The sequence below is a fragment of the Pleuronectes platessa genome, chromosome 4, assembly GCF_947347685.1.
Source record: "Pleuronectes platessa chromosome 4, fPlePla1.1, whole genome shotgun sequence".
In the NCBI taxonomy this organism is placed as follows: domain Eukaryota; kingdom Metazoa; phylum Chordata; class Actinopteri; order Pleuronectiformes; family Pleuronectidae; genus Pleuronectes; species Pleuronectes platessa.
Window position 1 is genome coordinate 10,501,921 of NC_070629.1, and position 124,179 is coordinate 10,626,099.

The window sequence follows — 124,179 nt, forward strand, 5'->3', positions numbered from 1 at the left end:
ATGCGAATGAAGTACTTATGTACAATCACCAGGCGGTTTAATCACTGCCTCAAAAGAAAACTGCTGATTTAGGAAGATTGCAAGAGTTGAAGACTTATAGCTCAGCTCACATCTCTCTCTGTTCTGTCTTCATGGAACTCTTAGCATCGTACGGTCCATTGAAAGAAATCACCTTTTAACAAAAAGAGCATTACCATAGAAGGAAACTGTTGACACATAAGACTGAAGCAGTGAAACGTGCTGACTCCATAAAACTCAACCCTCAAGTGCCGTGATAACAGTCTGTGGGTCAGACGGCAGCTGAAACAGCGGAGCTCACAAATCTTTAAGTCACGGCTGCGACGTTTCCCCATCAGCACCATGCATTTGACCATACTGTAAAATACACTTTGTGATGACGCAAATGAGGGCAGCTCAAATCATAAGACGGCCACATGACAAAACAGGCCAGACGCCCACTGCAGCTATAAATCATTTCAAGTTTTTAATCAAAGATGAAAAATGAACGCGCCGTGCCAAAAGCTGCACATTAAATTCATTAACCGACTTCTTACAGTAGAGCAGCGCATACAGAGTGGCATTTAAAAACTCATTTCTAATTCCACCGAACATAAAACTTGAGCTGTCGTTTGAACTCCGCCCCGTCCTATTTTCTTTGCGGTATTTGGGCTTTGTGAGGGATAAAAGTGGCCTGTGAAAGTGGATCGGGGGCGCTCGCAGAAGCACACAGAGACGTGCCGTTCCAAATCCCTCCTCTCCAACTCAAATAGGGCCCCCGGTTTAACGGCAGAGTTGCACTTGCCACAGCATTCAAGGCTCTTTATAGCTTACATATGCACAGATCTTATTATGACTTCTCCCTCTTTGGATGCTCAGGGGCTGATGGTTCCAGTCAATGTGAAAATATTACCATTGTGCAGGGTAATGACCCATGAACGTCCAACCAGGAAACCGCTTTCTCACTTTTGTGACCCGGAGACAGAGGCAGCTGTAAGTTCTGCTTCTGACCACAGATCAGTCCAGCGTGGACTTGTGGGACAGCGGTTGCAGGACCTGACCTCAGTCAAGACCAACACTGATGGAGTTCTGCTGCCAAAACCAGGCTGAAGCTGATGTTAAAACCCTCACATCCTGTGGTACAATGTGCATCTCCCACTCCTCAACTCACTCCAGGATGAATTGTAGGAAACCAAATTGTGGCGGTTTGTCTAGACAGGACACCAGAGGATCGAGTTACCACCAGGTTAAATTATGTTTCCAGAATATCTCAGGCTCAAAAGTTGGAACGGAAACCAAATCACATGAAAATACTTGACAGCCGATAAGGCGGACCTGTCAGTGACTCACAATTTGTCTTGAGTAGTTGACTCAGCCTGTCTGGTATCACCAACTGTTATCGAAGATAACATACAGGTGGTTTCCCCCAGTGAGTCACACTGCATATTGTACTCAGGGGTGGAGGAAGAACTCAAACAATTTACTGAAGGAAAAGCACAAAATAAATATACTCAAGTAAAGATAAAAGAACCAATTTGCTTTTCTACTTGGCTAAAGGTGAGTAAGTACCTGCTCTTAAATATACTTAAAGTATTAAAAACAAAAGTACTTTGCAAGTATAGCCTATACCCTAATGCAACAAGACATATTTATGGCTGAGTCTCCCCCAAATCCTAGGTGAAGCAGCTGCATGTGGGAGGCGGAGTCTCATGTTACCTGCCGACTGTCTGGATCAATGAACCAATTCCACGACTCAAGTCTAGAGTTGGTAATCCTGGAAAAAAGTTAGCAAGAGCAAGCTTCACTTTGAAAAAATGCAACCAAGGCACACCAGCCCCTCCCATTAGCCCTCCTGTTAAAACTTACTCACAAGTGCGAGAACACAACTTTTCCAGGTAGTCGCTCTCTAACTTCTCTCGTCTCTGCTTTTGTATGTCTCTCAGGCTTGTGAAGACCCTGGTCAGGGTGCACGCATGTATTAAAAATTTTAAATCGTATTAAAAACAATATAAACATGTAACTCAATACAGTGGGAAATGTAGTGCACAGATATTTGCTCTGTAGTGGAGTAAAAGTGAAAATTACCCAACTAAATCTACTTGAGTACAGTACTGAAGTAAATGTACTTTGTTACATCCAACCGCTGGTCGTACTCAACTAAATTCAGAGTCGTCCCACAGGCTGATCTGCTTTTAGAGAATAACTGTAGCAGCCACTCTTACCAACTGCCTATGTGTTTCACCAGATCACAGCAGTTTCAACCAGTGAGATATTCTTTACGTAGAGTCACCACAGAAAACGGCCGGGTCATGTCCTCAGTCATTTCTCTGAGACTTTCTGAGTTGGTGGAGTTTACATTCTGCAATTAAAACCTTACACATAGTGGGTGTTTTATAGTTTGGTTCCACTTCTTTCAGACACAATATATATAAATTTAAATGCTTGGCAACTAAATTCTTGGATTCATGAGCTTTGTGAAATCCCTGCTGTGACCTCACAGTGGTTACTCTGCTGTGAGGGTTCAAGTGTTGAGATGGTTCATCTAATCAGTCCGTCACTGTATTACATTCTAGTCTTGTAAAAGTTTTTAATCTTGCAAGCAATTTCAAATATTCTATTAAATAATGTGTTGTATTGTGTGCGGTTGTATAGCAATAGACATATTGTGTTATTTTTGCTTTCAATAAAACAAATTGTATAGGTAGAAAAGTAGATCTCCACCTTTACCTCTGTATTTGTTTTACTCTCTGATTTGTATGTCAAGCACTTTGAGTACGAAAGGTGCTAAACAAATAAATGTATCATTATCATTTCAGTCTTCGTCAGGTTCACTATCACTTAGAACAACAACTAAAACAAAACAGTTTTGTTGCCACTGTCACAAAACCGTCAAATACTTTCCATAGGTGAACCGTCAGTTTACATGCAGGGATGACGGCTGTGCTGGCAGTGTGTGATAGAAGAAGCACAGCATCAAGTTTGGTTTATAGCTAGTATTATAATTATGTGGTTGATATTACATTATATATGTATTACTACTATGATATGAATGCCTAAACCTAGCGCTTGTACTATTTAACCATTGCTTGTTGCTCCTTCTACTGTGGGCACAATTTGACACATTGATATTAGTTGACTGTGAGTCATAATGCAACATATATAGCTGAGTCCACACAAATAATCTCTCAGTAACTTATTATTGATTGTATTTCCTTGCCAGATGATGTTTGACAGATTTGTTTAATGCAAGGCAGGAATTACTTAGCATGCTTACACACCACTGCACATCTCTGAGCCCAGTGACTGAAATGTGCATGCATGTTACTATGTTGTATATGTGTGCAAGAGAGCAATTTCATTCAGGCCAACAAGTCTTGGCAGGAGTGTTTGGGGTGGCACTACAAATACGCCCACTCCATGCATTCTGGTTTGATGCCTTTCTGTGTGTGTGTGTGTGTGTGTGTGTGTGTGTGTGTGTGTGTGTGTGTGTGTGTGTGTGTGTGTGTGTTGGGGTGTACAGGTTGAGACACAGGCATCTAAACACAGCCTATTTACCCACAGCTGTGTTGAGCAACAGCCCAGAGAAGTGTGTGCGTGTGCATAAATGAGTGTGATGCAGAGAGTATCCTCCCTAAGTCCCGAGGCCAGACAGCGCGGCTGAAAGCACGAAGCCCCTGTCAGAGTGTGTCACCGTTGACAAGACTGATTCACAAGTCTGCCATCAACATGAACCTCAGGGCACTTTGAGGGCTGATCAATTTTCTGATCATTTCACTGTCAGACTGCCTGTCTGTGTCTTTTCAAAAGATTCCTGTGAAATAATTGATGTGATTCTGGGTGGGACGGTAAAATGACCAGCACAGGGAATTCTTCCAAGGGTTCAAGTGCTTTTACCTTTGGATCTTTGAGCTGAAAATGTCACGGGGAGAAATGTGAGGAATTTGCTCTCCTTTCATGTCGTTACTTGGCAGCACTTCTCCAGACACCTCCTGGCCAACATGCAACTGGGATGCAGGGCCTGAATACTGTCTCTCTCTCCTTCTACAGTCTCCCACCAACAGGTATGTGTGACATGGGCTGCAAACTCAGAGGCATCTCCTAATATGTTCACAGAAGGAGGAGGAAGGAAGCGTCACTCAGTGGAAAGAGGTCCACATAAGGAAAGGAGTTCAAAGGTCAGCACTTCATTGAAGAGGTTCCCGTCGGACTGAAGATGGAAAAAGGAAGATGTGGAGTCATTGCGGCAGAAAGTGGATGAGTAGGTGACCGTGTGAGTTACTGTGATGACGAAGGAGTCTGAGTTGGCACTTTTACACCTGACACTCAACTTGAAGATAAACTTGAATTTGAATTCTGCTTACTTTTTGTCAAAGAAAGCCACAAGGCCAGACTATACAGGTCTAAAGATTTGAGAAGATCCCTCCCACTAAGCTAACTGTCTTTTCATTTTATCCCTTCTCATGAGAGACTGAAAAGTGGAAAGACAACAACAACTAGATTCCAGGATATAGCTTATCCCAAAGCTGCACCTCCTTAACGCTCTAGATCCTGCACTACTGGCCACTTTTGAACAAAGGGCTGTAAAGCCAGTCTTTTTATTACTATGCGCTTGTGTGATTTATCTAGTGCTGATTATTGTCCTGCAGGTGCCAGTGAGTGTCTCATCCATAAATTGTTTACATTGAGGTTGAATGTATTTTTAATGTGTGCTTTATTTATTTGAACATTGGTTTATGATGTAGGATTTAAGTTTCGCTCGGTTTTTCATACTCTATGATGTGCTTTGAGTATTGTGTGTTTTCACTGATATGGTAATAAGTATAAAGTTAAAAGTTAGGCTGCATAAATCATAATGACATTGTAACTATTGTTCATATTTTGTTTTTAAATAACCCATGGTATTGTAGTGTCTACCATAAACCCAGCTGCTTCCTATTGTTCTCTCAGCAAATATCAGCTTCCTTTTCCAGCTCCATGGTCCTGCAGACAGGCTGATTTGGTCTGTAGGAGACTCTAGTCGTCTTGTCTCTGAATTCATTTGGTCTTAATTTATTCACACTAACGTGCTGCACACAGCACCATCAACAAAACTCTCATAAATTTTGTTCTATGAATCATAAAACTCAGTGGTTATATTTAAGTTTGACCAAAAAGTTATTTAGTTTTAAATGCAGAGAGCACAGGGAATAATTTACTATCGTCGTCTTATGTATGATATATTGTCTTTGTTGTCTTTTTGGCAGGACGGAAAGAGAAACTCCCTCCCAACACAATAGGCTTCCTGAACGTCTCACCCAGGATGCTCAACAAGTTGGAAACACATGTAAGGAGGCGATGCAGCAGAAAGAAACACATGGAGAGAAGTTTGTGTCCCTGGAGAGCAGCCAAGTCAGGATGTGGTTTGTCACCAAACTGTCCTGCACAGCAGATCCTCTGACCTCTGGAGAGGAGGCGGCTCATGAAAAACTCTCCTCCTGAATTCACTACAGCCTCCTGTTCGCATGAGACCTGCTGGGACTCCTGTGTACAGTTCAGTCTTCATATAAGAGGACAGAGAGAAGCACTGAGAGTGATCACACATCCACAACATGAAGAATTTGGTCAGAATCACTATAGATACATCAATCATACAGCTCGAGTTTTTTGGGGGGAACAATGAGTGACCATTAATTTAAGGTTGGTAGGTAGAAAAATTATATTATATTTTATAACATTATATTTTTGACAAAGATACAAAGAAAAATAAGACACATTATATGTTAAACATTCATAATAGCTATGCATAAAATATATTTTAAGTAGAGATTTGAAAGACTCTTCAGATCTGACCCCAATAGGAGAACTGTTTGGGGCTCTAACAGCAAAACATAGTCACTCTTTGAGGTCTGGGAATAACCAATCATCACAAAAAATTGTATTCATTAGATGTAAATCCTGAAACACATAATTTTTTATCAGCATCATACTAAGACCAAAATGTACCTGAACTCAAGGTTAGAGCACTCATATCAGTGTTTTTTCATTTGTTCCTCTCACTGGTTTGAACGCTCAGTTAAGAAAGTCTCCCCAATCACCAACAATTTACTTTCAACCTTTACATCAAAATATGATGTTATCTGCTGGGTGTGGTCCTTTAAAACCTCTTAAACTTTCAATCTTTCTCATCAAATCATAAATGTTTAATTTTAGAGAAACGCTCAAGGCTTTAAAAACATGTGAATGTGTTAATTAACATAGAATAAAATGCCTTAAAACCATTTAAAATTGCTTGAAGCCAGTATATGAATACTATAAAACAGGTTATTGATGAAATTGCACCACTATTATATTCACATTAACTTTTGAATAAGTGTTTGTTTTGTGCAATGAAAGAGAAAAGTATTAATTATTAGTTATTATAGCGTAATCACATTGAGTCTTTTCAAATAAAAATCCATTACATTGGCTTAAGCACAAGCATGCACACATAAAGTTAAGCTTATGGCTTTAGACACACATACACACATGCACACTCACTGAAGCTTGGGGGAATTCCTTCAATAACACTCAGGGCATAGCAGACATGGGTGGTCCATGCTTGTCATTGTATCCCCGCAGGCTAGAAGGCAAACACAAAGTACCATGGGAAACACAACCTGCCTTGATGGCAGAGCACTAGTGGTGCTGTCAATCTGGCAGAGAGTCGTACGGGCTGAGCACAAATCCCTCGGACGAGCAGGTTTGGTGCATCAACCAGCCAGAGATTAAACCATTCCTTGGTCAGAGGCAAGTCAACAGCAAGGAGGCTTTCTGGTGAAAACATATTGTGGAGAATAAATACCTCCGTTACTGCAGAGGAAGTCACCGCTTGTTTTTACTTCCCAGAACCTGGACTCAATCGCTTTGGTCTGATCGCAGGTTAATAAATATTGTGCTACTGCGGTGAGCTGCTGCGGCGTCCTCATCAGTCTCAGATTGCTGCATTTGATTTGGTGTCTTGCACTACCTGTGCACGGTTCACTGTCAGATCCAAACCACAGGCCTGAGCAAACACACTGAGCAAACAGGCAGGGCTGTTTTCAGGACCCGAGAGTGGAGCTTGTTTATGCTTCTTAAGCACAGAGGACGGGGCAAAGGGCAGGGCCTTTTCTCTCTAAGTGTGGAGACCAACTTGTCTGAATGGAGATGAATGGGACAAGAAACATAAACAGCTCTTATCTGTCCGTCCTCTGCCCCTGCACTGACCTGTTCTCGCCTTCCTCCGACCGCTCACATGTCTGTTTGCTCCCCTGCAGAGCCTGGCTCTCCCTGTGACCACTGTGCACCTTGTTCCGTCAATATATAACACAAAGAATCGATGCCCGGACACAAAGCACAGATTGTCTGTGTGTCCACATTTCATTTGGCTCTAGGGGAACACTGTTGACAGTCCTGCTTCCTGGTATTTACCTGACACGTCTATGATACATTTGCAGCTGAAGAAAATATCGAAACCAGCAGCTTATTGACTGTCCACGCAAACAGTCGATTCTTTCAATAAAAATGTCACGTGTTCAAATTATCTCCACATATTTACCCTTGCTGGATATTGATCCTGTATGTATAGATAAAGACCCATGTGCTAATTCTGCATCAGCAAGCACGGCAGGAAATACAGTCAGTCACATATCTGACTGTTACACATTGAACAGAAAGCCATTCGGGGGTGTTTACCTATTGACTGTTCACACAAAGCTGTGAGGAAGGGAAAATGTCAGAGGAAGCGGTGTGCAGGTGAATCACTGATTACAGCTGAGGCTGGATGAGCTGCTAGCATGCGAGGCCAACAGCTGTGGAGCCTGAGGGAAGTCTCAGTGAGGAGGTCACAGAGTGTGCAGAGTCGAGTGCAGCGAGCAACACCACTGATCAGCTCAGGACAATGATTTGTGTCTGCTGAAAATGTAGAGGAACACGTGAACAACAGCTTCCCCCCCAAGATGCTGGTGCTTATTTACATGCAGCAGAACAGCCAATAAAAATACCTGATAGAAGATGTAAACTGGTACAGGCTAAACTAAACACAGTGACAACTGTTTACAAAGGGTATACAAGTTTTCAATAAGCAGAGCTGAAGATTTAAGGAGAAGAAGGTTTGACTGGTTTCTTTTATTGCTTACCAGCTATACTAGTTTTATTCCAACCCGTGTGAATAGGATGTTTAGGTCATGTCAACTTTAAAAAAAAAAAAACGTATCGCCTTATTTCCCAAAAATAAATATCTAGAGAGCAACAAACATGAAACTAGTTTTTCTAATTAGTTTATCATAGTGCCTTTCTGTCTGCTGAATCCTAGTCGGTAAAACTCTTCATAACGTTTTGAGTTATTGTTACTATCAAACAGACAGATGTTAAAATATGACCCCTATTCGGTTTTCTATGAACGTTTAAGCCTTAATTGCAAGATCCATGATTCTTCATTAACTGTCAAACCTTAGACTGTATATAAAGATGGCCGACAAGGCTCCACCTCCTCCTCCCACTATCCAGAGCTGAAATATCCTTGATGAAAACGCTGCCATCTTACATATATGGAGAATTACAATCTGCTCATCAGTCATCGGGGGGGATGGAGCCACAGTAGCGAGGTCTCGTTGAAACACATGCTCAACCAGTCTTTAGTCAGTCTCAGCAGTTAATCATGACATTTCACCTTGTTTTTATAGAATCAAATAACAAACTAAAGCCAAACTTGCTTGAATAATGAACACTTAACACCGGTGTGAGTTGTACTACCTTAAAAGAGATATTTATTTGATGCGTACTTTGAACTTTTAGTTTGGTTTATGTCCACATCAATTAACATGGAGGAGGCAGGTTAATGATCTTTACATCAGCCAGCCTCCTGTTGGTGACTCAGATGCTTTGGCTTCACCTTTTAGGACCAGTCATGTCGTCCCTCGTCATATAGTGTCTGAAGGTTGGGAAGCGGACAGTTCATCTTTCTTTTTTTTGTTCCTCCGCAAGTCACGTCTGAAAACCTCTTTAGTTAGGTGTTAGAATGTTACATTACATCTTATAAATAGCTATAAAAACAAAGCCAAGGTTGATGGGAGTGTAATTTATGTTGCGAATATGTAGGTCAAATAAAGACAATTCTCCTGGTTAGTTAGCTGGTGTTGCCAAATACTTTCCTCACATGTGGTCCTTTGTAACTTGAACTTCTTCCTTCTAGTTTTCCCATATGTGTGCCAGAGAATACTTCCTGGTTTCCTGATTGTTCACCAGGTGGACATTTTTTAAACGGAATGCTCCAGATCACTTCTCCAAATTTTGACACGCCACTTAAAGCAACTTTGGGCTCAGTCCCAAGTCTGCTGATGTGACTGGTGGCAGCGTTGGGCCATCTATCTCTATAGAGAGAGAGAGATTAGAGGGGAATGGGGGAGAAGAGGCTGGGTGGTGATAGAGAGGGAGCTGCAGGGTGAGAACTGTCTTCTTTATCCTGGCAGGGCTCTGTACACATTAAAACCAGATGCACCCAGGCTCCAGAGAAATGAGGTGCGTTACGGATTGAACTTTGAATTCTGGATGGCATATTTAGAATCTGCCAGGCTCATCCATCATCCAGTCAGGGCATATTCATGACTCCTTTTCCAGCAGGCCAGAGGGAAACAGAGCAGAGGTGTGTGGGTCATGTGAGTCCACCGAACAAGTGGCCAGTGTTTATGTGAAGAGCAAACTGGAGAATGGTCACCTATCTGCGAGAGGGAGAAGATTCATGGCTGCGAGTCTGAGGAAGAGCGTTGTGTGTGTGAAGCCACAGTGACGTGCCCATCAGCTTAAAACAATCTCCTTGCCTGCACCGGCCTCTCTGTGGTTTGTTTACACTGAGAGCTCCTCCAGACTGCGCGTGCACATAGCTACGTGCACGTCCCACTGCACAGCCCGGGAATATGTGTGTACCCCAAACTGCAGAGGCAAACTTGAAAAATCGGCCATGGCGGCAACTTAGTCTATTTCTGTTTGTCTGTCTGTCTATTCGTCTGTCTGTCTTTCTATTCGTCTGTCTGTCTATCAGTCTGTATGTCTGTTTTTCCGTCTTTCTGTATCTCAGTTTGCCTGTCTGTTTGTCCGTCTGTCTGTCTCTCAGTCTGTTTGTTCGTCTGTCTGTCTCTCAGTCTGTCTGCCTGTTTGTCCGTCTGTCTATCTCTCAGTCTGTCTGTCTGTTTATCCGTCTTTCTGTATCTCAGTTTGCCTGTCTGTTTGTCCGTCTGTCTGTCTCTCAGTCTGTTTGTCCGTCTGTCTGTCTGTCCATCTGTCTCTCAGTCTGTCCGCCTGTTTATCCGTCTGTCTGCCTGTTTCTCCATCTGTTTGTCTGCTTGTTTATCCGTCTGTCTGTCTGTCTGCCTGTTTGTCTGTCTGTCTGTCTCTCAGTCTGTCTGCCTGCCGCTCATTGGGCAAACACACACACACCTGTATTAGCCCCCATATTTTCCAGACCCTATTCACACAGCTGGCTTGGCAACATTATGCGAATGTGGTGAGACTGAGCCAGAGAATTCTGCAGATCAAGAATGTGTGTGTGTGTGTGTGTGTGTGTGTGTGTGTGTGTGTGTGTGTGTGTGTCTCACTGTCTGCATGTGTGAGTGGATTTTTGCATCTGTGCATACAAACATGTTTATATCCTCATGTTTTTCACTGCGTGTGTGTGTGTGTGTGTGTGTTGGTGTTGCAGGATGTGAGTGATTGCCCTGTGAGGGGGAAGGATGATGGAGCACTAAAAGACGAATCATCAGCAGACGGCTTGGCTGTCCTCTCGCTCTGGGTCTGTCTCAAAGCCTCCTGGGATCTCTGAGCTCTCAGGAGTCCTGATTGCAGAACTCCTCAATCAACTCCCACATAACGGGGGCGGTCGCTTGGCCAAATGGTAAAGGTGTCTGTTCCATATGTCCGAGATGCAACCATTCATAATGGAATGGTTAGGGTTGGTATACAGAGTCAACAGAACTTCACTGAATGGACGAGAAGAATAAAACAGGTATGCAGCTGGGCGTCACGAAAAGTTAATGATCCTAGTATTTCAAAAGAATAATTCATCTGCGTGAAGTTGATGGATGGAGCACATGGAGAAAACATTCATGTAAAGCTGGTTTGAAATAGGATTTTTCTTTTTCATTGTTTGTGTTTTTCTCAGAATCGCTTTATTATTAAGACTGCAATGACATTTATACACATTTAATGACATTTTCCAATTATGCTTTTTTGAGTGGGCAATGTGATTTTATGCCACGTATGGAGGAACTATTAATCAGCTAACATGCTGTGCAGTAACTCAAACATTTTGTAGGTTAAATTAACAGTTAACAACCTGTAACTAAATGCATTGAATGCTGTCTTTATTCCCCAAATAACAGCTTTTTCCAGTAAACCTAAAATGAATTGGGAGATTGCGGACCTGAAAAAAAAGTGTTGCGATTTAAAGTAATTTTTCTTAAAACTGTTGGTCCGTATATTAAACAATGATTGGTGCATGATAAGATAGCAGCAAACATGATAAAAATAAAAAAAAGTTGCTTTTGTGATTGGATGTGTCCATGTACATCAGAGTAAATACAAGACAAAAATAATTGAGTGTGTAAAAAATCAGATGAACTTGATCACTGGGGTCATTTCCATCAACAGTTGAGCAACTCCTTCAATGGGCGCTCACATCCACTAACACACTCATCATCTGCGTCCCAGTATCTTGTGGCTAATCTGTACCAGATCTCCACTCTTATCCCTTGAATGCCTGAGGATCAACATGATGGGCTCTTTAAGATGAACATGATGACACAAACACACACCTGATGCGGAGAACGCCAGTAAAACTCCCAGCGCCGCGCCACAGATTCCTGCTGCGGCTTCCAAACAATAACACAGAGGAGGGAAAACAATTCTCCACAAACAAGATTACAGCTGCACAAGCTTAACAGGCATTCCATTAAGTACATCCTCCAGACAACAAAGGCAAAGACAGAGTTATCTTCATTTTTATGAGAACTGAAAAAAACTGAAAAACATCTTGTAGGATTTCCTGGCAATCTGTGGCAATCACCATGGAGAGCTGGTGGACCATCAAAGATACAATCAACCACTAGAGACACACAGTCAGCTCTGTGCAGCTCCGCACTGGCTCTTATTTATGCTCTGATATGTTTTTTTGGCAGAGTTGATGCTGGTGAGACTAATTGTATGAACAGAGAGCACAGACATTGTGTGGAGAGAACCATCAACAACGATTCAACTCTTTCTCCCCAGCCTGCTGTCTGCTCAGGTCGGCTTTATCTGCTCCCTCCCTCTTTCTGTGTGAGTGTGTGTGTGCGTGTGTGAGTGCTTGTGTGTGTCTGTGCAGCATATACTCATTTAGTAACTGGTGGATGCACAGCGTTCCCACCCGTCTCCACTGTCTCCACCCTGTCCTGAAATACACTGGGCAGGATGGCCAGACACACATACATAAACACATACACTCAGGCCTTATGAAAAATAACTGAACTGATCCTTTATTAATCCTTTCAAGAGTTAAATATTTTCTCAACTAAAACAAACATTTCCGTGGCAGCAGCTGACTGATGACTTCCTGAATCAAACAAGGCCTGAAATCTGGGGGCGTTCCCTCTCAACAGGATTAATAGTAAACTGTTGAATTGGATTGGACAGTTATTGGTTTGTGTGGTTATCCTGCTCATTTGTACGGATTTAGTGTCATGAGATGTTAAGATAAATAATTCAGATGTTAATGAACATAGGACTCTCATTCATCGCTATATGGAGATGATCTTGTTTTATATAACTGCAAAGCTTTTCAGTCAGACACACGTCATAAACAGTCTGTCTGCAGCGTTTTGCCGTCTCAACTCACTCAAGTCCAGCCTGTGTTGAATGCAGTCAAAACTAAACTGGTCCTGTTTTTAGATGCCAGGAGGGAGTCCACGTTGCAGACTCAGGAGAAGACAAGTTGATATTTAATATGATGACTGTCTTTTTTTAGGCGACAGGTTGAAAACCTTTTGGAAGACTGAGTTAAGTTAAGTTTATTTTAGGCTTTTCTTTCTTAGAAACCAGAATAAGATGGTTCCAGTCACCTCGATTAATTTTACATAAATGCATCAGGACAATGTCTCTACCTATATTCTGCAGAATTTAACTACTTGTTTAGTTTACCTTCAGCTTCATTTGGATTTGAACTGTGTTTAATATTGTTATAAGTTATCGTATTGTCCTTACCTTACCTGGCAAAACAAAATATTTACAGTTTCCACATTTTAAGTTCAAACTTCTTATTTTATGTGGTATTATCAATTGTAAATGATAATTGTCAACTTAATAATATTGAGTTAATATATTGTAGACAAGATTTTGAACTGTGATGATCAAACCATTATTACGTATTCATAAATGCAGTGATTACTAACTGTTATTTATCAAGAAATATGTAATCAATGACAGATTGCTCATAATATCTGATATATTATTAACTCTTACTTAACTGAAATAATTATGAAAAGTGTGTATTGAATGATTACCAACTGAATCATTAGTGGCTAAGTGTTATATTTTCACTATGGACGGTGATATAAAAGTAATCGATGAGTTATTATGATCATAGCCATCACTAAATGTGGAGCTTTATCTATAAGCAGAAGTGGATAAGTTGCTGAAGGACATTTGAACGGAGTTTCTGACCATAAACACCCTCAATAAAACTGTGCTGTGCAGCAGGAGGAGAGGACGACGTGTTCTCCCCTGTCGGTTGTACATGGAAGTGATCCAGATCACGGGGGCTGGACTGGATCCAGGTGCAGAAAAAAAAAAACCTGGCAGGGCAGGAGCAGTAAGAGGGAGCACTGAGAGCACACACACACATACACACACACACACACACACACACACACACACACACACACACACACACACACACACACACACACACACACAGACACACACACACGCACACACACACGTGTACAGTGCGCACACACTCTCACTCACACACAGTCACACAGTCAGAGCAGAGCAGAGCAGAGGAGCTCTCATCCAGATCTGTGCCAGACGCATGGTCAACTTTTGGTTTCTGCGCGGCTTCTATCACATTTTGTTTCATTTTGACTTCAAGAGTAGTTGAAACTTAACTTCGTGACAACTTTGAGGTGTTTTTAAAGTGGATTTGTCACGCCTGTTGGATATATCCTTTGGAATTACAGTTGGATACTCCGCGACGCACAGGTACAGTAAAGTTTGAGGAGACGTTAAGGCTGAGTTAGTGTCACTCTGTGGGTTCTAGTCTACAGTCGGTGTCTGGATGATGGTTAAAAAACATTTCCTGATGTTTCCCTCTCTTCTCTGCTTTCAGAAGTCATCTGCAGCTCGACCCGGATTGTTTCTTTCCGACGCAGGAGCGCGCAGGGGCAGCCCGCAGCTCTTCAAGGGAAAAACTCTATCCGTGCGTCTCCGCCTGGGCTCTGACTTTTTAACCGAGCCGTCCCAGATATGGTGGGGCACCTCCACCTACAAGCGATGGATGATAGCCTGAAAGGAAAAAACCGAGAGGGGCTGCTCGACAGCCCGGATTCGGGACTGCCCCCGAGCCCCAGTCCGCCCTTCTGCTCGCTGTCCCCGGGTCTGATCGAGTCGCGCTCCAGCAGCTGCACGACGCCCGAGGAGAGCCACCATGGATGTTATCGGAAGGAGAGCAGAGAGGGGAAACTGGTGAGAAACACTTCACTTATTTGCTTCATGGTTGGAAAGTGTGCTGATCAGACAGCTGCGGGTCTGTTGTGTATCCAAAATGATTTTACTGAGAGGGGCTTCAGTGACAAAGTCAATCAAAGGATGAAAAAAGGTTCAGTGACGCTGCTGTTTGAGACACTGACAATGTGAGACTGTTATAGTGTTTGGACAGAAACTGATTTCAACCAACATCTGGAAGCTCTCTCTCTCTCTCTCTCTCTCTCTCTCTCTCTCTCTCTCTCTCTCTCTCTCTCTCAAATTCTGAAGATGCCACTGGTCCCTCAATAGTCCAATAAAACGTCTTCTTCTTTCCTGTTTTTTCAATCTGGTGCATCAGCTGGACCCTCTAAATACATTGTGTCATAGGGGTCAGTGGGTTGATCAGGCCCAGCTGCAGGTCTCCAAACATGGGGTCCAGAGACTCCCAGGACCGAATTCCAGGGGTTCAAAATTAAAAGGAAAGTTATATAGCACTTTTTATTTCAGTCAATAGCGGGAATGTGAGTGGAGGTGTGTAAGACTGTGATCGGGTTTCTTTCTCCTCACCTACAGGGTGGAAACACATGTTTAGCATGTTATCAGATGGCGCTCCCCAGGCAGTTTTATTACTCTGTCAATGGAGGACTCAGATTAAGAAGTTTGGGTTATGCTTCTTCTTCTTGGTTATAATCAGTGGGGAACTTCTAGATGGTAAGTCTGGCTCTTAGCTCAATAAACCTTGGAATAAGCCAGCATGAGCAGGTCTGTGTGATCTGTGAAACCCTATTATTGTTTGTGACCCTCGAAAAAATATGATCACTATAAAAACCATACTTGTAAGAAAACTCAGATTTGTAAGTTACAACATGTTTCATTTCCTCGTCAATCCTGTTCTGACCCCTCTCATTGATCGGCAAACCCCCGGGGTTATATATGGGACCTGCAGCATTTGTATTTCATAATTTTGTCTCTGGTTCCTCCACCTGAAGATTAACTTGAGTACTGACGTTTAAAAGTCATAATCACTAGCTTTTGTCAGAAACATTGTAGTTTGTTGCCTAAAACTTCTGCATCCTGTGAAACATTAAAAGGCCCAAAATGAGAAACTGGAAATAGTATCAAAGCCAAGTTAGAGTATTAGATAGAACACTGCACAGCTATTGAGTTAAAAAAAAAATAGCTTAAAGCAAAAAATACATCAACATCTGGGGGCCAGAATCTTGCTTGATTTTTTAAAGTTCAGTTCTCCATGTGTGTGGAGAAAAAACGGATCCTATTCACTTGGTTCTGTTTATGTAGTCTCAGTATTTATCAGTGATGATGAAACGTCCCTCGTGTTAATGATAATTCTCTTACAGTGTCTGTCAGCCCAAACCAGTTACTGCTCAGATCTCACTGGATACCAGCGCGACCAGTCACTAGCATTTTGACTTCTTGTTTTATTTCTGATAAAGTTTAAATGGTTCTCTGCTTCACACATCATTAACTTTTCTGGGGAGAAAAGTTCAAATAGTCAGTGCACCTGAGTCAATATTAGTATCATTATTGCTTGTTTACTTAAAGATTATACCATAACACAATTCTTTGGAACATCTTTCAGAGAAACAAAGATGTACGCTTATTGATGCATTTTCTATGGACAAATGCATTATGATGTCACACCCTGCAGTGACTTGTGTGTCACATATGTCAAGAGGGTTTCGATTGAAAGTCATTTCCAGGTCACTCCCAGTTTCAAACAGTCTTGAGAACATGTCTGCGCAGGTCGGGGTGGCTTTCAAAGTGTCTGAAGCAAGCCTCAGAAATGCGGCGCTCCATAGGGGGAGTCGCACGACATCGGTTTGCAGGAGCCTGAAACTCATGAAGAGAGGCAGAGAGGTCCTCTAATCCTCTGGAGGCTCAGATTAGTAGGACTCCTCTGCTCTGCGGCTTCCCTTTTTAAAGATCAGTCCGGAGACAAGCTGCTCCTGCTTGTGTTTCTAATCCTGTCTGTCCTGGCTTGTGTGCTTGAAAAGAAAAATCAAACCTTTGCATCAGGAAATAAATGTTTTTTTTTTCAAGATGTCAGGAACAGGTCTGGCAGCAGGAGCAGGGGAAGCATGTGTGCTCAAGTTGTTCTCTCTCCAGATCTATTTTAGTGTTGTTTTTGTGTCCCACCTAAGAACAATCCCCAAGTCCTATTTTGAGGTGCAGGGGCTTGTTAGAGCGGCTGGCTGCTGTTGCATAAGTGTTTGTTGACCTGTCAAATTAAACGGGGATAAACACTGAGATGGACGGTTCGGAAACTTGGTTCAAAGTTTAAAAGATGCACGATAATCAATCTTGTACTCACATTTCACTGTGTTAATAGATTTACAATCGGGGCTATAGATGCATGAAAACTGTGAGTGTGTAATCTTGAACATTTCAGAGCTGGATAAGGTTAAGACCACATCCAGTCAAAGGAGGTGGCTCAAATGTCAGTGGATTAACCAGGAGGACAAACAGGAGACAGATCTCATGACTTTCTTCTAAATCTGCCTCCCTGTGTGATACTGATGCTCTCACATTAATACTCACAATGTAAAGTGGGGGGCCTGACTCCTCCAGCAGCCAGCGGTCGCAGTGTTTGAGTTGGCGTTTCTCTCAGCCACTCTGTATTGTGCATTGTATGTTGTGTGGGTTGCTCAGCTGCAGGCTATTTTTCCTGGGCAGAAATGTGCCTCCAGGGGGGTTTGTGCTTTGTGAGCGTACCGGGGTATCCAGCGCCTGAAGGTGACCCCCGCTCCATTTGCGAGTGTTTGCTTTGCAGAAGTGGCCAGGACTCACTGTGGAGAAATAGCTGGGATGCTCTCAATGCTGGAGCAGCAGAGGACAATCACATTCTCCTGCAGTATTTTCAGGTCATGAGGAACCAGCAGCAGGAAATGAGCCACATGCATATGACCCTTTTTTTTTCAACCTCGCGTGGCAAAACCAGTAGCCGTGTGAGGCGCAGTCAGAGCGCGTGGGGATGAGGGTCGGCTGTAGGTAAGACGAGCTTCACACAGCGCTCGGCTGTGCCCTTGGCCTGTTGTTGCTCGTCCCCTGTAGTGGCATGTGCTCTTAACAGCGGCCAGATCACAGCATGTGACAGTCTCTCGTGTGTAATGTGAGAGTTGTGGTCGAGGTGTCACTTGCTTCAGACGGACAGTGCTTGAGAAAGAGAACGTCCAGTCACATCCTGGCCTCCCAGTGAAAGACAGGATCTGTGGCTCTGATTGGTGCAGCTCCTTATGGCTGTGAAGGGGATGGTCTGAGAGGTCAAGGGTCAACACACTGTTCATACAGTTAGTTTGACTACAGTGAACATACTTGGTGTCATCATTAGCTTATCTGACAGGATGAGGTTAACTTTATCCATCCTGAACAGACATCATGAATTATCAATATCAATATTAAAGTGTAAAATTCATATGATTCCCATGATAAATTAAATATATGTTTACAACAGTTCAATTTCGATGAATTGTTTATACCTTTTGATTTTACTTTAGTTATTCATGTGTTTATTTACGATATATTGTAAGGTGTCTAGAAAGGGTGCATGTAAAAATAATTATCTCCTCGTTATTATAGTGGTGAGTATCCGTGCCTGTCATCTATCTATCTATCTATCTACCTATCTATCTATCTATCTATCTATCTATCTATCTATCTATCTATCTATCTATCTATCTATCTATCTATCTATCTATCTTAATATATTATTGTTATTTAATCGATTGATTGAGAAAATAATCTGCAGATTAACTGAAAATAGTTATTATTTGTAGCACTAGAAAGCTTCAGCGTGAATACAATTTGAAGTACGTTGTGTTTCCAAAAGTATTTTATGGATACAAAAAATCATCAAACTGTGTGTGTGTGTGTGTGAGTGTGTGAGTGTGTGTGTGTGTGTGTGTGTGTGTGTGTGTGTGTGTCTGTGTGTGGATAAGGTTAAGGTTTTGGTTAGGCTGAATGGAAGTCATTGCAGTTGAAAGGCTCTGATGGCTTTAAGAGGTGGGATAATGAGAACGGACACAATCAGATGAGCTACAGAGCCATCACACATGAAACTTCGTAAAAATCATAATTCCCAAGAACCAGGAAGAAATATGACTGAGGCATCAAATGTGATAAGAGGCTGTTTTTCTTTGGTTAACGTCCCCAGAAGACCGCCATATTAGCTAGTTATGATTTTCAAACAGCATTGTTTCCACGAAGCCTGACTGCTAGCTGCTCTGCTCTTAGTTTAAATTTTAAACTTCCCATTTCACTAACTTCTGTAGGCTCCAACATATGTGAGCCTATTTTCAGTCCACACACACACACACACACACACTCAGCATTGTGTTTGTGGGTCACACGTCTGTAGTCAGCCTGAACTGCAGTGACAGCTTGTGAGAAAGTGACTTACCAGCTACACTTCATTTGGCTGGAGCCACACTGTGTAATTATCTGAATTCAAATGGAAGTACTGCCCTGACTGCTGTGGTTCTCGTCTAAGTGTTGTTGTAGTTGTGCGATGGACAAGTCGAGTTCTCCTGGGGGTTGGAGCATCGAGGAGGGCTTCTGGCTCTGCTCAAACCCCCAACCCTGCTGCGATTTCCTTTACTGGAATTCTTTGAATGGACACGTTGGCAGGCTGGTTGCTCACAGTTCCTGGATGTTTTAGTGAGGTTGTGACTCTTGTGTGTCTTTTACACAGCTGCCCTACCTGCTGCTGAACTCCACAGGAACAGACCCCAAGAGTCGCATGTACCCCGTGTTCTTCGGGGAAAGCATCGAGGTCAACCCCAAACCAGAGCAGGAAATCAAGTAAGAGGACACACACAGACGCAACAGTGGCTACAATCTGGTGTTTAACATTGTCTTTTCAACACTGCCACCTAGTGATCAGTTTTTAGATGTGTGCTTAAACTGTTGATCATCTCCTCTCCAGGTGCATCTCTGAGGTCAAGTATGACTCCGACAAGCATTACCGGGACCAGGTGTACTGCGCCCCCGTTCCCACGGCCACCTCCTTCAGCGAGACAGTGGTCGCGGTGCAGAACTGCACGTGGAGGAGCTACAAGTCCCAGGTGTACCTGGAGCCGCGGCAGAGGCCCATCAGCTACCAGAGTACCACCATCATCTACCCCAAACACGCCAAGAACACTTACCGCACCACGCTCAACTACAACGCCATGGGTTCCCGCCGCTGGTTTGTCTCCACGGTGCAGCTGGAGTCGAGCGAGGATACTAGTCCGTGTATCATCTACACCGAGGACCTGTAGAGCTCAGCCCATACAGGGGGATGGCTACCTGGCAACCATATTGTTTTTTTCTCAGAGGATGAGGATGGAGGGAGGGCCCATTTGGAAAAAGGAAATACTTCAAGTGTTGTCTGGAGGCCCTACAAACCCTGGTCTGTTCATTTTCACGTGCCATGGAGGAAACTCTGGGAACCTTCAGTGACATTTCACCTGAGTGTCTTTAGACTTTCTACTGAGGCCGTCTTTAGAAAGGGACTCCTGGCAGTTTAAAGCTGCACTTGAATGGTTAATGTCTTATTTAATACAAGAGCTGACAAATTGGTGGCTTTCCGGTTTTTAATGATCAGATTGCAGACGTCTGTATATGTAGAGAAAAGTCGAGATGACACGAGTTGTGGGAGTTCGCGCAAACTCCGGTCACACCAATGCAGAGCTTGCTAATATGGCTTTATTGCACTTGTTTTCTATATATCCCAGTCCTCTCCGTGGACGTGGAATCGCAGGGGGAGAATTTCAGGTCTGCGTTTGAAAAATTGGACCAAAGACTGTTTATCTCTGCAATAAGTCCCCACTATGAGACAGTTACACAGTTTTAACTACACATTTAAGCAACAGCTTGTTCGGTTTGGTCAAGCACTCAGTTGAAATATCTGCACACTGCAGGTGTTGGGATTATTCACACGAACCAGAGGGATGTGTATAGAGTGAAGACTGAAGTCTAATCCTACAGCACGATCACAGCACAGTGTACATGAGGCCTGGAGAAGATTTGATGTTTGAAGCCTCGAAAACCTGGTTTCACGTCTGAGAATTCGATAAATATTGAACCGTGTTGGATCACTGGACTTTTGGTCTTAACTTAATTTGAATACTTTGGTTAAAACAATGTCACAGTTAAGTTTTTTTTTTCAGTAAACTGGTTCTTGTGTGGTCTCAATGGGGCGCTGGAGAGCTGGAGAGCTGGAGAGCTGGAGAGCAACAATCAAGGTTAACATTTATGGGAAATATATCCTCATGATAACAGTTTTATTTATTAAGAGTTTAATTACAAAAACTCAACTGATCTGCTTCGTGATTGCAGGACCACATCATCTGTATTTTCAGAATTATTGATAATACTGAACAAATATGGCCTCTGATAATGGTGGCAAATGGGAATTAGTTCATGACTTTGTCTTTTCGATCCATGTAACAGTTTGTTTGATATTATAACTTGTTCTGGTTTCCCTCAGACAATAATGAAGCAAAACATGTGAGAATCAGAGGGAAGTGACACTTCTCTGTCCAGCTCTGGTTACAGAACTAAACTGGCGCTGATTACTTCTCCATTACAACTTCTCCGGAAGTTTCATGCTACAAACAATCGACAAGTCACTGTTTCACTTCTCAATGAAAGGTTGACATTGTTCTGGATTGCACCAGCTCTTCATAAATGTGTCACGCAGTTTGTGGATAAAATAGCTGCTCATTAACTCAGCTACTTACATCGCTGTTGCATCACAACTCGCTGCAGTGTCAGACGCTAAGCGTCAGAGGAGCAAACAATGAATTGAACATAACTACTTTGTGAATGTAGTTGATATGAGTTATGAACTATCCAATAATGCTAACATTTATTAGCCTGACACTTTTAGCACGTGTCATGTGGGACATTTCAACCATTCAGTTTTTTTATGCTATGAATGTGCCAAACAGTAGCTCTGTCAGTCGATGCAGTCACTTACACGTGGCCCTTTAAATAATAACCAGTCTTTACTCTACTTGTTTGTTTAATGCGACCCCCTCTAAATACAGGCTGTGTCTGAAATCACACTACGTAGTGCGCTATATAGTGAGCTCACCATTTAGTTGTGCTGTCCAAATGTTTAGTGACGGTTTTGATACCCAATATTGTGCACATTGCACAGTTAGTGACCATCAATTGACCAAAGATTGTGTACAATTGATGGTCACTAACTGAGCATCATCTACCAACAGCCCAACCTGTCGTACAGATGTAAATACGAGCGGAGCAGCTCATCACAAACTGAGACAAACACGTTTATTTCTACTAAAGATTGTCATTCATTTTTTTACCTTAAAGTTTCAACACTAACTGTAAAATAAACATTGTGGGATTGCGACAATGATTTTGTTCTTTTTTTTTCTTCTGATGAGCTCACTAGAGTATATTGAGCCCTAGAAGACCACATATAGTGAAATGAGTGGGAGATTTCAGGCCACAGCCATAGTGATATTTCAATCTCCAAATGAACTTTTAGATTTATGAATTGCTGGTGCAGCCGAGTGTTGGACTTTGTTTTTCAGATACCACCAAATTGTTATTGTGGGACGTTTGTGTTCGATGTTGTTTCAAAAGCATGAATTTCCTCTGGTATCACCAACATGTAAAAAGTCGAGCAGTGATTAGCTTTCCCTGTTGAAGATGTAAAATAGATTTTTTTTATTAATGGAGCGTTTTGATGAGTTCTTATGTGTCTGTCTTATATATATAAATATACATATATATATTTAGATTATTGAACATGGCAAATATTGAGACTTTGGATTTTACCTCAAATTTTCTAAGGTATCAGTTTTATGTCATTGCAAATGTGTATTCCCAATTTTTCAACGGAGGTCGTGAGCTTGAGATCTTGTTTCATTTCGTAGTTTGAAAAGCCCTCCAGTAGTGTGTAAAGTCGAAAGGACATGAAGGCTGTGAATCTGAGGTGGTTCATCACATACTGGGTTCAAATGAGGGAACAGTAAGTATAGCAGAACAAAGAGCGAGACACCAGGAGACGAGATGAGGCCCTTGTTCTGGAGACGGCTCTTTGTGCAGAGCAGTAAAGCTGCTGCTGAGAGGATGGAGAGCTGCGCTACGTGTTGATGGTCTGTGAAATGTCAGAGAATCCTGAGACAGAGTTGGAGGGTGTCAAGTCAAACACGATGGTGGTTTTGTGTGAGATACTTTTTGTGTTTCCTAACACTTGATTTTGTTACTGTAAAATATTCTCCTGTTGTATATGTGGCATTGAGGCACTTCATAATTCTCTTTATATTTTTGTACGTCGATAATTGTTCCTGGTCTGATCGAGGAAAATAATTTAAAAAGATGCATTATCCTAAATGAATAAAAAAGAAATTCCCAAAACACTAATTATGTTGTCCTGAATCTTAATCTTAATTTGAATCACATGACATTGTATTTCCCTTCTTGCCACAGGTTTAATTTTTGTCCCTCTGAAAACATATTTACTACGGTGCAGATGTAAAAAGTGTGAAGGTTTATTCATTAAGAATTTAAGAACAAAATACAGCATATATATTTTTAGAATTTTGAGGTTTTGAAAGTTTTCAGGCCATCAATATCGGGACAGTAATGACTTTATTTTTCTTTAGACTCTTTGCTTCAGTCCATGTTATTTTAAACATTTTACTGTGTCTAAGATTTAATATCACTTTATTTGTCCCAAGGGAAATTTGTCTAGGACATTATGGCTGTCACATAAAATTACAAACATTACATAGACATAAAGTTTCCCCATCATCTGGTGCCTCTTTATTTTCCTCCAGTGCTTAATAAGACTGAGGTGAAACACTGACGTGGCCTGACATCAGTTTTACAGTTACCGAGTTCTCGTCTCAGGTGTTTTAGTTCCTGATGAAATCCTGGCCAAAGTTGATATTTATCAAACAGCAGACTGGTGGTTTGCTCATGATCCATCATGCTGAAAAAAATAAAAGCTTCAACGTGATATATTCTTTGAAAACTTCTCAGTGTGGAAAATGTAATTGCACGAGTGAATATTAACTCAGCGCTTTTCTCAGCAATAAATCAGGGATATAAACCTGTTCTCAGTGAAGGAAGCAGGAAGAATTCCCGAATTTGCTCTTCGTCCGTCAATGGAACCCACAGCAAGCACAGCTACACCATTCAAATGCCTGATCTTAAACTTAAAGGAGCCCTGTGGATTTATTTGGTCACTAGTAGTGCTATAGAGCAATGTTGTATAATAGTAGATCCCAGTTTTGTTTATTCTCATACATTCATACGATTTTGATGGGAAGCAACACTGTGATTCCACACTTTTCAGCTGAAGAAGAATTGTTCTTATTGCTGTGGGCTTTTTTTTTTGCAGTTAAGCATGTGTACAAATAGCGTGTCGAATAATTTAACATAACAAATCCCCCCCATTCCCTCCTCATCCTCCCAGCTCCTCTGGATCTAATTAAAGAGTTTCATAACAAATAATCGGAGACACATACTCAAAATAAATAATAATAGTAAAATACAGTGAGCGTAAGACCATCAAAATAAAGATATACAGTATAAACAACCAGCTTCAACGTTGTTCACCACATATACACATTTATATATATATATATATATATATATATATATATATATATATATAAAAGTATGTAAAAGCAGTATGCTGTAATCCTGCAGCTAGTACAGTTTAGGCCAGGTCGGACTTTATTCAGGAGGTGTCCCAATATGTGAAAATGGTTAAAATATCAAATTAAATAAGAACTTATCCTTGATCCCCCTCATAGTGAATTCTACCTTTTCCAATTTAAGATGAAACATAATGTCGCTGATCGACCTAATATGGGATGGAGGTTTTGGGTTCTTCCAATTAAAAAGTATTATATGTCGGGCCAATAGGGGGAACAAGGCAGCAAAGGTCACCACATTGTACACGTTTTGGTGGCCAATAATAGTTTAGCCAAATATAGCTAATAGAGAATGCGGATCCATAGATGTTCTAAAAGTTTCACTGAGGGATTTGAACATTGCCAAGCAGAATGGACGTAGAGCAAGGGGGAAGTAAAGTAAGTACTAGTAAAAGTACTACATGAACTCTCTACTTGAGTTTACGTAAGTCCTATCTTTTAAAGGTACTGGAAGTACTTGTAATTGTAAAGTGTAGCCAACTCCCTAATGCAGACTGGGTGTTCGAAACTATTTCAGATGTTTGTTTTTCTTCACTAGTGATGCCGCTGCAGGAGGAGAGTCTAATGCTACCTGCCCGCTTCTATTGGATAAATGGAAAAATGTCTCTCTCATTACTGATTACTTTCAAACTATAAAAAAATTAACGTGAACATTTCGCACAATGCAGTAAAAAATGTAGTGGATTAGAAAGCACAGATAGTTGAAATATATGTAGTGTATAAAAGTGAAAATTACCTTAAAATGGTAAGTGTAAATGTACTTTATTACATCAAAGCAGGTCAAAGATGTTCTCATTTTAAAAACCTTATGTACTATTAGAACACTTATATTTTCTATGTGCACAGTATAAAAATAAATAGTTGAACTTGAAAGCATTTTCGTGGTAAGTTATTTATGCAGGAAGATTAATTAAAGTCAAATTCAAGTCCTAACACATCTAAGAACTTAATTTTCGAACATGGTAACCTTGAGGGCTCATGGGAGTTATGTAAGATGCTCATGAAAGAGACCCAGTGTGAATTTCTTCAGTCCAGCAGATCACTGATCAGTAGCAGCTCGGCTTTTCATCACAATCACAGTAACTGCAGCATTAACATGGATCACTACTGTAGGTTTAATGGCTTATTTTGTTTGATCCATGCAGAATTATGACAAACAGTATCTCCTCCAGAATTATCTGTGCCAAACTTATTCAAATATATGTAAAATATGCTTATACTGCCCCCTTGTGGTACGTTATCTTTATTACTCTGAATCTATCAAATAGTCCAGAGAAGCTAAATAAATAGAAAGTGTGAGAACGAACATCAGACAAAAAAACACTGCAACAAGTAACAGCACTCTGAGACCATGAATGGCAATAAGCTTTTTATTTAAACATTAAGGCAGTGTCTTTTTTGTTTTTCATTTTTACACTGCTATCCACAAAGCTTGCTGGTGGGCATGTAGAATTTAACCATGTGAATTTTTTTTTTCTTTTTTGTAATACCAACCTTGAAGCAAGCCACATAAATATTTACATCTCTTCAGTTTTATATACAATCCTTGCTATTATACAGTGGGTTATAATAAAAAAAATCATTATGCACAAAAATTGTTGAACAATGTACTGTTAATGTTAATCCCCCCACCCACCCTTTGACAGTCCAGGGATCTCATTAAATGTCCACTTATTTATTTTTTTTACATTTGAATGATTATTTTTTGATTCGTAATGACAACTAAATGGATGTATATCATCTCAGTATATATATTTTTAAAAACTCCTATGGGTCTGCCATCAGTTCAGGGGACAGCTGGATATGGCTTAGTCTGTTTATAGTCACAATCTTTGATTTCATCAGTCGATAATTATAAACACACACAGAGAGCAATGTAAATGAAGCCTGGCTGTATTTTTGCCTTGCCTGATGGGATGACAAACCTTCCATCAGTCTGGGTAGAAAAAAATAATAGGAGCTAAAACAAGGCTGAGATGTGCTTTGTGCAGGGACGTAGGATGAAGGAAGGAGAGGAGGTATTCCTATAACAGTCATCATGTTCATGTTGTGACATAAAGAAACATCTTTTGTCTAATCTACCAAATAAACTGACTGCCGTCGGTACATTGTGCAGTGAGTGTCCCCTGACTGCACAGAGTCACAAATCCAGCAACAATCATTTACAAAAAGTGGTGACTGTTAAAAAAAAAAGCGAAAACATGTCGACTGCGATACAAAAAAACAACCAGATTGCTTTTGAAAGCCTCTCCCCTCAACTTCCTGTAACCCGTACAAACACAGGAGGAGCAATGAAGTACACTTGAAGTATGTCAAAGGTGTCATAGCTGAGGAAACATTTGATGCAGGCCCATGTCGGCTGTCCTGTGATACAGCATTGTTATGTTTAGATGATAAATCTAATGAAACAGTTAAAAGCTAAGGCTTTAATGGATTTGAAAAGAAGCAACACACAGAAAATACATGTTTAAAAAAAAGGACGTTTCTTTTGCTTTTTGTTTTCAGATTTCCCTGCATGGACCGTATAAACCCTGGCATGGGGGGCTAAAAGAAAAATTGTGCGTCACTTGGTAACTTCAGTACTGTATATGTAAAATAAATGGCACTTAACACTAGGAATATCTCACAACTGTACAAAATCTGCCTGGATGAGGAGCTGAGTCTCAGGTCCAACACCAGGCAGTAGGTCAGAGGTCAGACTGTCACAACAGCTCAGAGACGGGATTCCAGCGGGTCGGCTGAAGCCGACGGCCCCATGGACTAAGGGGTCATACAAAGATGGCTTTTTTTTGTTACCTCTTTTAATGCGAAATAAAACTCTGTGTGATGCTGCAGGATTTGACTTTAAGCAGCTTTAATGTCGGTCTGCACCTGCTCGAAGCGGCTGATTCGTCGTTCACTGAAATGTGATTGTCGCTTTGAGTGTGAGAGTGCTAAATAATGTTGGTGCTGAGACCAAAAATAAACAGGTAGGTGGGATTTCTATGCTGTTGAGTCCATTTTCCACCTGCCCCAGGAAACACAGATTCTTAAAAATGCCATTGTGAACAGACTGACAGGTAAGTGCTTAATATCCAAAAACAGTTTCAACAAACACAGACATGGTTAATATAAAAACAGTGAGAAAGTGTCACTGGTCTTAGTGCCATCCCTCTGGCAAATCATCTCTCCCCAAGTGCCTGAAGTCAGCAGGCCTTCGCTATTCTCCAGGACCCTCCCAAATATATGACGACATCAGGGATGAACAGCACGTTTACCATGTAAACCAATGATATGACCCTCTCACAAAACAATCACAGTCCCCCGCCCCCCTAAAAGATACACCATTGCAGATAAGAGACAACGAATGACGCCATTAAAATGTACTTAAGTTCTCAGCTCACATTCCAAAACAGGACTGGACTGATTTTAAAAAGGGGGGAAAAGAAAGAGCCAAAATAAGAAAAACTAGATGTTGATTCTCCTCTCTTCTTCTCGCACTTTTTCTCTTAGTGGTAGCAGTGCACAGGCCGCCTGCACTTAGAGTTCTCCATGAAGAAACTCGCTGTGCGGGCTGCTGCTCTCAGGTCAGATCTGTGGTGCAAATCTGTCTCTAGAACAGCAGTCATCGGGCTCCTGACCAGACCAACAGCACGACCTCAGAGTCCCTTCCACACTGTGTGTCAGCACATTCGATCGGCTCAACCACAAGGTGCAGCTCAGTGTGTCTGTATAGATAAGGCCAGTGAGGAAAAGTAATTCAGTTTATTTTTTTTAAAGAAAGAAAAATGAAAAATAAGTGATTTGTCCTTTAGAGTCATCCTGGAGTGATGCAGGACGCCTAAAGGCACAAACACACACAGACACACACACAAACACACACGCAGAGGGCAGCATTGATCCAGCTGATCACTGCTTTGTCTCAGGTGTGTGAGGAGATGACTCCATCTATTCTTGAGGACTGACGGAGGAAATGCAGAGTGGAATGGTGTGGGTAGATTAGCAGGCGCCTCAGCAGGTGCGTTTGTGTGTGTGTGTGTTTGGATGTGTATGGGGCTGCAGCAGCACAGAGGCGGTTGACTGTTGGCGGGGGCCTGTTGTACGGAGGCATTTTGGGTCACTCGCTGTCAGACAGGGTCTCGTACTGAGACATGAGCAGAGGCTTAGGCTCCTCCTCCCAGGAGCGGCCCTGTCCAGGTCCTGACCCTGGGCCCTGGCCCCCCGGCTGGCCGGAGGAGGGGGAGGGAGCGGATACTGTTCCGCTGGGGAAACGCATTATCAGCGGGTTGCAGGGGAATGGAGTTGGAGCTGAACCTGCAGAAAACACAGAGAGACAGAGTCTATGTCATGTATTTGAGACTTTTTGTCCATTTACAGACTATTCCAAGAGCAGATAAGCAGCACTAACAGGAAATCAATCGGAGTTGAAAAAGAAGTTGTGTACCTGTTGATGAAGGCCGGTCCTCCCATACACGGTTGGTGAGGGGAGTTCGTCTGTTGCAGTCGCCCTCAGAGTGGACTGAGGAGACAGAAGACGGTCTCTCCCCCCCTGACAGACCTGGTCCTGGGGATTTGGCTTTGCGGCTGTTGGAGCGTCCGCTGCCCTTTGACAACTTTCCTCCACCTGCAAACAGAGGGGGCAGGAGGCAGGTTTAAACCCACAGACTAACATGCTCCAGTGAAAAGCATTCCCAAATCTATTTGGAGCTCTGAGAATAATATGGAACCTACTTTACCAATGATGTGACAAGAATTTACTCTGAGAGGAGAATTAAGACAATACGCTTATTCACCTTCTTGCAGGGAGTAAGAGGAAAAAAATCAATACCACTCTCATGTCTGGCCATAAGAAGCTAATGCCAGAAGACGCTTATTTAATTTTAGCATAAAGACTGACAGCAGGGAGGAAATATGCTGGCAACAGAAACCAGGTCAACCAGATAAAATACAGACGTGTGTGAGGATTTCACACCTTGTGAGAAACAGTCCTCGGCACGTCCGTCAGCAGAAACGTTGGAGCCCATCGTGTTAGCAGCGTTGGTCCGTTCCTCCGACTGATCATCATATTTGCCCATCAAGGCCTTTCTGATAATGGCCTCCAGGCCTATCGAGTTACCAGGGGCCTCTGGAGTTGAGTGGCTGCGGACACTCACAGTACCTGTGAAAGGAGCCAGGGTTAGACGAGTTCAATTCAAAGAGAGACAGGAAGTACAGAGTGCAACCATGAGCAGGCACAGAGGGCATGAAGCAGAAGATACAGCAACATGAGAAGGAGAGGGTAATGAGCCACAGCAGTGGCATAATCATAATTTATAATATAGTAATATTTGACTTGTACAATGCGCCTGGTTGATCGTAAGCACCTGTGAGTTGTTTTCAAATAGCCTTAACCCTTTAGTCTCAGGTACGTCCGTCGTCACTTCTGGCAAATCTGGTGATCTCTTTACAAAAAACACCCGAGCGAAAAGAAAGAGGATAAAGGAGCTTGGTCCGGACCGACCTGATTTACAGATTCAGCAGCAAGTGATGAGGACGAGCCAACACCCGGGACTTCTCCTGCTCTTGTTATGAGGAACAGAGGGGACTAACTGGTGTAAGTAATGGCCAGAGTTTTTTACTAGGGAGCTGACACAAGAAACTCTAGAGAATGTCTGCAGCGAACTGACTAGGATATCTATATTCTCACATACAGCCCCTCCAGAAAATGTCAGAAATTATCCAGCGCATGTTTGAAAGCAGCTCATGTCTTTGGACTGTAGAAGGAAGTTTGAGCACCTCAAGAAAACCCACAGTAACTGGGAGAACATGCAAACCCAGAATCCTATTACTCGAGCCAACAGCAGCGCTAACCACTGCACCACCCTGGGTATCACATATTGTGGGTTAATGGTATTTCAAGGCTGTGCAGAGGGTGGGGTTAAGAAGGGGAGGATTTTCTCTTCAGGCATTTACACTGTCTGTGTCATGAGGCAACACAGGTCAAGTTCATTTCCTGTGTAAACGCCACCTTGGGACCTAGTATGATTTGATCTAAAAACACACAGCAGAGGAGGCTGATGCATGTGCTCTAAATCAGGCCAAAGTCTCCTTTAGCTTTGGACATCAATACGCTCAAATGTAAATCAAGCTGCTCCATCTTTCAAGGTGATTGTTATCTAAACAGACTTCAGAGTGCATTATGCATACTGTTGCCATACATGTCTGCATACTGGATGCTATGAGATAGATTACCTGCAGTCGTAGACGCCGGCATATTGAAGATCTCTGTTCCAGGCTGACCAGCATCTGAGAGCATGAACGAGGTTGCTTGTTAAAAACCCACTTTTCGAATCAAAATTCACATGTTTTCTTCTGAACACAAGTCTTGCTTGTGCTGAGGTCACACTTACTGAAATCATCGTTTCCCACCACGTTCATCTTCTTGATCATCTCCTGTTTCTTTGCATTGACGATGGCGGAGGTGCTCTCTGTCAGCTTGCTGAAGAAGGCTGGAGGCTGGGATGTATTGGGAGGTGAACGGGAGCCCATTCTGTAGGAGGGACACACACAAATTAACACTCCTGTGATATCCACGTGTAAATAGCTAATACCTGCCATCACTTTATATATGAATCTGTTCATCTGCCCTCAAACCCGACTGCCACACACACAAAAATCTGACTTGTGAATGCAAGGTCACTTGGAAACAATTCATTCCGTATTGATGAACTGATAGCTGCTAATAATCTGGACTTTTTTGATGCTTACTGAGACATGGTTGACTCCCCATGGGAGAGGCGGTGGTTTAGCCGTTTTTAAAATATTTAACGCCTTAACTGCTCTCTCATTTCCTTTGGTAATTTTATTTCATTTGAAGTCTTGCGTTTTTTAATTTCAGGTTTTGCTCCTTTATTGTGTATTTTAGTTTAAAGACCCCCCAAGTTGTAATCATTTTATTACATTCACATTCCAAACCTATATATTTCTAAACTTTTATCTATTGTTTTAACCAAGTATGACAAAGTGCTTATTCTGGATGATTTTAAGATTTACGTCTGCTTCCGTTACACCCCATGCCTAGATCTAGCTGAATCCTTCGATATACAATCTGTTAAAGATCCTATGCATGCGAAAGGTCATATAATCGTTAATAATGTTGAGCTAGTAGATGTATTTGTATCGGACCACAAAACACTTATTTCTAGTCCTTGCCTGGACTATGGTAATGCACTTTGTGCTGGTATCAGTCAGAGCTCCATTCCCCCGACTCCAACGGGTGCAAAATGCTGCTGCCTGTATTTTAACTGGCACAAAAAAATATGAACACACTGTGTTAGCCCACATACACTGGCTGCCAATTTGAGTCCGGATTGATTTTAAAATTTGATTGACCATTTTTTAATTAACCTTACTACATATTACTTGACTACTACTACTACTTTGACTAAATGTGACCGGGCCTTTGCTGTTCGAGCCCCCAGACTGCGGAACTATTGAAATCAGACAGCAACATCATTACCATTGTTTAAATCTTTTCTTACAACTTTCCATTATCGCAAAGCATAGATGAATGCTTAGCTTGTTGCTGAATTTTATCTTCCCACTCTTGACATTTTAAAATGTTTACTTTATTTCACCTCCCATTGTTTTATGTTGTTGATCCTTATGTTGTTTGTATTGTGTTTTTTATTGTTGGTTTTAGTTTCTCTTCTCTGTTAAGCTACAAAGTATAAAGCACTTTGTAAACTTGTTAAGAAAAGTGCTATACAAATAAATTGTATTATTATGTTTTTAATTTAGTAGTTGGCTTGTCTGATCGGATTCAAATTAAGTCCAATTGAAATTATTTGCAGAGCAACAAGCATTCAAACAAATATTAGAATTAAATCTTAATCCTGGTCTATGAATTTGCATACATGAAAAAAGTAGGAGTAGATTATCTGTCACAGATAAACAGCCGCTTGTTGCATCTGTCAGAATAATGATCTTAGATTTTTCTAATGCCTTTCTAGTACAACAAAGAACCTCATCTTATTCTTTCAGTATACTAGGCTAAGGGGCTTACTGTGGATTTTAGAAGAGAGAACGGAGGTTGTACAGGCTCGAGTACAAATACCTGGGTGCCACAACAAGCTCAAATGAAATTAAAATATTGATATCATACTAGAGAGGGCTAGATTGTTTTGGCTGCTGGTAGTGACAGTTTTACAGCTGTGAATAACAACAGGATCAATCAGTTGATGAAGAGGCAGGATCTGTTATTGGCCTGATTCCAGTTTCTCTGGAGAGCATCACAGAAGAGAGAACCAGAGGGAAGATCATCTGACATGAGACGACCATCCCTTGTACAACACCCTCATACAGAGCAGCAGGAGCGAGCGGCTTCTGTTGCCAAAATGCTCCACTGAAAGACCCAGGATGCCTTTTGTTCCCATAGCAATTAGACTCTTTAATGAGCAACATTGATGCAATTGTCTTTCCATTCAGTGTATGCTGAAAGTTACTCACGCTTCTTGTCTGCAAGCTGTTTACACTGGCACATTTGCACCATTGGTCTTTATGATTTGATTTCACTTATCTTATTACTGCTGTTGCAACAAACTGTTTTTCTTTTAATGACACTGCCTCCAGTCAATGATTTTGGGTACTGGTCTTTGTCAACATATTGTATGTGTCTGTCTATGGTCGTAAACCAGTTTCCCCTCTGGGGTTTAATAAAGTTTCTCTCATCCGGATATTAGGATGAGAGGATTTCATTTAATTTGCCAAAGCTTTAAGATGGAAAATCTAATAAAGATTTCCGCAGTCAATAAAGGAAAGTAAATTAAGATAAATTTAAATGTTATGGAAAATTGAAGACTTGATGAAAGAACACATTGATATACTGCTTCAATGTGCAGTTTTTTGGATCTTGAGTTGAATTTGTTGAACTGAGCAACTAAACTGAAAGGATATCCTACTGTGTAACACAGTAGTACAATTATTATAGTTTATTCAACTAAGAGTCTCTTTTCCTTTACTTTAAAAGGAAATTATAATCTAAACATTACTTACCAGTAATATTCACAGCAACACAACAAACGCTTTGCAGTTGCAGTGGTTCTGCATGTTGTACGAAAACCTTTTTACAGTCATGCTTATCCAAATGGTGTGTTCCTGATAAACTGAATGTAAATTATCCCAAAAAGATCAAAGTTGTCTTGAACTGACTTTTTTGTGAGTGCAATCTCTACCTTATAAAAACATATTTGTTTCTGTGTAGATCTACAATATGTGGACTTTTACCCTTGCTCTCCCTCTTCATTTGGGTAGGAGGCCCCCCCCTGGATGTCAGGCTCGGAGCTGGCTCCAGCAGGAGACACTGGTTCAATGCCATCATTGGAAACACTGATGGGTGACATCTTGGGTTGAGGAGGAGACCTGGGGAGAATACAAACAGAATACAATTCAATGAATCCTCATTTAAATGACTGGTTAAAACCACAGACAGGAGACAATGTTAACTCAATGCAATAAACAGATGGTTCAGAAACTGAACTCATTCTTACCGGTCTCTGTTGCGTTCGCCACCAAGGCCTTCTGAGTAGCGTTGACCTTGGACTGACTCCTGAGAGGTGGGTGGGAGCTGGGAGGCACTGGGTGGACGGGTCAAGTCCAGGACAGGAGAGCCATGGTAGCTTTGATGTTGCTGGCTCTGCCTGGTGTAGTCTTTAGTTATCACCTCCTGATAACATCAAGACATAGTCATGTCATGAGATATGGGATAACACTGCCTGGAATATTCTTTTCAGCAGTGTAAAGCCACTTAGAAAACATGACAAATAATGAGATGACTGTTTATTATGGTATTGTGTTGTTTATGACAGTTGTAATACAGTGGTTGAGCAGTCTTACACTTATGTGCTGTGCCAGGGTGACCACCCTCTGGCTGCCTTTAACACAGGGGGACTGGGGCTGCTGGCCTGGAGACAGTCTCTCCTCAGACGGAGGACGGTACAGACTGTGTGGTTCCATCTTTTGTTGAGCTGAGAGTCCAATCCAAAAAACACAAGCAAAGATCACATTCACACATAGATAAAGTTAGTCTTGTTTTCTTATTGCATCATGACAAAGTTCAAGATAAAACACGTTAATGAGAACATGCAGAGTTCAGAAATGCCTGCACTAATATTGGATATGCAATTAAATGGTGTCATGTAGCAGCTACACATGAAAGCTGAAAGGGCAAGCTTCTCAACAAAAACACTATCTGACAGCGCGTGTGACGAGCTACCACAAGACTCCTAATTATTTATAGCGCACTCGTTGCATTCAGACCCAGCAGAGCTTGGCTCTGACCATCGGTGGTGCTCAAACTGACTGGTTTTCATCAGTGACTCATAAATGAAGCAGTCATAAAGTTGCCTTTTAAATGAGCACCATCTTTACATCACAGACAGACAGTACTGCATAGGAGCCAAAGAAAATACTAATGTCTCTACTGTAAGCTATGAATATAAGAAGGTTACGAATACTAATAGTATAAAAGTTAAGCCATGACAGACCCATTCATTGTGAAATTACTGTTGAACCATTGTGGGACCAAAATTCTCACTGCATACTCTAGAGAGCACTACTAGCCTGTTTCAAGGCTGTTTTTCCTCTGTGCGTCATCACTCACTATGTGTTTTCTTACACAACTCTTGCTCTAATCACAGTATTTATCTCTGGAGAGGATGATGTAAGTCATGGAAGGAGGTAGGGGGCAGGATTGACTGTACGGACTCCCAGAGAGGACAAGTCCCCCAGAGGGACAGGACACTGTGGTGTGTGTTACAACAACGTAACGTAACAACGACAGAAGTGACTGGGTTCGTTTCAACAGCAGCTCATAACAGCCTGTGTTTGTCTCTGTGGTCCTGTCTTCAAAGTGATGATGTCCTATTAGTGAGTCTGTCTACGAGTCTCATATGCTCTGAGAAGCATGGTTCCTGTTTAGCGCTGTATATACAGGACTTTATTGACACACAACTGAACGCAGCATGCAGGTGTCGCTTGCCCCGCAGTCTTATATAAATACAGATGTGACACATTGTTACACTAACAGAAAAAAACAACATAGTCACATTCCAAATGACGGACAAACTCCCAGAGGCTTGATTGAGAGAGATGTGTTGAGTGTAGGGTGTGTTTAGGAAAAAATTAAATACAAATTAAAAACAGAATAAAAAATTACAGTGAGCCATAAATTGGAACATGCAGAGATTTGGAGATCAGACCCTGTAGTACCCTCCTCCCCTCCCACTGGATTGCTGAGAGTCTCCCCAGTCCTGTCCACGTGCCCCCCTTTCAGCAGCCTCTTTCTGTGAAGCACTGGTTCAGGGGTTCAGGGACCTCAAGGGGATCAGTTTGGTGGTTGGTAAAGTTTTCAATAACAATTAATAAAAGGATGTCTCACACTTATTATCTGTTACCCTTTTGTCATCTGTGCTATATGTGGCTATTGTCCAAACGGTTCAAAAGCTGTGTGGGTAGCTACATGAGGAAGTGCATCATCAGTAGTAAAGCAGAGTCACTGCATGTGTAAAGTCAGAGAGCTTGAATTACAAGCGATCTTGTTTAACATGGGTTATAAAAGCCTCCTGCGGTGCAATGTCTTTTCAAGTGTCGACAATTTACTTGTGGTGAAATACTCAAACTTACCAACCAAAAAGAGGGAAGAGGGTTGCCACATTATCTATGAAAATAAAATTAAAATAAGCAGCAAAGGATGTTCTGCCTAAATATCCGATCAGCTTTAGCTACCTTAAATGACACCTTAAAGGACACCTAGGATCTTCTTCATGGAAATATCAAATGTGTCAAGTTGTTTATTATTATTTCATCAATGTAATATCAATCATATAAACTGCCTCTTTATATTTAATTGTGTCTAATTTTGACAGGTTAGAGGTTGTTTTTTTTCCAGAGGGCACCCTTGGTGGTCTTCAAGTCTGTGAAGAATAACTAATAAGACACAAAAATTATAGCATTGAAAGAAAATAATGTAAATGAATTGGGCTGATTTGATAAATGCCAACCACCACAGCGTGCAATAGGCCACAGACTGACGGGGGAGGGTCTAGGTGATGAGGGGGACCCTGGGATCCAGAGCGTCTTACCATCAGTGGCGCTGCTGGCAACAGGCGAGCCCGTCTCTGGCATCCCCGTTTCACAAGAAATTTGACGCATTATAACCGCGTTTATGAAGTTGGCCGCAGTCATGGTGGTCTTACCGAGTGCTCGGAGCTCTTGTTCCTGAATGGACATCGGTTTGTTTTGAGTCTTTTCCCTACTAGGTGTACCGCTTTCTCCACGGCCAGGAGGGTTATCCGACTGGGGGGGCAGCAGGTGCTGGGGCCGGCTAGAAGCCGAAGAATAGGAACCTGGGTATATTCCCCCTGGGCTGAGGCTGGACAGCTTGGGGTCCGATTTAATGGAGGGTCCGTGCTGGTCCTGCATGTGCTTGGGTAGACCTCCCCTGATTTTGCTTCCATCACGGCTCTGCTCTTTGGCTGCACTTGAGTCCATGACAGTTGGGTAGGTCTCTGGGGGCATACCTGTCCTTTGGAGGTGGCCAGGATAACCTTGGTAGCGTGCTGGTCCCGAGGACATGGACCTGATGACCCAAACAAAAACTTAGTAACCACGGATATAAAAATGTAAATCTTCATGATGAAAGTTATGAAAAGTTAGGATTAAAAAGGTCCTTGTAAAAAAAGTAAAATGCACTTTACCGTAACACAGATGAGTGTTCGCTGACAGAAAGACTTTTGCCTCCAGTGTTGTGCAGGACACTTGGCCTCTGCTGCACATTCTCCTGGGTACGAGGTGACACTGGGGAGTGCTGGTGGCTGTACGGCTGAGAAGCAGGTCTCACACTGCTGCTACTGCTCGCCAAGCTGTGCTCTGTACCTGAGAACATCAATACATCCCAATCAATTTCACAAATGCATGCAAAGTATCAGGAACCTACATTGAAACTGCTAGTGTGTGACGTTAGGAAACCAAAATAATAAAACTGCATCACGCCGCACCTGGTCGCCAGATGGGGGCGTGCTCTACATTTCCAAGAGACCCGCCCTTGTCTCTGTCACGCTCTCTGTCCCGGTCTCGTTCCCTTTCCCGGTCTCGTTCCCTTTCCCTGTCTCTCTCACGTTCTCTTTCACGATCTCTCTCCCGGTCCCGTTCACGCTCCCTCTCTCTTTCCCGCTCTCTGTCTCTCTCCCGGTCCCTTTCTCTGTCACGTTCACGGTCTCGTTCACGCTCTGAAGATGAGGATGGGCCCTGCATCTTGTTTGCATGTGAGGAGCCAACTGTAAAGAAAAAAACACAATTATGAAAACGGTAAGTGCAACTTTCAAATTTTTGGTGAGTTGCTTGTGAGAACTAAAATGAACCTGGAGAGATGGGGGATGTGGCGTAAGGCCTGCCAGGGTAGGTGGTGCTTCCCCCAGGGATGTAGGTAATGCGATCCATCGGAGAGCCTGCTGTCCCTGCAGAGGGAGGGACCAGGACAGGTAAGTGTGGCACCTGAGAAAGATCGATGATTCCTAGGGGAAAGAAAGAAGAAATGGGTAAAGGAAATTCGAATGGCTGTAAGGGTCCAGATGTCTTTAAGTCTGGAGGACAACAGATAAATAATACATACTGCTGTCTCATACTGGTCCATACTGCAGAATCATTCAGTCATCAAGTTTGAGGTTTGGACAGGTTGAATAATAGTATGAGGGAAAACGTCCCAATAACATTGATGAAAGCAACAAAATTACCATTTGAAAAATATAATATCAATGATAAAATTAAAATAAAACTCTAACAACATAATCTCTTATTGACTCCAAGTGACTGCAAAGTTCGAGCAACATAGATTCATTTAAACTATTATTTAATAGATAAATAGAAGATAAAAGTGGTGGCAAGTAACATGTATTTGATTCTCTTTAAAAAAAAATTACCACAGACAGTGATGGCAAGTCATATAATTCATGTTTCCTTCGTCCGCAGCTAGTTATCACCTTTAAATGCTGCTGGATGCAGAACACACGCTGATTGTCCACAGCTTATGTGCGTATGAAAAGTGCAACTTTGCAGCTTCAGATACAAATTTGATCCAAGAGATTACAGAACTAGCAACAGAATTTATGTATTCAAGGCTATATCCTTTAAAGTTTACAACATTTGACTAAATATGATAATTCGCATTATTTTAAATTGCAGAGTGAGGTGTAAGGTTAAGCAGGCCACAAGCAGCACTGCAGTTCTTAATGTTTCACCTGACAGGCGATACTGTTGCTGAATGAAATGCAGGCAACATGAGCCCTGCGGCTCTTAGAAAGCTATGTTTGTATGTGTGGTGAACTAACTATGTCTAAAACTGTGGGGTGAAGTCGGTTAGCCTTACCACGAGGGGCAGAGTAGGTCATAGTAAGGGCCTGTTCTCTTGGATTCAGGCCCCTCAGCAGATCTGAGCGCTGGGCGGCCATGGCGGCGGCTGGTGGCCACTGGTGCATCTGCTGCGAAGTGATGTAGTCATTGAGCAGCGTCTGGCGGTTCTCCAGAGCAGCGGTGTCAGGAAAGCCCCGGATGAGGTAGGGGTAAGGATGAGGGTACGCTGGGTTGGGGGTGAGGTGGCGAGGCAAGTAATAGGCCGCTGTGGATGAAAAGAAGGAAATGCCTGTTCAGATTGGACAAAATGCTTCAATGAGGTTAGAATAACTGAAAATACCTGTAAAGATGTGCAAGACCTTCAAGACCTTTACATGTCAGGGCACATCAAATAGATAAGGGTTTTATCTATGTTTCATTTACGCATTTGTTAGGTTTGCCTGTAACTGTACCTGGGTCAATTGGGATGCCTCTAGGCAGCTGTGCAGGATCAAAGGCTATGGGAATTTGGCGGTACATATCTGCTCCGAGACCCTGCAGCAGACGCTCATAAGCCTGCTGATCAGGAACACCAGGGAGCGGTGATTTAGTGGCACTCATCTCTCTGGGAGTTGGTGTGGATTTACGCTCCTGAGACGGATTCTTACTGGAGGCTGGAACAAGAGGAAGAAAACAAGAAACTCTTCAGTTTTGGGGTTTTTCTAAGTAGGTTATTATAGGATATTTCAGGGACAAACTTGTTTCAGAAACAAAAAAAACAACTATTGATTGGGTAAGAAATAGTCACCATCATGCTGCCTTTGGCTTGCCTCCCTGGAGAGAGGGGAGCCACGATGGGAGGGTCCAGGGTACGCGCCCCTTAAGTTGCCTTTGTCGTCGTAGCCTACTGGGCTATGATGAGCCTTGCCTCCCTGCTCTGGCCCCAGTGTAAGAGGAGAAGAACGGGCTATAGTACTAGCAGTACTGACCACCGCGCTGGGGCGCCCTTTCGGTGCCTCTTCATAGCGGCCCCTCTCAGCACGCATATCCATGTGGGAGGGTGCGTTGTGGTAGGAACGTGGTGAACTGGCTATGATTGAGCGGACATCATGACGTTTCCCTGAACCACCTGGTTCCTGTTTCATGGGTGTTCCCTGAAGATTAGTAAAACAGGTATCAATCAGTTGAATGCAGATAGAACCAAACACTAAGGGTGGGATAGGGCCTGCCTGTGTTGTAAGTGTGTGTATACCTGTACTATCATGCCTTCTTTGGAAGGCTCCCTGGGAATGAGGTGAATGGAGCGCCCAGCCTCCTTCACAGTGGGCACCATTGCTTCTCTTCCCTTCATTGGGTCAGAAAGAGAACCAGGTCCACGGGGTGGGGAGCCCTCTCTCTTCATCTGCTTGGGCTCCCTCCTGAGGTACCCATCCTGTGGGTCCAGATGACGAGGAATACCTGATATATGGGAATTTAGTTTTCACAATTTAGAAAAGTAGCGAGCTGAGAAATGGTGTAACAGATGGGACAGGATGGCAGCATTACTGTCTCTGGGCAAGATGAGACAAGATGGTTATCTAACTTTTCTACTATCAGACAGATAAACAAGATTACTGACATGAAAGTACTAATGCCAGTGGGTAAGATCTGGTAAACAGGCACAATCTGTTACTTAAAAGACAAAAAACTGTGCTCACTCAGCAAAGCTGCACAGAAAGATTATGTGTGCAGGCTGATGAGGTGAGAGAACAAAAAGTGTGTAGCTTCAGGAAAAACTCAGAAGCAAACAGGGAGATATTATCATTCTCTTGCAAGCAGATGTATTTACACTTGCCCAAATATTCAACCTGCTGCAATATCTTCATTCCTGTTGTCTTGTTCTATGTTATGTTATCCTACCTTGGGAGATGGAACCCCGGATGTGATGAGCATCCTTGTAAGGTGTGTGGTGCGGACTGTCCCTATCATGAGGCATGGCTCGACCAATCAGACCTGAGGGAGAGCGGAGGGAGTAGTGAGATTCGAGACTACGCTAAATGATTTCATCAATGATTAGACATGAATGTGAATAAACAAGAGTCAGATCACATTACATGCAGCAACCTTTAGTGAGATTGACAGAGGGTTGAATGGAGTTACCTTCACAGTTGGCAGCAGACAGAGAATCCCTCATAGGCAGTCCTCTGGAGATGCCACCCTCCATAGCGTCATAAGGACGCTTCAGGCCTAGAATTTCCCCAGGCTGCCCAGGACCTCTGCCATCATCTTTAGAAGTCTGAGAGGCAGAACCTACAGATAACCATATAATATAATTACATGAAAAGCATCCCTTAGTTTAGGGGTAACACTCAAAGACAATTGACAACATTCCATTTGTTGAATTTTTTATTACAAAATAAAAATAACAGTTCGCCATAATGTTTATTGTAGCCTAGCTGAAGTACTCACGGTCATAAGTGAGGATGTGCCCGCTGATGCCCTCATACACCACATGTCCTTTAGACAGCGCCTCATCCCGCTCCCGCTCAGCTCGACTGGCACTGTCCTCAGTGATCAGACGGTTAATGGTTCCCTTATACAGCACGTCAGCCGGTGTCCCCTGAGGTGACGAGAGGAGACGTGAGAGCCTGCATAGATCTGATCATGACTTTTATAAGACAGATTGTGGCAACGACCTACATCAGACGGCCTTGACTACCAGGCAGGCACTGTTTACATGCCTGGATTTCATCAAATCTAACAGTTTTCACAACCACGTTCACACGCCAAAGTAGAAAAAAAGAAATAAAAATCAAGGCTCATGCTCAGAAAACCATCTTGAACTCATCGCCGAAGGCAGCACCAGGATATGTAATGCTCCCAACAGGCTGCTGCTTTCTAACTAACTGCAAAGACAGCTGCAGCGGTAACACCAACAGAAATACCCACGTTCAAGTCAGGATCTGGTTACAGATACTGATGAGTGTACACTGTGAAATTGTCTGCGATGTCAATGTGTTTACATGAATAATCAGTTCTGTTATGAAGCCTTTTTTTGATTAAATCCCTGTTCTGAAACTCGAAAGTGGATTTGAGACTTTCCAAAAAACCCAAACGATACTGTGAGAATAGACTGCGCTTTATACTGTGTGTATATATATATTACATAGTCCATTATACAACTATATAACACAGCTGACAGACACAAAACTGTGTTACATACAGTAGAGATGTAGCTATATAAAAGACTGTATATATATTTATTAGTTAATAAAATAATTACCTACACTCTGTTAAGGCTCTAAATAAATGACTGACAGAAAACAGGAGTGTCAGTAAATATACAAAATTTGAAAAAAACAGACCTTTAAAAACAGAATAGTACAACCATTTGACATCAGCAGATAATCGGCAGCTTTGTTAAAACTGAGTCACATGACAAATACCCTGGGCGCGAGTTATATTTCTTCATCGCTCTGTGAAGATATGAGTGCAGGGTGGATGGTTGAGAAGGAGACAGAGTAGAGCCCGAGATCAAATATCTAGTCTGTCCCTTACAGCTTTTCCAAGAAGACACTGCTGAATGTTGGCGGCCAAACATTTTCCTGTGATGGAGGGGGTTTCCATTTACAGGATCTGATGACACTGACCAAAGCAGTCCTCATCTGCTCCTTAAGAAAGTGCACCATAAGGTGCATATATGTGGTGCTACAATGTATCTATCATCCATCTAGCAAGCTGAACAACTGAGCCATCTGTCTGTGAGATGACTGATTATATCTAATAGCTTTGACCTTTTCCTTACAAACATGTCATGGTGGCTAACAGCTTCCTCAACACTAGTGTCACCTGTATGCCAGAGGGATGTGATACTACGGTGGGCATATCAATGACTGGGTTCAGCCAGCGCCTAGAATAAATAGATAAACAAGAGAGGGGAACAGGCGCAGCACAATGTGTACCTGTTGCTAGGGTGACAGGGCCACTCAGAGCTGTGGTTATGTCACATCAGCAGGGAAATCCAGCAGCCACAGTACTTGGCCATGCCTCATGACCTCTCAACAGCTTTTCTGCTCTCCGTTTCATCATAAGTACACAAATCAAAGCCCAGTAACACGACGGCTGCGATGATTGACGACAGCAGCTTTAAAAGAGTATGGGCAGGCGCCTAACCACAGCAGCGATATGGGAAAAACTACTATTAACCACCAGGAAAGGAGAGAGTAACTCAAAATAATGAGGGTAGCTTGTATTTGTACAAGCATTACACTGTAGGCTGCAATGAACCTTAACATCTCAGATCACGGTGGCCACGCCCAACGCAGTGATAACAAACTCTAAATAGGGGAGATTCTGTTACAGCAAGAGTGAAAACAAAGCAGTAGGGGATTATCTGTAGATAACGCCAACTTTCAATTATCAACGTTGTTATGATGAGCAAAGAGAGAGAGGAAAAAACTGTATGTCAGCGTTAAGAAGAACCAAGAACCTGGATTCACAGTATTTTGCTAGTGTGAGCTCACCTGAGTAATGGAGCCCCCTCGGCAGGAGATCGCGGAATCTGGATGCATTCTGGTCCCTGGGATGCCCTTTGTGATACTGCCCCCCTGAACAGCTGGAATAGAGCCTGTATTGATAGTGAGAAAGATATTTATGTCACTATGAGACAAAGTGTAAAGCAGTATCTTATGGCAAACTATGTAAACAATCATTGGTTTGTTTAAAAGGTCTGATAGAGCCTCTAAGTAAAGCTACAACCAGAGCTAAAGTGACAGGTTATTGTTTAATCACTGTTTTGTTATATCTATGATTCAAATTGTCAGTGTCAGCTTTTGCAATGTTTTACACATTCAATTTAAAAAGGACAACAGAAATGTTGAGGCATGACTGGCAGTAATTAGAGCTTTGGATCTTCGTGAGTATACAGTATGAGTACAAGCTTTGCACGCATGGATTTAAGCACTTCCTCTCATTCTTCACATCCTCTCAAGCTCTGTCAGATTAGATGAGCTTCAATAAACTCCACTCCCCACGGACTCCCAATGAGACTTAAGTATGGGTCACTAATATACATTCAGAGACTTGTGCTTGAGTCACTCCATGTGGTCCTCACTGTGTCCCTCAGGTCACTGTCCTGCTGAGGTGGTAAATCTTTTGAGCGTGACAGTGCTCAATAAAACATGTTGAATGGATCGATTTTTTCAAGGTGTGGGGCATCTTCATTAATGAAAAAAATGCAGTTGGTTGTAAAACAACCAAACTCACAAAAAGTGAGTCTGAATATTGAAACTGGTGTAAATCTTTACCTATTAACACAGTACAGAGAAAAACTTAGATTTAAAGCACTAACCCTATTTTAACGTATAGGGGAATTAAATATAGGAAAATACAGGGGAAGACGTGCACCTCGTCCTGAAGCACTATCGTGAGGTGTGCCCTGGGTCGACATGTTGTCAGCTTGGGAGGATGAGCTGCGAGGGGACAACTGTTCCTGCTTTACCATGGGGTAAGAACCTGCTGTATAGTGAATGACACAGAGACAAAAATGAGACAGGTGTGTTACTATATTGATGCAAAAGATAATCTGGCTTCATTTCATTTCTTAGGCCTCATTTATACTACTGCCGACAATTTTCTGTATTGTCGGCAATAGTGAAGTGCACGAGACAGTTTCACTCACCCACTTTCCTTTGATCCATCCAAGACAACCCCATCTGTGTGGGGGGCATCTTTCCGTGGTCCAACCCATGAGCTGGGCTGTGCAACTGCACTGGAGTGCCCTGCACAAACAAGGTGGTATTTTTTTTCAGAGAATTTGTTCAATTCATTCACAGTATATTTCATGTAGCAAATATTCAAAGGTTCCAATCAGAGTATATTGAAGAAAATAATAACATTTTCAATTTCTATGATGTTTTTGGGGCCAACGGACTATGTCAAAGCCCCAGTTTTCATTTGTGTGCTGCTATACCTGTGTGATGGAGCCTCCTGGCTTGGTGGAGGAAATGAGAGGTGGTGGTTCTGGCATAGTGAGGGGTCTCACTGCTGCCAGCCTCCCACCGTCCTGTGGCAGCCCAGGGAGGGAACTGTGGCCCGCTTGCTGGAACGCTGGAAAGCAGGAGGCATTATGGGCTTGAGATCTGAATGTCAGATTTTTGGCTTGAGTTGTTTCTTGAGGCATTTCAGCATCAAAATGCAGAGGTTTTGTTAAAAGTTCCCATAACATGATAAACATATTAAAATGTAGGCTTGTTAATAACATAAAAAAACAGGACAGAACAGAGTGGAGGACTCACAGTTGAAGTGGAGCAAATGCTGGTCATGGCTGATCTTGGCCATGTCTCGTGGGGACATGGGGTAGGGGGAGAGAACTGGGCGACCCAAGCTAGAGGTTCTTAGATCATCTGGGCCCAGTGCCTGCTTCTTGGCTTCGCTGTGCGGAGACAAGGCCCGGGACTTTTCTGAAACAAAGACGACACAAACAGTCAGGACCGAAACACAGCACTCAACCAGACCTCAACTAATCCAAGAAACTGTCCTTTTTGCCACTGCTACTTCACTGTTGTCAACATCATTGACACTGTCATGGTCATGAGCACACAAAAACCCTTCACGCCACCTCCTAGCCAGGGTGACTCACCACTGAATTAATTTGTTAACATACACAACAACCCACTGAAAATATTTAGTACACACAGTAAAATCCAGCAGAGGAGGTGATTGCACTGTAGTGTGCTTAAGGTGCAATTAGGAAGGAATAGGGGAGAAGGCAAGGGGTGAACCTACTTAATCCCTGCAGGAGGGTCAGTAACCACCTCTCGTTGCCTTCCAGGTCTGAAGGGACACAAACACACCACAGATCATCGCATCCGCACAGAATTTATCTCTCTTCCCCAAAAACATGCTCTAACCTCATCAACCCTTTTACTGGTATTACCACAGGATGTGAATTTAGTATTCACAAGCAGGGAAGTCCTAGTAAATAGTAGCTTGAAAATATGTCTACACCTGCATCTGTGGCATGTGCAAAGAGCTTTTTAAGTCTTATTTCGAATAAGTCATTAAAAGCGTGGCTGTCTGATCAAAGTCTTCACAGCTGGCGTGCCCACTTGGATATAAAAGACCCGTCGTTCATCTTGACTGTAGCTAAAAGTCTTAAACTTGCGCTCTCAGACACTCACATTCCACAAGCTCGCATTAAGGGCAGTGAACTGGACTATATTCCCTTCTGGGTCAGTTGCAATACCACATCATTTATCAGTTCCCTTTCCCTGTCCCAGAAACACTTGAATACCCTAAACACTAGAGAACACAGACTCAAGGTTAGAGCATGTAGCAAGGACCAAGTAAGTAAAACTAGACCAATTGCAGAATTGCCTTTCTTATCATATCCTTACTCCTCATTTATAGTGTTAATCTGGCTTCCATGAATCCATTTATGCCACAGTTTAAAATGGACAATTTCAGAAATGTGCCATGGTACGTGGGATGGAAGATCATCTCAACAAGGTGTGGAGCGAATGCTGGAAATCGTGTGAGGGGTTTCTACACGTGTAACTTAAGCAGCTGAGTTCATTGACAGTAAAAGCAGTTTTCTGTCATGATGGAGGTTCGTACCATCCTTGTCACTGGAGGGGCTGCGTGGACGAACACGAGGGCTGCTGCTGTGAAGAGCCTCCCTGTCTCTCTCTGCCTGCGAGCTGTACAGTTGCGGTTTGCATGGCTGGCCTAAAAGCTGCTGCTGCTGTTGTTGTTGCTGTTTGACCTCCTGGGAGGACTCCCCATGAGCCATGGTGATCTGCTGTTGGTATAGTGCCAGGGCGTGGGGGGGCAGCAATGTCTTGCCACTCCCACTCCGCTGAATGCCCTGCATGGAGGCTTCTGGCATCTATACACAGGATGAGAGGTGAAGAAAAAATGAAGGTTAGATATACACCATACCTCCAGCACAAGACCACTCCTATCTGGCATTTGACACATGGTTCGCCACAAGCAGCATCTGACAACCACGACCGCTAAGAAAACTTCTCTTATTTCTTGGTAAGCTAAAGTTTCTAATGTCCGGCATCTAATTTCTTCTCCACAAAGCGATCTATCCCATCATCCTCCATCTGGCCGTTATCTTTTACAAAATATGAATGGACAATTTCATGTGCAATACTGTTATCTCTGTGAGCAGAGCGACACTGATAGCACTGACACCACGCAAATTATAGTGTTCTCTGCGTGTGTGTGCGTGTTTCTGTGTGTGTGTGTGTGTGTGTGTGTGTGTGTGTGTGTGTGTGTGTGTGTCTGTGTGCGTGTGTGTGCGTGTAACCTGAACAAATCAATTTTTGGTTACAAAACACTATCTGGGTCAAAGACCCATTTCAGGGCTCGAAGTGGAGGTGTTCTTCTCCAAACCTTCACGTGATGAGTGACAAAAATGAAAAATACACACAATAAGACTCACAATAGGTGGTATAGCAGCAGCCCTCTGTTTGAGCTGTTTCAGGTCCATGGGCTTCTGCAGCGGGGAGGATATGACCCCATCGTGAGTATAGTTCAGTAGGCTCGGCCGTGGAGAAGTCATTCTGCACAGAGGCACAAAAACATTAGTGGATGTGACGAGGATGCGGAGGGTAAAGTGTGCATACTTATATATTAAGTGTGTCTGCCAATGTAAGTATTTCCCTGTAACTAGTACATCGCCGCAAGCTTTCTATCATATGATTTGTCCAATTTAATCCTATTTAAACAATCCATGTTGAAAAAGAACTATTAAATACCATAAAAAGAGCAGAGGTTCTGACTGTGTTTCCAACCCACATGTCAGCCTACCCATTCCCCACAGGAGACGCAGGCACATTCACAAATCCTAAGGGGGATGCAGAAATATATGGTGTGTGTGTGTGTGTGTGTGTGTGTGTGTGTGTGATGGATGTAGGATGTGCTTTGACTGAGCCTGACACTGTGGAAGAGAATTTGTAAAAAAAATCCATAACCATGTCTCGCACATCTGTCGAAAGCAAACAGCATTCTCTGATTCACAGACGGACACGCGCTTTGAGCGCAACAGCACAAAAGTGTGTAGCCCTGCATACGCACGCGCACACATACACACTTACTCTCTTTGTTTGCTTTGGCAGAGAGGGAAGCGTTTCCCTCAGCTCTGCCAGTACATGCAGTCTGCTGTCATGGAAAAAATTGAACAAATACCGTGCAAACAAAACTAATCAGTCCTCCCACGTACTCTGACACCCATTTCTAGTGGCCTCATTCACAGACATATACTTATAGATTCTCAATATAGATTCTCATTCATACAAAATGAAAATAAAATCTCTGGTTGATAGAAAAGAGCAACCTGTGGCGTACACAAAAGTAGCTTGCCAAATATGGCTTCACTGCTGTACAGTGTAGCTAGGCAACTAATAACACTTCAAAACCCTCGCTACTGTGGTAGACCAGAGAAGTAGGACACCTAGAAATCCACTGCTCAAAAACCAGAGGCCCTCTGGCATTAATAATCTCAACCAGGCCCGATGATGTCATAGATAAAACCAAACAGGAAAGAGATTTTGTGATATGTTTATCTAAATGGATATAAAATAAATATCAATTTTCACTTTGCCCCTTGCTGAGAGTTTTTACCTGTTCTTTTCTGTGTTGTCTGTCTCCTCCATTTCATCAGCGCTGCAAGTGGCACTAGAGTCACTGTCGCCATGGGAGCCAGTTTTGGTCCCATGATCCTTCTTGGAGCTCCTGGTGGAGCTTTTTACTTCCTCCGTCTCTGCAGCAGGAGGTTTTTTATCTGTAGCATCACTGGGTGCTGCAGGCTGCAGCTGTTCCTTGTTGGACTCCCCTGTCTCAGTCTTTATCTCCTGCTTTATGGCCGAGTCAGAATCTTCTCTGACTGGATTTTTGTCGTCCCCTGCCTGGCCCATGTCTGATCCGGAGGCCTCCTTATCCCCGGAGTTGGAGCCGGCCTTCGACCTGCTTGAGCCCTCCTCTTTGACCTTGCTGTCGTCTGACGAGTGTGGCGAGGGCAAGCTCTCGGTGTCAGAGCTGTTGTTGGCTCCACCTAGCAGGGACAGAGAACAAAGGGAAAGACAGATAAGACATGGAGACAGGGTTTATAATCTAAATCATGTTGTATCTCCATGTCATTTTTCCCACTAGTGGCAGATTCTTCACAGTGCCAGTCTTCTGCCTAATCAAGTTTCAGTGTACAATAAGGAGGGACACAAAGCCACAGGGATGCTGAAATGAATCCCCCAAGGCTTCAACATTCTATTGAGGAAGTATAGTCTACACAGTATACTTCAATCAGCAGACTACAGCAGGATTCTCAAGATTATTTTATGGATGTCACTTCTGATTATTATTCTCCAAGCTAACAGGAACAAGTCAAAGAGTTTTACTCTGACATGCCATTATATGCACTCAGTGTCCACTTATCCCTGTCCAATGTAATGCAATCCAATATGGCAGCTCGGTTATAAATTCTGACTATACATAGTTTATAATATTCCAATACTGTAAATGTGATTATGTTTATTATTGAGGTTGTTATTTTTTCTGGGGTGCCAAAATCAACTGAAATATCACAGAACAGTCCAGAACAACACTACTAACTATGACCTTAATAATGAATAGTTGCACACTTGCACTGGCTAATAGTAGCTTCTTAAAAGCTTAGAATTCGTCACGGAGATGTCATAAAATGTATAAGTGTACCTAATAAAGCATTCAGTATGTCTATCTATTCATTTAAAAAACATTAAGTTTTGCTTTACTCAGTACAGGGTTTCTGCAGGTTTCAAAAAGTTAAATTAAACACCTTAAGAGACACCTTCAGACTATAATGAATAAACTTAAAGAGCAATATCTATCAATATCAATAACTGTGATAAATTCAGACCAGTTCTGATCAATTATCAGTTCCTTGTTGGTCTTATTTGCAGTTGTATTACAGTGTATATTTGACAGAGAACTTTTACATACTGAGAAATTTCAAACTATGCATGCTGCTAAAACAGAAAAATTAATTTTAAAGCATGATGGACGTAGCACTAAATGAATAAGGATATAATTCAAACATACCTAAACATATTTACAAATTGGTATATTTAAGACTTTTTAATGTTTGAATTTCAAACTATTGAATTTTAGACTTTTTGGGACCCTGCAGAAACCCTGTCAGTATAGTTGACTGAAAAATAGATCCACAGAAACAATCAGGATATTGAGCATAATGCATTATTAAAAACACAAAAATACTGTAAAATGTAACCTCATAAAACAGCTTCCTATTTTAAACTGTAAATGACTCATAATACCTAAAGTCATCAATCAATAGATGCAGGTATAATAGAACCTTTGATTTATAGTGTTTTGGTGTGGCATGTGTTGCTCTTGTGAGTGTTGTACCCTCTCCATCTTCATGGGCCTCGTCTTCATTGCCACTGGCTCCTGAACCCTCCATCTCCTCCTCCTCTGCTGTGTACGGGGCACTAGCCTCCTCATTCTGCAGGGCTTTGCCCCTTCGTCGGGCCTTTCGCTCCTTCTCCTGGGTCAAAACAAACGCACACTAAATAAAAAAGCCCACTGATCTTCAGAGGAAATCCAGAAAAATAACTCTTAGCTTGATTGTGCACAAACAACTTCACATGTTCAGCATCACGTATTTCAAATATGGCTCAGAAACTGTCACTTACCGATTTCATTTTATGCTGCTGCAGAATCTCATCCAGTTTCTGCCTCTTCTTGTAATTGAAATAGAAGTTCTTGCACTGTGACACGGTTTTAGACCCCACCATCTTGGCGATGGCGGACCAATTCCTACCATACTGGAGAAGGCCTGGAAGTAACAGATGGACGGGCAGAAGGATTAAGATGGTAGAGGAACAAAGACACTCAGACAAAGATTACATGTACCTGTTGTATTCTTACATATCCTCTCTGTGTCAAAATAATATTTTCTATAAAGTTGTAAAACAGCAAAGTAAGCTTTGTAAAGCGCAAGACTGTTATTTAGGTTTCTGCTCTACAGAGAATATCTCCAACCACAATCTGTTTGAGTGCACAGTCTAGAAGATTATCTATGGTAAACCAACAGCCACACACATCTGACTCTATTCAGCTGTCAAAACCATGGCACATAAGAAGAGATCGAGAGTGAGCGAGGGGAGTCGGGGTGTCGTGGCTGACCCGTCATACCAATGACATCATTAACTCTTCCCACTGGGGTCACTCTGTGTCATACCGTAGCTGACTTTTATGTGACCCAGTTCTAAGAAACCCTAGTCCTTTACTCAGTCAACCACATGAGTTTGCCTTACACAAGAGTCTACAGGCACCCGCTGGGCCAGAGCTGTGATAGATCAACCTGTCACGCACAAACGCATAAACACACGCACAAACACACAGAGTTTAATGTAGGTGTACTAAAGGAAGACATGTAGAGAGCATTGACCGTGTTAGTGAGTCAAAAAGACAGGTAGCGTAGAATTTACCTCCCCCCTAGAGTCTGCTGTTAGCTAAAGGCAGCTCATTAACAGTGTGTGCTGTAAGAGGCTTAAGCTTACACCACCCACTTGTTTCCTGTGCCAGCCTGACAGGTCCTGGCAACAGGACAGCCGCTCGAAGGGGATGGGGGGGGAGGGGTTGGGAGGGTGTTATTAACAGGCACAGAGCCAACACCTCCTGGGATAACCTTGGACATAGGTCTCTGCATCTCATCGCTTAATGGTGGCAGTAGGACAACTACAACTCCAGGCCAGAGGAGAGGGAAAGGAGAGCTGTTTACAGCCCCGCCATTTCAAGGGTCATATTAATCGGAAAGATTAACTACGATACTGACACTTGATTGAATAATGGAGGTATTAAGCTATAGCTGCAATTAAATCTGATCTATTAATTGTTTACAAGTCTATTTTCCAGGATATCATTCAGGGGACTTTATTTATTTCTCTGTACATGGATCCTCAGGGGGTAAACGATATATGAAGATATAAACATGTCAGCCCAAATGTGATTGAAAAGGGAAAAAGAAGATGAATATCCTAGTCATTATGATAACTTCAGTTCATTATTTATTTTACTAAATTAAGTAAAATATGACCCACCGCCATTAATAACTATTGATGTAAAGATACTTTTGCATTTATAAAAGCCGTGCATCATCTAGCAAATGGTTGAAGTATTATATTCACAGTCATTCTGAGAAGGCATTAATAACAAGCAAAGGTGATCTTCAAGTCTGAGCTGCTAGCGTCTAAAAGCTGCTGGACACCTACAACCTGTCAAGTGTTAAAGTGGAAGAGAGTTTGAAGCTGAAATATTTATCACTTGCACTAAAGGCATAGCTAGGAGAGCTTCTCCAAGAAAGACAAGAGGAACAGTTGGCCTGACTCATTCCAAGAGTGAGTGAGACACGTGATCGACACCTATCAGGCGCAGTTAGACGCCCTCCAACCGGCCAGAGTACACACCAACACACATGTGCTCGGATGAACAAAGACACAAACAGTGTCGTCGTGTCACACATATTCAAACCACTAAGGCCAGCACTGCACCCAGTGAAGTTAAAGCAATAACAGGGCAATTCATTTACAGAAAGTCAAAGGTCACATTGTTATGACCTCTGGCTATATCCAGTTTATTCCACAGTAAGCACCTACTTAGAGCAAAATCCGAAGAAGCAGCTCTGGTTGACTCTGGGCCTTAGTCGCTGGAGCAACACACATGGAACAACCATCCAATCGGCGGCAGCAATATTGAAGCAGGTGGTAGCCTCACACCCAATCAAGTTGCTACATATCCATTAGCTCCTCCCAGAGAAAGTACAACAGTACCTGGTGCAGCCAGAAAGTGGTTCTTCCTGTCTGTCACATGCCTGTCACTCCGGTCGTCGTCTCATGGCCCTGCAGTGGAAAACCCTATCAAACTGTGTGATCTGTGGAGGGCCAGCCGGGAAGCTCTTCGGGGCTGGGCCTTCCGATCCAGAGTAGAGCAGATGAAAACAGCTCAGTCTCGGCGCTCTTCCTGCCAGCTGGCTTGATACTTGAGCCGGTGTCGGGTTGACGTGTTCCAAAACAGCACATGCTCCTGGCCTCTCCCCTCCTTTTTCCTCTCACTTTGTCCTGCCTGCGCTTCGGTGAATATTGGTGTGTTCTTCTCTGCCGTGTCTCTCCCCAATGGCGGTCGTCTGGGAAGACTTCCACAGGAAAGTGGGACTGTGGGGCGGTGCTATGTACTCAGCCTTTCTCTCCCCTCATCTGATCTCTCCTCTATCTCTCTTTTTTTTTCTCCTCCCTCCCTCTCTCATTCGGTCTGTCCCTCCCCCTACCTCCCTCTGCCAGCAGGCACAGCGGCACGAACGCACACACACGCACACACACAACCGCATGAGTGAGTACACACTCACTTGAACCCTCCCTCCCTCTCTCTCTCTCTCTCTTGTTAATACTAAAGCACACAGGCACAAACACACACTAATGCAGTCCAAGAGTAAACAGAGAGCAGAGAGAGAGAGAGAGAGAGAGAGAGAGAGAGAGAGAGAGAGAGAGAGAGAGAGAGAGAGAGAGAGAGAGAGAGAGAGAGAGAGAGAGAGAGAGAGAGAGAATAGCAGAGCCACTGAGCTAAAGAGACAATAGAGAAAGAGAGAGGATACAGAAGTGGAGACTGCAAAGAGAGAAGAGGGGGGGAAGAGAGGAGGGGAGGAAGGGAGTTGATGTTGATACCATGAGAAAGCATAAAGGCTTTCACATTTTTCCTGACTGACCTGCTTTTCATCTTGAATGTGACCTCTCACCAGTCTATAACAGCACAGAGTGATGGGAGAGAGAAAGTGCGAGAGGGAAAAGAGCCGCTTGCCAAATCTTCCACAGCTCTTGCCAATCTGGGCTGCCGCCATCTCCCATCCAAGAGAGACGGAGACAGAGCGGAAGGCAGAGATAGAGCAACAGTGGAGAAAAAAGAGAGGAAAAGATAATATGGTATACTCTCCTTGCTGCTCCTTTAAATGAGCTCTTCCAGCAAGCAGAGCAGGGGCTGTTATCCAGCTGCCTGCAAAGCCTGCCAGATTAGTGCACTTACATAAACGTCAGCCAAGAACAGTGCACATGCAAACACACACAGCTCGGACCAAGAGCACACAGACACAACCTTTGCCATACACATGGGCAGACAGAGCTGGTCGGTTAATGAGAGAGACTTTACAAAGATTGTCTGTCCCTTATTTGAGGTACCACTCTTTTGAGAGCAGAGAAGACAAGAGTGATCTATGCCGAACTCCAAGGTAGGGCAGACTGGTGCTGCCTTGCTGGAGTGCCGCTGTCCAGCCAATCAATATTGATGCCATTATTCAGATCTGTTTATTTCAAGGGGATAAACACACTAGCATCAAGACACCTAAGCTTCTTTAAAGCATATGGATATCAAGCACCTGTAAGTGAGAGCACACTGACAGCTGATCCAGTTCGGTAAGGAAAAGCATGGCTGTGGTTAGGATCTTGGAGGAGTTCAGTTGTTGGAAGGGGAATCCCTTTGAGCAGGTGTGGGGGTGGTTGTTAGCGTCGATGAGAAAGAGCACCTCCTCCTCTTCGGCCCTTGGTGCTGTAGCTGGGTTGTGTGGTTGTGGTTACATAAGCGCTTCATAGAAAACCTGCTTCCACCAAGCTGTCAGGCTTATCCTCTGGGATGGAGCCCCCCTCAACTTATCCCACTGCAGGAGAATGGAACTGTAGACATTAACCAGGATTACAACACAAGACCATGTTCAAGCCAGGCCAGCGCCAGTTATCACAAAATAACCTATCAACAGACAAACACACCTGCATACACAAACTCCAAATTGCAGGAGACACCACACACACAGCGACATACAGCTCAAGATAGATGAGACAACTCCTCTAAATGGTTTCAATATGGTCTTTAAGCTGCCGATAGTTGATTGCAAGAGGCACTTCATCTGCTGTTGATTCAGGGAAGGACAGGTTAAATTTGTCAGAAGCAGAAGTGAGAGTCACACAAAGCATGATGACACATCATGTAGAAATGGCCACAAAGTAGCCGCATTGAAGTGAAATTGTTGTCAAGTCATGTGCAGAGCAAGACTTCACATTAGAAGAAGCAGCACTCAGCCACCTAAGCCCTAGATTAAAAAAAAAAATCCATAAAAAGATACATTAAATATATGAATCGGGCTGAGTTTTGTTAAGGTGAGGAGTCAAAAGTAAGGTTATCAAATATTAACGTAGCTGACCTCAGCAGCTATCACATTTTCTTGAAACACACACCACTTTCAACATCTGTCTTTTTTTTTTAAATACCCCAACAGATGAGAAGCAGACTGTATGTCTGGTGTAACACATCAGCGGGGAATCCCTATCAACAGAGTAGTACAAATTAGAAACCACAGAGGGTGAAGGAGCTCATTCAGTTTGCCACTGAGTTTCACGCACTCCACGCAACAAACACTGTCAGATGCATTCACGCGGACAACTGGTGCAAGGAAAACCGGCAGAATGTCAGCAGCCTCTGAGAATAGGCTTCTGGGTAATCTTCGGTCAGAGACAATAAACAAGCTAGGCTAATGACTGCTGCCTTTGCTTGCTGATAAGAGGCAGACTTTACAGCCTCTCTGATAAAAAAAAGACAGGCTGCCTTGACCCAGAGAGACAGGGAAATGGCTCCAAAGAGCAAAAGACCCAGTCCAGGCAGACTGGCGCACGCACGCACACACACACGCATGAACAAACGCATGCATAGACACAACCAAGCAGCACGTGGCAGCCGCTGCCTCACAAACAGGAAGTCACAGCCGCATCACTTGTCTATGCTATCGAAAGAACGGCCCTTGATCTTCTGCTGATAGTCTTTTCTTTGATGGATTGTTATGCGAGTAACTGTGACGAAGTTACATTTCACAGGCAGGGGAAATGTTTATCTTATTACCTTTTTTGGCAGTTTCCATCTCTTCTTCAGTCCAGCGAGAGCTCTCATTCATCTCCAGATTGGCTGTAATAAAAAAAAAAAAAAAAAAAATAGAGAAGTCAGAGAAGGCGGGCAGAGGTGGGGGTGGGTGGGCAGTTGTCACAAAGTCAGTTAGGGAGTGACTGACAAGAGGAAGGGAAATAGAGAGAGAAATAAGAGAAGAAAAGAATAAGTAAGAGGGGGCAGGGTGGCTTGTGCTGCTTGCTAAGGAGACACTGCAGCGTGGGTCGCTAGGGACTGTTTGTTTTAGGTGGAGGAAGCAGGAAATCCAAGGAGAGAAGTCAGTTAATGATTATAGACATAACAACTGGGATCTTTCCCTGCATAAACCACAAGCAGGGCCGACCCTGGCCATGCGCAGCAGACAGCAGAGAAGGGGCCTCTTTTCATGCGTCCAAACAGTGGCGGAAGGGGGGGCTTGTGCTTATGAGATTCTCTACAGCCAAAGTCACCTGGGGATTCCCAGTAACTAAAACCTATGCTGCAAGGGCGACTACAGCATATAACAACTACAAAACTGCTGAATAATCAAAAATTGTTTATAGCCTGCAGCAAGAGTGTTGGTGTGTTCATGGCTGACTTGCCACCAGTGAGGAAACAAAGAGCTAGGTGAGGGGTCACTGCTTACACAGAGAGGATTTGTACTCAAATAACACAAACAGGATTTGAACTCATGTAGTCGCACTTTTTCACCGCCTTGATTTCTTAGTATGTTTACAAGTGTCACTTTAGTATAAAGTGATAAGCGTATGACTGAATGTGAATAAGTGAAAGAAGACAAAAGGAACAATAGTGCACTCTTGTGGTGTGGGACAGGAGACCATAGCTGAATCAAAGTTGATCAAAAAGGTGGTAGTGAAATAATTACACTGTAAATTCTTTTTAATTTTATTGCTCCTGACAGTTACACATTATTTCATCCTACATTATAGGTTTTAACAATTTTTCATATCTTTTATTTTCTTTCTATAACGTTTGAACCCAGATTGCAGATTCCTCGCGATGAATAAAAAATGAAAAGTTAAACGTAATTTACCAAAAGTAATGTTGATGCAAATCACTCACAAATAAAAAAACTGTTTGAAATGTACAGCACGCAATTTTTTTTACATTAAATAAGACGTAACAAATAAGCAGAGACTGACCAAGCTCATTGTTGAGTGGGGGTGTAGTGGTCTCCTCTACTTCACTGGTCATAGAGCGGGTGATGCGGCCCTTGCGGCGCCCCTGACTGTTGGCTGTGCGTCGACCCTTGAAAGCCACAGTCGGCTCTTTGTCCTCCGCATCCTCTCCAGAGGTGTCGTCCCTGCATTTGAGAAATGTCAACAGAGTCAGCTACAGATACACATGGGGGGTTTGAAGGGTGTATGATGTATATGATGCATCAATGATATAGAAGCCAAAAATAGAGGGCACAGTTCTCAAAATTTTGGAAAGCATTGACATGAAAAATGGTTTAGACTGACAACAACACAGTTGTATTAATCCAACTGTGCATGTGTCTCAACATCACATCAAATGCAAAAATCCTGAGACAGAATCTGCCATGTACATTGTGAGTTATCATTCAAAATTATAAATATATATATATCATATTGTATTGAGTAATTGTAAAAAAAAAAAAAAAAAAAGAGAGTAGGGAGATGTTAATAATACCAATATAGTCTTGTTGTCTGTCACCCTCATGTCCCTGATGTCTGAGCCACTACACTGCCTGAGCATTAGTGAGTCAAACCTGGCCAAGTGTATGCACACTGTTCTTCTTTTTCCCGCTAGATATCAAGTGTCAGCACAAAGCCATGCCAGGAGAGAGCCATTGAGTTTGAACCCACTGCTCCTCCATTCACCCTCCCTCAGCTACATTAATCTTGCTGAGAGGAGCTGGTGGCACACTAAATATAGCTGCGCCAGCTGTGTCAGGGGTAACGGGCAGGTAGCAGGGGGCGCTGGGAGTCATGGAGTCCCCCTGGCCTCGCCTCAGAGCAGGGATGCAGAAGGCAATGCTTCATCATCATCATCTCCTCCTTTCAGTTTGGCACAGCTGCTTATCTATTTCTATTAACTGCCATCAATTGAAACTGCTGCAGTGCAAAGCCACAGCTGAGATCACTGAAAAGTCCATGAACACAGACATAATTCTGCATTCATCAGTTGAGGGTCCAGTTTGTGAGAATGAGGTGAAAGAGATCTATTGGCAGAAATTGAATATTAAAGAATTCTATGGATGTAAATGTACCTGAAAACACCCCCTCCTCCTGTGCTGCACCCACCTGCTTGCCCACAGCTAAACTAATCATACTGCAAATTTTTCCGACCAAAAAAACCCAACAAACACTAACAACTTAAGCACAGAATATTTAAAAAGGACACTTGGCATCCTTTTTGGAAGGGGAGAAGCACAAACAGAAAAGCAGCTGTTTGAATAGGAGCAACGAATGGACTTTGACTTTGTGGTAGGTGGAAAGTCTTGCTGGAGGTGAGAGAGTGAGAGCTCAAGGGTTGCAGAATGATTGGATTTCCAGATCTGCTCCCCGCAGCCAAAACTTACTCCTACACCATTTGCTGCAGCTGACCTGAACCTGGAACAATTCTAAAAAGGAAATGCACATTGAAGAAATGAAGAGAGCTGGAAGATAGCTGCAGCTGTAAAGTTTCAGGCCCATCCAATGTGGTGGAAAGGTTTTCGAGCAGCTTCATCTTTTATTTATTTTTCAATCTGTTGTTGTTGTTTTTCTACGCAGTATTTAGACGTAAAATTGATGACCAAAAATAAAATTGTACGTGTTTGATACAAAACATTAGTCCAGCGTGGAAAGATTTAGTCAGTATTTATACAGAGACTCACTTCATTCCATCCTCTTTGTCTTCAGCTTCATTTTTGTCTTCCTCCCTCTCTCCCTCCTTCTCTTTCTCCTCCTTCTCCTTTTCCTCCTGACTGCTGCGGTTCACCTGTTGCTGCTGTTGCTGCTGCTGGCCATGCTGTGATGGGAGACAGAGTCAAAACAAGGCATTCTATTACAAAGATAATCCAAGGTATATGGATACACAAACACCACAACCTCTCCTGTAACCCGTACACATTTGATATACACATGTTAATACATAAACACGGAAAACCATTGTGGTTAACACAGAGCTGTACGTGTAAGGGAACTCATCTTATTTAGTGTTCTTTTGACTAGAGTCATAATCAAGTTTGCTTTTGTGCCACTTCAGTAGATTACGCCAATATTTTTCTATCATTAGAGATTTCTCATTTCACCTTGTGCAGGTGGCAGAACTGATCCATGATATTATATGAATACACTTCTGGTTCAGCACTGTAGACAACATAGTGTTTGCCTGGCTCTCTGATGAGATAACAACAACTGCACTATCGTGTTTTCAAAAATAAATAAATGTGTAGCATTAAGAACAACTCTCTTTGTCCCTTCCCAAAACTTGATTTGTCTTATTTAACATACAATACACTTGCTAACCTAAAGTCAAAAAAACATGTTCATTTTCAGCAAAGGCAAAACCAAACAGGATGTGAAACTTCCAGAATTACGGCAGGGCTTTTCTGCTGCACAACCTTTGTGCTTTAAACACCCCGAACCACTTCCTCACCAGCTTCCTGCCTGTCTGGGCTTTATGGGTTAGAGTTCAGATGAGTACAGAGACACAGAACTGACCAAAAAACCTTTAACACTGCTGAACACTGACAAAGAAGATATACTAACAGCGAAACCATCTGCTGCTCCGTTTGAAGTGTTTGGAGTTGCTGCCTTCGAGCTTATGCCTCTAGGCAAGCTCTTCCACTTTTCCTTTCCCTTTCTCCAGATGTATCACTCTAATAATCTCTATCCACCGTGAATATGTTGAAGTGTTAGCGCTGCTTCTAAAATTTCCCCAGGATGATCCAGGGCCATGCCTACAGTCGGCCACCCCACTCAGTAATGCTGAAAATACATTAAGATTTGCATTAGCCTATTACTTATTCTCACCTTCACTATCCAAACATAATCTCCATTATTATTTGTAGTCATTCTGACATATAGCACTGCACTTTCTGTTCCTCCTCTGCCGTTACCTCCCTCTGTGTCTGTGAGCCATTAGTGCTAGTTGCTGCTGCTAGGTAATAAGCAGAGGTTTCTTCAGGTAAAATGAGGTGATACCATCCTCCTACCCACAGGAAAAGGTCGGCAGTAAATTAATCTGCCATTTTGTAAGCACCTGCCACTGTAATGTTAAACATATAGCACCTGATCTGAGGCTAAGTAATAACTGGGAGCTCATTGGCAATAGAAATTACCTGTGTTCAAGAAAAAGTGTGAGTATGGAAATCGTGCTGACATGAGGTGCTGAGCAATCTGTGGCACTTGATCAGCACTACTGAGCCACCTTTGGCATTTTATAGCTTAAACAAGCTTGATACTGAGATTGTGTTCATACACGACACAGCAAGATACTCCGCTTTTTGTTTTAGAGGAGATTAAATCATTTTGCACAACCAAAACTTTCCCACTCCACCAAGTTTACTTTCATCAAAAAGCTAACTTGCAGTTTACATTCATGCCTGCCTAGCCTCATATAATGTCTAAGGTATGTTTAACCATAATAAGCATAAAGATAATTGTGGCCAAAAATATGTTTTGTGAGGTCAAAGTGATATTTATGGTTTCGAGATTCAATTTGTACAACCTTTGTGACAGATGTAATGACAAGTCCTCCAGGAATGCGATTTATTTTGTTAAAAAAGTATGAGATGGACATGGGGTCCATAAAAATCTGTTCATCGTTGAAACCAAGTGAATGTATGAGCCAAATTTGATTGGTGGTTGTCCTTACCTAACCTGTTTGAATGCAGAGAATTGAGTCAGGCCTAGAATGTAAAGACTGAAACAGAAAACATGTTTTTCTTCACTGAGCTACTGGTTCTAGTTACTGATAAATGAATGACTGACAGCAGCCGACGTCTAGTGGACAAGTGTTAGCCCGAGAAAACATCTGGTGTTTGTGTGTCTGCAGCTCGTCTGACAAACAGGGAGTGGTGCACCTCACAAAGGGGCTTGATGTAAAGGTTGAAACTGTTAGCTTCTAAGACGAGAATACCTGGCTTCTTCCACGGCGTCGGTAGTTCCGCCGCACTATGTTCTTGTAGTTTTCATTCTTCTTGGTCAGGTAGTAAAACAGCACACACTCAGCCACCGTCTGAAACATAAATGAGATATAATGTTTTCAACAACCATGTCTGGAGAAGACGGGACAACAGAGCGCAACAAAATAATTTCAGAACATTTGGGAAATCCATACCTTCCTTTCCAGAAAAGATGCAATCAGAACAAAGTTTTTTGGGTGCTGGATGAACCTGTAAAAGCAGAACAAACACACCATTGAGACCTGCTTCGGAGAATAACTCAAAATATTGACAATTGCTGAAGGACAAACGATGATCACAGAATAACAAAGCGATAGACTGAGGGGGTTATGCTTCGCAGACATTTTAAATTACAACGAATCATATTTCTAAAAAATTTGATCTAATGGGTGTACTAAAACCATTGCATTGAAAATGAAAATGAATCAATTAGGTCTGTAATGAAGAGTTAATCATCCGATATTTATCAGTCCGCAGAACGATTATAACAATTCCACGAAGACCTCGTTTTCTGAGCCATGTTTATAACAAATTTGTTCTCATTTATTCTCTACAGTGGGGCAGGGATAACCTTAATATTCTCATGGTACTGGTACATGGAATAGTCACATGACACATGACTCCGGGTTGACCCTGCTTTAAAGTAAATGAGCTTGAATCGTCTCCTGTTGCTTATCACAAAAGAGGAAGATTCACTTCCCTACAAACAACTCATTTCCCTTCATTGGTCACACAAACTTCAAAAGACGTACCTGAGTTTATTGCTTAAAAAGAAGCTCTCTGGATGCGAAATTCCGAAATGTTACCGACAGATATTTCGGCTGTATTCTCTCCAATAAGTCAACATATGTAAAAGTAAAAAAGTTCAAACTATATTTTCAAACATGTGTTTTGCTTACTTCTCTCTGAAAGTGTCCTTCTCCTGCTCGCCCCACATGTTCATAACCTGTCGGTCCTTGTACACCTTCATGGGGTCATCCATCAGTCCATTCATGTTGATGAACTTGATGCGTTGCTGCTCAGCATCAAACAGCATAGGAGGGATGACTGCCAGCTGTCGCATTTGCTTCTCTGTGTTCTGAAGTAGACAAGGCCAAATACAGAAATCACTATCCCGGAGTGAGCGGGCTGATTTGGTGAGGGAAACCATCTTAATGGTAGGAGCATGCCTGAGCTCAGGAAAGGGGACAGGATTTATAGAAAGACACTGGTGCTCTGACACACAGTTTAATGGGACCACGCTGACATGTTAGTAAGAGGTATATTGTATGACAAGTGGTTATCTCAGCAATGTCCACTCATAGCATGGTCCTTCAACGCTAAGAAGAGCAGTGCCTCATTTAGTTGGAGTCTGACACCACAGGTTTAGCAAATCATCTGCCCAGGCGGACATTTCTACTAGATGAACCAATCATATTTCTAACTATGGCAGCCATGTCAGCACAAATATACAATTTTTTTAAAGAATGCTGTTAAGATGAGAACCGTATTGACATGTTTGATGCTGAAACCTTTTCAAGAGTAGCTAACATTGAAAACTGTAATTTAGAAGCACATGCTAACATGCACCATTGCAATGATGTTTTCATTCATCAGGGACGAGTATAAGGACAATAGTTTGTGATGAACCTGCAGCTGACACTATGTGTTGACTGAGACGTTATAAATGGAGGAAAGAGAGACAAGGGAAGGCTGTATAAAAAGTGACAGTCAGGTAAAACTGTCAGACGGTATCAAAGTTTTGGGAACATTTCTGTCGTAAAGCAACTGTTATTGCCGCTGGGCTGTGGTGGCCTTTAAGGGCTGGTAGCTTAGGCCAGCCCTGCTAACTTGGTTACCACAAATATCCCAATGGTGTAGCAGTTAAGTATAATCCCTTTAATCCCTCAACTCCCTTGAGAGGAAATGTGTGACTTGTGACAGTGGGAAAACATCAATTAATCTTGAGCCAATCTGACTTTGACTTGCAATTCTTTCAGGCTATGGTTTCAATGATATTATGATATAGTTATGATATTTATCAGCACTACTGTTTAAATAAAGTGAAACTCAAAAATATATTTTATCAAAATACAATGTTCTGAATATGGAAGTCATTAATGGATTTTTTTACACAGGCCTGAAGTTCTTCATTTCTCTCATTTACTCCTGTTCTTATAAACAACTGAAGACAATTGACAAATAATCAAGTAAGAAAATTAAAGCATAAGCTGTATTTATGGTATATTGCTTACAAATAATTTAACAGCCCAGCATTAGTATTTTTATGTGAAGTTCAGTCACCACCACACACACACAGAGTTTAATTATTGCCTTAACAAGCTCTCTACTCCATTCATCTAGATGTCATATCTCCATAGTCATTTGAAAACTCATGATCATGATAAGAAAGAGCAGGTGGCAGGGCAAACCACTTTAACATAACTAAACAGTAACACTAGAGATTACCTCATGCTCTGATATTCCATCAATGATTTCGGAGACCTCGTGTTCACTGCGAGCTGCAGACGAGCTCAGCCCACCTCCTCTCTGCCCAACGCGGCTACAAGTGGGAAAATAGAGACTGCAACTGAGTTACTCACGTAACACAGTGACATTAATCCACATTCATTATTTAAGGTAATCACAGTAACAACGCAACAAAGCAAAAGTATTAAATCAGTTCCAGAAATGAACGGCCTTTTTTAACTTTCACACACATAAACCAAAAAAACTGTGATCTCACCTCTGCATGCGCTCCTGCATCTCTCTTTGCTTGCGGATCTCTGGGAACTGTTTCTCGTAATACTCCCGCACCTTGCTTTCCTTGGCTCTGCGCCGCGGATTGCTTTCGATGCGCTCTACCTTTTTCTCCCAGGCTTCCATCAGCTGATCATATCGCTGGCAAAATTTCTGTTCCTGAAGCAAAACAGAAAAGGCAAAGAGCTTAATCCAATGCGGATCCAATAAATGATCTACAATATCGCTTACATTTGATGTCAAGACACAAACTGAATGGACCACAAAGTTCAAAAAAAGTATAATTGCACAACTTTTGAAAGTGCAGAGTGAAGTATTTACTGGTTTAAATCGTTTACCCTAAATTTCCAGACATGTCTTTTTTATTTTCTAATTTCAAAAGATTAAATTCATTGTTTTCTTGGCCATTATGGAAAAATCGTGGTGAAACATAATGGTCTATGTGGAAGAGGACAGGCTCCCAATGAAGATATAAAGAGCGCATTGCATTCTATGCTAAAAAAAAACGCAATTCACAGCTACGGGTTATTATTTACAAATTAACTATATTCCATGTCTGCGGCTAGATCCTAAATCTCTCCTAAATCCTACACTGCGCATTTAACAGGTATTGTTCAAATAAAACATCTGCCAAAAGAAAGGCTGTCCAACAGTTCAATAATCACAGTCAGTAAACTTCCTTAGTCTCAGTGTCTCTGAACATGTACCTTTACATGCCCAGAGGGGGCAAGGTGATATTTTGGTATTCTATGGGGAGTCTGGCCTTGAGCCATTGCTCTGACAGACGACGGCCCACTGTTTTCCCAGCTTCCTCACAAGCAGGCTGTAAAGCAGACCATTAACCCTGGCGCAGACACGACCCTCAGTAGGCTCATAAACAACAAGGTGATGTCTCCCCTCGCTCAGCCCAGGAGGAGCTACCTCCCCCACTTAGACACAACATGAGAAGATAGGACACTCATCCATGTCTCACATGCGTTTTGAGAAAGGTGCGGCATTTGAAAAACTCCTCTCACTGACTTCACATAAACTTTCAATACATAATGAATGCAGAGCTGTAAGGACAATTGTTTCTGATTATATATCTACGCTTGGAAACTTTCTTTGAAAAAGCTATATTTTGCCATATTCACAACTTGTGGAATCTACTGGATAAAACTGTGGACTTGGTTTGCAATAATGATTTTCTGTCAGGCCTGTTGATTTTAAGCTGTTCGTCTGACTCCAGCATCAGAGCTCGCCCCATTGATCTCTGCTTTATTTATAGTCATGCTCTTTGGCTCAGTCTTGCTCAGTCACTGCCAGGCAAGAGCGGCTACTAACCCCGCACAATGCTCATTATGGTGCTTGGCTGAATTCAGCAGATGTATAAAAAATCTCTGGAATTTGCTTTCATGGTGACAGTAAGAGATTAGTTTTGTATGTTTTTATAAATCGTTTCTCCTGATAGCAATAACTTACTGACAACCAACCAAGCCTTGAGCTCTATTCTTCTTTGGTCTGCCAAAAAAGACTACTAACTTCATGAAGCAGCTTGACCAATTTCTCTCAAGTTATCAGGCATGATCTGAGTCCCAGTAGAGTGTCACACATGTCGAGTTCTCTACTTACCCACTGCTTACGAGCATGATTTCTCCTCTTGAAGTATAAGATGAGCTTCTTTCTCATTGCCTGGTTTCTGAGAGGGATGACGAAAGAGAGGCAGAGAGAAAACAGAGTGGCAGAGGGATAGAGAGAAAAGGAGACGGTGAGGGCATTCAAGGAAAACCAAAATTCAAACAATGCTTTAGCTTTCATCACAGTTCTCTCATACATTACATGTTTCACAAACATGTTACTCTTTCTTGACTTTTTCTGCCCAACATCTTTATCCAATATACAAACAAACAGACGCGTACACACACACACATACAATGGCTGTCCTTGTATGCCACCGCTCGATACTCAAACTTGCTGCTGGCTGGGAAGGACAGTGAGGGGAGCCAAACTTATAAAACTTGTCTGGGCTGGGAAGAGCTAGCCACAGTGCTTCAAATAAAGGTCAAGGCCAGTAATCTCCTTAGGCAGCCACTCCGTTTGTGTCTTTCTTTGCTGCAAGACAGAGTTTTTATTCCTGACACTTAATCTGTCAGTTGTAAGGTCACGTTCCCCGCTGATTAATGTAATCGTATTCTACATTAGTCACTTCAGCTGAGCCACGGGGTCCCTCGGGTCACAAGCAAGGACAGAGGATGAGGAAGTGGGCAAATCATGGTGCGCAAGTTTATGGAAAATGAGAAGCCAGCATTAAAACATTTAGGATCTAGAGTGATAAAACACACAGGATGACCCATGACCCATGCTTCATTCCACACATGTTATCTGCAATTACAAACACATTCAATCTTTACAGCCTTAACCACCAACCAACATTAACACTTCCACATATCCAAACATGCAAACAAACACATACTGAGCAAAGTATGGGTGAGAACGCTTTAAAGACAGATATTGCATTGTCCCCTGGACAGCAGATGGCAAAGTGGAAGATCAGCAGCCCTAAAGCCTAACGAAAGGTTCCCTTTGTCCTGCCCTAGGCCTGTGCCATTTCTGAGATATCAGCGAACACTAATTTGGCACAATACCTACAAGACATGATGGTTGAAAGATTCATTATACACACGCTTATGACAGATGTTGTCCAATGGTACAACCACACGAGCTGTTCAGACCTCAAAGTTAGATTTTGTCTTAATAGTAGGCTGCATTTATCATTAGCTGACTGGTTATAGCCCTGAGTGTGCAGGAGACGAACTGGGATGAAATCCTGAGCAGATATTAGTACTCCTCTATCCCAGCAGGGATAAGTGCCAAGGTTATCAAACCGGTTAGCAAAACAAAGAAGTCGATTGTGCTGGCTCAAAGCAACATAGTGATATTTAATAACACACACACACACACGCACAGAGAGAGAAAGAGGGGAGAGTTTTCAGATAATTGCTTTGAGGCAATCATACTGATCAAACGATGAAGGGATCAAAAGGAATGAAGACAGAGCCATGTGTGGCTACGAGGTCAGACACATCTTGTGGTATGCTACTGTGCCCAAACCACTGTGCCAACGGTTGAGATGCACCAGTATAACCCTTCTACTGCTCTTTGATGTGCCTTAGTGAATAATGGTACTTAGAAGATTATGATGAGCCGCATTAATAAAGATGGCCTCAATGCAGATATCTTCCAACATGCTAAATTGTCATGATTTATTCATCATTAACCTAATGCAACCTTGGATGCTGCGAAAATAATCCTGCTGTTATTATTTTATGTCATAATATCAGGGTCAAAAAATTAAGTCAAGGGTAATTGTAATCACCTCTGTCTCTACGTTCTAATGGTAGAAGTAAATTTATAGAGGAAAACAAAAAAGACAAGGATCATTGGAATATGGAGCTGTAGCATGTGTCGCTCTTCTGTTTCCTGAACACAACCATGGGTAACAGACTTAAGCCTACTCCTGTGCGGTATAACAAAGTAAAAAGGCAATGCTCAGTCCCTGAAGAAGGGACTTGAGCATTATGTCAAATTTGGACAAAAAATGCTCCAGTATTTCAGAGAATATAAACTTGAATCATTAATCTCTCCCTAACAGCAGGATTTGCAGCAATTGTTAATTAAGTTAAATTCATAAAATAATTGTTGTATGGTGGGTTGAGGTGATTCTGGGTGCAAGGCTGAGGACAGTGACTGTACAGCCGTGACATCAGAAATTATTGGTTTGTTTGAGGCAAAGTTTCTGAGAATGGGCTCTGTGCATTTCTTTTTGTATTAAGCATCTCGATATATCTATATTATATACATAAAAGCAATTTTCTAAAGAGAGTCACCACTTTATTAAATGTATAAACCAACAAATATCTCCTATAAATACAATCAATTATCCTACACTTTCTTCTGACCGCAGCAATCAAAGTATAGTAGTGTCTTGTTGTCGTAATGTTTTAAAGGTCTATGTGAGCTCTTATTGTAACGGTCCAACTCTTCAGCAGCTTGTATAATAGAGTGTTTATAAAACATTTTGTAGAAGCATTTGATGACAGACTCACATTTTGATGTTCTCATGGTACTGCTTGGTGTCAGAAGGCTGATTGTACAGAGGCTGGAACAGGACAAGAAACAAAAAGATCAAAGAATTTGTTGTGTAAATGATTGCAACGATGAATATACATGAAGGACAGATGACAGATTTTATTAAAATATCCCCCCAATGTCTCAATGATAAACTCCACCTAATGTAGGAGTTAAATGTTTGCAGAAATGTTAATTAAATAAAAAGTGAGTCGAAGCTCTGACTGACAGAGGTCAAATAACTTGATCTAGCTCAAAATGAATCACTGCAGGAACAGAATCTGTTAAGTGTAGCATCTTAAAATAATTTGTTGCACAGTACGAACTGATCAAATTCACTTAGTTAGTGTTTTTGTGTGTCTGAGCAAATGATAGACAGATACAGTATGCATGAGTAAATACAAATTAAAAAACAAAACATAAAAAAATATATAACTGCAGCCAAAGGATTGCTATTAATGTAAGGCTGAGCAAGTGTCCCAGTTCTGAAAATGTAGTGAAGTAAAAAGTTTTCTGTGTGGCTGTGTTTCTATTGCTTGTGGGTTGGAACATATATTATATTCTGATATTTACAACGTTTAATATGTGAAATATGTTTGATATTGCTTAACTGTGTACATGAGTACATATATCAAATATTTAACTTCATTCATTTACAGTGGTGATGGGCAAATCAGTTGACCGATTCAGACCATTTCCTGGTCTCTCCCTAACATCCTTTATTCCTCTAACCTGACCCTCAACAAAATCATCACACATGACAAAGCAAAGATGTGAGAGTGAGAAAAAGATACATAATAAAACACAAAGATAAAGTCTCCACTCACCAGTTCTACCCTGGGTCCCAATCCCTCCAGTATCCTGTGAGCTTCTTCTGCCTTTTTCTGGTCAGGGAACACAACAGAAGTAGTGCATTAGCCAGCTGCCTGCACCTCTGCCATCACCACGGCAACGAAGTGAGCACGCTCACTGGATCACAGAGGCTACGCCGCTTCTCACTGGACAGACTGACGGACATACTGCTGGATGTATGGATGGATGGATGGATGAATAGATAGATAGATAGACGAAGAGACGGATGCACTGACTATTATTAGAGCTTTTAACTCTAGATGGGCCATAGCTCCCTCGCTCCCCTCCCAGAAAAAAAAAGATTACTCACCTCCCCTGTGCAGGGAGGTAGAGAGAGAGAGAGAGAGAGAGCCCAGGCAGGCAGGAAAGCAAGTGGGAGTGGAATAGAAAATGAGTGGGAGAGAAGGTGCAAAAAAAACTGGGGGAGGAGGAGGGGGGGCTAAAGGGCTTCGATGCTTATCTCATAAGAGACATCTGATGAAAGACAGAGAAAAATCTAACCTCCAGCTCACTACCTACACACCTACAACAACCAGCATCTTAAAACAAAACTTCCTGGCAATGACCATAACGCAACAATGGAGAGGTGATGGGGCATGAAGATGAGCAGCGAAAAACTCCGCTCCTCCATACATTTATATTTATTGCGCCACTATTCCCCTCATTCCACTCTGTACATTATCGCCCTTCATCGATCAAACACACCCCACTTATGGTGACAAACCACATGCTCTGTCGCTATCCATCTACTTCATTCCCTTCAGTGACCACGCAGTGAGCCTGTCAGGAATGACACATACGCAGCAAGAATGGGATTACAGGGAGAGAGAGGGGTGGATGGAGGGGGAAGATGTGGGAGAAACTTCAAAGGTGATAACAGAGAGACCCTGCCGGTGTGTATGTGCGTGTCAACCTTTACTTTTCACCACCCACCATGCTGCTTCACTTGTCCCTTTCACTCTGCCTTCACTGTAGAGGCATCGCAGGAGGTGTTTTGGATCTACTCCTAAGTTTACTCAGTGCTCACGCTAACAGTCATGGATGTAGGACTCCAGAGGAGCTCAAGCAAACAGCTCAACCTGACTCAACAAAGGCTTTGAACTGAGTCACCTGTGAGGGAAGCTAATGGCATGAGTAAAATTGCCCTGTGCATTTCTTCTAAGTCTTAAGGCAAAATGAAGAGCTGAGGATTTAGCCTTGCACATACTCTCCATCATTGGTGTGCCATCAGGGCAAACAATACTTATAAATAAACGGAAGGGCAAGTGATATCTCTCCTTGCATCTGATCTCAAAACAGCATAAAGGATCTTGGATAGTGCCTGTTTACATTCATCTTTTACTGCACTTGTGATGCCAGCAGGCTTCTGGCTCTGGAAGCTAGGTTCACTTTCAGCCATGTCAGGCATAATTTAGACTTCTGTGTATTGATGTTAAAACCTGGATGGGTGACTGGCTCTAGCTAGCTATGGATGACTGTGCTTAGCAAGCCTGGCTTGACTCAGCTTCCACTGTACTGCATCAGTTGCAATATTGCAAACGTTGCTAAACACATTTGCAGATGTGTCGTGCATAAGAAAATTAGTTTGCCCTTCTTTTCTTCCTAAGTGTTAAGTGTAGCTGGAGTAAGTAAACACGCTGATTATATAGTGATTTAGATCTGCAGTATCTTTAAGAATTTTGAGACAGCCTATTATCATTACATTATTAAGTTTTTCAACATTTCCTGTTTGAACTGCAAAGAGAAAACCTGGGACAAATCCATACCTATGAGTGTGTGCAATTTGATGCAGCTTGATTTAATTTAAGGGGACAGTTAGTTTCGGCATTGCTTACTTATGTGATAAAGTCACATCATACCACTGCTCTATCTACGATTAAAATACAGTTATGCAATGCAATTATGTTAACACAATAAACTCATTCCTGTTGCTTCCTTACCCATGAGTAGGTGTAACAGGCTGAAGAGCGTGGCCTTATATAGCAGTTAATGAGCAGCAATTATTAAAAAGCAGCCCATTATCCTCGGGGAGGCTCAAGGATTTGTCTTTATTTCCCGGCCATGATTATTTTTGCAAAAATACAGCAAGATACTTGACCTCAAAACTTTTGGGAAATGGCTTAACAATAGATACAAGAAATGACAAATATAGCAAATGGGAGAGATAAATTGGATGATATTCAATATTAATTTTTCTTTAAAATTTAAATACGCAAAGAGAACTGCTCTCTCTCTTGGCTAACACACACACTTAATCATCACAAGGCCGAGTACAGAGGCTCGCTCTATTACTTCAATCATGCCCCCTCCCTGTGGTCACACAAAGGACTGCTACTGTGGCAGTGGCATTATAAGCTTAGCAGCTGTACTGTTGTACATGCAGCCTGCTGTCAACAAGGCATTTCCCCCAGTGGATCACATGATCCCTTAAAATAAGATGGAGACATTAGAAAACCTGGGATAAATCTGTAAGAATAACTATCCACACTGGGGATACTTATGTGACTAAAATCACAGCACTAAAAAAAACGTTTGTACCTCACGTGGAGAGAGCACATGAGAGAAAAACAGGAAAAAAGACTGAAGCAAACAACATGAGAGGGAGGGAGACTGAGGGACAGCACTACGAGGCCATTTCAGGATTAGACATGAGGATTTAGCATAGTTCAACAGAATTATGATAATGCAGTCTCAGCGGGCCTGTCTTTTCTTGTGTTCATGTCCATGACTGCTTGGTCCCAAATATGAAAAGTGTGAACTTGGTTAATCCATCCCCAGGGTTTGACAATGGGCTGTCAGTAGAAATGCGACTGTAAACACGTCTGAGAGAGCGGGTGACACTGAGCCCAGAGGGGACAGACGACACCACTGTGACTTCTGCTCAAAAAGGCAAAGTGAAGCTGGAGTCATCATAGCCAGGTGCATATCGTGTAGACTGAACATACATTATTGCTGTCTAAATGTGTACTTGTCAGAAAGAAAATATAGACTGGGTCCGGGTCTTGGTGTGATCCAAGCAAATCAGATCACCCGGGAAGTTTGACGCACTTGTAAGATATTGTATCTATCCTGTCTTTTTTATAATTTCGGATGTCATGTACAAAGCCAGCCTATGTGATTTAAAAACACAAATGGGAACAAACCTTGTTTTGGATGGTCCTTCAGTACGGCTCAGGACTGTGCATTCACTGACAAACACAGTGTATTCATGAAAGGCTTTTCCAGTCTTATCGACCATTTAAAGCACATGACTTCACATTCAACCATTCACACTCACTTCATATTGCGCAATTTGGGGCTCAGTATCTTACCAAAAGACACTTCAGAATGCAGACTAGAGGAGCTGGGGATCAAATCACCAACCCTCTGATTAGTGGACAACCCTCTTTATCACCTGAGCTACAACTGTCCACATATAAAACCCAGACCACACTTTAGAATGTGACCTTAGTGATCTAAATATATCCTCTATGCATCTTTAATGTGTTCACACTAGGGCTGCACGATATCGAAAATGCATATTCATCTGTATCTTCAAATGGTGTTCCCTGCGCCAAGCATTCACGCTCTGCATGTCAGTATATTTGACCATTCAGAAGAAGCCCTGTTGCCCCAGATAATAAATTAAAGATATTCAGATCATTGACAGGTTTTTCCATCAGTGAATCATTGTCGGAAGAAGAAAATAAGAAGAGAATACAGAGACAAAGAGAAGGACGAGCCTCCTCTGTCAAATCTCACTCCACCTCCGCCAGACTAAACTCTACTGTTGAAACTTCTAGTGATCACGTTTGTCAAGGGTCAAATTCATCACTATGAGCAGTTAATTATAAAAAGAATTGCGTAGCTTATGTATAACAGTCCCAGACACACACACACAAACCACAAACACCTGCTGTATCTCTCTCTTCGTGGAGCAGTGCATGGCTCCCTGGGTGTCTGCCCTGGACTTGGTGGCCCTGTGGCCGGGCTGTGCGCCTTCTCCCCTGTGCTGTGGAGCTGTACGTGGTCTCTGCGTCCGTAGCCACGGACTGATTATGTAAATGAATCGCAAGTCATATCGTCAATCGTAAATCCTTCACACTGAACCTTTATATGGGGAGCCAGTAGGCCGGAGTACATCCTGCCAGTCAGAGGGAGGTGGAAAGTGTAACAGAGGTCAGGCTACATTGTGGAGTAAGTCATGAGTCATTCTTAAAATTCAAGCCGTTCACAGTTGAGTCTTGTGCAATCTGCAAAAGCTGTGATTGATGACAGTGAGGTAGAAAGTCCTGAAGAACACACCCTATGCTGTGGTGTTCTCTACAAAAGGGCTTTGAGGTTTTTTCAAGGTTATCTGAGGCTATCTATGCAGGGTAGAGTAGTGTGTCACAACACCATTCCACGAACTCTGAAGGATTATCTCTTGCTCAATGGCACTTAAGCAGGCTTGCATGGGTTTTAAACTAGGTTTTCTATTTGCGTTTTATTTTCTCTACACTGCTATGAAAACCATTTCCCTTCAACGTGTTAGAAAGGAGTGCCTTTCATATGAACTGTGAAGTTTTACCTTTACTGCTGGTTTCCCGTAGGGGGTTTGTTCAAAGAGGTTCAATCTGGGCTGTGATTCAGTATGAGAGGAGTTCCCTACTTTAAATGCCAATTACAATAAAAGAGGAGATGGCATTCCTCCACTAGGGGGACTGAGAGCACTGAGAATCCCTTCATTGAAAAGGTAATCCTCTGCAGAGAACTGCTGCATGCAATGATAACTGTGACTTAAATCCAACTTCACATCATATGACCTCTCAACTGTCCTACTTTTTTCTTCTTGAAAGAATGCTGCTATAACACATACGTGATAAACGAGAAATCCACACTTTGACTATGTTGTTTATGAAACATTATGAAAGAAGAAGACAACATGGGGCTCTACTCATGCTAGACCTCAGGACTTTGTGGTTTGTTCAAAATCTGCACCTATTAGGTAATCTAAATTGCTTTATAGATGCACAGTCATTTCCAACACTTGCTAGTCGCCATTTTCTGAGAACTGAATAACCATAACCACAGGCAACACAATATTCTAGACAAGAGTATGTGTTTAATTTATTATCTTTCTTCAGTTTAGTGAAACAGCACTGAACCACAGGGGCAAAGTATCCCGCCCTCTCACTCTTCCATTCACTCTTCCACATTCAAGGTCGTTATGACTTAAGAGGCGAGTCACCAGGGTATGTGTCTGTATGTGTGTATATGCATGTGTGTGATGTATACTGACCCTGTTCTCATCGTAGATGATCTGCACCAGGCTGCGGTGCTTGGCCTCACTGGGTGGCGGTGAAATGGGCCGCTCTGGCTCAAGAGGCTTTGCAGCCTCTTCCTCCAGCTGTTGCTGTAATACACAAACACACAAATGACGGTTAACACTTAAAGGGCTCAGATCTACCAGGAAGACCTGTGGCTCACCAGTTCCTGTTATGAGGTTTAAGAGTGTGCATTAGACCAACCTTCCCTCCCCCAACTCTCCAGCAGAGACAAGACTAACTGTCCTATTAGCTGTAATAGCTATTAACTCCCCAGGGCCTAGTTAATCAGAGAGTTACCACAGCAGTCTGTAAACAAAGTCAATGCCTGCTGTGTGGCTGGAACATCCAATGAGAGAGAGAGAGAGAGAGAGAGAGAGAGAGAGAGAGAGAGAGAGAGAGAGAGAGAGAGAGAGAGAGAGAGAGAGAGAGAGAGAGAGAGAGAGAGAGAGAGAGAGAGACACACATGCAAATACTGGAAAACAGCAGTGTTCCTCTAAATTATGCGTCATTTTGGCTTGTAATCAAACATGACGTGAAGACTTAAGAATGCTGCAGAGTTTCCCCAATAACTGTACAGACCTGTTGGGCAGCCATGCCAAAAGAACAGTTTAAAGAACTCCAAAATATTCATTCAGAAATCATATCCAATTGTGTTTGGGGAGCCTGTAAGTGGTAAGAATTTAGGGGGGTGCCAAAGAAAGTTATAAGGAGCATGTTTAAGACCTTTCAACTAAGATGTTTAACTGCCAACAGTTAAATTAGTGCATATCTGTCCATCAGTCATCCTTTCAATCTGGTTTAACTGTCATGAAGAAGCTGAACAGTACATAGAATCTAGGGCTGGGAAATTAACCGAAAATTTAAAGAAACTGACATTTAAATGTGTGCAGTCACAAACTGTTGGGTTTCCACTAAATTAATTTTAATAGCAGTAGCCCGGGTACCTTGTACCGTGCCATATCACCCCGCCGTATGTCCTCCCTCCTTTAATCAGAAGTTATTAGCATCTGAACTGTACTGAAGTTTACTTTGTGCTTGTTTGATCGCTCGAGAGTTTACAAGTAGAATTTTAAAAAAGTCCAACATTTTGTCCGCACACAGTTCACCTGCCACACGTAGTTTAAGACGAGACATAATGTGACGCCCAGAGCCAGGACATCAGGGTTGTGATTCAACACCAGTGATTGAGAACTAACAGTGACGAGCGCACACAAACACGCACACACACACATTCCTGTGGACAGAAGAGAAGTTCGACTGCAGATTATTGTTTGAGAAGAAGCGACGCCCAGTGTTTCTAATTATATGAATTCAGAAAGTAAATATAAACATCAGTTCTACATGTGAGTGATAAGTGAAGAACACAGGAGCAAAATCACTTGTTGACATATCAGAAGAAGCCAAGTGTAAATTCTAGCAATAAGCAGGGGAGAGTTACGACTGTCTGACCGCACTGTCTATCCACATAATGAGAGGCCATAATTGGACCCATCCGCATCATTAATCATACCACACCTATATTTAAATATCTAAATTATTTATACATGGAATTTTCTAACGTGACTCAGAGAGTGGCATCTTCAACACATACAGTCGTAAAGAAGTCATTAGATCCTCCGCAGGCTTCACCGCGAGCGTGTGGGTGTGTTGATGACGCTTCTAACACACGACAAATGCTAAAAATTTAACAAAAAATCTCCGGATGAAAAAGTGCAGCCACACACATAGATGAAACTGACAAAGATGTCAATAGAGTTTGTGGTGATAACAGCCGGTGTTGATGTGATGTAAACAAAAACATATGATCTCTGCAGCAGAATTACTACATTACGTCCTGCCTCCGCCTGCTGCACCACCCTTTTCCTGAATCCTGCGGAGGATTTGTTGCTGTTGTGAACACGCCTGAGAGGAGAACCCTTCCTATGAGTTGAGCATTTTTATCATTTTGGTTAACAACACATTATTTTTAAAGATTGTTTTATGAATAGCGAAACTAAAAAGGCAATAATTATAACCAAAGGCTCAACAAACATGTACATTTAAAAATCCATCACCATTTTCACGTTCATATCTATATCACAAATAATAGATGTTATACTGGTTAAGAACACGATCTTTGTATATATATTTTTGTTTTCTGTTACAATAAGTTATAATATGCTGTGTGAGCAGGGCTACTTCTTAAGGGCAGAGTGGATGCTACGATTAACCAGAAAGAGACAGTTGCACTGCATATTAGTCACCAAATCCATTTAATGAAGTTTAACAATGGTACAAAATTATATAAAAATAAACTTACTAACTCAAGCCATCATAGTAGAAATTTTAAGTAATCTTTGACACTCTGTTGTGCAAGCTGTACATTGGACACAGAAGTATCCATCTGGAACTAGCTGTCTAGAGGCCCGGGCCTAGTGTCGCTGGTGTGTGTTTTGCTACTCCCTCCCGCCCTCTCCTACTTCTCATCTCCAGTCAGGGGCTTCAGAGGGGGAAAAGAAAGCCTCTAGAGGCTCCACATGAGAGCAGAGCAAGATGGATCATCGTGTGCCATGATAGGCCTGGATAAGCATCTGGTGAGGGAAACACAGACATTCCCATAGAGACCCCCTTCACTTTCCAAACCCACCACAGAGTTAAATAAAATAAACCAGCCATCCTGAGCTTGGCTGACATGATACAGGCTGGCGGTAACCGAAGCCCTAACCCCCCGCCTGTCCACCAACTCTGCCACAACTCTTTAAATAAGTTTTACCATTCCACTTAATTACTCCAGATGTTTTAATGCTTGAAAAGGGGGGACAGTAAAATAATATCTATAAACAACACTTGATTTATGCTTGGAAGTAGCAGAGAATCTTCTTAATTAATCAGGAGTTTTAACCCCAAGGATGGCATCTGATATTATTTTGGTTCTTTTTGCAATTAGGCAAAAACACCTAGAAATGTTTCCATTAATACAAAGCAATGTAAAAGACATTCAGGTGGGAGGCTACTGACTTTTATTCAACACCCATCTATTTCAGCAGATGTAACGATGCTATCTGCATATTTTATTAAGTGTAGCTTCTTCAGGTTATCTTGGAAAAGGAAGTTAATCGAACGCGAGGCAAACTAATCAAGCTTATGCCTAATCATTATTTTTAGCGCACATCTCCTACAACGATGTTAAAGCTTATTATAATCAGGACTTGGAACTCATCAATTCAATGGGCAGTAAAACTCTGAGCTGTCAGTCTGTGAAACCAGTGCTACCCCAAGCTGCTGTGGTGTAAATAGTATAGAAAAATAGTAACCAATTAGATAAAAGGCATCAATGAGACCAGAAATAAATTATAAAAACTTTCAACAATACATTACCTTAATGCTACATTTGCTTTTTCTTCATAATTAAGTCTAATGAACGGTGTAATGGCATCTATGGTGCAGGAGGGGCCTACATGAGTGAGCTCAACCATACAGTTCTCCAGTAAACATGGCCGGCTGCCACCAAGGAGACTGTGTTGCAGGAATACGAGTGGTTTAGCTAACAAAAAAAAAATTCCATCATAATCCTCCTCCCCCCTGGGGAAGCAGTTATTTATAGCCTTATATATTTTTAACCTACTTTTCTCTTAAATAAAACGCTGCAGAGAAGAGGAGAAAAGAGGGAATGCAGCTGCCTGGAAGAGTGCGTGTATAGAACTGTGGTACAGTGAGCAACAAACACCTTCAAGCTTGAATGCAGCGATTATAACGTCAAATTCTGTTTCAAGACTTTGTTGAACCAATAACAACTGTACCCTGGCAGGGAGCATTGGAACATTGCACATGAACATATTAAACAATTGAAACGCTGAGACTAGAATCAAAAATTAACAAGGATGCCAGCTCGTCCATATGCATGAAAAATCACTACTTATTAACCGGTAGTGGTTTAAGTCATCTCTGCAAGCCGGCTAAAAATATCTGCAGAATGCACATGAATTACATCACACTTCCAGCTATCATATTGTTTTATGGGTTGTGCACAAATAACCTCTATGTTCCTGAAACTCCCCTAAGAAACACTTAAAAAAGGGTTAGCCACTCTCAACTGCATGACAAGCTGTACGCACCTTTTACATTCTTCTGATAAGGTGAAGGAAGAATAAAAATGTAATCTCCGGTTGTATGGCTATTTATTTGTTCTTTTTTCAGGATTTAGACAAATTGGTTTGACATAATCTAGTTTCTAAAAATATCTCTGGTCCAAATGTTCCCTCTAAAACATTGATTAAGTCTTGCAGTTGTAATACAACAATATTACTTTACTACTCGTAATGTGCCTACAAACTGTGACATATCAACACTTTATTCAAACCTCAATTTGCAACATTGTAATATACGGTACAACATCGAGTTGATGCATGTTGACTGACTGATGTATGATCATCTGATTCATTGTAGGCCAAAGTCTGTATATAAGATTGGCTCCAGTGTTGTTATTAATGCAACATTTAATGCTGCATTCCAATTGTGTGTGTGTGTGTGTGTGTGTGTGTGTGTGTGTGTGTGTGTGTGTGTGTGTGTGTGTGTGTGTGTGTGTGTGTGTATGTGTGTTTGCTCCCAGACAGTGCACACACACACAGGCCCCAAGGCTCCGCCCCCATGCACCCACTCACTCGCTCAGAGCGACACACCCAGTGAGATAATAGGCTGCAGAAGCTGCAGTTGGTTTGTACCATAGACTGTATAGAGGTTTGTACCGAGCTGGAGTTTCTGTGTCCTCCTCCACTCTGCTCTCACGTTGACTAATAAATACTAATCACTAGTTATCAGGACCTGATCATTACATAAAGTCACTTAGTGTTTGTTTAAATCGCTCCAGAGTTTATGAGGTTGCATTAACTCGTGAAAAATGACTCGTCCACATTTTATGCTCAGTACAACACGTGACATGACGGTCATAACTAAACAATATATCGTAAGTTTGTCAGATAAATCATCCCAATAACAAATGCAACAAATAATCATGAACTAGTTCTGTATTGGAATCGTGAACTTAGCTGAACATTTTAAAAATAAACTATGAACGTGAACTAGTTCATTTTCATCTGCATGAACTGAACTTTGTACTAGTTCATTTTAAGTGTGAACTAACTTCATTTTCATCTGCATGAACTGAACTTTGTACTAGTTCATTTTAAGTGTGAACTAACACAGCTCTGAGTATAACTTTAGTGGCAGAAATATAAATCTTTTTTAACGCAAAAGTAGTTCATGGCAGAGCTGGATTAGCCCAGGATGAGATGCTAGACAGAACAGGCAAATTTCAGACTGCTCTCTCTAAACCCAAACCAAGCCAATATAATCTAAAATCGAATTTCAGAGGTGTGCTGACCTGTTTCTTGCGCAGTTTGCAGATCTGCTGCTCCACCATCGTGATCTCCCTGTCCACTCGATCCATGTTCTGGATGAGCTCCTCCTTAGAGAAGCGAGCCGGCAGAAGATCCAAGTCAGGGTCCATGTGGACTGGGCTCACGGGGGATATGGGTTCCAGCTTTCCCATGGCACTTCCACGCTCCTACGGATGAGCAACAGAGAAAATGTTACATGTTTTGATGTTAAAATGTTATATTATATTATCGGCCACAGTATTTTTCAATCTTAAATTCTAGAAAAAGTCAAACACAATAAATTTGTTAGAAATTAAACACAATTTAAGGTGTCGTTCATCCTACAGAGCATAAAGACCCTCTTGATATATCTTGACTGTGTCAGAGGAATGAACTTTCACACTTCCATTTCTTGTCTTCCTCTAAATACAAATGCTGAAAATTACTCCGGATGAAATCATCCAAACAAAGTATGTGTATCCATTTGGGAAGGTAACACACACCAGTAATTAAGTCCTCTGGGTAATGAAAGCCAGTGTCTCAGTGTCACTAGACCACATTAATGAATACGAGGTCACAGCCTCCCTTGGCTAAGAGTATACACCAGAACAATGGCAGGTGGCTCTGCTTTGGAAACTTTTTTTGAAATGTGAAATACTCTCAGGGTGTAGAGGCAAAATCTTAAGGGTGGTGTCAAGTGTGTGTTGATCAGATTTAGCAGGTGCTTAGTAGCCATGCCTTCTGGTATGAAATTGAAATTGGTGTGTGTCTGTCAGTCAAGCAGTACACCGTGTGGCTTATCAAATGAGCAGCTGTACTTATAAAAGAGAAGAGAGAAGTAATTCATTCAACAACCGATCTTTCAAGTACAGTACTCCTAAGTCGGTGTTCTCTCTGTGCACTGTCATTTAGCAGGATTTTCCAGGCAGGTGGTGATAAACAACTACAGAGGATCAAGGCCAGTCAAACCTCAAACAAAAAAACTGTGGATAAAGGGATGCAATGTCAAGTAAATTTGATTTATAACTTGAGGAACAGTACTTTCTCCCTACTCGTCCACATAGATCGGATGTTTTAGTTTACTTCATTAGATCAGAAAGTAAAGTAGCCTTTTCAGATTCTGTGGACTGTATAAGTTACAAAACAGACTTTTGCACCCTAGCTAAGCAAGTGATTATGCTGTATTTGTATGCGAGGGAGAGAGGGGTCTGCAGCTATCTGTTTTTCATGTCTAGTTTGACCACTCAGGTTAGAGCAGACTGTGATTGCCCACAGGTAAACAGTTTGTGTGGAGAACAAAAGAGATGGAACACTTTGACCGAAATGCATCAGCTATCTAATGGGAAATTTAATTCACCTACATTCTTAGGCAGATTGTTATTCATTGAGATTTGCCAAAATGTTGCCTTGACCTAAAACACCTACAAAAAAGAGTTTTTGTTTTGAGCAGAAAAACATTTGACTCCTGTGGAGACATCGTACTGAAAACAGTGTAGAGTGAATGGATGGCTGTTTTATCCAGAATATTACATTATATTTCATTTGACTCTTTTATCCAAAGCAACCTACAATTTGTGTAATCAACATCTATGAAGGGCCATTAAGGGGTTCAGCATGCAGATAGTGAAGACTGAGGAATGAACCGCCGACCTTCTGGTTGGAGGATGACCATTCTACCCCCTCCATAAATGACTAAATGTGTTTTTAAATTATTTTTAAACATCTAAAATGAGGGTTATGTAAATGGACTAATCTGGACTAGGCAGGCTGCGTTACATCCCTGTAGACCTGCAGTGATTGGAAAAGGTCAATGCCGGAGGATGTTTGAGGGCTGTCGTAGATGAAGAACCAAAACACTGCCAAACCCATTTAGTCACAATAAAAATCAACACACATACAAAAAAGGGGAAAAAAAGAGAACGGGTTATTGAATGGCATGATCTTGTCAAACGCACCACTCTTCTTATCCTGTGTTACAGCTCAGCATGCCAGACATGTCTCTCCGGAAAATAATTCTATGTTATGTTATTACACAACACGTTTGGCACAAAACTATCACGTGAAAATCAGACTACGCTGTCTGAGACTTCAGTTTTCCACCTGGTCTTGTGCCCTATATCATCCTTTGATTGTGATTACAGTGCAGCAGCAAATTAACATCAACTGCACCAGTGACATCGTGCGAAAAGGTCACAGGTCAACAGTTAAGCCTTTGGCCCAGCACAGCTTATAGCTTATATGACCTCGAAAAGCCTGGCACATTTAGAAACATTCCTCTGCTTGATGTCTCCGGCTGTGCATGCGTCCTGTCATTTTTTTATTACCACTTGGGGTTATGATGTAGGTCTGTTCTGTTTACTCAGCACCAGCCTGTAGGATCACTCACGTAGTCTTAAAATGTTTGCGTTCTCGACAACATGGAAATATAAACATCCTGTTTTCGACATCCTATATAGTATAGAAATGAGCTTCCTGATTGGGTCTGATCAATCATGACTCAGGTGACAGCGCTGCAAAACAAAGTCACCTAACTTGTTACCTACATACACACTGATACCAAAATATCTGTGACAACCTAATATTGACAGCAGCTGCATATCAGACCACCTGATCACCAATTTAGTCTTTCAGAAAGGCCATATCTGCACATTTGACCATTGTTGCTGTTTTGCTGTAGTTTGTCACTTGTAGCTTTTTCTCACTAGATAAATATTCCAAGATCACCAACACTGCTCACTCTTTAAACTATTTATTGCAAATATGGTATGCATGGAAATGTTGTGAATACACTTGTAAAGTCTCTTCTTCTCATTCGTTTTTTTAAACCATGACTGTGGCGTACTAGGGCATACAGTAGCAAAGTGTTGCTTTTGTCCTCCTCTGACTCACTGTCCATGTGAGTCATGATGCAAGCCTCAGCTTTGTCTTATACTACTAGCCTACTCACTCTTCTTTGTTTCTTTGTCCCTCCCTGTCTTTCCCCCCCTTTATCTGTGCCTCTCTACAATTGCCCTTTGCCTCTTTTTCAGTTGCATCTCCCCCTCTGTCGCAGTATCATTGGATGCACTTGTTCCATGCAGTGATTGCATCTGACATGACTTATATAACGGGTTTAGTACAGTCCTCGCTGCTCTGAGGGGAATTACTGGCATTCCTGAAAATTTGCCTGCTAGCTTAGAAGTGAGTGTTTTTTTCCCCTGTACCCTCTGTTATTGCTGTATCTATTTACCACTCTTTGGCTGCCTGCCTCCCCTGGCAGTCTATAGCACTCTCTGCAATGTCAGGAACACTTCCCCACCAGCAGATCTACGCTGCGAGCAAGTCGTTTTGCTGTGCAGTTCACACACTTTCTTCCTCTGTCTTTTGAAATCTAGGTCAGCTCCATTATTTATAAATTGCTGTTTCACAACTCCCTTAGTCTTCCCACTGCTGCAAACAGAGCACAAGCTCCTATGATACAGAATCTCCTTCATGACTTCTGGTGCAGCATCTTTAATAACATCCTCTGTGACTCCGAGGGAGCCCGGTGAGATTCAGCCAAAAAAGAAAAACACAGGATCTTGAGAATGCAGTCACAGCTTTTTTTGAGAAGAAGAATCCACTTTATGAATCTTCATTTTTCAAAATCTTCCTGTGCATGAGTATCCCCTTGAGGCACTTATAAAACACTAGTGTATGGCTAGGATTTATTTTTAATTTTTTTATTATTATGATAATAGACAGCTTGTTAATTAATCAATGTGAACAAATCAATTATCTTACTCTATAGTTAGGATTTTGTCGTTTTCTTGTTGACCATCTTGAACGAAAATATCTCAAACTGTTCAAATGTTCTACTGACCTTTGCCATATCCTCTGCCCCTCCCATAGGCATTGGTTGCCGGTGGGACGAGCTTCTCATCATAGATTCGGGTCCCATCTCTAGACGAGGCCTTTTGACTTCCACATACTCCAACTCTGAGTGGGTGCCGGGATCTTGCAGGTATATGTGTTCATAGCGGATATGCTGCTCTTGTCCTCTGCAACAGAAAAAACACAAATGTCTCAGATTAGAGAAAGGTAGAGAAAGCTACTGCGATTGTTTATATGGTTTGGTGATAAGACGTGTTTTGCTTCTGATGTAACTACTGATGATAATCATCAGTTGGTCAATAGAAAAAAAGGGCAGAATGGAACCTTTTAAAAGACAAATCTGTATCTGCACTGTTTCCTGCGTGCCGATGTGAAAACTTGTATTTCTACAGAATAAACATTGTAGAAAAGTGCATTTTAGTTTACATTTTAGATAAGTTTTTCTTTTCATTTTTTAAGTTTAATTTATTTGGTTGTATTTGTGTTTTACCTGTAAAATATCAAGACCATCACAACTTTAAATTGACATTTTTGGATTCCGTGGCAATTTTTTACATGTATACACACACAAAAAATTGTACTCTCTAATATCAGTATAGACCCCGACTCCCACAAATTTTCCAATAGTCATACATGTTAACTAACTGTAGGTGTGTTAGCACACACATGTTAGCTGGGCTATATGTTAGCTAGGCTATATTGTATATAACATACATACAATACTGTATCTACTATTCAGCTAACATTGAAGTAATGCTATGGTACAACTGTTGCTAAGGTAAATTAATTCAAGTTAAAACGAATGAAAATTGAGCCAAATCTGGTACTGTTGGATGAGAAAACCTTAATGACAGATAAGGACCATGTGTGAAGTTTGGGAATTGGACTGCTGTTGTTGGACTAGACCTCAGTAGCAGGACAAACATTCAAGTGAAATGTGGATCAAACTGCATGAGAAAATCAATCAAATAAATGGGCAAACGCCATAAAAAGAATCAATAAGGTGTTGTGTCAAAACAAACTTATACCCCAGGTTAAATAATATGAGGTGTGAAGACATCAGTAACATTTAGACAATACTGGTCTTCTGAGCAAGAGATGAGTCTTGGTGCTTGCTTTGTGTGAACACTGTGTTCAATTTAAATCCTATTCATATATGATGCATTGAACTACACAGACACATTTGCACAAAAGCACAAAATGACTGCTAGATCCGGAGATCATCCTGACCTAAATCTTTACTGTTGAGTTAAAGGCTACACTCCAACACCAGCTTGCTTGCTTTGGTTCCAAATATCATCATCATCATCATAAAGTAATCATTGAAGACTATTTCTCTGCAAATTTGGCACATGTAATGGGTTATTGAATCGCGCAGAGTGGAAAAAATGGGAAGCAAGAATACTGGAAAAAATGACTCACTGTAACACTACCATCTAATAGTTTTAAATATCACAGCATATGGAGGAGCTGCTCTTGTGTGGAGCTTTGCAGGCAATGCTTGGTGGTCAAAGGTCACACACACAAAGCTAAAACTAGAACTGATGTAGATGGCAGGGATTGCCACCAATTATACTGCACTTTGATCTGGTGATCTGCTTTAAGTGTGGTGCTAGTATTTAATAATAAAATAATGAATTCATCAAAAAACGTATACGGAATGTGTATCATTTATATTTATTTAATCATCTTCTCTTAAATCCAAAGAAAATCTGACAATAAAAACCAAAAAAACACTTTTTTCCTACCTTCTATTGTTCAGTGAGAGAAGTAAACTCTGAAAAAGCTGTGCAGGTTAAAATAAGACTAGGGTATGAGAATGTTAATATAGAATCGCTCCGTCACAATCTAATAAAAGTGTTCGTATAGAGCGGAGTCAGGGTCCAGTTCGGACCGCGGTTCGCCTTTTGATGTTAAGAATGTGTATTTTCGCTTCAGCTTACTCTTCAGTTGAATCCATGCTTTGGCTGTGCGCTGCCACCTTCCACGTGTAGACACAAGTCTCGCAAGTGGACGTATAAACTTAATCGATGATGTTGATGCTTCGCCCCAGCCCTGTATTTTAATGAACCAAATTTTCTTTGGCATGATCACTAGTGCTCCAGTCCAAAAAAACATTTTAGTTGTCAATGCAGTCAGAGCTTATAGTTATAGTTGCAATTGTACACATATCAACAAGTGGCATAAAATGCCATTTTCTCCATCATGCAAGAACTTATCTTTCACACTTTAGTCTGTGTACCTGTCATCCAAGTCTGTTGTGCGAGAGAGTGAACTTTGTGCACTTGCAACCCAGTTATGGCCATAGATTGCATTAAATCTGTTAAAGGCCGGCGCATGCTGCTGCGTTTTCATGGGCCCGCAAGCGCAAGAGCCCTTCCGGGCCCCTTACGTGCTTACATGCGTCGCCCAATTTTTCTAACTATACGGCAAAGCTCCGCAAGACTCACGCAGCCCGCAAGGCTGTGATTGGTCTGCTAACTACATCCTTTCCGGAGTCGCATTTCGCAGAAACCAGGGAAGATTTAGAAGAACGAATATGGATCAAATAGAAGAGCGTTTGACAGAAGAGATCCGAAAGTATGTCCACTTGCATAACCCGTCAGTGACTGGCAGATTTGTCCGCCAGAAAAAGGCTATGAGGAGCAGTGGCAGTGTAAATAAACAGTCGACGACGACTGCCACACACAAAGATGGTGTCTCTAAGGCCGTCTTCAACAAAAAACGTTACTCCACCTAGTGTTCTGGCGGTGAATTGCTTTGTAACATGCGCAACGCTTGGAGAACCATAAATTAAAAAGAGTCCTTCGACACAGCTGCGTGACAAACCGCAGACACAGTTGCAGAAGCATGCGCCGGCCTTAAGTGTCTGTCATTCACTGCTCATTAAGGAGTTTAATACCACAACCTTCACTCGGGAGCAGATTTTGTTTAGCAACTTTAAAGAAATAAGAATGTAAGATTTACTGTGATCATCATTGATCCCAACTGACATGAACATTTTTATCTTGATGTAACTTTTATCTGTATTGCCCAGTCCTATTCGTACATTCGGGGGGAATACCCAGCATCAAGATGGAGAACACCAACAGAGCGGGCTCTTAGCGTGTAGTCAAATGATAGCTTCCGAATGTTAAATGCACCCGCTACTTAGATGTGGGAAATTTTATTAGCCCACTTGTAAATGGCTCTCTGTTCTTTCTAAGAGAGGAGTTTTCTCCTGTTTGCCCTGGAGGCACATGCCAGAATGTGAGCAACTTCTATGCCAGTGTCAAAATGGAAGTGGCTTCTTAAGAGAAGAGGGAAAACACAACCATAATTGCTGGTCCAGGCCCACAATGGCCTAGTGTGTGGTTTTCCATGTGCCAGAGAACATGGAGCCTGTCTCTGTCTTGCAGGGTGCTGGTGGGGTGGCGTAACAATGGGGACCATCCTATGACTACACCAGAGGTTTTCACAAGGGAGAGATATGTCAGTTCAGTTATGTAATAAGCGAGACAGACTCTGCATGTTGAACAGTGTCTTGGGGTGCCAAGGACAGAAACTGACTGTGGATGTTTATCTGTGCAATTGCCTGAATAGTACCTCAAAAAAGAGAGGGCCAAAATTGATATCAAGCTGGTGTGTAACGGCCCCCTCCCGGAACACATTTTTCTGACTCATTCAGTCACACACTTCCTCATCTCCATAGAGCCTGGCACTTACATAATCACATCATCAAGCTCCAGCCCCCCCCCCCCCCCCCCCCTCCCCAGCCCCATCCTTTTCTCCCTCTTTCTTTCTCCTCTCCCTCTTGTGAGCGTGCAGAATAAGCTGATCCCCAGGGAGGATTTGTCTGGAGGATGAGAGAAAGAGATGTGTGTAGAGGGAGAGGGGGCTGGAGCATGTGGGGAGGAGAGGGTGGGGGGCAACAAAACACACAACTGTCCACAACAGCTCCATCGCTATCTTACTGGCTTGGGCCCCATTACGACAAGAACGGGGATCTTGTGTGCTGATAGACGCCTGCTACAGTGAAAGTGCATCGGATGCCAATCTCTCTTTCGCTCCCCAGAGGAGCAGCTCAGCACAGCTGTGAGCGGGGCAGGGACAGCTAACAGAGAGAGTGAAGCAAGGCTAACTGCACCACAGTTTGGACGACTGAAACTGATAGAGACCAGAGGAGGAAAGGGACAGTAGATGGAATCCACCACCTGTGTTCACATGGTAAACACAAAACTTACATTCAAATCAAGGATACAGTTACTGAGAGCAGTTTTCTGAAAATCTATTTGTCTGAAAAATTATATAGTAGTGCTGGGCAATAGAGCATTCTAAAAATTATTAAAATGTGTTGCGTAAGGAAGAGTTAGAAACCAGGACCTTGTATGTGGCTAGGTCCGTTATTATTTAGAAATAATTAAAAAAAAAAAAACACCAAAAAAGGCATGTGTGGAAATATTGTACAAAAACTAATAATATTGACAAGTATCAAAGAAATGGAACCTTGTTAAACAGCAATAAATACATTTTTTAAACCTTACTAAAAGCATAGGTCATAATAAAATGGGATAAGAATTAGGTATAACAGTTGGAATCATTTTTGCACTTGTATACTTATTGAGGCCTATAATCAAAACACACAGTGCTACGTTGTCGTTTATACCCTTTTAGTACAATAATTCATAACTGATATACGACAATAATCACATTTAGTGAACACTAATTTGGTATTATTGTTTCTTCTTGGTTCTGAGCAAAAGTGGTTTCTCTGTCTCGTTATTCTTGCAATAAAATGTATTCACTCCCGTTGTCAAGTAGCCTGGCTGATCTCAGACAGATGGGAAGAGGCGGAGAGTCTGAGATATCGCCTGGAGTAAAGAGGAGGATGAAACAAACAACCAGCACAGTGGCTCACCGATGATTATACTGTTGTGGTTTTCGGACCTGTAATTAGGGTACACTTGGAGCAATAACTAAATGGCACATTTTCCTCTTGCCTTAGGTCAAATACAGTTACAGAGCGGAAGAAGGATGCATAGATCTGTCTCACTGAAGAGGAGATAAAGCCATTCTTTAAGGAAAGCACAAGGCTATATTATTCTCACATTTACTGTCAGAATGTGAAGAACCCCGAGCATTCTATAAATGTGGACGTGGTGTGCAGAATTACTGAGACTTATGAAAAGACAAGCACGCATTTGAGAGGAGAATAGATTGAAGGATTGCCAAGGCCAGAATTACACTATTCAGACTTGCAGAATAAGGGCTTTAGATTGGATTCTAAGCTCTCTATAGGAATGCTAAAGGCCTGAAATATTCAACTGAAAGCCTCCCCACCCACAATCGCCTAGCAGCAAAAGTAGCGGTTTATCTCAGTCCCCAGAATGAAACATGGGCTAACTGCTACTCACTTCTTTTTTGATTTGATTTGATGTTTTTTTTTTTTTTTTTGGGAAAAACAACTCCACTGTTCTGCTGGTGATGTCGCACATGGCATCCGTCTTGGAAAAACAGATATTATGGAGAGTGACTGAGTGAGAGCGAAAGCTGCTGTGATTGAATGAAAGGTGTCAGGAAATCAGGAGCTAGTGGATTGCAGCTGAACAGCGTGGTGTTTATGACCCAGTGTTCCCAGAATGTGTGCTAGGCTAAGCTAACCATTAAACAGTGCCTGGATCACAGCTCTGTGCATAATCCCATTTGATTGATACTTAGAGACACGGACACAACACGCATCAGCGACACACACCACAACAGACTCATTCTACCATCTGCTGTCTGCTGCTGCTACTCCATTGCGTTCCAGACATACAAATTATTTGACACATCTTGAAAAAGACAGCCCCCACTCCAGAGCCAGCGTACTGTTCATGTAACAAGTATCTGCTAGGATACTTCTAGTAAAAATCGACCTCTTGAAATCGAAAATTGTTTCTCCTTTCATGTTTTCACATATGCATTAAGGTGACCTGAGATTAAACTGGAGAGAAAAAAATATTCTTGTGACTTATCCTCTGCAAAATTCATGGCCAGCACATATATTATTAATAAGTACTCCTCAAGACTCATCCTCAAAAAAAACATGACTATATAAATAATAAACCACTTTTGGTGGGTACAAAACCTGAGTCTCCAGGGAGAGAGTACTATTCACACAATGCTTTGCTTGACTTACTCTTGGTCTTTTGAAGATGGCAAGAACTCTGCAAGCTCCATTGCCCTGCAGAGCCGTTTAGCACAACATTACAGAGAAACGGCTTGCGGAAGCCAATTACATAAGGATTACACTGGGGGAGGGTTAACAGGCAGAGGCTTTAGTAGAATAATACTGCATAAAAATACAGCCTGCATGAAGCTTCCAATGAGCATGCTTTGTCCCGCAGCCATCAAGACTCAAGGACAAACATTAAAAGGGGCCAATAGTAACATTTTCATGTGAGTGCTTTCAGTAGAACAGTGAATACCACATCATGCATCTCGTATCTGAAAAATGTATGATATTAAAAATAACATCATCAGCAGTGAAGGATGTTGAAGAGGATATATACTAAAGTAATGCTGCAATTTTTCAGTAAAAGTTACAGTAATTGTATCGGTCTGGTGTATATCCATTAATGAAACTTTAAAAGTCTTGGTATGAAAAAGACAGAGGGAGCAGTCCACCAAACTTTGTAAATCATGCTGCCGACTTGTCTCCAAAACAATCTGAATCACTGCTAACCTCTTTTATCACCTAGACAAGAATCATGTCCAAGAAAACGGAGAGAGTCTAAGGAGAGTCGCAATCGTACTCAACTCCTCAAAACAAAGTCAGATGATGCAGAAGAGGCTTTTGCCTGTAGCACCATCAAGAAAAAAACTAAATTAAAAAGATGATAGAGGTTAACAGCTGGTGTTGCATCTTACAATCTACAAAGCCCCATTTTACGCAACCGAGCAAAGGTTTGAGAAATGAGTCATGAATAACAGCCTCCGGTTGGGATTTTGGTCAGTGTTACTTTAGACCAGGGGTCTCAAACTCGCGGCCCGCGGGCCAATTGCGGCCCTCGGGACGATATTTTGTGGCCCCCACCTTAATATGAAAGTTTAATGTTAGTGCGGCCCGCGAGTTTTATATTTTAGCAACCCCGCTGGTATCTTCTGTGTGGGACAATGTTATGATGTTCTGGTTTCCTACTGTGTGCCTGTCCAGTGAATGCAGCATGCATGTGAGTGACATGGGGGGCGGGGTCATGTGTGTGTGTGTGTGTGTGTGTGTGTGTGTGAGAGTGAGTGCGAGAGAGAGAGCCGGAAGAGAAAAGAGTGGCTTTGGATGTGCGGAGAGCAGGAGGGTGAAATTCATAGTTTTCCGCCCTCTTTCGCGCAGGTCATGATGTATCCAGTGTTTCATTTGTAAATCACAAGGTGCCGGAACGCTAAGTACATATGACAGCGCAGGTACAACGAGCACAGGTCCCGGAACGCACATAAAACGACGCTTAAGACAGCACACACATGCCACTTACAATGCAGTGGGACTTATTTAGGCGATACTGCAGTGACGTATCAGTCTTTGTGTCAGTGATTAATAAAGTGGCATCTTGAGCAAAGGCGACTTCTGTGTCCATCAGAGAAAACGAACGGAACACACACACACACACACACATACATACATACACACACAGACACACACACACAATTTGTTAAATTGAAGGCAAATTCAAGGGACACCACGGCTCCTTTACGCACACGCTGCGCTGTGAGGTTTTGTGAGCTTCTTTACGCAGACGGATTATTCTAAACCGCAGCAGTTTATAACACGTCATTGAGCTAATATCTACATTTTACAGTCTGGGCTGTTTTACATTATTATTTACACCTGATATGTGTGGATGAATTTTAATGATTTAAATTCCCTCATCCTCTGGTGGTGACATTTACGCACCAAGCCACAGACTGTACGTGACGATGTGCATAATTATTTTGGTTCATCTTAGAAGTCTGCATTTGTTATTAATTTATGAAATTGTGATGCTGTTGTTAAGAAAGCTTTTATATATATAAGATTATCTTGTTATTGCCTGGCCACAAATTAGTAAGTTATCCATCGATGTCAACAGGCGCTCCGTAATTTTCTAGTGATTACATTATATTGTTATATTTTATTTTAATTATTTCTTTAAAAACTTTTTTTAATATTCATATTAATATAATAATATTTATAAAAAAAATCGATACGAGAGGTACCGGATCTGGCAGCAAGAAGTAGGCAAGAAAAAGCATGTTCAGAAGAACCGTTCATGTTCTTCAATATTCTATTCATGTTCAGAAGAACCCATTGAAGTTAAATAACTGTTAATAAGGAAATTTGAGAAGTTTGGATTTGTGGAATACGTGATGCGGCCCAGCCTCACCCAGATACTGCCTCCAGTGGCCCCCAGGTAATTTGAGTTTGAGACCCCTGCTTTAGACTGTAAAATATTACGTTGTGTCCAGTACAGACGGTAATATAAAAAAGCATGAGGAATCTATATGCTATAATATATATGAGCATAGTGAACCTACCTCTCATTCCCAGGTTGAAATTCTGAAAGCAAGGATGGCCGACGGCGATGGGGCTGGGACAGGTGCGAACCGTAGTCCCTGGCATGAGAGTGGTAGTCGACCATTCCCACTTCCTGGAACACAAACAACAAAAAGTATCAGCAATGGTTCCTCTCTTTAAGAATGATGTAACGCCCCCTGAATTAGAAAAAAACGAATAAAAGTCCTACATTGCCCAGGTTGATTTCTCTGTAATAACTAGTCATTTTCTTTCCTTCTCTCATTTCTCTGGGGTAACACATACAGTTACTGTAAACTTGCACCTCTGTCGACCGGGGGTTTGTGGGACACAGCCCGTCATCCCTCATCTCCTCCTCAATGTGATAACAAAAAGGAGGGGTAGGATTAACTAAATGTGCAGCTGTGGGGATCCTGTGGGGGGTAATTCTAAAATGTTCCCGCCATACAAGAAAAAAAAAAAATCACTAAAGGTCAGAGAATGAACTACTGCATCACCTTGAGGCCTCGTCTTTGAAGCACAGACAGCTTTGTCCGCAATACATAGACGAACATAATCTTGATAATTAGGCGATGTGGGTGGAAAGAATGGAAAGCCTCAAGGTGACTCCATGATGACAACATGAACTTTCAACTCAAGCATCTAATGAGGGTTCTGTATGCACTACATTGTAACCTGGGAATGTTTCTGTTGGAAAAAACACCAGTAGGGGCCCCTGGGGTCAGACCCTCTCCAACGGTTCAGGGTAATACCATGTTTACTAAATATCTATCAAGCAGGGAAAGACCAAGCAGCAACTACAGCAAAATCTATAAAATGTTGAGGCGCCACAGGTGGTGCCAATAAACGCATCACGTGCCAGGCCCCTTACCGTGTGTGCCCGTTGCAGCTGCAGTGGTAGAGAGGCAGGGTTGGGGGGGTGCCGTGTGTCCAGTCCAGCTCTCCGGCCTGGCGGCACAGACTGGGAATGAGAGGACATCTTGGCACAACCGCTTCCTCTACAAGCAGGAAGTGGGTGTGGCTAGTGAGCAAATGTCGTGCATTATCGGCTGCTTCTTTCAGCCTAAAACCTGTGGAGAAAAACAACACAAGCCATTAGCAACATAATTTTGATATGCGTAACACATTCCATAAATGGCCGTAACTTTTGCTCAGAAACAACTTGATGTTTTACAGCCAAAACTTCCAGAGTAGTGTGAGATGAAAGTGGGTGTCTGTCTGCTCCGGATATCAGAATGTCATCACCTCCTGACCACAGCTGCTCCCCCCCCTCCCCAGCTCCTAGTAAAGGAGTAAAGAGGGCCTGCACCTGCTCGACTGAGCCCCTCCTTCTCTACTTACTGAATGGCCCACTGTCCTCACACTGAGGGCTCACAGACAGAGACAGCCAAATCAAGCAGCTAGCTGGTAAACCAAAAATACTCAAGAGTTTGATGGGGCTTTAGAGGCAACATAAATAACTCAATGACAGATAGAGATATAGGCCTTGAGTCAGGCACTCACTTTAATTCCAGATGAGATGATGCTCATAGAGTGTCTTCGTCTACAAGGAGCTTGTCATATATTGATCACGAATAACAAGGTAAGCAAAAAGAGACACGCACTTAGCTGCAGCATTCCCTTATAAAACCTCGGCAGATTTGTATTCTTTAATATCCCATTACTTCAGATAACAGCACACATACAATACATGACTGTGAGGTAAGGCTTTGCGATATGATATGTGAGGATAAAGAAATCATCTTCTGTCTTCATTATTATCAATATTTTATGATACTTTTTCATTAATCTCTGGTCAAAAAACACGAATGGCAATATTTTTCTTCATTTGGGCAATTTTGACTGACATCCAATTACCAATCAAGTTAAAAAACACAATCAGTTTTTTAACCTTACACAGCCTTCCAACACGTCCCATCTTCCATAAAATTGACAACTACAGACTATTAAACAAATGCAGATGTCACCCTAGTGTTTCTTATGAGCATCAATCAGCACTGGCTTACACAAAGCGAGTCATTTACAATAAATATAACAACGTAACAATATCTGTTCTTTATTTGGTTCAACCCTCATCTAATACAATCACTGTATTAGGCTATGAAAATATGATTTCATAAGTGATACTTATAAAGCCCAAAACTATTTTGATACCATTTCAAAAATATTGTTGGCTTTTACAGCTGCAAAATATGCATAAAGTCTGTGCTGATGAAACAAACAACAACTTTTATTTCATTTGAAATTACACCAGCCAGTCCAATTTGCAGTCTCAAACTGACAGCACATTAGACTAAACTCGTGCAGAAGTCGCTACTGTCTGCCTTTTCAGTCACTACTGTCTCACAACTGCCAGGATCAATACCGACAGCGAATAAGTAAATGTGGATGGTGTAGTTATTGGTTAAAGTAAAGTATTGAACAATAACAAACCTCTATGAGACCTAGGTAAAATTCAAACCTTGAGTAAATATGACCCTTGAACTTCATTTTGATATTGATCAACATAAAATATATTCTTATGCTTAAAACCAAATATTTCCCAGCCTCAAACCTCAATGGGAATACATATATGACTCTCAAAGTCCAGACAAAAAGAGATCAGCTCTGTACTTCTACTGTACTACTGTCAGGCAGTCCAAAAAGCCTGTGATAGTAGTAGTGGCTGGACTAATACTCGTGATATGTGTCCCTGTGACTCCTGCCAACAGAGAAATTAGGACTCCTGCCATTTCTATGAGCCACTGACTAATGATGCCTCTCTCCCACAGCTCATGTTTCAGCAATGTGTGAGGCACACATGAGGCACGGTGGCAGAAATACGGGCTCTCGACATGGCACTGAACAAAATCTTGACAGGGCAGCAAAGTGCTCTGAGTGTAGTGGATTTTGGTAATTGAATGGACTAGCTACCACCACTGAACTTATACACACATATTTTATATCTAGATGACTATGAATGAGATTTGACAATCTGTTTCCAAATCAGGGACATTTAGATGAACACATTAATAACTTCTAGTGATTATGAGTAAAAACAGTTTATTTCATACTATTAATTAGGTAAAATGATTATTAAGATGATGTTTAATTTTGTTACACAATTTAATATTATATTATTATATAATTAAACCTAAAAAATATTTCTTTGGTCAAACTCTAAGACAATGGTGATCTTTAAGCTGTGTAACATTGGCTTACAAGCTTTGTCAATTATCTCCACTGATGGCCACAGTTTAGTCTTAGTTACCTTCAAAAAGTTTCCCAGCCTAGACTTGGATCCGAGTTAAAACCTCTGCAACCACTAATAAACAAGCACTTTTTATAGCATGTGCCTAAATCGTTGGCCCAGGATAACTTATGGTGCCAGTCTCCATCTTCTCACTCTATCATTGACTCTTTTTCTGAACAAAAACAGGCACTATCTTCCAGCTCCTGTTCCTTGCTGCTCGACTGTCACAAACACAGTGTCACTTGATTTCAGTTACGCAAAGGGCTCTGTTATGAAAGGCTGAACATGGCTCTGCTTTTAAGGAACAGAGGAGCTCTGTAAACATGGGCTCAGAGAGGCCACTGGGTAGGAAAACACTGCTCAAAGTCTCACAACAACTAGACTCTGTGCCTTTGTGTCAAGAAGTCTAAACTGTGGCTTTCAATATTTTCAAAAACTGGTGCAGTAGTGCTCGTTTTTGGGTCTGACAAACCTGGATAAACACAGCACACAAAGGGGAGTGCTGAAGTCCTCGAGTAGTTCTAAAAAGCTGGTGTAATACTAGATGAGGAAAAAGTCACGATATTGACACGGAATACAAATATGCTCGACAAAGGGAAGAAAAAAAGGACAGCGAGACAAAGAGAGGGTGAGATAAGCCATCCTATGCGGACACATGTCTTTGATGACAGTCCAGTCTGCAGAGATTCCCCTGAGAAGGAGGAAAACAAATCTGAACTCAGTCACAAGATCTGCAGAGGACAAAAAAACCTGAATCAAGATGAGAGGGCCAACACAATGAGCTAGCTTTGACATAAACTCTGAGGCGAATGGGGCCTTCCAGACGAGAGGCTCAACACATGCACTGGCACGGCTACAGACACCCACAGGCAAGTCAATGGCTCGCTGCCAACACTGCGAATGAACTCAGTCACCTCACGCTAGCGTGCTTTCCTTTCTCCCCTCTCTTTTGCTTTCGTCTTCTCCATAGAGTAGAGTGGGCCTCAGCCTTCAGAGGTGCAAGCCAACATTTCATCCTCTTATCCCCCACCCACCCCCACCCTCCCTCCCTCCCTCTCCATTTTAGGAATGGCTATGGAAATACTAGCACGGAAAACACAGACAGCGTCCAGCCTGCCAAGGAGAGCAGGAGGCTGACTTCAAACAACAGTTTAATTCCACTGACATAAACAGTTAATCAGATCCCTGTCTGGTCTGACTTGGTAAGGAGAATGAGAGAATCAACAGCTTGTAACATATTTTCTGATAAGAGCCTTAATAGCATGTCTTTGACCTTGATAGAACGCATGTGATCAATCACTCTAACAGCAATAACACACTTTAAACTGTATGTCCATGGAATACCTTGCCAGTATTTTTACAGTGGGGAAAAACACATTACGGAATTGAGCTGTTGAGGATGAGACTCCTGCAATTACTATGATGGCCAAAAGAGATGGTGGCTACATTCAAAGGCATGGAGCTGTTGTGAAAAGGCAGATGAGTGAACTGTAATGGGCATAAAGCTTGGTCTGGGAACAACATCAGAAGTCTATAAAGCAGTGCCCTGGAGACTTTCTGCTCAGGGGAGGGGGGCTGCTGGGACTCTCAGCCTAGGAATGTGGCACCCTGTCAGGTCTCATAAGGATTTATCTGCCTGGAGCCTCATTACCGAAGGGCCCCGTACAAGCAGGCTCTCGCTAGCTTACTCTTTCACTCACTCACCCTCAACACCGAAGTGCACCCTAACACTATTCCTGAATGCAAGCACTCGCTTTCAAACTGATTTTACAAATATTTACTTAGAGCGTGGGTGGTCCAGATCAAATTTGAAGATACACACACAAAGTCACTTATTATTTGTACCCCAAGATCTTGTAAAATTAATGTAACAACTTCCCAATTTTAGACAGGAACCAGAGGACTTTTGCGATCAATGTATATTTAGTCGTTAAGCAGCCTTCCTATGAATTCTTGGGGAGCTTCTGCATTGGTTTCAACCCTCATCTGCAGTAACGGATTGCTCTACTCTCACACTTAGCCTCCCTTCCTATCCACCCAATATTCTTAACAAGGAAATAAAAGTTCATGCACTTAATCCACTGATGCTTCAGTATTGGGGCCCCAAGAGGTTTTCAAGGGTCAGGGTGCAGAAACAAGTTTAATCCGCCTCAAGGCAGACACCATGGAAACACTTAAGCCTTTTCCAAGTGACCTCACTCATTTTTTTTTTTATCAAAACTATCAGTGGGGCTCCCTATAACACAGCTATTATCCAGGGTACCATGCAAAGCCAGTTAGTGAATAACTGGCTTTGAATGGTGAATAATGTTTTTCTAGACGATTAATAATGTTTTTCTAGACTGCTTTCAGAAACTCAGTCTGAAGACTAATAATACATTCCTCTTGGTCGGTGTTTATAGCAGCACTGTAAGAAATAAACTAACCAAAACAAAGCTAAATAACAGAAGAAAATCACAGTACAACAGCCAGTAAAAAAATTGGAGGATTACTGAAAGCTCCTTTAAAAACCCTAGTAGTGTCCCAAACTCTATTGCAAACCCCTTTCCACTGCCAACCAGCAATGCAAGATATTTTATTATGCTTAACTTTAAACACAGCAGACAACATGATCACAAGCTAATATATTGACAATTATGCAACAAGAATGCAACAACACCATGTAATGTAACAAACCTCATCTTGCCAGTCAAATTTCTCCAACCATTACAGAACAAATAAGAAAGACAGAATGGGGAGTCAGACAGGGAAGTTAATTCAAATGGTAGGTGACAAGAGATCGGCCTTAAAAAGCAGCAGGTGATAGAATTATTCTTGCCTTTGTGCAGCTCCTGAGAGGCCGGCAGCCTAAGCATTGCTGTTAGTGCCAAACGGGGGAAAACGTCCCAACACCCCCAAATGATCTCATCATACCGCTCAACTTTCATACAGGAACTCTGCGGCCACAATAAAAAACAAAATCAGCAACGGAGGATGCTGTGAGAAAAGTGTGAACACACATTCAACTTTGACACAGCTGTAATTTGTCTGACGGGAAGAGGTACAATCATGTCCCTTAACCACAGCATGTCTAAGCTTTCATTGTGAAACTGACGGAACAACCCTTTCCATCATTTTAACGACAGTAAAAACAATAGAGGCGACTGTAAAAACTGAAAATGGAGGCAGCATTAAGAAGTGAACAATTGTAACATTACCTTTGGCTGTAGCAGTGTCAGACATGGCTCACCATTTAAAATCTTCAGAATCAAAACATATGTTATAATAATATACTATTATCAATTAAAACTATGTCTAGCAGAAAAGAGCCCCTGGGGGGTGCCTTTAGAGCTTTTGCTTCATATACCAGTTAGCCGATGAAATACAATCCAAGATGTCTATATCAAGGAATGAATTTAAGAGACTAAAAGCTGAATTACATGCCAAAACACTACACAGCGATTTGTAATTCTTGATTTTTATAGTTCTAAAAAAGCATCTCAACAGCAACTATTTCATCTTCCATTGCAGCAATTTTAAGGTAAACAGCAGAAATTCACAGTTCATAGTACAAAGTGATCCCCCAGGGATGTGCACTTGCATGTCATGTAGGGCTGCAACTAACGACTATTCTAATAGTCGATTAGTCATCGATTATTGAAACGATTAATCGACTAATCGGATTATGAATGACACAAATTCTCAATTGCTCTTATTTAGCCAACAGCTTTTAAATTTAGCTTGAGGTTGTTAGACGCATGTGATGACTGAAAATAAAGACAATTAAGATCGATACTTCATGCAAAAAAAAGTATTTTAATAAACTTTGCTGCACATTAGTGTACTGTTGACACAAAAGCAAAGAAAAATATAGTTTTTGTCCATTTAAAACCAAGGACAGGCAAAGTGATAATAGCAACAAAAAATATATAATTTAAGTTTCCCTTTTTCTGTGAACCAAGAACAGGAAAAGTGCTGATACTAAAAATATATTAAATTTCAAAATTCCAATTTTCTTGTTAACAAAAAGGACAGGGAAAGTAGCATCAACAAACGAAACTACAGTCTTCTTTGGACTAAATAATTGTAATTAAAAAAGATGTTTGTCCGGCACTAGGATAACATTACGCTTTTAAACTCGTAAAAAAAAAAGTTTAAACCAAATTTTGTAATGGATTCTAGAATCCTGCGCACAGGTAGATATTATGTAGCAAGCTAGCTAACAGGCCATTTTACCAAGGCGAGTCTGCATCGTTTACGTTACGATGTCAAACCTCCTCCTCCTCAAATGCGCGTGTCCGCCATCCTGCTCGTCCGGCCCGGCTGTAAGCGTTCCGACGAGCTGACCAGTGTACAGCGGGTCCACCGTACACATAATGCAGGTAGTTTTTTTCGGGCCATGTTGAGGGTGAAGTTCTCCCGAACTATGGACTTCCTGTTGCGCGATGCTGTTGCAGCGCACGCCGCCATTGGCCAATGTGTTGTCACTACTGCACATGCGCGACTTTCAGAGATAGGAAGGAAGCGAGATGGCTCACTACTCAGCGGTTTCAATCAGCACCTCCGATAAAACAACGTTTAGTTCATCGGCACGGCACGAACAACGGGCGCTATGACGTAACCAACGACTCATCGACGAGTATATCCGTCGTCGACTACTTTTGTCATCGAATTTTGTCGACGACGTCGACTAATCGTGCACCCCTAATGTCATGATGCACTGGAGCAAAAGAAGATTCCTTTTTTTCGCAGCATGATTCACCATTTTGTTACTATAACCTAAATGCTTGGGATTTTATGAATTGGATTTAGAACTGATTTAATAACATTTCTTGTTATTTGCGGAAATGTGGCTTTTCTACATCCCAGATGGTCGACAAAGGCATGGCAACATGAGACTGGACACGTAAGCTGTTAACAGAGTTTAATGTGGTTTAATCAGCTACAAAGGACTGTGTTATAACTGGGTAGGCCAAGAATATAATTATTATCAAACCAGGATTCACTTAAAACAATATTGGCAATGATAGAACAAACTGCATTCTTTTGATATTAGGAATATACCACAAAACTACATTAAAAAGTAAAGGACACATGCATTTGGTATCATTAAATTGTTATCATCACACCATTAAAACCAACCGAGAAAAATATTGGCTACAGAATATAGAATCATATATTTCATTTTTAGTCAGATTGTATCCACCATCAGTAAATTCCCCACGCACAGACTGTGAAAGTGCATGTTTGACATGAAGGAGACAAGCATTGTAGAAGGAGACAGTTGAACAGGGCCAGTCCCTCCAGATGTGGCCGTCCAGCTGTATCCATGCTGGACAACAGAGCAACTATTGGGTTTCCTGCCTGTTCCCCTGCTGCCGGCCGTCTCAGCGACACTGTGTGAAATTACTTAAGGCTCTACCCTCCCCCTCCCTGCTGGCCGGCATGGAACCGGGGCTTTTACACACACTGCTTCAGCCAACTTCAACTCCCTGTAACCATGGAGGCACAGGCACTCCACCAGTACACACTGAGGGATACAGATCCTACTCTCTCTGTTCACACAAACATGTCAACATTCATTACTCATTACTCTGATCGATTAATTATAACCATCGGTAGGTGCTTTTGTAACTTCAATTATAGTTCACAAATATTGAGGTAATGATGTATCCCAACTTCAGGACCAGGGGCCTCATTTATAATTGTTGAGTACGCATCTATCAGACCTCATTTTGTGCGTACGCCTCTTCCCACGCAAATATCGACGAGAGAAGGTGCACACTTCTACGCAAACTCTAACCCTTGCTTACGTACATTTTGGAGACGGGAAAGTGTTGATGCAGACATGAGAAGGTGAATTGAATCTTATATAAATGACATCACTGCTGTGACCACCACACAATCTGTCTTTCTTCACCGCCACGTCCCTAACAAACACCTCGATGGGAGCGATAGAAAGAGAAAGATGTGCTTCTTCTTTTCAACGCTTGATGCCATGATTCACCATAAACAATGATTGGTCAGCAGGATAATTTTACAATCATTATGTGCTTTAAAGGGAGGGCGGACTTTGTGGAGGGTGACTTATAAAGGGAACATTGCCTACAAGAGTGTGTGTGCACCATTATATAAATTTGAATAATTCTTTGCGAAAGCCATTTTCGGCCTTTGAGCACACGTACACTTTAAGTATAAATCCTACGCACTGTTTTATAAATGAGGCCCCATGTCTCTGCCTATGAATGATTCCTCTGGGAGACACCGACATACAAATGTATCAAACCACACAGTGAAAGCGCAGAACAGTGTTTTTTTCTTAGAACCCCATTAAAACCACACAGACATAGGCCAAGGCAAAAGTTCAAATGCATTGGCTTTCACAAAGTACTGTTAGAATTTGCAAATGAAAACACCATAATAGTCAACTTTCAGCCGTCAATTCATGTACGATTTTCAACCAAACCAGAATTACCGCACAACTGTTGTATTCCTCCATCAACCAGAACAGCCTCTTCGTAAATATTTCTACATACCTTTTTTCCATATATAAGTCACTGTAACCATTACCTTTGACAACTGAAACACAGTAACATGAGGTCATTCTTACCTTGACCTTTGACCTCCAGTCACCGAAATCAAATCCTTTGGCATCAACCTCGTACAAGGTAGTTCTCTCAAGTCTGGTTCTAATCGCGTCCTCAACTGTGTCCACATACAGGGACCCTCTGACATCAGATTTAGTCCTCTTCTGTGCTGAGAATCGTGTCATATGATGTTCTGAAATCTGCTATTTTGCACAGTTATTTTTGTAACTTTAGGTAAATGGTGATACCCAGCCCTAATCGGGGCTAGTCAGGGCTGGGTATCAACACTGATTTCCCAAATCGATTAGATTATGATTCACACAGTTCAGATTTGATTCAATATCCATTCAGTAAGGGACATGTCAGTCTACAATACCAATTTTGCTTGGATATGAAAGACACACAAAAAAACTAAAGCTGTAAACTTTGTAAGGAAACCTAACTTGGTGCATTATTGAAAATATTATGGTAAGCCAGTCAGGACACCCTTTCAAAGAGCAATGAACTCTCGATTCTTAAAAATAGTCAGTGTGACATTTGAATTATATTAAAATTATTAGAATATCCTCAATATATCCCACTCACAGAACCAAAACAATAAATATAATCGACTTTCTGGCTCTGTGAACAAGAATTGCTTTTGAATAAATATTTGGCCCAGGATATATGTAACTAGCTCTGTAAACAGGGCGGGACTGTTTTGATTTAGATGACAAACTTACAATCGTGTATTTAGTAATTAATCAATGGTGTCGGATCATGAATGATTCCTGCCTGTTCACGTCACGACTCATGTTGTACTGGGCTCACCCAAAATGTTGATGACTCATTTTTCATGATGTTTAAATGCAGCTTTATAAACTCTGGAGCTAATCAAACACGTCTACTAATCAGGTCCTAATAATTTGTGATGCGTGTTTGGCGTTTATTAGTGCCGGTCAGCAGGAGTGTGGAGGGAAGTCACAGTAAACTCCAGCACGGTACAAACCAACTGCTGCTTCTGCTCTGATCATGAAACAGTGGCATGAGTGGGTGGGGGCGGGGCCCCGTGCCTGTATGAGTGTGTGTATAGACTCCACCTTGCTTCAGGTATAAGGAGTCTGCTATTACAGGTTATATAGCCTATACATTGATAATTGAAACAAAAACAGGGGGCATATTTGACAGCTGCACATAGTTATACAAAATTCTCAAAATGACACTAAATGGTGACATTCTAGAGCCCTGCTTATGCATTTTTAAAATGACATGCTGTCCCATGCAGCTACAAAATCTCCCATCAGTAGCAGCTGCTCCAAATACAGTATGTACTGACACGGTAATGTCTTAAATGATCACTCCTAGCAGAGAGAGAGCAGACACTGAAATCCTGCTTGCCAATTCATCTGCACCGTTTGTGGTGGCATCAGACCAGCGTCATACTCGCACCGCCGTAGATGTAGAATCCACATTGTTCAGTTGACTTCTGTAGCCAGTCAGACCTTGGAGTGAGGGATATGGTCTCAGCAAACACAAACAGAGCTCAGATCTTAATTCTGTCCATCTCGTGCTATTGGATATGCGTAGGCCGCGTCAGATAATCTTTTTGTGCACATTGTAGGAACTTTGCATTTTTCCCTGACTAATCTACCAACAAGAAGTACAAAAAGTCCCCGCAGACAGTTTAGACTGACCATGGCATTTGAAGAATCAATATTTTAACTTTTAGATGATTAATCAGAAAATATTTTTGTATCCAACAATAATATTTAGATACTATACTCTTATGAATTAGAGATGCTAAGCCTATTTTTGTAGGAAACATTCAATTTAAACCTTCGTACTCAAATTGAGTCAGAAAATATCTAATATTTATTCAGGCATCTAACAACACATTAGCTCCGCCTGGTTGTGTGTTGTTTTAATTCAATTTAATTCATATTAGGGATGGGCGTTCGATTAAATTGTTTTCGTCGGGAGAGTTAATGACTTATTTTCGATTAATCATTAATATTTTCAAGTTCAAAAATTCACTTTTTATAAGCTACATTAAAATGCAGCGGAAAAAAGATCTTTATTACAAGATGAAAAAAAATATGCACAGCTAGAAGCCGGTGCTACTAAACATAACTGACCCTCGTTTTTTTTTCTTCCAAAATAAAATAATAATAATATAAAAAAACATAATGTTAAACAACAACTACAAATATATAATACTTAGGTCTGACAGGTTTTGCCAAATGTAACTCAAAACTATCAAACAAGGTACCGAGTCGAGAAATCTTCATAAAAATAACCAGTAACTCACATACAACTTCAGCACCAGCCTACGGATTTGTGTTGAGAAAGATGAGCATGTTAACATGCTCTGGGGTCAGACGCGAACGCAGCCTGGTGACCGTCAGTCCAACCGCCGAACAACCCGCTCTGAGGGGCCTGACGTCGCCCTGATACACAGGTAGCTCCGTGCTAACTTGGCTAGCCTGGCCGCGGCTCCGGTGTTTGCGCTGCCCTCGTCCGTGTCAGACAACGCAGGCTCCTCGTCTCCCCCAGTCTCTGGGAGAGCTTCGCAGTGTTGGCAGTGAACCAAATCATTTTTTTAACTCAAAATGGTCCCATGCAACACTTCGCCGTGACCTCTTCATGTTTACTTTGGAAATGGAACTACACGGTAACTCGCAGTCAGTCGCAGGTAACTGAGTAGGACTGTGGCGTTTTTTTCAAACACTGCCCCCCGTGGTCAAATGTGTAATTAGCGAATTTCTCGATGAAAAAATTATTTCATCGACGAAATTCTTAATGATCAATTAATCGATCGTCGATTAATTATGCCCATCCCTAATTCATACCTCGATAATAGTTGCCCCCAAAAATGTCAGAAAGTATACATGTTTAAGGAATAATAGATCACTGATCAAGTAATGAAAGCAAAATAATGTGTTAATTATTAATGCACAAATTTATTCTCAGTGGATCCACATAGAAAGCACTTCACAAAACATCCCTCTGTTCAGGACAGTGTGACAACATCTCTGTGATGTAAGAGGTGTCGCCTTACGAATCCCTCTTTATTCCCAGCTGGCTCTGCTCTTTAAGTCCACCTGACATTCAGCTCTCCATCATGAGGAAGAGGACATAAAACTGAGAAGTACTGCCGAGCTGACCTACTTCCTCCTCACTGCTACTAAATTATTCACAAGCTTTGAAATGTGCGTCTGTATGGCAGCATGCAACCCGAGAGCCTCTGTTTGCCCCTCATGACAGCAGCCCCACAGAGCTTCCATTAATGCATGAGGGTTCAAGCGTGTGTGTGTGCGTGCGTGTGCGTGCATATTTGCACTGCCAAATACTAATGGCCATACATGCCTGTGTTATTTACAGATAACATGACAAACAAAACATCCCAGATAGATTTGATACACAAGGTTTTGAATTATGGACAAAAGAAAACGAGAAAACGTTCAGTGGAGGAAACATCTGAAAACACTGAGCATACATCACAGCAGCATCTCCGTGTTTTGATGTATTCAAAGGACTAATTTGTTCAAAACTGCGCTGTCCATGGATCCAGAGCACATGTCAAGGCAGGAGTTTAATCTTCCCACACACTTGCACACCATAACCTGTAATTACTTTCTAGGTAGGCCTTCATACCTTTCACATATCACTCCATTCGTATTTAAACAGTTAGATCATCGAGCCCGAAGTGTGTGCCCTTGGCAGCTCAACATGCTTTCCAGAATCTAACAAAAACTAACTGTGCTAAACACACATTCCTCACACAAAACAGGGCTAATATGAGAAAATTTAATTCCACCAGTGGTCAACTGATATGGCTTCTTCAATAGCCTAGGCTCAGTTGATATTCAGAGCAGGGCAGCTGATTGCTAATATATAAAGCCAGTATTATGCTGATGTTTTTTTACAGAAGAAAAACAATTTGATACTTATATATTATTAATTCGAGCAAAGAAGACTGAAAATACAAAAAAGTAAATGTCTGCATATGTGTTTGCAGTGCTGGCCTCGTGAGCGCAGACATCAACCAATGCCGACGGTCTCAAACTGCCAGATTTCCCTAAATGCTGCCCACAGCTCTAGCCTACACACAAACAAGAGCAATGTCCTGTAACATGCTGTCATCTGTGTTGCGTAATGGAGTCAAGTGAATCACTTACCACAGAGCCATTTTTTAATCTCTGCTAATCTGCTGTTTGCCTCTCGTTTAGTATTTTTAAATATGGGTGACTCTTTAGCAGCAACTTCGTTTCATGACAAGAGAAAATCTAAATAGAAAAAGCCTAAGAATAATCATTGTCTCTGAACATCTATTTTAGTCAAGTATATCTAAAAACTGAAACATGAAGGACGAAATACAACGGTAGTTTGATAAATAAACATAAAAAAGTAAATTTGGTAGCTTAAATGCCTCATTAGTCCACTGATTTTAATCTACCAGCATTTTTACACAGAATATAATGCAGAAAATGTATTGGGGGTTATTCTAGAACCGTTTCATCACAACGTTTGACTCCATTGTTTACAGAACTCTCCACACTGTTTGTAGCACATGTAGTACAGAACATGTCACAGCCAAGTCTAACAGGAAATCCAGTTTGCCCCAAAAAGACACACACACACGCATGTGGTTATTTGCATATACAGCAAGAAGGTGAGCTCAGATCCAAATCTGTCACTCAAATCACATGTGTGATGCATGCTCATGCCAGATGTGAACCAACAACCTAAGACACATGTTAAAGCCATGTGTTAAACAGACAGAGCCTAAGTGTCTCCAAAGATTCGCTAAAGTTCTTACACAAATTCAACACAATACAAATGTTAACACAATGAAGGCACTGAAAAATTCCTGTTTACATTATGGTTTGTTCAGGTCAGGTAAACAAGATATTCAAGTCGCGTAGGAGGGAAGGACTCATGACACAGTAAAGGCAAAAAACAAAAAGCACAGTATGGGCATTTTAAACCCATTGGAGCTAGTTAGGGATGAACAGGACAGAAGGTCAAATCAAAACTAAATGAGAAACATATTTGTGGGAACTTCACTGACATAATCACAGGGAAGTGGTTCACAGTCTAATAGAGCAGTCTTGCTCTGAACGTTGCCTTACAAATAAGGTTATGACATTACCTATCATTTAGCTTACGCAGTTAACCAAAGCAACTTACAATTGGTGCATTCAACCATGGGGGTAAAAACCCATAGCTTTAAACAGCCAAACTACACGTGCTACATGTAGGTGCAATAATGTTAATTATTTGTTTGCTTTTAAATATAAACACCAGAGTAGACGAGGGCTACAGGCTAATGGCTACTTTTGAATGAGACATCAAGCCACAATTATGGTTTTTCCAATTGGACATTACTGAAAATAGAACTGCTCAACTTCATTCCCACACAGCCACTTGAACTGAGGTGGCACTGTGTCCAGTCCACTGGCACTTTTGATTGTGAGTAATTTGAGGCGGCGCACTAGACCAGCTGTGCTTGATCATAATATTCTACCACACTGAGTCAAGCATAACATTCTCCATAAACAAAACCTACCAGGTGCAGTCCACTAGTGAGCAAGAAATGCTAGCCAGCTGGGGTTACTCATTCAGTGAGAGGGAAACCGGATGGGAAGGGAGAATGCGCCTCGGAGGCAGTTTCACGGTGACTGCCTCATATTTCCCTCTTTGGTTTCTGCATGTTAACTTAAGGGTTCATAAAGTGCACCGCAACATACCACAGTTGTGTCATATCCCTATAATCACTGTTTCATGTAAATATGAAATTTAGGCTCAATATGCAGCGTTAAATGCTCATCTGCAGTTAAATCAGAGTAGAGAAATGACTGGATTTGCCTAAATTAAAAGGGCACTGATTAAAAGGAAATAATTTTGTGATGGACTTTAGGTGTAGGTGGTGGCTGTAGTCAGCTCTTATCAGCCATCATTCAGCGTCTTGAATCAGGATATCAGTGCCCCGTACACGCTTGGTATCAACATGTGTTTTTTGATCTGATCACAAGTGGACAGCACTAAATACAAGTGTGAACGCATGCAGATCATATAAAGATCCGATCATGCCAGAACACATCCGGAGGTGGTCTGGGCCATATGTGTCCACAATTTTTTTAATAGAGTGAACACAAACACAGCAGCTTCACTATGAATCAAATGCATTTTTTCTCTTCTCTTAATTTGTTTGTGACCACCTCCACAATAATAATACTGATCACCCCATAATGATCACTACTACAAAATTCTTTCTTCACAGCTTCACAAGATTCATTCAGACTCTCCTGACTCGTCTGTCTAGCTCTCTTTTGCTCGCCCGCTCATGCCGACACAGACACATGCTATCGGACAGACTTGTGCACTCAGACTTTCGTAAAAACAACATAACTTGGTCTTCGTGACCAGAAATGACGGACGTGTTTGTTTGTATAGGCGGAACGGTAAAATCTGATCTGAGACCCGGTCTTGAGATGTATGTGGGGCCACATTTCAATGCCATGGGTGAAACGCACACTCAGAGCCGTCCAATACCAGGTGTGTAGGGGCATGTGTGTGAATGTTTGCTATAAAGCTCAAACACAGATCAAGCAAGCAGATCAGTTAAGTGCGGCTGTGTATTGCCACTGATCTCCTAAAATGATTTAATCCAGATTTTCAAGGGCCGAAAACTATTCAATTTCTGATTTGATATTGATTACACTAGGAATATTTTTGTTATAATACCAATTTCTCATTATTATAAAAGAGAAAGGTCCAATAATGTAAATTGTACATGGTGCCTTCTAAACCGGTGCAATATTATAAGTAAGTGTATAAGTGTTATGGTCCTTTCTTTCTTTCAGTAGGGGAAAGGTAAATAAATCCAATGTATTATCCATGGATTCATATTTTCAGTGTATTATTAACAAAAACTTTACATTTTTAAATCAAATCACCATGTGCAAATATGATGTTACCTACTAAATGTAAATAAATGATACTCAGATAAACAAACACTTTTCTGTGGTGTTGGACAACATTACAAAAAAACTATATGTGTATCAGAAGAGGGCATACATTACATGAACAGGTTTACTAAGCTCCAGTCAATTGTCATGAATAAATATCCCTGTTCATCTTGTCACAGATAGTTTGCCAGATAAGAACAGTCACATTGTAACACAACTGATAACCTCAATGAATGGAGTGTTTCTTCAGCTCTACAAGATCAAAAGATCGTTTCACTTCATGTCATTGTCGAGGATGGCATCCAAAACAAACCCTCATTCATATAGCAGTGTTATATTCCAATGAAACAAAAACAGCCGAGCAGCTAGAGCAACATTCCTGTAGACTGTTTACAACATGTCTATACAATGTTTAATACTTTTTCATAATTATTACACAATAACAAAAATGGTCAAAATGGAAAACATAAACACAGGGTTTGTCCAGTAAACAGGGATGGGTGGTTAATGGACTTTTCTGGTATATCACCAAATTTTCAGATAAGACAATACTGCTTTTATCAATACATCTTGATTTTGCATTACATACCTAGAGGCTTCGACAAAGCCATGCCAGTGCCATCTCCCTCTCATATTCTCCATGCAGCCCCGACCCCACTCTCCCTCTGCATCCAAACCCAACTTCACTTGCTCATAAGATCTCCAACTGGTTCAGGGGGTCTCAACAAATTTAGATGTCAATTTTAGATGTCAATCTTTGACAGCTTTGATTTTGAAGGGCAAACTTAAATTCTACGGAAATCTTCTGTGGTTCATGATGATGCAACATGCGTTTCCTCATGCAACAATTCACTGTGAGGAATTTCACAGACAATATAATCAGCAAGAACTCTCCACTTTACAGTTTCATAACTATGCTGCGTTTCATAATTCAAGCATAAATTGAGCTAGCAGCGAATTGGTCTCCCTAAGGCACCTCACAGAGCACAGGATTATCTTTGTCCCCATTACCCTTTTGGATGGGGGGGGAGATATCTCATGCAAACGGCAAAGCTTAAAATGTACTAAGAGAGCACATAGCCAGCAATGTCAGTCTTTGTGCTCTCTATAAGGCCTTGTCACACATACCAAGTCATACTGTCTGAATCACTTAAAATAATACCCATCACAACATATATATATATGAAAATGAGTTGAACAAGCATTGAGCCAAATATTTGTTAAGATTTAAAGTATGTCTTCCTTATTCTTTGGTTTTATATTTCCTTATGTTTGACTTACCACTAATTGCACAGAATTATGGTGTAGTTATGGTCAGAGGTGTCAGGGATGTTGCCACCACACTACAATTATATCCTTTTTGGGGGACTGTACAAAAATATTTCAGAGACAGGCATCTCAAAGGAAGGAAAAAACCCAACTACCTTTATGTCCGAATGCCAGCAGCAGAAGGTGATATCATATGTTTTCAAATGTTAAAGAGAACAAATCTGTCAACAAAGAAGCAGTTCCAGTGACGTGCGTGAGTATGTTGAACATTGTTTGACTGCTGACAAAGCTCAACGGGCACTCGGTCAAATGAGAAGTAAATGAGCACGAAGGTCAGGTCAATGTTCCAGTCTATAAATTGTGACGAGCCAGAAAAATCTCCACAAAATGAACAAAAAAGGATTCTAATCAAAAGTAATGTCCACCTAAGCAATACATTTTATGTAAACGGAAAGAGGTTCAGAATTTCTTAGTGTTGTTTCTCCATCGAATACTCATTAGTTACAGCACAAGATAAAAACGAATACAATTAAAAATTTCTAGAGTTCTGTGTTTTTATATTCATTCAAACTGTGGATGTTAGATTAAATACATAATACAACTGTGTATACACTGACGACACCGTCCCTAAGAGGCACAAGTGACTTTAAATTCAGTCTCCCTGAAATGTTCTCACACTGATAAGTCAAACCCAGAAAGAATAATAAACAAGGATGTTTATTATGGAAGTGGCTAGAGAGCTGACAAAACCCAACTTACACACTGTACCACAACAACACATGTTTACTTTGAATGTCACTGGTCGTCTCATTGTGGTCTGTTTTGTCTACTGGCTTTGACAAGATGTCAACAACCTGTCTGTGAATTTGAGCCTCCTCTGAAAGTTTGACAACATTACGCTCAGTTGGCAAAGGAAACATCGGGATTTAGCAGCAAACTGTGCTACATTACACACATGCAAACCCATTTCAACACCTCGCCTATAAACCACGTTACAATATTAGAAATACTGAGCTTGAGAACCGCATTCCAACTCAAGCCCGTGTAATGCTGTCACAACAGCAACAACCCGTCACAACCGGCCATTTAACGCTAACTCACCCAACGCTCCCACTTCCTCGGGTCAGTGACTTGACATCAAGCTGGTTATACAACAGTAATACGCAAATCACAGCTTATCATCCAGCTGACAACAAAGCACAGCGCCACCGACCAACGACAGCCTAGCTCTCGATGGAGCCCATCAAGTCTACTTGATGTCAAAGCAATGTTAACTAACCGGGAGCTTTTGTGCATAGCTTAGTTAGCAGGCTAGCGAAGTTAGCCAGACGACACGGCCATTATTTACACTAAGTGGGAAGTTGGCACTATTTATTGGTAGTGTTGTGGTTGATGTGGTGTGTTTACACAGATAACACGGATGAATGGTTAATTGGGTTCAGCCGAATTGACGTTAGCTACTCCACAGTTCTGACAGCTAGCTTGGGCAGCTAGCACCGTTGGCTAGCTTAGCCTAGCCATGTAGCACGTGTTCCTAATTTATAAAATAATGGACTAGCTGCTGATATCCAGTCAACCAGGGGGGGTTGTAAGGAGGTGGGAAAAACCTCTAGTTCAACCGAGCCCTAACACTGCGTTTCCCGGGGGGGTCGACGACCCGTGTGGCAACGTATAGCGTAGAAAAGGTAAATACTGCTGTGTGTGTTTCTCCTCCAAAGAATAGCCGGAGCCCGTCGACCAACAACAGAACAGACAGACGCCCCCCTCCCCCAAACCAACGGATAGCCATGGAAGCTAACTAACCTTAGCGGTGGGGCCAGAGGAACCATTCAGCGGTGTTATCCTACAGTAGCTAATGTCCCCGCTCCTCGTCAGACGCTCCAGTATCGGTCACAGAGCCGCTCGCCTCGATCGAGTGTCTCGCTGCTGAATTAATCCACACGAAGAGTAGTGTTCGTTTTCATTTGTTCCGCTGGCGGTTTTCAGCTATGTCGTGCGTGTTCCCTGCACAACACAGTAGTCTGGTACTACTCCCCGAGCCGCTGCTGTTGCTGACACCATAGCGGGGCTGAACCGCCTCTCTCTCTCAATAGGTCCGCATGCTCTCTCGCCCCTCCCCTTTACTAAAGCGCTGCTCATCTCCCGTGTCTGTGCCCACAACTAATCCACTCACACTGATGCAGTGCTGATGGAGCCGCTGATCTATCTATCTATCTATCTATCTATCTATCTATCTATCTATCTATCTATCTACCTGTCTGTCTGTCTGTCTGTCTGTCTGTCTGTCTGTCTGTCTGTCTGTCTGTCTGTCTGTCTGTCTGTCTGTCTGTCTGTCTGTCCGTCCGTCCGTCCGTCCGTCCATCCATCCATCCATCCATCCATCCATCCATCTATCTATCTATCTATCTATCTATCTATCTATCTATCCACCTGGCCGTATTTCGGTCCGTCCGTCTTTCCATCTATCTTTCCATCCATTCATCCATCTACATACACAGCATATCTACTATCTATCTCTACTAAACGTATTGTTTAGTGTTACAATCAGCTGAATCTCTGTATCCCTGCTGTTTCTCCATATGGTTTTCACACATTGTCATACTGTATCATAAACAAAATATATTGTCCCTCACACTGCAGCTGTGAGGACCAACCCCTCTGTATTTTCTCTTTTTCCTTCCCTCCCTCGCTCCAGTCTGAACTCAGAGGTTCCAGAAGGGGTCATCTGAAGCACTGACCCTCTGGGAAGCCTACATCTGTGCTGCTTGATGCCCATGGAGAAGTACAAGCTGTGAATACAGTGACTTAACACTGAAGGATAGTTTTTGGCAATCACAACATCCCATGCTGTGTGCATAGTTGATGACTGTGCTGAAGCCACCAACCACTAGATCAGACCTGGGCATTGTACGGCCCCCGGGCCGCATCCGGCCCTTTGGCTGTCTGTGACCGGCCCGCGTGAGGTCAACGGAATATTAGGAATCACACGTAAATAAGTGAACATCATGCAGAGAATACAACAATATTTCTTTTATTTTGAAGGTGCCTTTTTTTAACATTTACCTGACGTACATCCTGAAGGCCGCGAGCGGATGATGTGTTGGCGAACGGAGTTAAGAAGAGATGTGAGTTAGCTGTTAAAGTCCGCAAAAATGTCAGCCCACGTTAAGAGAAGAAAGATAGAGTTTTTAACAGACATGGACTGCTAAGTATTTATTTACTGAAGTCAAAGGGAAAGCCGTGTGCTTAGTTTGTGGAGAAAAGATCGCTGTTTTTAAGGATTACAATATGAACCGCCATTACGAGACAAAGCACGGAGAGACTTTTACGGACGAAACGTAACGAGAAGGATCGAGGACATCGCGGGAAATCTCAGGCTTCAGCTGCTAAAGAAAGTAGTCGATTTGACTTTTTCTCCTTGGCTCTGGATGAGGGCTGTGATGTCCGCGACACAGCCCAGTTCCTCATCTTTGTACGTGGGATGACGAAAGACTTTACTGAGGAGGTGGCAGCGATGCGGTCAGTAAAAAGGACGACTTTTGAAGCGGATGCAAGATAAAGTGAGGGAAATTAACCCACGGTCATGAAAAACCTGGAAAAGTCATGGAATTGTTAAATGTTTATTTCCAGTCCTGGAAAAGTGCTTGAAAAAAATGAAATCCCAAAAGTTTTGGAGAAGTCATGGAGATTTGTTATATTCATATTTTCATGTCGTTCATTTACGCTGAGTTTTAATGAATTCATATGCTTTTAAAAGAAATACGCTCAAAATATAAGCAGGCATACTATCTCATACTAATTGAAATGTTCGGTGGGGAAGCAGGTGAGATAATGCACTACGCCAGGGAAGTGTAGATTTAACCATGCTTGGCTACAAATGGAAAAGTACATGCCATGTGTTACAACAGACGTCAATCAAACTATTGTCTCATTCATTTGTGTAATTCAAGGTTTACTGTATGCTTTGAAATTCTCATTGTTAGCTTAAATACTAAATTTAGTCTCTTTTGCATGTATACACTGAGATCTGACAAAATGTTTGGTCATGGAAAGTTGGTTTAAAGTTATTGAAAGTCATGGAAAAGTCACGGAAAATCCATGGGTTAAAAATATGTATGAACCCTGTGTATTATACATCAGGAGGTGTTGTGTAAGTCAGTGCTAAAAATGAATCATGTTACTGATGTTGTAACTAAATTAGTTAACTTTATCAGGGCAAGAGCTGAATCACAGACAGTTTGTTGCACTCTTGGAGGAGCATGAGACTGAACATGGGGACATAGGCTACCACACAGCTGTCAGATGGCTCAGTCTGGACAAAGTGCTTAAAACAGTATGGGACCTGAGAGCAGAGATTCAAGAGTTTTGTGAAAAGAAAGGCAAGGACAGCCCAGAGCTCTCAGATGCAGACTGGATGGAAGATCTTGCATTTGCTGTTGATGTCACTGCATTACTGAATGAGCTAAATACCAAGGTGCAAGGCAAGGGCCATGAAATGTACAGCCTGGTGAGACTTTCATGAGAAAGTTGCAGTTTCTTTCAAGCCAGCTGGAGGGTAACATTCACAACCACATGCCAACACTGAAAGAAGCCCCACCATCAGTGGATCACCTCCGCAGGTACACTGCTGGCAGAGCACTTTAAGTCAGTATCACTGCTAATGTTTCATTCTTCTCTCAAAGAGGAGAACTTTTCATACGTGAGGAGGCATGCTCAGAAGATGTTGGTTCTCTTTGGATCTACTGACATATGTGAACAAACATTTTCTGTGATGAAGTTTAACAAATCCAGATACAGATCCTCTCTCACTGATGATCACCTGTCAGCTGTCCTTCGCATATCCACCTCAGATATTCAACCTGACTTCAGTGCACTTGTTTAGGCCCCAAACAGACTAGATTTCTCTCACTTAACAAGAAAAAAAAACTCAAATGGGGTGATTAGACTATATGCAAATAGTAATAGCACTTTGTATACAGTTAATTTAAAGCTGATCTTTGGAATACTGCAAAAAAATTGCATACTTTGTTCACAAATGTTCTTGTAAATGTTGATTAAAGTGTGATATATTGTTGGCGTTATTACTTTGCCTGCCTCACTTTTTCATTGCCTAACCATAACATTTACTCTTACCTGTAGAAGCTTATCAAATTAATATGAGTAGAATTAAGTTCAGCTTATTGGTCCGGCCCTCCACAACTGTCCATGTTTCTCATGTGGCCCTTCGGGAAAATTAATTGCCCACCCCTGCACTAGATGGTCTTAAACTTCTCATCGTGCTTTAAATGGCCCCACCGCCTTCCAAGACCACCGCCCATACCGCAGCTCTTTCACACACAGAGTATTTAAGTAAGTGTCGCTTATTAAGCTGCTGTTACCTCATCCTGCTTTTGACAGACTAAAGTAAATACTTTCGGTTCATTTAATGTTGTATAGTTATGGTTATATATTGAGCCATTCCCTTGGACAAGGTGCTGGCAACCTGACCTTTGCCACATAACTCTCTGGCACACTCAAGACAGGCTAAATCCTGACTTCATTTTTAGCAGCAGCCTTTCCTATGATGTCAGACAGGATGGTTTTTCTTCCCTCATGTTTTCTTTTCCTGCTGTGGTTTGGAAGACCCCCTCTAATCGTCACTGTAACCACCATGTATTCGTCGAGCAGGAAAGGAGACTGTTTATTTCAGCTGCTTTCTGGACCCAGGCATCTGTCGGCATAATCTATCCCCCTATCTCGGCAATGCCCAATTTGTCAGCTCACTGATAAAGCACAAATGTTTCTCACTTGCCAGTTTGGATGTCAACAGCTGTGTTTCATCTGCAGCCAGAACCCCCTGTGGGGTTAAACAGAGCTTCACAGACAAAGGCACAAATGGACAAATCAACTTTGGGAGAGATACCAAAATCTCACCACCAGTGAATATTCAATATCTGAAGAAGGGGCACTTTAAGCAATTGCAAGAATATATTTGCAGACGGGGGGGGGATTGGGCACAGGAGGCTTCTCTTCTATACGAAACTAAAAAGAACTGGAGAGGATTGTTTCAATAGACACGGAGCCCACATGAAACGCACCACTGAGAGCGAGTGCATCGGCTTCACAGACGTCACATATTTCAAAGGCTGTCAGTTGATAGATGCACTGCAGAGAGTCATTACAGCGCTGAAATAAAAGATGAACAACAGACGAGTCTTCGCAAAAGAGAGGAGGCTGGAGGGAAAATCCTCATCACAACAGCACTCTTAAAATATGAGCTGCCATCCGGAGACGTCAAGATTAACGCAGCCTCCCCCTTTGTGAATGATCAGCTTTGATTACAAACTCAAATACTCTGTAGCTGGGGCCCTCTTCCAAAACTGTGGCTGATTAGAGACACAATTGCGCTCTGCCATTCTTAGTTTTCCATTGTCTTCAGGGGCAGATCGGAAGACGTGTTCACTTAGACTTCAATTAATTGGATTCAAGTATGATTTAATTAGAATCATACAATCTTTGCATATTCTAATAAACATGAGATATCTAATTGAGATCATGTGTTCCACATATAATGTGATTTTCAGATGAAGATGATGGATACTACGTGGAACGTGTTGCTATTTATAGCCCTGGTATAATTACATGCCAGGTTCTTCCCTTGGCTGTGATGTACATTTTTAGCAGAGACATAATTCATTCTGTCATCGTGAGCATTTATTATTGTCACGCCTGGGCTCGAGTCAAACAGAATGGGAAAATGACATTTCTCTCTTGATATCAGAGACAGAGGGGAGATAGAAGGTGGGGAGAGGGGCCGGTTTTTCTACCTGCTTAATCAAATCGCTATTTTCCTCGCATCATTAGCAAATCAATCTCTGTTTACTGTGCACAAGTCAGCGGCTGAAACTCATTCACAGCCACCGGATTTCATCTAGCTGCCTCTTTGCCTCCACAACAAAGACAGCACTGAAAGCAGAAATGGCACCATCGCAGGGAAGAGACTAACGACTGCCTGCATTGTTGGAATTCCCACTTAACTTCCTGAGTCTGTCCACACTGGCCGACCGCCAGCAAACACTTTTCTCTCATATTTTCCTTTCCTTCCTTTCATCAAGATCATATGTGGTCACATTTTTACTGTTGTGACGGTAAGAGTCTTTCCAAACTCGCCCACATGTGAAAATATGATTATGTTACATCATATTCATGTGTTTAAATGGTATTTTATAACTGATGTTAGTTGGAATTGAGCTTAAATGTGAGCACGGCAGAAATCAGTTTGGTCTTTGTTTTAACCCACACACCATTTTAATCATTTTAAGTTAGTTAGACCAATTTATTGCTAATTGCACAAAACTAATCATTCAACATGTCTCATAGTTTTGCACGTGCATCATCAACAACATTGAGCTTCATGTCGGGATGTCAGGTGTTCTCTGTTTCTGTGTGGTCAGATCTCTTCCCTGTAACTGGTGGCCACGGGTGCGAAAGACTTATTCACACTTGTCCCGTGTCCAAGTGAACCCCTGTAAGGAAACTGGCAGTACCACAGCATTGCAGGGGCTTAGCTCAGTCAACCATCTGTTTGGTTGCATGGATTCATGCGGAGTAAACTAGAGTGGACCTTGTATGGACATGCTCCAGCATGACTGTCATGACATCAATGTTCACCATGAAACGAACAACCCCCTTCCATTCCCGTATCTTTCTAATGGAAAAAGCATGTGAGGAAAGTATGATTCACTGCCTTTCATGTCTAATCCAGGTTTCGGTACTTTCATTAATTAGATACAGAGACCTGATACAGCATAGTATATTATGCATTTGTGTCAACATTCACACACGGATACAATTTTGGCAGTATAGTGAGGCTTTTCAGAAATATCAAAACGCTACTCAGCCTTGATATTTGCCCTCTGATCTTGTGCCACGACTTCTACAGTCGGCACCAGCAGTGATTACATTCATGCCTTTTTCAGATGAAATCAGGATATGGTGTTTGGGACTTTCCTCAGCATATGGGGCTGAGATGTGTGCGATAAGGCTCGGCAGGTGAGAAGGAAGCAGCGATGAAAGAGCAGAAGGGAATCAAACTGGTAATCGACTAGCGTGGATGTGGAGGTAAGATGAGAGCTTGTTGACCCTTTTTCAAGCAGAACGAAGCAAGCCGGCTGGACGACACCTCTGAAAGAATAAATTGACATTTGATCGTGCAGTGAAGATAAGAGTTATCTTCACTGCACGATCAAATTGCACGATCAAATTTTGGAATTCCTTATGTGTCCTACAGCCAGGACACATAAGGAAATCCTTCCTCTTCCTTCAAGGACAAAGGCGGTTTTGGCTGTAGTTTTCTCACTAAGTGGTTGAGCCATAAGCCCAGAGGTGAATAGCTCTTGTCAGCCAACTCAAATACAGCTCGGCTAGAAGTGCTGAGCTGGTTGGACTTGCAATGCTACGTCTAATGTTAAAAGCTCAGCCAGGGCTTAGTCCTCCACCACTTCAGAGCACATCACTATCTATCCAGCCTTTTTGTCTGTTGCACGATAGCAGGAATAAGGCTCAAAGGCTGCATACCGCTCACTTCCACATAAAACAGGCGTTGACAAGGAATAGTTCCTGGGAAGATGTGTGGGAGGGAGAATACTGGGATTTCCAGCGGGAAAAAAGGGAGGAAAGAACTGGGGTGTATATGGGTTGCCATAGCACTTTATAAGGGAGGAAGAAGAATAATAGCGGTATTTTCAGTGGGAGGACTGAAAGGGGAGGGGTTCAAAAGAGTGCAGAACCCCCATAAATAAAACTAATGAAATGGCAGTTGAGTCTGGATAAAGGTGGAATGGCTGGTTGGGTCTTACCCACTGTCTGATTTATCCTCAGTGTCCCTGTGAGCACAGCGGGGAGATCCATTACCTCACCTCATCAATAACATCCCATGGACAGGGGAAAAGGCCTACCTTCCACACTGACACCGCCCCAGGGACCGGCTCAGAGGGCTCACTCAGTGGGGGAGGGCAGGCCGGCGTAATGTAGTCACACATATAGAGAGCAAAAAAGTCTCTGCTGGGGGATGGGTTACTTTAGGGGGAGCTGTGCAGGGGGTAGCTCAATGTACACAACCGAACACACTCAGCACATTGCAGCAGCTAACGCTCTCATGCATCTCGCAGGCAGTGGAAACTGATCTATTAGCCATTTTCCACATGGACACGTCGTCTTTATTCTCATTCCGTGGGTGGATGGGGTAAAGATAAGGGTACAGCTTTCATCTAAGAGAACGTAAACACACAGGTTTGTAAATGATTAATAAGGTTCCCCTAATTCATACGCAATGTTGTAGATAAACTAGAACAGTCCAGGTTAATGCATGCCTATGATAAAGATGTACTATAAACAGAGCAGTCATTATAAATGATCCCGGGGGGCACACGGAAAATATGACAGTTCAGGAAATAGTCCTTTACTGTAACAGAGAGGAGTGGAATTAAAGGGAAGCGTGTGACGAAGATAATAAGGCCTTGGAAGTATTCTACACAAGAAATGAGGTGAAATGTCAACAGAGCTCATAGTCTACAGGGAGTTGATAAGAGTGCAGAGATAAGAATAGAGTGCAGTGGCACATAGGGTGACAGGAGTAATCTCCGTCACACACTCCCTCTCCCGCTCTGTGTGTGTGTGTCTGTTTGAGATCGATCTTTCATGTGCTTTTTGCACTGAGATCACAAGGTAGTGGCAGTGTGTGTGTGTGTGTGTGTGTGTGTGTGTGTGTGTGTGTGTGTGTGTGTGTTATGGCTGAGTTAGACACCCTGAGGGAAGGGCTTTTCAGCAGCCTGGCTGAAAGGAGGAAGCTCGAACATGCCAAAGAAAGATACACTGTAGGGTAAAGTCCTTTTCAATGGCTCCCCATCTTTGAGTCTCAACTTTCCCTCAACTGCTCCGGTGTCAGCTGGGCAAATGGTCTAATTGAGTCAAGAACCTAGATTTGCCCTTAGAGAGATCCTGAAATAAAAGTTATTTAAGCTTCAAACAAAATAAATTGAATAAATCTCTGTCCTCAAAGCTGAGACTTTCCACTGCACTTCATCATAGATGTGGAGAAACAACAAAGTGACTGATAATGGGGTCATTCACAGTTTGATTCCTTAGTTAGTATCCAGTCATGGATGTAAGCGGACTGACAGCGTGATTACATCTTAACTCTCACTGTCAAAAAAGTTGTAAGAGTCTCCAGGCGTGTAGGTGAAGCTCTCCTGTGAATAACAGCAGCACCAGACTCAGAAGCTGACAATGGAAGCTATTTTTAAGACCTTCCACTGCTGCTCATAGTTTCACTCCCACGAGTATAATTCTGGCCATAGAAAACACAAGGGACCGGAAACAAGGATACAATACATAAACCTCTATTGGCTCAGGTAACTCTCAAATGTTACTGGGCTGTCCATATTATATAATATTCAAGATTTTCCAGATTGTTCTGAAACAGTAATTGTTAAATACTCATTAGTATTTGAGTTGATTAAACCAAATCTTATCAGAGAAGCAGAGTTAAGCGGAAGAAATAACACTATGGGTTTTTGATTTTTGTGATCAGAAACACTGATATGAGAGTGGTGAGAATCTATAGACATGCTAGAAGCTCTGTAGGCTGGGCTGTAAGTGCTAAAATCAGCATACTAACATGTTCCCAACATTGGCTGTCTATAAAGAGGAAAACACATCTTCACTTCCTCCCACTTTCCAGAAATGAGGCCAAAACGTCCTGGATACGAATGCTGCCACCCTGCACATTTGGAGCCGGAATCTGCACAGTAGCAATCAGGGGATGGAGCACGTCAGCTTACGACCAATCATGCGTCGGTCTCAGCTGTCAATCATGACATTTCACCCTTTGATTTATGGTATCAAATCATTTATTAAAACCAAACTTACCATACAAATTTGCACTTGAACAAACAGCAGTGTCATAAAAAGCACCCAAAATGACAGAAACGATCTAAGGGAAAAATAATGACTTGACATTTTAGTTTGGTCAATGTTCCATCAACTAACATGGAGGGTGAGGAATGTGTGATCTATACAGCAGCCAGCCCCCAGATGGGGATCAAGATGCTTTGGCTTCACTTTTTGGGAGCAGTCATGTCGTCAAACTTTATTTAAGTCTATGGTTCACAACACTTCTAAAATGCTTATATTTAGCAGGCAACACAGATTTCGCCACTTCAAGTTGGTAATTATTCATAAACCAATTGATTGGGAAAAGGAATTTTTTGCCCTGATCTCTCAGTAGGCTTCCTCCACTGGGGCCAAGTATGTCTGTACAAAAAGGGGAAAACTATCCAGTAGCTGTGGAAATATTTCAGTCTGAGCTAAATGGTTTGGGTGACCAATAGTCCTGCCACTATAGCATGGCTCAGATATTAATAGCCTCTTCAATGATAGAACACGTGCATATTTCATATTTTACATACTTCCTGACACATGGAGGAGGAATGAGAGACTGTATATTATGACAGGATGGTGCCCTCTTTAACAGAATAGATTACTCACATCACTCTATATGCAAATGATCTCACTATCGCTTTCAAAATACATCAAAACAAACACAATGGCTGACGTATACTGTTTGTCCTTGAGGAAAAGGCAGATATCCTATTCAGCAGCTTCTGTTTGACTCTGCTGACACCAAGGTCAAAATGTACACAGCCCCACTCGCAAAGGAGGGAAAATAGTCCATCAAACGAGCAGCGAACCAAGCGCCTGCATCCTGGAAAGCGTTGATGCAGGAATACAGGGTCCTCTGAGAATAGAGCCTGCTCTGTAAGCATCTACAATGCTTCCCTGAGCATTCGCGCTGTGTGTTCCTTTTTCGACCGGACCCGGCCTTGTGTTCTCCAGCACAGAGGCAACAACACTCAAGTTTTACTTTGAGAAATGTCGTTTTTGTCATGCTCTTTTGAGTGCTCCCAAATAGCTTTTAATAGATGATATAATTCACTACATGTGCAGCAGGTTTATATGAAGCTCACCCCCGCAGCTGTCAGGAAAACCTAGTTTTGACAGTTTGTAAATTCCTGTAAAACCGTGTTCTCCGGTATGACGTCAGACGCTGGAGTCCTGTGTGGCTGACTACGAGAGAAAAATAAAATAAAGCCAGTGGAAAGAGTGGTCATCGTGAGAGAGTAACAGGAGAGGAATTCAGCCTCCGACTGCCAAAGCTAGTGATTCACATCCAATCTAAAAGATTCTTGTCGGATGTGGGAGAGTGGGAGGTGTGTGTGGGCTGCAGAAATATGATATAGAAAGTGTCAACCCAGCCTGCGAGCCATTTCTCTTGAACACCCAGAAAATGAATCCATCCACCTCAGATTGTCCTCGGGGCTTTTCACAGAGGATGTAACCGGGTTGTGTGGGGTCATTGTGTGTTTATGTCCATGAGAGACAGAGAGGAGACTCTGAAAGTGGCAAAAATAACAGAACTGCAAAAATTAAATATTTAGTTTGTAACAACTCAATGACAGGAATATTCTTTGCATCTGCTACTGTGCCAATGTGTAACGTGACATCAGTGGACAAACAGTGCAGTCTCGGGGCAGCTTTGCAATTGTAACCTTTGATTTTCCAAGTGCCAAATCTGTATGATCTCTTCCTTATCATTAAATTACTTAAAACATGACTTTCTTTTTTCACATTCCTCTCTCCCTCGTCCATTCAAGGTCTCTGTCTGCTCAGAAGAATCATCTTCATTTTGATCCCGGCAGTGATTGGTGCCTGGCCAGGTGGCAATAATGTCCCCATTCTACTGTGTTTCCTTCCAGGGGTCAGGGGTTCTGGGTGATTAACACACAGGATGTGACCTTTAATCCACTCCCAGCTCCTCGCAGCATTAGCCTCCCCCAGTCAGCATTCAGCTCTGATAATGGCATGTTAATTAATGATGCTGAGGTGCCGTCAGCCAGCACTGGACGCTCTAAGAGCTGGTTAACACCTCACACATGTTCTCCAAAGTCCAAATCACCCCTTGAATACCAAAGAGAGACAATTTACCACGTGACTGGAGATTTCAGGACCCATTTCACTTGTAACTTCAGATGCAGTCAACGGGAACATGAATATGTGTTTAAATTATTAAATGGTCCATTATTAACTCAGAGGATACTTCTCAAATTTTTTGCAAGTGAGTCTCATCAGCTGTAAAAAAAAATATTTTTGTGTCAGTGAAGAACAGCAAGATTTATACAGTGTGTTGTCTTAGACATACCAGAAGAGCCAGGGATGCATGTTTTAGCAAGCAAAATGTCAACCCGTCTCCCCGTGTCTCTCTGATGAAGTCGCTCACTCAAACGCATCCAAACACACACACACGCGTGATCCCCCCGAAGAACTCCCACAGCCCCTGCTGATACATATTTCATCAAAAATTCTCTTGTCCACTATTCTCTGTTGAAGCTAGAAGAAGAGACAGCTGAGGTCTGGGCTAAGCCAGAGTTTGGTGTTCACTGGATGAGTCAAGGTGATGTGACAGAGAGGCTGAAACTCCCATCCAGTGTCTTTATTATGATGATTGTTTATCAGCAATATTGTATAAATATTAACTCACAAAAACTATAGGTAATATTTCCCTTTCAAACCATACTGACTTAGCCATGTTTTGTTTCAAAAGTTGAATAATGTGATAATGATTCATTATTCTGCTATGAGTCATGCTAACAGCTCTGTGATGCTGTTCTCTGAGCTAAATGCTAACATCAGTGGGATCACATAAAAACGATGACAATGTCCACATGTTAATATTTAGCAGGCATAATCTTTACTACATAGACTTTGTGGAAAGACGGAAGAAATTAAAGCTCCCAAACAGTGAAGGCAAATCCCCTTGCCTAATGGCTGGCAGCAGTATAGATAAAAAAACATAAACATAAAATTAAAAGATGTATTCTGTCACTCTGGTAGTTCTTATCAAACAGATGTGGGCTGAAACTTCAGGAGTCACAGCTAATACTGACTCATGATTGGTCAAGCGCGTGTATTGATGTGACTTCGATACCTCGGTTTCAACTTATGGTCACTACTACACAGAGGTCGGCTCCAAATGACGCCAAAATGCAACATGGCGGGATCTAGGATACTTTATTTTTATACAATAAAGTGGAGTTGCATCATTCATCTGCATATACAGTCTGGGTTTGACTAACTATCTTTGCTTGGTGTGATAGCATGCTAACATTATGTGAATGACTTACGTGACTTGCAAAACACAGATGTGCTATATAAAACTTTTTTACAAACAGATTAGCAGTCCAATCAGAATGTCTCATGTTAATATTTGGTTTAAATCAGCGCAAAAGTAAATTTTATTCAGAATATAAACATTGCAAATGTGAAAATCTGTCAGGACGAGGTTGACCTCTGCAGCAAAGAGAATATGACAGTATGGTTTCCCCTCCCTCCTTCAGAGCCTCACTTCATGTTCCCCACAGCGGCTCCATGGCTCCCTCTGGTATTTCCACTCAGTGCTTTTGGAGGAGCTGGTGTTCTGGCTGGTGGCTCGTTTGGCCAGGGCCTGCCTCCATAACTTCCTGCTCTCCTCTGAGCCCAGGCCTGGTCCCCAGCTGGTGTCTGGC

At 42.0% G+C, this 124,179-nt stretch overlaps 2 protein-coding genes across 10 annotated transcripts; one reads left to right on the forward strand and one right to left on the reverse strand.

The window, feature by feature from the left end:
• The first annotated feature begins 13,877 nt into the window (after positions 1–13,877).
• On the forward strand, positions 13,878–23,103 carry rflna (refilin A). The gene is made up of 4 exons (XM_053421329.1): positions 13,878–14,223; positions 14,351–14,706; positions 19,415–19,524; positions 19,649–23,103. Exons 2-4 carry the CDS (start codon positions 14,488–14,490, stop codon positions 19,980–19,982), a joined length of 663 nt encoding a protein of 220 aa, XP_053277304.1. The 5' UTR covers positions 13,878–14,223; positions 14,351–14,487; the 3' UTR covers positions 19,983–23,103.
• A 2,655-nt stretch (positions 23,104–25,758) lies between these two features.
• ncor2 (nuclear receptor corepressor 2) lies at positions 25,759–111,650 on the reverse strand. Of its 9 annotated transcripts, none has more exons than XM_053421851.1 (47): positions 111,383–111,650; positions 92,434–92,632; positions 91,565–91,677; positions 83,028–83,205; positions 79,192–79,374; positions 73,805–73,918; positions 68,520–68,576; positions 67,671–67,723; positions 65,197–65,263; positions 63,572–63,744; positions 63,295–63,388; positions 61,746–61,924; positions 61,002–61,056; positions 60,801–60,899; positions 58,552–58,685; positions 56,852–57,012; positions 55,668–55,730; positions 50,426–50,568; positions 50,139–50,277; positions 48,360–48,789; positions 47,179–47,299; positions 46,344–46,614; positions 45,513–45,560; positions 45,023–45,187; positions 44,698–44,834; positions 44,407–44,506; positions 44,133–44,240; positions 43,250–43,353; positions 41,196–41,346; positions 40,887–41,036; positions 40,647–40,739; positions 40,000–40,205; positions 39,556–39,901; positions 39,221–39,421; positions 38,785–39,033; positions 37,781–37,933; positions 37,418–37,696; positions 37,118–37,295; positions 36,503–36,999; positions 34,257–34,387; positions 33,911–34,086; positions 33,648–33,782; positions 30,773–30,912; positions 30,615–30,668; positions 29,356–29,541; positions 28,828–29,007; positions 25,759–28,697 (listed from the first exon to the last, which is right to left on the reverse strand). In XM_053421851.1, exons 2-47 carry the CDS (start codon positions 92,539–92,541, stop codon positions 28,501–28,503), a joined length of 7,299 nt encoding a protein of 2,432 aa, XP_053277826.1. In that variant the 5' UTR covers positions 92,542–92,632; positions 111,383–111,650; the 3' UTR covers positions 25,759–28,500. The 9 variants fall into 9 exon arrangements, with proteins under 9 accessions (XP_053277826.1, XP_053277824.1, XP_053277820.1 ...); XM_053421849.1 differs by having other exon boundaries at positions 36,617–36,999; positions 44,133–44,243; XM_053421845.1 differs by having other exon boundaries at positions 44,133–44,243.
• Positions 111,651–124,179: the final 12,529 nt, after the last annotated feature.

Coding starts and splice junctions, on each gene's coding strand:
- rflna (XM_053421329.1), top strand. CDS start 14,488: ATGGTGGGGCACCTCCACCTACAAGCGATGGATGATAGCCTGAAAGGA. Junction 14,707..19,414: donor AGAGCAGAGAGGGGAAACTG/GTGAGAAACACT, acceptor TCTTTTACACAG/CTGCCCTACCTGCTGCTGAA. Junction 19,525..19,648: donor AAACCAGAGCAGGAAATCAA/GTAAGAGGACAC, acceptor TCTCCTCTCCAG/GTGCATCTCTGAGGTCAAGT.
- ncor2 (XM_053421842.1), bottom strand. CDS start 92,541: ATGTCCTCTCATTCCCAGTCTGTGCCGCCAGGCCGGAGAGCTGGACTG. Junction 40,206..40,646: donor CCGGGGTTCCATCTCCCAAG/GTAGGATAACAT, acceptor CCCATATATCAG/GTATTCCTCGTCATCTGGAC. Junction 34,388..36,502: donor TGCCAGCAGCGCCACTGATG/GTAAGACGCTCT, acceptor TTGGACTCTCAG/CTCAACAAAAGATGGAACCA.